Source organism: Pelmatolapia mariae, linkage group LG8 (assembly GCF_036321145.2).
Source record: "Pelmatolapia mariae isolate MD_Pm_ZW linkage group LG8, Pm_UMD_F_2, whole genome shotgun sequence".
Classification (NCBI taxonomy): domain Eukaryota; kingdom Metazoa; phylum Chordata; class Actinopteri; order Cichliformes; family Cichlidae; genus Pelmatolapia; species Pelmatolapia mariae.
This window is the reverse complement of record NC_086234.1, coordinates 22,597,350-22,722,033: the sequence shown is the minus strand read 5'-3', so window position 1 is coordinate 22,722,033 and position 124,684 is coordinate 22,597,350. Positions and strand designations below refer to the sequence as shown.

At 41.0% G+C, this 124,684-nt stretch overlaps 8 protein-coding genes across 12 annotated transcripts; 3 read left to right on the top strand and 5 right to left on the bottom strand.

The window, feature by feature from the left end:
* Positions 1-9,005: 9,005 nt before the first annotated feature.
* csdc2a (cold shock domain containing C2, RNA binding a) lies at positions 9,006-18,260 on the bottom strand. Its single transcript, XM_063481584.1, has 4 exons — positions 18,089-18,260; positions 14,328-14,686; positions 14,062-14,184; positions 9,006-12,668 (listed from the first exon to the last, which is right to left on the bottom strand). Exons 2-4 carry the CDS (start codon positions 14,513-14,515, stop codon positions 12,506-12,508), a joined length of 474 nt encoding a protein of 157 aa, XP_063337654.1. The 5' UTR covers positions 14,516-14,686; positions 18,089-18,260; the 3' UTR covers positions 9,006-12,505.
* A 1,276-nt stretch (positions 18,261-19,536) lies between these two features.
* On the bottom strand, positions 19,537-27,353 carry aco2 (aconitase 2, mitochondrial). The gene is made up of 17 exons (XM_063481583.1): positions 27,230-27,353; positions 25,753-25,895; positions 25,178-25,436; positions 24,997-25,089; positions 24,747-24,905; positions 24,511-24,661; positions 24,286-24,390; positions 24,052-24,143; positions 23,411-23,516; positions 23,016-23,173; positions 22,845-22,918; positions 22,469-22,580; positions 22,094-22,372; positions 21,805-21,996; positions 21,592-21,724; positions 21,382-21,503; positions 19,537-21,279 (listed from the first exon to the last, which is right to left on the bottom strand). Exons 1-17 carry the CDS (start codon positions 27,263-27,265, stop codon positions 21,145-21,147), a joined length of 2,349 nt encoding a protein of 782 aa, XP_063337653.1. The 5' UTR covers positions 27,266-27,353; the 3' UTR covers positions 19,537-21,144.
* Positions 27,354-32,790: 5,437 nt separating this feature from the next.
* Positions 32,791-34,176, top strand: phf5a (PHD finger protein 5A). The gene is made up of 4 exons (XM_063482140.1): positions 32,791-32,921; positions 33,193-33,216; positions 33,707-33,873; positions 33,981-34,176. The coding sequence occupies exons 1-4, from the start codon at positions 32,870-32,872 to the stop codon at positions 34,068-34,070; spliced, it is 333 nt and encodes a 110-aa protein (XP_063338210.1). The 5' UTR covers positions 32,791-32,869; the 3' UTR covers positions 34,071-34,176.
* Positions 34,177-35,986: 1,810 nt separating this feature from the next.
* tefa (TEF transcription factor, PAR bZIP family member a) lies at positions 35,987-45,018 on the bottom strand. Of its 2 annotated transcripts, none has more exons than XM_063481582.1 (5): positions 44,837-45,018; positions 39,761-40,153; positions 39,108-39,328; positions 38,099-38,310; positions 35,987-37,573 (listed from the first exon to the last, which is right to left on the bottom strand). In XM_063481582.1, the coding sequence occupies exons 1-5, from the start codon at positions 44,910-44,912 to the stop codon at positions 37,552-37,554; spliced, it is 924 nt and encodes a 307-aa protein (XP_063337652.1). In that variant the 5' UTR covers positions 44,913-45,018; the 3' UTR covers positions 35,987-37,551. The 2 variants fall into 2 exon arrangements, with proteins under 2 accessions (XP_063337652.1, XP_063337651.1); XM_063481581.1 differs by lacking the exon at positions 44,837-45,018 and adding an exon at positions 40,947-41,337.
* Positions 45,019-48,276: 3,258 nt separating this feature from the next.
* zc3h7bb (zinc finger CCCH-type containing 7Bb) lies at positions 48,277-60,618 on the bottom strand. Of its 2 annotated transcripts, none has more exons than XM_063481580.1 (21): positions 60,377-60,618; positions 59,515-59,576; positions 59,379-59,415; positions 58,867-59,064; positions 58,492-58,650; positions 58,184-58,324; positions 58,059-58,101; positions 57,732-57,967; positions 57,323-57,608; positions 56,817-56,872; positions 56,609-56,708; positions 56,235-56,396; positions 55,918-56,123; positions 55,715-55,815; positions 55,356-55,537; positions 55,047-55,126; positions 53,526-53,776; positions 53,300-53,405; positions 53,028-53,136; positions 51,077-51,210; positions 48,277-50,491 (listed from the first exon to the last, which is right to left on the bottom strand). In XM_063481580.1, exons 2-21 carry the CDS (start codon positions 59,571-59,573, stop codon positions 50,456-50,458), a joined length of 2,682 nt encoding a protein of 893 aa, XP_063337650.1. In that variant the 5' UTR covers positions 59,574-59,576; positions 60,377-60,618; the 3' UTR covers positions 48,277-50,455. The 2 variants fall into 2 exon arrangements, with proteins under 2 accessions (XP_063337650.1, XP_063337649.1); XM_063481579.1 differs by having other exon boundaries at positions 57,732-57,970; positions 60,377-60,617.
* A 1,483-nt stretch (positions 60,619-62,101) lies between these two features.
* On the top strand, positions 62,102-68,759 carry rangap1b (Ran GTPase activating protein 1b). Its single transcript, XM_063482139.1, has 16 exons — positions 62,102-62,194; positions 62,539-62,657; positions 62,780-62,907; positions 63,185-63,244; positions 63,633-63,812; positions 64,062-64,196; positions 64,342-64,500; positions 64,595-64,708; positions 64,794-64,893; positions 65,036-65,120; positions 65,210-65,387; positions 65,507-65,590; positions 65,693-65,795; positions 66,434-66,522; positions 67,466-67,587; positions 67,710-68,759. The coding sequence occupies exons 2-16, from the start codon at positions 62,546-62,548 to the stop codon at positions 67,786-67,788; spliced, it is 1,728 nt and encodes a 575-aa protein (XP_063338209.1). The 5' UTR covers positions 62,102-62,194; positions 62,539-62,545; the 3' UTR covers positions 67,789-68,759.
* A 22,044-nt stretch (positions 68,760-90,803) lies between these two features.
* On the top strand, positions 90,804-101,804 carry chadlb (chondroadherin-like b). The gene is made up of 11 exons (XM_063481578.1): positions 90,804-90,952; positions 92,516-92,683; positions 93,093-93,287; positions 93,413-93,568; positions 93,685-93,830; positions 95,377-95,658; positions 95,760-95,970; positions 98,931-99,204; positions 99,280-99,692; positions 99,776-99,942; positions 100,175-101,804. The coding sequence occupies exons 2-11, from the start codon at positions 92,516-92,518 to the stop codon at positions 100,482-100,484; spliced, it is 2,322 nt and encodes a 773-aa protein (XP_063337648.1). The 5' UTR covers positions 90,804-90,952; the 3' UTR covers positions 100,485-101,804.
* A 105-nt stretch (positions 101,805-101,909) lies between these two features.
* Positions 101,910-113,912, bottom strand: l3mbtl2 (L3MBTL histone methyl-lysine binding protein 2). 3 transcript variants are annotated; one of them, XM_063481575.1, is made up of 18 exons: positions 113,801-113,912; positions 112,456-112,878; positions 112,269-112,371; positions 112,052-112,185; positions 109,231-109,306; positions 108,929-109,008; positions 108,257-108,374; positions 107,021-107,155; positions 105,835-105,923; positions 105,446-105,692; positions 104,937-105,004; positions 104,475-104,579; positions 103,776-103,923; positions 103,595-103,677; positions 103,236-103,470; positions 102,623-102,688; positions 102,396-102,530; positions 101,910-102,304 (listed from the first exon to the last, which is right to left on the bottom strand). In XM_063481575.1, the coding sequence occupies exons 2-18, from the start codon at positions 112,804-112,806 to the stop codon at positions 102,009-102,011; spliced, it is 2,469 nt and encodes an 822-aa protein (XP_063337645.1). In that variant the 5' UTR covers positions 112,807-112,878; positions 113,801-113,912; the 3' UTR covers positions 101,910-102,008. The 3 variants fall into 3 exon arrangements, with proteins under 3 accessions (XP_063337645.1, XP_063337646.1, XP_063337647.2); XM_063481576.1 differs by lacking the exon at positions 102,623-102,688; XM_063481577.2 differs by lacking the exons at positions 112,052-112,185; positions 112,269-112,371; positions 112,456-112,878; positions 113,801-113,912 and adding an exon at positions 110,013-110,253.
* Positions 113,913-124,684: the final 10,772 nt, after the last annotated feature.

Genomic DNA, 124,684 nt, shown 5'->3' with positions numbered 1-124,684 from the left:
CTACTCTTTCAGCTTCCATCTAAGCGCTACTCACCTGTTCTTTCTATGTCACCATGTTAATATACAACCTTTAAAGACACAGACGCAGGCCATATAACCTTGTCAGTGCTGCGTAATGGCCTGCATAAATTAAAGCTTAAAGCAAACACGCAGAGCATGGCTTGGTTGTAAGTTTGTTTTTAACAATGATTTTACACTCACAAATTTAATTTAATGGAGACTCGTACCATGAAATTGTTTTGTACGGAAATACAGTTCAATTGGCAAAAAAGGAAAACGGCCTAGAAAAAACATGAGTAAACCTTGAGATATCTTAATTTAAGAAAAGGATAAGGCATCGATTGCCACATGGGACACTTTTATCAGTAAAGGTAAAGCTATAAAACTTATAAAAATGTAGTCCAAAATTTATTCTTCCTTCATGTTTTCCAGGCTGTCCAGTGGAGCCAGATTGGAGTCTTTGCCAGCCCAGTTCTGCCCCTGGCCTTATATTTGACAGACTTTTTTAAAGGGGTTTTTCTTAATCAAGGAAATATTTCTGTATTCATCCACTTTAGCAGTCTTCTGTGGTCTTTCAAATCTTTTGATATAGCTGTACTGGCCAGTGCATTCCTTCTTTTGTGTTGATTTTTCCTCTACTTAAACTTTTGTTATTTCACTGACAGGTTTGTTAAGGTTTTTCAGGCTAATCACGCCCCCCTTCACTTGCATCTACATCTCTTTGGGCCTTGGAATTAACTTCAGGCTTTTTATCTCATTACCTTGTCATGAAATAAAAAGAGAACAGACCTCACCAGGCTTTGTAACTCCAAGTCAATGAATTGTCTTTTTAATTTTGAGCCTCTGACAATGTAGGACAATATATATCCCTTCAATTCCTAAAGAGCTAATGTCAATTTTTTTAAATAAACCCCTTGAATTAAATGAATTGAATTGGAATTGAATTGGAAGTCTGTACTTCACTCACAGCTTGACTATTTGATTTAAAATCCTCCTTTTGGGTAAAATAAAGTGGCAGAAAGCAAATCCTGTTCTCTGGAATATCATGATGCAGATTTGGGTTTACCTGTACATGAAAACTCATATGTTGACTGGCAAAATTCATTATTTAAATTAAGAGAAACCACCAGCATGGAGCTAGACAAATAAAGAAGAAATGCCGAAAATGTCATTAAGAATGAAAAGAGGAGAAAATGATGGAAAAATCAAAGTCACAGCTGAGAAAAAAAAACTAATTTAGTTCTTACACAACAACAGGCATTCGTGTCTACGTGCCACAGACAGAGCCAAATGCAAAGCTTATAAACGTCTGATTCACTCCTGTCAGGAAAGGACGGCAAAGAAAGGAAAAAAAAGAGAAGAGCAAAGGTTGGTCAGGCCATAAAACCAATACCAGATAAGATGGCTTGGCTGTGAAACCACACATACGCTGATGATTCAGTTCACCGGTGATAACTAGAAACTGAGAGTCCCCTCTCTCAGTTAGCGCAACCTCTTCACCTTAATTAACATGAATACACACACAGTCAGTTAACTCTCATGTTTAATGGTCTGAGCAGCTCCACAGTAACACGCACAGTCAAAACGATCAGCATGTGAACAAAAAAACACTTTTTTACTTCCTCTCAACATAAACACAAAGATTAGTGCCATCAAGGGAACCTGACCTTGGGAGTAACGTTTGATAATGGTAATAATATACTAATAAACGAATTATTAGTGATGCAATAACTATGTTATTCTTTTACATTTAGGTTTTCTCCACAACTACAAGCTGTAAGCAGCAGAGGAAACTTCTGGGATCATTGACAAAGTTAATTTTATTTTTCATTTCATTAAAACAGTTCCTGTTTTATATCCAGGCATCTTCACTGATTTTGTTTGGTTCAAGGTCCTTTATTCGTCACATGCATAGTTATACAGGTATAACACACCGTGAAATGTAACCTGACACGCTCCTCGACTTGTGCGAAAAGGGGGGGGGGGGGGCATTATATATAATATATACATTAGGTGACTGTGCAGTAGTAGCATGTATGCAGCAAGCAGGTGAATTCTGTACATTAAGTGGATTAAATAAGAATAGACAATATGAACATATTTAAAATTAAAGGAATTTGAAATGTACATTGTGCCGGTGGGTTTAGAGTGTCTGGAAGAGAGTCCCGTCTCAGTCACTTATGGATGATGTGAGAGGACGGGTGTGTGTGTGTGTGTGTGTGTGGGGGGGGGGGGGGGGGGTTGGGCCCGGATGGCTTGGGGATAGAAGCTCCTCTTGAGTCTCTCTGTCCTTGCCCGGATGATGCAGAACCTTCTGCCGGATTGCCGAAGTTGGATCAGTTTGTTGCCAGGATGGGACGGGTCCTTCAGTATCTGTGCATCTCCTGGTGTAGATGTCCTGAAGCGGGGGGAGAGCAATCCTGCAGCAGCGTTCTGCTGTACGGATCACTCTCTGAAGAGCTTTTTGGTCCTTAACACAGCTGTTCCCAAACCAGGATGTGATGTTCTGTGTGAGGATGCTCTCCACAGCGCCTGTATAGAAAATCATGAGGATCTTTGGAGAGACCCTGGACTTCCTCAGTTGTCGTAGGTGGTACAGGCGCTGCCTAGCCTTTTTGGTCTGGACCTGAATGTGGGCAGACCATGTCAGGTCTGAGGAGATGTGGACACCGAAGGACTGCACCCTCTCCACTGGAGCTCCATTGATGATAATAGGCTTGTAGTCCATTGTTGGTTGTTGATTTCACAGCTCATGATTCATGTTCTGATCTGCTGTTTGGCCCTAATCACAGTAATCAGATGTGGCGCTGCTGAATTCCCATAAAACCGCTCTCTGCTGGATGACATGTGGCTGCAGTGTTCAGGATTTAAAGACAGTTCAGTGTAAACATCACATTTGAACTAAACAAACATAGTACTTATGAATCTGACCAAAGTCCTCTTCTTTCTGCTTCTCATTTCCTGCCTACATTTTTTAAAAATCAATTTTACTGATTTTTCTTCATAACTGGAGCATCTTCTGCTTCACTCACTTTCAGCTTCATCCTATATATTTACTGGGCGTATTCACAGATGCTTTTCACATGTTCTACACTGCGCTAATGTTGAATATGAAAGAGCTGCTAACTTACCAAGTGTAGTATGTGTTTTAGATGTCTCACAACTTTGTTTCTCATCGTTTCTCCCTCCCTGTCGTTGTCTAACAGATGAACTTTCTTGTCATTGTTGATTAAAATGGAAGCCCAATAGCATCGATAACTAATTACAGGTTATCTCTGTGGTGTTGCTTGATCAGTGATCAACTCTGACTTGGTGCATGTAGTCAGGTATTGCACTTGTGTTGTGTTCTTGTCCTTGGTAAATAGAAGTCTGCTGTCTGTTTGAGATCCAATATCTCCTGTTTTTCCCATTTTTGTGGGTTTGTGTGACGTTTCAACCCACTTACTTTGTTTTTTGCTCCGTGACTTTCATGTTCTGGACATTTTCCAGTCTGGTTTCCGCAAATTGCACTCCACTGAAACCGCTTTACTTAAAGTGTCTAGTGACATTCTGATGGCAGCAGACTCTGGAGAGTACACCGTTCTGGTTATGTTGGATCTCACCTCTGCTTTTGATACTGTTGATCACAGCATCATGATAAATAGGCTGAAGGACTTGTTTGGGATTACTGGTGTTGTTTTAAAATGGTTTATGTCGTATCTATCTGAGAGATCTTTTACTGTCTGTATGAATCATGTGTTGTCTGAAACATCAGTTCTGCCTTCTGGGGTACCTCAAGGATCTGTTTTAGGTCTGATTCTTTTTTTGCTGCATATATTCCCTCTAGGCCAAATTATCAGACGTTACAATAATATTTCTTATCATTTCTATGCTGATGACATTCAGTTATACTGGTCTTTCAAAACATCTCAGTTTTATAAATTGTCGTGTTTAAATAATTGTCTGTCAGAAATCAAACAATGGTTAAATAATAATATTGGATTGCATTTATATAGCGCTTTTCGAGACCCTCAAAGCGCTTTACAATTCCACTATTCATTCACTCTCACATTCACACACTGGTGGAGGCAAGCTACAGTTGTAGCCACAGCTGTCCTGGGGCAGACTGACAGGAGTGAGGCTGCCATATCGCGCCATCGGCCCCTCTGGCCAACACCTGTAGGCGGTAGGTGAAGTGTCTTGCCCAAGGACACAACAACCGAGCCGGGGCTCGAACCGGCAACCTTCCGATTACAAGATGAACTGCCAACTCATAAGCCACGATCGCCCCCATGATCTAAATGATAATTTTCTCCAGTTAAATGCAGATAAAAACAGACACCTTGATTATTGCACCTGATCACATGCTCTCAGAAATTAAGCAGCATATCAGTTTTTTAGACCCTTCATTTCAGTCGAGTCGCAGAAACTTAGGTGTTATATTTGACAGTTCAATGTCTCTTGAGAAACACTCTAAACAACTTGTCCGGAACTGTTTTTATCATCTAAGAAACATTTCTAAACTCAGACTACTGGTGTCAAAGGCAGAACTTGAGATGATTATTCATGCTTTTATCTCTTCTCGTTTGGATTATTGTAATGGTCTTTTTACTTGTCTCAACAAATCAGCTCTGGATCGCCTTCAGACTGTACAGAATGCTGCGGCAAGACTTAACTGGCACAAACAAGAGGTCACACATTACTCCAATTCTGGCTTCTCTTCATTGGTTGCCAGTAATTTTAGGGTTCATTTTAAAATTTTAGTTGTAACTTTTAGAGCTCTGCACGGTGAAGCTCCCCAGTATATCTCTGACGTGTTGAAACCTCATGCTTCATCCCGAGCACTTAGGTTGTCAGGTCAGAGGTTACTGTTGGTCCCTCTGTTCAAAACACGTGGGGATCGCGCTTTTTAGGCACTGGCACCAAGGCTGTGGAACTCCCTGCCGTTGTCTTTACGCTGTCTAGACTCTACTGACTCCTTTAAAAAGCAGCTGAAGACACTTTTATACAAATAAGCTTTTAATTATTTTTTTTTTCACTGTTTTATGTTATTTTATTTGTATTTCTGGTTTTATTGTGAATCACTTTGTGATTTTTATCTGTGAAATGTGCTGTATAAATAAATTATATTTACTTCCATCCCTATGGAGTTAAATCAGGGCCATAATGTTTGTTTAGTAAAAAAAAAAATTGAAATCGAAAATATGTAAACTGAAAGCAAAAGTCACATTTTTAGAGTGAACTTTGAAAAAGAAAGAGTTGGATTTAAAATTTTCAGATTCAGATCTTTTAAATTAATGTACAAAAAAAAATTCTTCAGGTTCGGATTTTTCTCTCAGCTTCAATTTTTTTTTTTTCACTTTCAAAAAAAAATTCTTCAGGTTCGGATTTTTCTCTCAGCTTCAATTTTTTTTTTTCACTTTCAAAAAAAAATTCTTCAGGTTCGGATTTTTCTCTCAGCTTCAATTTTTTTTTTCACTTTCAGATCTCTATTTTTCAGTTACAGACTTTTGGCCCTGTTTTGGCGTGGTGGGCGTGGCTACACAGAGAGGGGCGGGGAATCATGAGTGACAGCAGACCACTGCAGGCTCAAGATGGTCCATTTTTCATGTTGCCTTCAGGAAACCTGGGAATGAACATAATTTATCAAACACCTCCTGCACTGTATTATTTGATAATGTTTAGAAAACATGTCATGCATAACTGCTAAAACTCAGTTACTAAAGCTCTTTCAAGCAGTAATGTGTACAAATTACGCCGTAACTGATCAATTATGAGACGTTTTCCCAGCCACTACGTGAGAAGTGGTCATTTCCCATGCTCTCAAAGTAGCGCGCATTGTATCGGGTGGGGGCTGCTGTTAACTTGTCCCTCAGTGAACGATGGCGTCGTCTTCCAAACAATCAGGTGAGTGTTTAAGTTTGGAACAATTACACTGCAGTCTGTGAATACTACGAATTTAAGAAGTGGCTATTGTTACGGTTACGGCTATTCTGTTTTTTTATTTTATAACGTTTTTTGCTGAAATGCTAGCTCAACAGAAACACCTCGCTATCATTTTCGGCTGAAACTTACTTCGAAAGGTAAAGTAATATTAACAATTTGATCCTTCCCCAAAAATATGGAAAACATTTTAAAAGACTCCATAACTAATCGGGCTTGGGATGCAGTCTTCATCACCTGCGCCAGACTCTCGTCCATCCATTATCTGGTTCCGGTTTTCGATTCGCTCTGAGGTCATAGCAAATTAGAACAAACATCCTACTGAGTGATTTTGCAGAACTACCTTCTATTTATAGAGTTTCTAATTATTTGGCATTATTGCAGCAAACCAGTCCACCACCATGCCAATCAGATTACTTCTTCCATGTGAGGGTGAAGAGGTGACGCTTCTGGATAAGATGGTGAAGGTTTGCTGCGTTTGGTGAACAGTGTGGTAGTAAAACCAGGGAAAAATTAAACTTGCTCCTGTTAAATATTCTTAAGTCTTTTGCTGTATAAATAGTGGTATTTTTTTTCAAAAGATACAGTAAATAATGTTAGTAGTGGGTGATATCATGTAAACACTGTCATGATTTTATGTAAACATTTTGTCTTTTATAAACTATAAACAACATGGATTCTACATTGTAACTGATGTGATGTTCTATAAAGTGGTTTTAATTAAAAAAAAAAAAAGGCAAAACTTAGTTTGTTTCTTTATTCAACTTTTGAACAGTGGTACTCAGTCAGTACATATTCAGTAAATGCAAATTATTTACATGGCAGTGCACTTCAGGCATAAATCTAGACCCCTAGATAAAACATTATGGCATTATAGCAGTGACAACTCCTCCACAGTAGCAGGTGGGATTTTTCTTTTTTGAGGACGGCTCCTTTTACCTTTCAATACAGATGGTCTGTTTATGTTTTGATCAAAAGCCTTTTTTTGGGCAGCTGAAGAGGAGAAGTCTATCTTATGGCCAACCTCTGGCTGTATCTTGGTCACATTACCCAGCAAAAACCCAGTATGCAGGTTCATCTGTAACAGCCCTTGTGCCACAGATCCGCACTGTTGCTTCTACATTAAACAGAAGAGCAGCGACATGGGTGCAGGTCTCCACGACTCCGGCCATACAGGTGCAGTGGGTGGCTTCAACCTTCCCTGTGATGCTCACAGTGACCCACGGCTGCAATGCTGGTTCATTCAGTCTTTGAGAGTGCAGCACCTGAAACACACAGAGACAAAGTTCATTTAAAGACAAGAACTATGAGCCAAGGCCGACATAAATGTGTTTTATCTACTTTATCATAAATGTGACAGTGTTTAGAAAGTTAGCACATACATGTAATTTTTCATTTCTTTATGTGTCCATCTATAAAACGCTGCATTTTATACGGTAAATCTGCCTGTTTTCTGTCAGAAACCTGCCTGCAGAAAATGAACCTAAAGTATGTAATGCAAGGAATCACTTTAGAGATGGAGAAAGCATAAAGTGACAATTATGAATCACTTAATATGATAAGGAGATTCTGCAGGTCATTAATCAATGTATAAAATTAAAATAAAATGTATTTTTAGTGACACAGGACACAAACACAGAAGCAAGATGTATATTTAAATTATTTATAATAAATATGAATAAATCATTGCAATTTCTTTAACCATAAAGAATAACTAAATCCTTCAGGACAATGTCTCATCAATGCACTGAACTCACTATGTTATCCACCTAACAGAGCCTCCACATGTTCTCACTGTAATTTCCCCTCATGAATGAATTTATGCTGCACTAATCTGAATGTTTGCAGGGAAATCAAACGCATTTCACACGCAGTACTCGAGCTGACTTACCTTTGTTTGAATGACGACTTGTACTCGCTGACTGCACAGATAAGGTATGAAAATATGTGAGGCTATGTCAGTAGCGGTTGGTCTTCAGGGTTTCTACTCCACGGCCGTGTTTCATATGGGTCCACATTTCCAATGCACGCTATTTTCTGCAAGTACCGCCGCTTCGCCTCTGGACGAAATCGGTCTCTATACCGTCCGTTTTCTTTGGAGCTGCTTTTAAGCATGATTCTTGTCGACGTCGTTCCAACACAGTGTCTCTTTTGATTCGTAGACCCCGAAAATGGCGCCGCGCTCCGCGGCGTGACGTCAACTCCAAAGCCGCTACTTTGAGAGCATGGGAAATGACCACTTCTCACGTAGTGGCTGGGAAAACGTCTCATAATTGATCAGTTACGGCGTAATGTGTACACATTACTGCTTGAAAGAGCTTAAGTAACTGAGTTTTAGCAGTTATGCATGACATGTTTTCTAAACATTATCAAATAATACAGTGCAGGAGGTGTTTAATAAATTATGTTCATTCCCAGGTTTCCTGAAGGCAACATGAAAAATGGACCATCTTGAGCCTGCAGTGGTCTGCTGTCACTCATGATTCCCCGCCCCTCTCTGTGTAGCCACGCCCACCACGCCAAAACAGGGCCAAAAGTCTGTAACTGAAAAATAGAGATCTAAAAGTGAAAAAAAAAAAAATTGAAGCTGAGAGAAAAATCCGAACCTGAAGAATTTTTTTTTGAAAGTGAAAAAAAAAAATTGAAGCTGAGAGAAAAATCCGAACCTGAAGAATTTTTTTTTGTACATTAATTTAAAAGATCTGAATCTGAAAATTTTAAATCCAACTCTAAAAATGTGACTTTTGCTTTCAGTTTACATATTTTCGATTTCAAATTTTTTTTTTTACTAAACAAACATTATGGCCCTGATTTAACTCCATACCACACACAGCTATGTAATGAACCAGGAGATTATTTCTGCTGGGACGCCCTCTAATGGACAGGATAGGGACATAAAACAAGCACAACACAAATCCAGCAAAATATTTCCCAAGATTCACAGCAAAAGAAAAAAACAAAAACCCTGTCAAAAGTAAGAGGGCTCTCAGAATACCTACCTACTTACTTCTCTATGAAGCAGCACCAGTAAGGGATGGAGAAACTTACAACAACAACAACCTTTTGTGAATACCATTGTAAGTTTTATTGAAATTCTTTCTTAACAACAAAAGACAGGTGTCACAGTGATTTGACAAAAATAAAAGTGCTCGCCAACACAAACTCTTTTCTCCCACAGTAAAGAAACTACACAGATATAGTGTGCTACAATGATGTTAAGTCACACTTGTGGCCAAAAAAACCCCAAAACCCAATAAATAAATAATAATTAAACGAAGAAGAATCAAAGATGCATAGGATATCTGACGATACCTCTGTGAAGGCTCCGACTGTGTTACTGCATGATGAATTAACACATTCTACATGAAGATTACGACAAACTGTAGAGAACATGCTGACTTCCAAAACAAACAAAACTTGCTTGTCATTTCGAACGCCACACAGTTATATTAAAAATTAGACAAAGATTACATAGAAATTAGAAACTTGTGTTAAGAAAAGTTTGTTTTTTTTTCTTCTTTTTCTTTTGCCTCTCGTTAACGACATAGACCGTAGCAAAGGGATCTTGACAGGGTAGTATCATAAGAGTGAGGTGTGCAGTGTTTTTCAAACAAGCTTAGTTTTGCACAAGTACTTGAAAATGCAGCTTTTAATTACCAAACACCTGATGTTCTCCTAGTTACAAATGAAAATAAATAGGTCAATAAATAAATTATTTTGTTAGACTTACATTTGGAAGCATTTGCTGCTCTTGTTTGTTTTGTTTTGTTTTTTTCTACAGTCATTTGCCGTGACATATGAGATTTTCTACAGTAAATTCTCAAATGCTCAACCTGCCATCTAAATTTAAAAAAAAATAATCAACACATTCTCCTCAGCTTGACCCTCCAGGAGGCCTTGAGAGAATGATTTCAAGAAATAGTTCAACATTTACTGAAATTTGCTTTTCTGCTCACATGCTGAGAGCTCCATGAAAAGATCAGCACAGCTCTCATAGCTGTGCTCCGTACATACATACATATACATAAACTTAGCACAAAATGTAAGGAAATTTGTGTTTGGTTGATTATTTCTTTGTTGTAACAATGCAAAAAAAAAAAAAAAAATCTTAAACAGTTAGAAATCCTGTTTATTTCCCTTTTAATGACGCTACATTTGTACATTTATGGGTTGAGCAGCAGAGTTGAGTTTCCTGTGTTCGGTTCATCCACATGCTACTAAATTGTCAATATGTCTTTTTTCTTCAGACTTCAATCATCCAATCCAACATACAACACCAAGCAAAAGTCAATAGCAGAATAAACTGTTTGGTATTGGCAGAGAAGATTTGGCAAATTTTACATGGGCGCAAGCCACATACTCACTCTGCTGCTTAACCCACAAAAGCATTGTCCTTATAAATGTGGTACCATATAAGGGGAAATAAGCAGACTTTCCGCTGGTATGAGATTTATTGTCAAGAAGCATTGTTACAATAAAGAAACAATAATCAAACACAAATGTTTTTACTTTTTGTGCTAAGTTTATATAATCAGGTAGCAGCTGGTTAGCTTAGCCTAAAGTTCTAGGATAATTGAAATAAATGCCAGGCTACCTCTTGTCCCTTTTTCTGGTCTTAATGCTAGGCTATGCTGTGGCTGCTTGCTATATTTTCATATTTATCACACATAAATTATCAGCTAAAGTAGAAAATATAATGTGGAAAATATATTTTCATTGCTGTTAAGCTAACTGTTATCACGTTCTTTTAGTTTAATGATTAGAGAGGTCATGGTAAAGTAAACATCACTTCACTTATTACTGCTAACAATGGTCACTGAATTTGAGCAGAAATCCAGACTTTTAATGAAGCATAGGACTCAGTCTGAGAATAGCTATGTAACACATGGTTTAACTGGTGATTCACTGTTAGGCTCTAATGATCCATTTTCAGTACCGCAGTGTCTGAAGCTATTATTAGCTGTAATGAAGCTGAAACCACTCTCTCACTTTGTGGGACACAGCTGCAGGTGATCCTGTGCCCGATAAGGATGCAAGTATTTGATATAGTTCGACAAAGAGTCCTAAAAAGATTCCTGTGTACAGATTAGGCTACATTTGCTGGCAAGCCTTTGTAAACATAAGCACATTAACAATCTTTTGCACTCTCCGCTGTTTCTGGATCAGTGTTGGTGCTAAACAGTGGAAAAAGCCTGATGTTTAGAGTTTGTATTGTGCGCGGAAAGCTTAGTTTGAACTTTTTTCTATAAAAGAGAAACTCAGAAGCTTGCTTTTTTGTGTTTTCTATATTTCAAATAAGATTCATTCCAGCAGCGTGAGACTGAAGGTTAAAGCATTTCTCACACGCCAGAAACGTGAGAGTAGGAAACCCTGACATGAAGGAGAAATCAGTCCTATAATCTGTAAGGCAAATAACTGTGTTTCCCAAAGTGTTAAACTATTTCTTTAAGATCATTGACGTCACCTGATGACCCACAAAGTGAGAACTGCTGACTTTAATCTCAATCATCCTCCTTACACGTGCTTTATAACACCCACATCGAAGCTAGCTGCATCTGTGCTCGAGCACATCTACAGATGATCACTCCATCCTCTGCCCGTTCCTTCACCCTCTGACCATTTCCTCCACCAACCCCAAACCCTCTGGCCTGTTTTTTCAGCAGCAGGCCCACATGCCCACTGTCTACCACAAAAACTTTAGACCGTCATAGGAGCTGGCTACAATAATACTGGATTTCTACACTTGCAAAGAGAAAAAATACTGTAGCGCTACAATATTTAGAAGGAAACATCTTCCTAACACGTGAAACTTCTCACAGCACTTGAGGCCGAAACGCATTAAGAGTGAATTACAAATATGGAAAAGTTACTAGTGAAAGTATACTCATAGTTCCCATTTGGGAAAAGTAAACAACCTGGAAAATCTTGGCATTTTTAAGTGTTTTTTCCTTTGAATCTTTCTTCTTCTTCCTCCTCTGCGGTTGTAAACATAGACATTATGGCTAAAATGAATGTTTCAGTCTGACTTTTTTAATGAACCTTGGCAGTGGTGGCACACAGTGTGAATATGTAAAACTGGAAGTACACACATGCGTCCTCTGAGCCGCTCCCAAGAACTCAGAGTGTGTGTCTGTATGGTTGAACTGTTTCATTAGGTCAAAATGCATTTCGGCCCCTAGTACATCTTTATCCAACTCATTAAAGACACTTCCTTTACAACCACTTATTTCCCAACTAAAATATATTCCCTACCCCAAAGTAAAATTGCTAGCACCAAACCCTGAACCCCTTTAACCCCCCCCCCCCAACAGAAATATTCAAACACAAATGATCAAATCATGGCCTCCAAATAAAAACATTCAAACACATACATTCAAAGCTTAACTCCCAACCCTAACTTTTATATCTAGAAGTTCACTTTCCGTGCCACTATCACCTCAGGCCAGCACTTGCCCACCGCACACCGAGCTCGGATCCCTCTGCCCCAGGCCTGATCCTACCATTTCCCTTACCAAAACATAAAATCTGAAATTAAGTCTAAACCCCTCTTCGCCTTTGCAGATCTGAGACTTAAATCCCTGGTCTAGGAGCTGATGATCTGACCTGACCAGGTCTCATGCTTTGTGCCTGGATTCAGGTGGGTGATCACCACGTCGACAGCCTGAATCTTCTGGTTCTTGGGAGGGATGGGGCACACTTTGTACGTAACCTCGTCTCCTTCCATAGGCACGTACTCTCCCTCAATGCTATTCAGGAAACAGAGACAATATAAAAGAAAAAGTAAAAACAAAGCATTTTTCACATTTTTGCAGAGTGCTTTCTTTAAATCAAGCAACTAAAATCAAGGTCTGTGGACTTGTTTTCACGCCGACCAAGCTGCTACATTCATACACAACAGCCAATGAGAATTGAGTTTTAGAAATACTTCTGGTAGATTAACAAACAATGATCAGATTTCATTCAAATTTCTCCACCACTGATCCCCACCAAACCTGGAGGACTCTACCTGTTGCTATATAGACTGTATATAAAAGATGATCACAGCGACCATGACACCATCCTTTGATTTGAAAAACAGTTTTGGAGCCTCGAATACACAAAAGGGATTCCAACTGCTGTTAATATAAACGTGAATTTGAGATGTTAAATGTTCAAATTCAGACTAACTTACTTGTCATTATTGACCCTTGAACCAAGTATTTAAGGTTAGAGCCTGATTGATTTAATGGCAGTTACATATTATAAGTTGATGCTGGCCAGTCTTGATCTATTTGTATCAGTGTTTACAAAGAAAAATAAATTTATTATGAAGAAGAAAAATTTATTACACCTTTTGTTATGAAGAATAAAAAGTGAAAAAGAGACAAAAGATAAACCCTTAAGTGAGTGCTGATGTGATGTTGTATAGTTTGTCCACTAGAGGCCACTCTACAATTTCCTGATCTGAGTAGAGATGGGCAGAGTGTAAATGAGTAAATAAATAACTACATATAACAAATGTTAGAGAATTCTGTTTCTGTTTTGTGAGTCTGAACGAAAAAAACAATATCGGCGCATATATCGGAATATCAGATTTTTTAATTCACCAAATGTCTGTCTTAAAAATTGTACATTTCTGGGGCTCTACTTCTGGTGCCCATAGCTACGTCTACTTTATTATCTTGTTTACGCTAATAGGGAACATAATTTATTTTAAAAAAGGAATGTATGGCTTTACCAAATAAGTCCTGAAGGTGGCGATTATGAATATAAACTTATCAGAAAAGTGTTTATTAGGTCATAAATTAAATGAGTTAGGTTAACATCTTATTTACAGTCAGTTTTTACAGCCGGAGAAGTCTCCCTCTGCTGGCCATTAGAAAGAATGCAGGCTTAAACCATTTTCAATCCCAGAGGCTATGTCCATCTTTTATATACAGTGTACAATTGCCATCTACTTCACAGATGACTACAATCATTAAAAAAATACATAAATAAAAAAAAGAGAGAAATTACACAGTCAAAAAATAAATACTGTAAAGTCTTAGTAATTTCTGTGTAACCCACATTTACTTGCTGCTGATCTGTGCATGTTAAATAGACTGCTCTGTGAGTCCAAAGAAAACTTTGATACGAGAACATTTCAGTGCGGTCACTCACTCAGAGATGTGGACAAAGATGTCCTCTCCTCCATGTGAAGGCCGTATGAATCCATGACCCTGAGACCTGGAGAAGTTTTTACACACCCCTTTAAATACAGGACCTGATTTAGCTCGCACTGTCCTGTAGAGGAAGAGAGATAGAAGCAAAGAGAAAAAAAAGAGACAGTGCATTTTAAATAAACAGCATAATTATTTTACAAAAGCATTAGTTAAAAAAAAAAAAAAACAGAGAGAGAGAGCACCAATAGCGCTATTTGTACTCACGCTGAGTATGTGCGAGTGCGTTTAGTAGGCAGTGGGCTAGGCAGCTCTCCGGGCTGTGGTGGTTTCCTCTCCTTCTCCCAAACCCGGCTGCCCTCCCTCAGGAAGGGAAAGGAGAGCTGCAAGGGAGTGCGCGGAGAAGTGAGGGGCAGTGGGGGGACTGTCGGCAAAGAGGGGTCAGGGTCTGACATCGTGACTTGTTAGAGTCTGGGTTTTCTTTTGCTCTCTTTTTGGGTTTCCTCCAGCGGTTTGCAAAGAATGAGAAGGAGGAGGGTTCACACCTCCTGCATGGCACAAGCGTTGGTGAGGGAGAGGAGGATTTTCAGAGGAGAGCTCTTACAGGTGAAGGAGTGAAGCAAACCCTAAAGTGAAGGAACAAGACAAAGGGTTAGTGAGAAAGAGAATACGGCTTTGTCATTGGCACAAAGGTGAGGAATAAAAGTCACAACCAACAGAGAAACCCAGTATGTCCAAATACGCACAATGCTTTCTTTGTAATAAAAGTTTTGTAGAAAATACTGATAAATGGACACATTTTCAGTTGTTTTGGCTAGTGTTGCTACAAATACAGCTCAGTTTAATTTATATTGTGTCATTATGTGCCTGGTTCTTAAAAGTAAAGTCTGTTTTTCTTAAATTTAATGAAACTACAATGCATAGCATGTGTTCTTTAAAGCTTTCCTTTACTCACATTGTTGCACTATAAACATCATGACCCCAATAAGAATTTAGAAAATGCATAAACATCAGCATACATGTATTGTTGCATAGCATCTCCAAACTCGGTGACTCTAAAATTGTTTGATAAACTGAAAAGGCTTAGTATTCCTTCAGGCTACGGAAAACAAACATCACCTCTTAAACCAATAAAGCCTAAAGGTGCCATTATGATGTAAATATCAAACCTCTCCTGGAAGGCCACGGCTCAGCTCATCACATATTATTAGATTAAAGTGCCGCACTCTACCAGACTGACATCCATTACAGGATTGGTCTGCATTCAAACGACGAGCTGCTTCATTTCAGAGCTGACCCAACTGCCATTTCAAAGCCACTAGATGATATTAGCAAGCATATTAGCAAGCTCATGAAACAAACGGCTTTGGGGCATCGCTCAACAGAGGTTAAACACCTAACGCTAAAACCTGGTTTATCAAACAAACGCAGATGCGGGTGGGTGTGTTACTGGGACCATCAGCAAGCACCTCCCAGTGAATCACTGAGGCTTGCAGGCTGAATGTTTGACAAAGACTGATGAGACGCGTGTGTGCCAGAGTGAATCCCACAGGCTCCATCCAATATCACCCTTTCTGTCTCTTACTCTCAGGCTAAATATAGTCATGTGTAGTGGGATTGAGGCCATCTTTGAACTAGACCACAGGATCCTGAGGCAGAGGTTAACAACTGGGCTGCTGTATTACAATGAATACAAGATTCAGACATATCAATAGAAGCTACAGGAGGAGCTTATGTTGCTGGGATTTTTGAGACCATCTTTATTCTTCACACTCTGAACTCTCCTAGGCAGCTTCAGGAATAGTTCTCCAGGTTTCCTGAAAGACAGTCAAAGCTCTTATTTCTTCTTTTCTCTGTCGAGATGATCCAACACGGATTCATTAATGTTGATGGGGAGGCCCATCCATGACTGACAGTGTTTGTTTTTCTATCTATTTACACTTTCAAAGCATTGGAAGTATGTTTGGGATCAGTGTCATTCTGAAGAATTAAGCGATTGTCAGTCTGACACTTTACAGATGGTATTACACAATGAGTTAGAAATTTGATGGTACCATTTTGACAAGATCCCCGGTACTGCTGGCTGCCTCAAACCATAACAGACGCTCCACTGTGTTTTACGGATGACTGTAGACCTGTTGTGACTGATTTTCAGTCTAGTTCTCGTGTTATTTGGCAAACCTGAGTCATTTCTTAAGAACAGCTCCTTGACAGCCACTTTCCACTGAGCACATCCCTGATGAGGCTTCAGTGAACAGGAGATGGACCTACTGAAGGGTCAGATGCATCTCTCGGGTTCTGTGTCAGATCTTTGCTTGATGTTTTCATATTTCCTAAGAACATGACTTTCAGATACTGTTCCTCTGCTGTAGATAGGTTTCAAGGCCTCTTCTTGTCCAGTTTTCTAAATTTTTGAGTGCACACTGCACAGTATGCTGAGGTATGCAGAGCTTTTGGCAAATGGCTCTGTGAAAATCACTTTTTGGTGTAAAAATACTGCACCACATAATGCCTGTCAAACTGATCGATCTTTGGTACTTTTGACAGATTCAACTACGGAACAAATTATGTGTTTTGTGACGGACTGCTAGTAACAAATATCATTTAAAATGGTATTTCCTAAGTTGCCTGTTATATGTAGATACGACACTGGTTCAATGTCCAAAGAAAACTTTTGAAAGACCTTCAGAAATCCTCGAGAACTATTGCTCACAAGCATAAAATAGTACTTTTGCAGTACTGAGGTGAAGGTCTTGGCATATATCAACATCTATGTAAAAAGGGAGAAAATTGAACAAGTGGAGGACAAAAGAAGAGTGACAGTACTCCCACACCTGAGGCAACTAATTACCTCTTGTTTAATATATGGTTCGCTGAAAACTCAGCAAGGTTTCCATCCTCTTTGATGCTGATGATATGACACCGTGGCACTGGTTGGTAAGCCCTGACCAAGTAATTGTGAAATAGACAATAAATGTAGTGAAATATGAAATGGTTATATTAAAATTTTCATCACCAAACGAGCTTAAAAGATGATTTGAAAAAGCCAAATTGTGCCTAAGAGTAGCTCTAAAGGTTCGTGCTGGTTTCTGTGAATATTAAAGGATTTCAAGTCCACAGCATCCTCTCAGCAGTGCTTCTGATCTCTGACTTTCTAAAGAAAAACACTGCAAATGGCTGCTGAGTGAGGGCTCTGCTGGGGATCCTGTTGGATAGACAGAGCTGATGCAGTGATGGTGACGAACACACGCATCTGTCATCACGGCGGCACAGAGGACAGGGCTGATGGCATGACTGATGGATGACAAAGCATAAAAATGTAGCCTGAATAATTCAGGAACTTGACAGGCACAGCTTCCTCTGTCATTAGCCCATATATTAGGCTGAGAGTAGGCCACTAAAATGGATTTCTCTAATGAGTCTGCACTGTCAGAGCAAACATTTTAACCAGGAGGGGTGATGGCTGATCTAGAGGAAGGAAGGGGGCTACAAGAGCTCCGAGGAGACAGACAAAAGGCCAAAAAGAAAGCACCTCCCTGCCTGTGAAACTGTGGCCGTCTGTGGTCCTCTGCATCAGTATGGGACACACGTCAGCTCCTCCCCACACACACATATACACAGAGCCTGTCTTTAAACTTTACATCATCCTTTTAAAGAGACAAACAGCCCAAATGATTTTATGGTATCATTTGTGTGTCTGAGGAGTCTGAATAATTCAGCAGCAAATAATCGCCCTTCAGGCGGCTTGTTTCCAGAACATTCTCACACAGTGGCAGCCTGAGACAAGAAGGCAAGAGACAAGAGGATGCTCCACTAACGGCGAGAAAAACCCCACACCTAACATACACTAACACGCAGAGGAAGAAAAAAAAGAAGAAGAAGACTATAGTAAATGTTAGCTCTGGGTTAGAAAGCAGAGATTTAAACACAACACTGCCAGAAACCGCCGCCGTCTGCCGGACGCAGAGAAGAGGAGGGCTGGATGCGTAAATCACTCCATCAGCCAGATCGATCCAACGATTACTTACTGTAAAAATCAGCTGTCAGGTCAACACGTCCCCGTCCTTTAATGTGGCGTAAGGCAATTATGAAGTTAAATCTGCGGGGACATGTGGCGGATAAGTCAGTGGATCTTGGTATGGACGCGGCGCACACGGGTGGGATGGGAGGAGGAGAGAAAAAAAAGCAGCAGCAAATGAAAAGGAGGCAGCAGAGATGGGGCGGGGGTGCAGGAGGTGGGGGGGTTGGTGGTGAAAACAACGGCTTCCCTATCCTACACCCCACTCTTTGTTCTCTGCGCGGAGAGAAGCGTGTTTTTTAATGTTTTAGCAGTCTCGGGTGCTTTAATAGTGTGAGACACGATGGTTTTATATGATTCACAGGCCTGTGCTTGAGTGTCCTTTAAAATTAAAAGTCATGTCAGCTTTGATTTAATAATAAGACATTAATTTCATTAGTGGTCGTGGGCACCTCTTTGACAGCTTTCTATCAAAAGCTAGTTTAACTGGACCGCTTGGCTCGCATGTCTCAGATGACTGAAAGCTATCCTGTGTCTGATAACAAGACATGAGTTTAGACCTTCCTTTCCTTCATTCTTTGCAATAATTTGTGCCCTGTTTACTCTCCTGTGCTCTTCTTTTCCCCTCTCACTCCTCAACCTTCCAGGGGTCTCTTCCTCTTAAGAAAAGGGTGGTCTTCTTCCCCACAGTCGCCAGTTACTTGCTTAAAAAAGGCTTGCTGGGGTTCTCTCTTATATTGCGCAGCTGCACCTGCAAACGATTCTTTTTGTTGACTGTACAACCCAAATTCATTAAAGCATTGCAGTTTACACTTTAATATTAAATTATGGATGAAATTTGGTCATTATTAAAGCTCCCTTCATTCCAAATCATTTACTACAGCAGCTGTTCTTTATTACATAGAGAAAAATTGACCATGTTGAATCTACACTTCTTTTTCTTATATTACAATATCTCAGGAATTAAATGTGTATTTAAATTTCTTTACAGCTGCAGCCTGTATTTTTGCAGTTACACATCTTCACTCTGTCTTGTAACTAAAAAATTCCTCCCTGAAAATTGTTTCCGGGCCTTTATAGCCGTCCCGTGTTTCTGTGACATTTCAGAACTGACACTTTGTTTAAAATAGCTGCAAACATTTTTTTCAACTGATTGGCTTAGAGGAAAAGGACCACAGGATTTTACCATAGTGTTAGTCGTGTGTAAAAATATGTCACATTCCCACCAGATCCACACCCATCTGACTACACCACTATTTAGATTTTTTAACTTTAGGAATCCAAAGGTCTTCAATCAATCCAGAATATCAGAAATCAAAGACCAACCTCGCTTTATGTAGTCTACTGTTTATTTCCAAATGTGTGAAATATATTGCGAGGATGTTTTTTTAAAACATTTATGAAGAGGGAGAAAAGAAGAAATCAGCTCATATGAAGTCTCACTAGAGCACAGGCAAATAAGTGAGATCTGTGAATTTTTATTGTTTGTACAAGCCACTGCATTTCTATAATACAGAAAAGATCATTTGTGAGGAAGAGAACACAGAAAGCACACTAAAGCGGACATTTGACATACACTGGTTTAGATTTGGGAGGGGGTTAAATCCTTCACCTGATTGGAGCTTCATTGGGTACCAGGAAGTTTGGAAAAGCATTAGACTGTCATGTGAAGGTTTCAGAGGGACCTTTAATTAAACTGACACCCTCACAGATCACTGGTCTGGGTTTCTTATGAGAGTCTTCATTAACATGTTTTTTAAAACTTTGATTGGTCACAATAATTTTAAGCATTTCCCCAACAATACCATCGTATTAATTGGTGGGGTAAAAAAATAAACAAAAAAAGAAGAAGCAAACCAAAGCCCTCCAAAAACACAAAATAAAATTAAACCAAAAACCTGACGATATAGGTTTGAAGAGGTCCAAGTTAACCCTGTGCTTTTATGGAGGTGCAGGTAAGTCTGCAGAAAAAAAATAAATAAGTAACACACATAAATAACTGGGAGTGGGTCAGCTGAAGTGCTTGATCTTGTAAAGACACAAGGACTGATTGGGAACAGTTTAGGGATAGTGGTTGTGATATTAGCAAGGAAAGAAAAAAAAAAAAAAAAGAGTGCAAGTCACTGTATCCACGAGCAGCATTACAGCATGTGGTTTGTTGTTTTTGTTTTGTTTTTTTAAATACAGCATGAAATGTAACACTGTCTTTTGGGTCTTAAAATGAATATGTACCGTAATGAAGTACAACCAGAAAAAGGACCCCCTCTCACAGTTAGATACACAGTAATCTGATGTTCAGTGCGTCCCACATCTTGCAGCTAAGCTGACTGAGTTTCCCAGAATGCCCTAGATCAAATTCCTAGATAAAGGAAAAGATTATCAACTTGGTGTTAAAGTGGGCATTTATATGAAGATGCTATACCTGCTACGCAGCAAACCACATCCTCGTGGCCGCCAGGGGGCAGACGAGCTAAACTTCAGGGGGAATAAATAAGTGCATATGGCTTAACAACATTTGGATTTTTGACCTACACTAAATGGACTAAATGGCCTTAGAAATGCAATGCATGGCAGCTTTTAGCTGTTTAGGGTGAACTTTGGAATAACACTGGGACAATTTGGATGAAGCCAAACATTGCCATGCAGAGGTCAACACAATCCTAAAGCAATAAGGTGATTGCCCTCCACACTGCAAACGCACTAGCAGAGCATCAGCTTGCAGCGTATTATGTCACCGATTAGTGTGTCAAAGTGTGCGAGTGTGTCCCTCGTTTGTTTTGTTATAACAGAATCTCTAACCGGTTATCAATGATTCACTGAAACATGGCTGCTTATAATAACTCTGTACTGATGAATTAAATTTTAACATCGGAGCAAACTGTTCCACAGTGAACATTAGCTTCACACTTGGCTCTACGTTTAACTCTTACAGGCATACAGACACATTAAATCAGCCAGAACTGTAAGATAATGCTGACGATGAAATAATCATTATACTTTATCCTCCTTATTCTTTACAATCCTCACCACGGTTCCCCCCCCCTCTGACAATCATCTTCCTCATTCTCAATGCTGCATCTCCTTCATCCTGTTGAGGGCGGAGCCCGCCTGGAACCATTGGATCTGTGTCTCGTTGAAGCTGTGGTTGAGCTGCAGGGTCTCCTCAGTGCCGTCGCTGTGTTTTAAGACTGCGGTCAGAGGCTGCCAAGGATGGGAAAAAAGAAAAAAGGAGAAGACACGATTATTAACAAGAATATCAGTCATGTTTATGACTGCTTTTTCAGTATTTCTTCACCCGCTCACCTTTCCTGGAGCGAAGCTTTTAAGTCCTCTGATGGAGAGCTTGTCGTCGGGGCGGATCTTGTCATAGTCTGATGGGTTGCTGAAGGTCAGGGGGAGCAGGCCCTGCTTCTTGAGATTTGTTTCTGAGGATATGACAAAATCAGGTTGAGGTGCGAATTAAGTGACGCTACTATCTACGATTCCTCTGCTCATCTCATGTTTATGCAGTACCGTGGATTCTGGCGAAGCTCTTGACAATTATAGCTCTCCCTCCCAGATGCCTGGGCTCCAGTGCAGCATGCTCTCGGCTCGAGCCCTCACCGTAGTTGTCGTCACCAACCACAACCCAGGAAATGCCGTTGGCCTTCACGCAACATGACAGAAATCATGTCAGAAGAGATTTCTGGTTTTAAATGAGACTCAGTGATTCCTTCTGGTCTTTACCTTGTAGTGACGGGCTACGTCAGGGACTCCTCCATACTCTCCTGTCAGGTGATTCTTGATCTTGTTGACAGCATCGTTCTCACTGTTGACCGCACCGATCAGCATGTTGTTGGAAATGTTATCGAGGTGACCGCGGAATTTCAGCCAAGGTCCTGCGGCGCTGATGTGGTCTGTGGTGCATTTTCCCTTCACCTGCACAGATAGACAGACCCCAGTGTATAAACATTTTGACTCTGATCAGAATTTGAGGGCCAAATCTGACAGACCAATGCCCTTTCAGGACCCTCACCTTTATGAGGACCTGCATGTTCTCCAGATCGTTTCCGCTCCACTTGTCAAAGGGCTCCAGCAGCTGCAGGCGGTTGCTCTGAGGGTTGACGTCCACCTTGAGGCTGCTGCCGTCAGCAGGAGGGTGCTGGTAGGTGTCCTGGCCAGGGTCAAAGTCCCTGGATGGGAGTTCATCTCCATTTGGGGGCTCCAGCTTGAACTTCTCCCCGCTTGGGGTTGTAAGGTAATCTGTCTCAGGGTTGAAGTTTAATGTGCCAGCGATGGAGAGAGCAGTGACGATCTGATGGACGAGAGGAGAGGGGAAGGTTTAAGCTGTGAAAAGGAGGCTTGTGTGTAGTCTGCACTGTCAGTGTGGGCTGATTTGCTGTGGGTTTACCTCGGGGGAGGTAACGAATGCGTGCGTTGCGGGGTTAGCGTCGTTCCTGGCAGTGAAGTTTCTGTTGAAGGAGGTGACGATTGTGTTCTTCTCTCCCTTTTTCACATCGCGCCTGAAACAAACAAAAAGATTGCACTTTTCCAAGTCAAGGCTCCACAGAGCAACAGCCACTCTAAAACCAAAGCCCACCGAACGGGAAGACAGAATGTCTTTAGCTAGCTAAAAAAAAGCGGTGTTTTAATATGTTAAGATTAGTGCTGTCAGCGGTTACGGCATTAACGTCCTTTTAATGAGATTAACGCTGACGGCACTAGTTAAGACATTTTTTTTCGGTATGCAGTCAAAGCAGTTAAACACTTTGAGACAGAGCATCTACCTGTCCCACTGTCCAATGCAGGGTCCGCATGCATTTGCAAGGACCACACCTCCGACATCTCCAAGGATCTTTGACTGCAGGAAAACAAAAAAAAAAAAAAGGGTTAAATTTAGACTGTTGTTACTGTAATGAAAGTGCAACTCTCCGCTGCTTCCGTGTGCCGACACTCACATATCCATCTCTCTCAATGGTGGCACGAATCTGCTCTGAGCCGGGGGTGACTGTGAACTGTGCTTTACACTTCAGGCCTTTGTCCAAAGCCTGTTTGGCCACAGAGGCGGCGCGACCCATGTCCTCGTAGCTGGAGTTAGTGCAGCTGCCGATCAGACCTTTAAAAAAAAAGAAAAAGAAAAAAAAAAAGCAACTTTATAACTTCATCCACTGTAAAAATCCCCCAATTCAAAACATGCACGTCTCCTTCTAAATAAGCAGGCACCTAAATGTAGCTTTATGTAACTGCTAAAGGAGCTCTGTAATTGTAATCTGAGCTCTGTAATTAGAAGTCCATAATCACATGAAGTACGAAAAAAGCCCTGAAGCTTATTCATCAGTGGAGAGTTACGTACCAACTTTCACCTCAAGCGGCCAGCCATTCTTTTGAGCTGCAGCACCGACTTCAGACACTGGGTGAGCCAGGTCAGGAGTGAAGGGTCCATTAATGTGGGGCTTCAGCTACACAAACAAACAGCACAATGTTGAATGGACCACATAAACTTCATCATTACGGGCGTGTACGTATCTCTCACTTGCACTCTTCTGATTTATTACAGTCATGATCTGTTGTGTTGGTGCAGAAGGTATTTAGAGATATACTGAAAAGCTGTGACAGCACTCTGGGATATTACAGTCTTATAGTACCTCTGGGGCAGAAAAATGACAACAAAGCAGACCCTTCTGTGATAATGTAACTTGACAGTAACACAAAACAACAACAACAACAACAACAACAAAAACATGTCTGAAAACTGTATTAAGCCTAAGAGGGTCAATTATTAAGCCTGTGGCCTCTTTGAGTGATGGGTAGGTGCCAACCAGGTCAGCAGCTATCTACTAGGCCTCAAATCAGCTAATACGAGTCAACAGTGTGTTTAGTGTCCAACATCACGATGGTCAAACTTTTTTAAATACATACAATTTACTGGGTGAAGTCACAGTGGCTATAGCCATCTTTTACATACATTCTGTCTCAACTTAAAACGGGACGCACCTCGTCCAGATTGAGCTCGATGATCTGGTCATACTCGCAGCCTTGATCCGGTACCAACAAATCCGAGTATTCATCAGCCACAGCGGCGATCTCTGAGAACAGACACGTGGAGATGGAATCAGCAATGAGTAGAGTTTAAAATGACACAACTCTGCAGGTCTCCATCACTCTCTAGGTGATTATGAATGTATTTAAAAAGGACGCCAACACATCAGCTGTGACCTCAGCACACACCTGCACGTCCAGTCTTCTCCAGGTAGGTCCTCATGCGGTGATTGTAAGGAAACACGGAGGTTGTTGCCCCGATTTCTGCTCCCATGTTGCAAATAGTGGCCATTCCTGCACACACAGACAGGCTGTAGTTAAGCAAGTCATTCCGCTCCTGCTGTTTCTTGGTGTTCGGTACAGGAAGTTGTACTGTATGAACACTTTCAAGCTCATAAGCTTTTGATTACTGACCCGTGCAGGAAATGGAGTCGACTCCTGGTCCATGGTACTCTACGATGGCTCCAGTGCCTCCCTTTACAGTCAGGATGCCGGCCACCTTCAAGATGACATCCTTAGGAGACGTCCAGCCGGACAGGGTGCCTGTCAGCTTCACGCCAATCACCTTAGAGGAAGACACGAAATGTTAATGCAATGACAAAAAAAAGAGGAAAAGAAAGACAGCAAGATGAACTTTGCAATCTGCTAACCTTGGGACACTTGAGCTCCCAGGGGATTCCCGCCATGACATCTACTGCGTCAGCTCCACCCACTCCAATGCAGATGCCACCAAGCCCACCACCGTTTGGCGTGTGGGAATCTGTCCCAATAAGCATTACTCCTGGATAGGCATAGTTCTCTAGGATGATCTGTTAATACACAAAAAGCATTGTTATAGCCCAATAAGCACAGCTGTCATAGTCTGACTGAAGCTCTGTTTACACGTTTAGTAAAAAATACCTGATGGATAATTCCAGAGCCAGGTTTCCAGAAGCCAACGCCATATTTTGCCCCAGCACTGGACAGGAAGTTGTAAACCTCTTGATTCACTTCCTATGAAGAGAGTCGCGTCTACAGCTCAGTTTCAGGTTATATTTTAATGAGAAGAAGTCGCCACAGTGTGGAAATGGAAATGGCTTACCTTTGCTCTGGCTAAATCCTTGGCTCCTCCAATCTGAGCCTCAATCAAGTGATCGCAGTGGATGGTGGAAGGCACAGCCACTTTTGGCAGCCCGCTGCTGATGAACTGGAGCATCGCCATCTGGGCAGTAGCATCCTGCATGGCCACGCGGTCAGGACGCAGGCGCAGGTAGGTGCGGCCGCGATCGATCTCCTGGTTGTGGGGATCATCGAGGTGACCGTACACAATCTTCTCTGACAGGGTGAGGGGACGGTTGAGCCTGGAGAAAAATAAATAAATAAAAATATTTGGGAGATTGTAAGATCCTACAGAAGAAGATTCAGTGAGGAAAATGTAATGAGTAGATGCGTGACAGAACTACAATCTCCCAAATCACAGATAACACATTAAAAAAAGGGACCTGGAGGGAGGATTGTGTACTTGATGATAACAAATAGTACTACAACTATGACGAGAAACTGTGTTAAAGGGAAAACAAACACTACAGTCCAAGCATTCAGGCAGATAAGCCGAGTGTTGGAGGAAACATTGATGTGTGCCAGAGCAAATATAGAGCAGATCAGGGTAGTGCTGACCTTTTTCGCACAATGTCAACGTTGGACTGGAGCTTCTCGTAGCTGATGAAGGAAGTGGGCTCAAAGCGGCTCATGGACACTTTGGCCTTCGCTCTGTACGCTGTGGAGATGTGCAGGCGCCGTGCACCATGGCCCAGGGCCAGCTGGAGACAGTACCATCATAAAAACAAACACAGTGTTAGCAGAACAACAAAGCAGAGAAAGAGCATTCCTCGACACAAATCTGGATTTACTTGAGTTTAAATATTTTTAGCACTTTGATTTTGAAAATCATTGTGAGGCACAGCTGGAAGAGCGGGATTAGTAACAGCTAAGCTCAAAACCATCCAGAATGGGAAGTTAACTTAGGAATGCTATTTTGCTCCCAGTTCTCAAGTGTCACATGTGAGAGTTACCGCCCCTCCCCAGAAGACTTGCCAAAAATACTTTGTCAACCTTTGGAAAGAGTGTCAAAACTCCCCTCAAAACATTAGAAGCTCTTTAATCTGAGTACAGTAATTCAATAAAACCATAAAATGTGTGTGAGAGACTTGATTTACAAGGAGCAGCAAAGAACCTGTGTTAAAAGTGCCTTTGAGCAGGGCGCTAAACCCATATACTCACTCCAGAGAAGACTAAGCCTCCACTTGGAGCACTTGTGTGGCTGTAATCTCAAACTTGATCGTTGAAAGATGAATATTAATAAAAGGGAAGTGAGAAGCTGGTAATCTTCTGTTACGCCTTACTGCTGAGAAGCAGCCAGCAAAGTTATCAATTAATCAGTAAATGTATACTTTACAAATCTAATCGTAGGTTAAAGCTCCAAATCAAAGTCAGCGAGGGGCTCGGACTGCCTCTTTGCCACCTGTGAGTGTTTATTATTGCTTCTCTCTCGGTTTAAGCCGCATGTGACTTCTAATAAACGTCAGTGAGAGTTCAATGCGGGTTCATATAATGGGAGTTTTGACACCTGTTGGTCTCTTAGGCCAACAAGAAAACCTGCGGTTACTGCATGTATTACACACATCACTCGGCTTTAAAGCTAACTGAATAAATATGTTTGCTTTGGGCCTAGAATATGTTCTATTATTTCATATCTACTTCCCTGTCTTGCAGGCTGCTTCTCTGTGCGTATGCGGGGAGCTCTAACCTTGCGGTTAACCTTGCTGTTAAAACCAAAACTTGTCCATTACAGCCGAGCCATCCACGGTCATTAGACTGCTCCGAACTGCTACTGTAACTCCCGGTAAACGGAGTCACTATAGTCGTGATTTATTAAGCCTGAGTCAAACTAGCTAGATGCGTTCAGAGCAGCCGGGACACGATGACCTGGACAACTAAGCAGTGCTAGTGTCTCAGCTTATCTCTCCACTTTAGCCTCTCTCGGTGCTTTAACTGGGTCAGCACAGCATTCAGTCAGATTTATTAAATCTCATAAAGAAGGTGGCATCCGCCTCGGCTGGACAAATGCGATGAAATTAGTCAATTTGTCTCTTACCTGGAGCCGAGCGACCGTGAGACAGTAAGTTGCCATTTTGTTCACTGACAAAGATGTGAGGGTCGGTGATGACGTAACACAATTGTAAGGCGGCCTTCTTCTTCTTCTTCTTCTTTGGGGTTTAACGGCAGCTGTGACACGAACCGTGCTGCCGCTTAGTGGAGAAAAAAACAAACGCTTCTTCTTCTTCTTCTTCTTCTTCTTCTTCTTCTTTGTGTTTAACGGCGGTTGGCAACCAACGTAAAAGAGCATTACTGCTTCCTACTGTTCCGGAGTATGGGTCAGACAGTGAGCTTACAATCTGTATCCAAAAAACAATACAAAACCAAAACAAACGCTATTTCACAGTCTGCTTTATGTCCTCCCAAAGTTTTTCAATTATTATTTTTTTTAATAATTTTTTTTAACAACACCACTCCCACAGGGCTTCTTTTTTGTGGGGAAAATTTTGAATTAATTAAAATACAAACCAAATCTGAAAATGTAAAACTATCTGAAACGATTTTGTGAGCTTGGAAAACTAAAATAAAAAGAAAACAGATGAAATTGCCCTAATTTTAGCATTTGATAGTCAAATTAAAAATGAATTAAATTATCGCAGCTTGCCTGATGAGGTTTTTGATGGACATGTTTATTTGGGACTTTGAATGTGTACATGAGTACTTGCAAAAAGTTCTGTGTTGCTATTGTAAGACTAATACTGATTTTTCCTAAACATCACATCAACCACGTCCTCCACATGCTGCTGAATTAAAACTACCACTGAAACTAATTAAGACTAAAATAACTACAAAGAGCTAAAACGATTCACACCGTGTTGATTTAATTAGAAAGAATGTCATCTTCGTATAACAGGTTATAGGTAAAGGAAGGTGACACTGAACATCTCAACTGTTTCTGAAATGCTACCACATATTAAATTTCAAATGACCATGTTTCTTTTTTAGTGATATTTTCTTGCAGTCTTCTTATTTCCGTATCTTTTTATCTTTCTGTAAAAATGAATGAATAACTCTCTTGTTTACAAAATGAATTTAAACCTTTTCCTCAAATTTCCATTTAGGATAGCGCAATAAGAAGCACATTCCAACCAAACTATCTGAGCTCTGTACAAAGTGAAAATAATTCTGCACAAGACATGACATTTGTTCTTTACTGAAGAGCTTTTGCAAAGTCACGATACAAGTATAAAAGTCATCACTCTGCTTAGATAAAAGCACAGTTGTTTTAGAATCACCTTAAAGTACCCAAACTAAAGGTACTCACGTGGAAAAAAAATGCAGAAAAAATAAGTACATCCCAGTTAAATTGTGAATGCATGAGGTCTGTAGGTAGAAAGTGAACCCAAATCGTCTTCCCACCATGCTTGACAGCTGGTATGAGCCATTTGTGCTGGTATGCTGTGTTTGGGTTTCACCAAATGTAGTGTTGTGCATTATGGCCAAACACCTTCATGTCGGTTTTTTTTGTCTCAAGGACATTGTTCTACAAGTCTTGTTGTTCATTCAGATAAAACTTCACACACCTAACCCTCTACTGCATAGCGTTGCCCTGAGGCAACAAACCACATTTTCATGCCTTACACTGGCCCTTCAAAAAAAACCTTTTTTTTTTTCAAATAATGCTACCAGGCACATCTCTTTCCAATAAAATGATGAGTTGAAGGTGGTGTGACTTTCATTTGGGGGGGTGGGGGACGACCCCTTTCTGCAAGCTGCACTACATGAGAGACATCTCCATTAGGAGGTAAGATAAAGATCACTATCTTACATGTTTATAGTGAAATAAATGTATATAAAAATACTTGTATGTGCATGAATATGTTAAGAAGTATATTTGATTGTTTGCTCTACTTTTTAAAATTTATTTATACAGTAAAACTGTTAATTTTCATTTGTTGCCTCAAGGCAACACTGTGCAGTTAGCCTAATTTTTTTCAGGCAATATAATGCATTTGCATATGTGTGTAGAGATGTGTTTGTGTGCATTTATATGATCATAGTCAATGTTTTTTACTTTACAATCTACTCATAATTACAGGACGTGGATGTAAATACCTTTTATGGAAGGAAACCAAGGGAATGTGCACTTTCTGTCCTCAAAAAGTGAGGACAGTGAGCTTTCAGGGAGTGACAGTGAAGTAGAGGAGTGGATCCCTGAATCAGGTTTGAGGGACACTTAGGAGCTCAGGGGTCAGTTGGTAAAGTAACTGTGTCTGTGTGTGTGGTCGTGTATTACTTATTGTTGTGGGGACACAAATTTGTTTACACACTCACATTGTGAGGTCTCGCCTACTTTATGGGGACAAATTGCAAGGTAAATCATTCAATTTTAGGGTGAAGGCTTGAGTCAGGGTTAGGGTAAGGTTCAGGCAGGGACTTGTGATGGGTAGGGTCAGGATAAGTCTCCAGCAAATGAATGTAAGTTAATGTAATGTCCCCAAAAGTGATGAAAGCACAACATGCGTGTGTGTGTGTGTGTGTGTGTGTGTGTGTGTGTGTGTGTGTGTGTGTGTGTATGTGTGTGTGTGTATTTTGGTGTTTTATTGTTCTGTGAAATGTTTGCATTGTTTTTTGTTGTTTATTTACTTGTTCTTCCTTGTTGTACTAATAAAACTTATTATAGAAAAACTTGGTGTTTTACTACCCTTGTCGCACAGTGTTGCCTTGAAGCAACAAACCAATATCTGTTTTGGGGGGGGGGTCTAATTGTACTGTCATGAACTTTAACACACTAGCTGAAGCCCGTGTAGTCTGAGTGTCAAAATTCGTCTGTGTGCCAGGCAGGATGTGGACACAAACACACGACTTGAGACAGAACATCAGCTCAAAGGACAGCTTTAATGCTCAACTTTCAGAGAGACAAAAATACAAGGAGTGGCTGATCAGGAGCAAAAAATAAATAAGGAAACACACAACCATCCAGGGAGGGCATGACAAAGGACAAACGGGAGACTGACACAGTAGAAACACATCAGGTAACGGGAAACACAACTGCATCTAATGAGGAAAAGAAGACAGGGAAGGTAAAACAAAATACCAAATGCACTAGACAAAGGTTGCCAAAATGAAACAGGAAATAACTAAAATCGGGTAACATCACAGACAGAGGCTTGACAACACACAGGGAACAGCGGGGCCCGTGGTAAACTGAAGTAACAGTAATTGAAACAAAAGCACAAAGCAGGAAATACACAACGACTAAGAAACAACCTGACGATAACGAAACAGAGAACATCCTTCTGAATTCACATGACTGCTTCAGTAAGGGTGAACTTTCTTTTTCACCTGACTGCATGTTAGATCATGGACTCATAGCTATTGATTCATTCACATGTAAACCACTTTACTGTTGCAGCTGGAGATTATTTGAGTAACTGAATTGAACTGGTCAAATTGCCCCCAATTTTCTATGTTATGATCCGGAGCAAGGACTCCGGTGGTGCTGCCGATCTCAGCAGCTGGGCAAGAAGGTGGACGGCGGATGGCATAAGCTGGCTTGTGACTGGACTGAAATGTCGACTCAGGTAGAGGATGAGGATGATATAGAGGACTGAATGGAGGTCCCGGGTAGGAAAGGACAAGGACGAGGTAGTAAGTGGGGAGAGGATGAAAATTTGGTTGGAATGCCAAATTAGAAACGAGCGATAGCAGAAGTTCAGATGAAGGGAGTGCTGTAGTTTGGAAGAAGATAGTAAGAGAGGAATTCAAAATAATACTGAAGTTTAGGAAGGAGGATGAGAACATGCAGTTAAGTCCAAGTGCAGTATCGAGGCAACTGAAAAAGAAGATAGGGGATGTCCAACAAGCAAGAATCCTAAGAGACAGGAACTTGTTGATAGCAGGTAAGAGGGAGGAGGAAAAAAATAATAATGCGTATTGAGAACATATGTATAAAGATGTGGTAGAAAGGATGCTTGTCGGCGAGAATAAAACAACAAGAGGGTAATAACAGGGATTCCAGTGGATGAGAATCTTGAAAAACAAAAACGGAGCATTCAAGGTCTGGAAGTGAGTCGAGTTAAAAGACTATTAAGAACAGTCAGTGGGGAAAGAGTTGATAGCTTTTCAGTGATGTTGAAGTTTCAAGATCCTATCCTTCCAGAAAAAGTCAAAATAGGATGCATGTGTTTTACAGATAGGCCATACATCCCTCCCTCTCTTAGATGCTACAAATGTCAGAGATATGGGCATATAGCAGCAGTATGCAGGTGTCCTAGGTGTGGTGACAACCATAGGTATGACACAGTAGCCAATGGTCTGCTATTAATCACTGCCATGACTTCATACAGGAATGTCCTTAGAGAGGAGCTGTCAAGTTGTTTGGCTCATTGTTCAAGAGCTGATGTGAGTACACTTTCGAATGCGAATTTGTCTTTCCCAGACACCACTCATATGACTATGTGCTGGGGTGTTGATGAGAAACTCGGCGTCCAGTTTTCAAAGTTTTGCTTGATGTATTTCTTTAAATTCTTCAGTAAATCATTGCTCGTGCCGACATAGTTTGTGCCTTGATTGCATCTTATCTGGAGAACTGTACCTCTGATGGCTATGAATGCATGTAAGGAGTTGATGAAGGGATCTGGAGAGAAATCGTCAAGCATCTCGAGATGCGCTGCTCTGGAGCACATGCAGGTGATTAGCAAGCCATAATGCTTTAAGGCAGTGTTGGAAAATAATGGTTCACCTAGGTGTGTACTCACTTTTGTTGCCAGCAGTTTAGATGTTAATGGCTGTATGTTGAGTTATTTTGAGGTGACAGCAAATTTACACTGTTATACAAGCTGTACACTGACTACTTTACATTGCATCAGTGTGTCATATCTTCAATTTTTTCCCATGAAAAGATCACCCCACAATGGAAACAATTAAACCTTGTTGGCAGAAGGAGATAAAGGCGTTTTGGATGGACAGCAACCCGGAAATCCAAATAGATCAAATTAATATTAGGTTGCTAAAGGAGATCAAGTTTAAATATCAGTATTAGCAAAGCTGAAATGAAGAGCACGATAAAACAGATAATGTGGGAAATAGGGCAAAAATGTGTGGGAGGAGGAGAGGACAGGGAGATGGTTTTATTCTATTCAAAGGAAAACAAGAAACATGAGAAGCACAGGGAGGACCAGGAGAGAGGAGACAATAATATCTTGATTCAGATTTGACCACACTGGATTAAACAGTACACTATTCATTATAGGGCAACATCAAACAGGGAAATGTAATCGCCGTGGAATAAATTAAACCAAAATCAAAATTATCAGGAAGAAAGAACAAAACTGATTCAAAATCGGGGGGGGGGGGGGGGGGGGGGGGGGAAATTAAGCTAGAAATAAAGGATTTATTGCAGAGGAATTCTAGATGTGAACGTTTTATGGCTTTATTTCAGTTTCTAAAACAAACTCATTTGTGTGAAAGGAAATGATGATATATATATCCTGTAGTATTTATTTATTTTATTTATTTTCCGATTATTTCATATGAGCGAATTCCGGTCCACACTCCAAGCCAGTTGGTGGCGGTAATACATTTTTGGTGGTTGTTTGCCAACCGCCAAAAAAACGGCAACGAAGAAGAAGAACCAGCTGCAGCAGCAGAAGAAGAAGAAAAAGAAAGAGAAGCGCTTTACTTACGTAAACCGAAGATGGCTAAACATCATCCAGATTTGATCTTCTGTCGAAAACAAGCTGGTGTTGGTAAGTTTGGACTCATTTTACGTTTCAGTATTCGGCACAGTGGATTTTGCTGCAGCGGGAAGTCCCTTGTTGTTGTTTCGTAGGTAGGTCATAGCGTTAGCATCCATGCTAACATGGCGTGGATTTCATTGAAAATGTGTTAGCCTGGAAGTGTCTGCAGGTCTGTGGGCTCTGGTGGTTAGAAGGGTATCGTAACTAGAAGAAAGTGGGGTTTGTTTTTTGTGTGAATTCCTGTCACATTGACTGACTTTGTTTTGTTTCTGTCCCGCAGCTATCGGGAGACTTTGCGAGAAATGTAAGTGTTTTTATCTGTGAGTAATATCTGGAACAACAAACGGCATGTGTTTTAAACTAGTGTTAAAGTCTGTTTATGTCATATTTTTGTTTCATTTATTTAATTTAAAGTTTAATCAGCTAATTTTATTTTTATAACCACGTTCATAACAATCAGGATTTAATCTGTGTGTGTTTTTTTTTTTTTTTTAAATTTATTACCGGTAATATTTACTTACCCTGTGTTTCTTTCAAATCTCTAAAACTATAGACTTTTAAATCCTTGCTTTTAAAAATAAGTCAGATTATAGATTTTAATCTCTAGTTTTAATCATTAATTTTATTGCTGTTGTTTTATTTGTACACTCTACAGTCAACATAGTCACTATATCTGTAAATTCTTATTGTCTCAGCTATTTAGTCCAAAAGAAAACAAAATACACAAACAACTCTAAACTCAAATTCCTCCAGTATAAGTTTAAACCTTTCTTCTTCCTCTCTTCTCTGTCCAGGTGATGGAAAGTGTGTCATCTGTGATTCCTACGTCAGACCGTGCACACTGGTGCGTATTTGCGATGAGTGTAACTACGGCTCCTATCAGGGGCGCTGCGTCATATGTGGAGGGCCTGGTGTGTCTGACGCCTACTACTGCAAAGAATGCACCATCCAGGAGAAAGATGTGAGTTTCCCGCTCCACTCTTCACTTTGACACTGGATACTGAAGCAGCAAAATATCCAAGAGACTTGTTCTTTAAGATAAAAAATTTCTTTCTTTTCTCTCTCCAGCGAGATGGATGTCCTAAGATTGTAAACCTGGGCAGCTCCAAAACAGATCTGTTCTATGAACGAAAGAAGTACGGCTTCAAGAAGAGGTGAACACGACCACGACGACCCAGTGCAACGTTTAGTCTTTCAGATTTTCTTTAAAACTCACAAAAAAACCTTTGTTTGATTTGTCAATAAAACTCAATTTTATACTTTTTTTCTATGACTGCTTTGTTAGTGTTCAAGGTTTTTAAATAATCAGTGAACACGTCACAAAAATGGGCAAATAAAGACCTGGAAAGGATTTTTTTAAATTTATTGTAGTCACAGCTCACTAAATGACACTGAGCTTTTGATTCTATTTTGATGTGAAGTTTGTCTTGTTACTTGTTGAGGTTTTTCCTCTTAACAAAATCTGCTCAGGACGTTTTCCCTCTTAAGATCAGCAGTGGGTCAGTGGCAGTGTTGGCTAAATCTCAGTGTCTTCGTTCTCTTCTCTTAGCTTCTTCTTCCAGCTGGCAATGCATGATGCTTTTTATACACCAAGACCTTAGCTGTTACCATTAATGGTATAAATACTCCCACTTTCTGTGGACTGCTGAACACGGGCAAGAGCCAAAATGAAATAACATTTTCAGTGTAAAAAATGTCGGGATCTGTTTTTTTTTTTTTTTAGTATGATTTAAAAAGGTACAGATGGGTGGCGAGTAAAAGAAACCCCCTTTAACCCTTGACCCCTTTCAGTGAGGGGCTTCAGTCTCTCTCTTATATTGTGGTTTGGGTCCATGTACAGCTGAGGAGTATTAGTTACCTTACATGAAAGCAATGATTGCGATGATTTCCTGTTTCTTATACTCTGATTATGCGTGCATACATTAAACTCCACTAAACACATCTGGTTAAAAAAAAACGCTTTATAGGAAACGCCACAAAATTTAAAGAGTCACTGAAACCAATACAAATTTGTTCTGGGTCACTAGATGTCAAGCCTGTTAAAAACCAAATAAGAAAATATCTATTTTTTAACAATGGCGATAAGCTCTTCAGTAGAATTACATTTTATTCATACAGCGCCAAATCACAACAACAGTTGCCCTATAGTGTAAGGTAAACACTGTACAATAACCCCAGCCATCAGATGACTCCATATAAGCTAGCACTTAGCAACAGTGGGAAGAGAAAACTCCCTTTTGACAGGAAGAAACCTCCACTTTCAGCTGTGGGTGAGGGGAGGAAAAAAGACAAAGGAATCAATCTGACATACTACAGTAATGTGTGAGATACTGAACATGTTTACTGACATTTCCTGTAGTTTCTCTCAGCAGCACCACCTGGGTTGCTTTAGAACGGGGTGGGAATTCCAGGCCTCAAGGGCCGGTGTCCTGCAGGTTTTAGATGTGTCCTTGATCGAACACAGCTGATTTAAATGGCTAAATTACCTCCTCAGCATGTCCCGAAGTTCTCCAGAGGCCTGGTAATGAACTAATCATTGGATTTAAATGTGTTAACCCAGGGTGAGATCTAAAACCTGCAGGACACCGACCCTTGAGGCCTGGAGTTCCCGACCCCTGTTTTAGAACATCCACCTCCTCAAACTACTCTGAGACAAGCAGTTTAGTTTAGAGGCTCAGTGCATCACTATTTCAACAATAGCTTTAAATCTGTCAAGAATCAGAATAGTCATTTTCATTCACTCAAATCCATTGATGACCAAAAAATATCCAGTGAACTTTGGTCACTAATGTGCCCCCTGTTCCTGAGGTATGGCCTTAAATAACATCAAGAAAACTTGATTTTAATTATTTGATCTTAAGAAAATTGTGTGAACCCTTATAATTTACACAAAGTTGCGTTTTATGAGGTCCAGATGATTTTCGAACACCAAGCAGTTCATTCTTGGGTTCAAGTAAACGTTTGTACCAAAGTTGAAAGTTGTCCTTCCAGGTTTTCCTCAGATCCTGCAGTCATGACAATAAGATGGCATAAAAAATAAAAAGAAACAAGAGACTCAAAGAGTTCAGTCAACAAGGCTTTAATCTTACATAATGTATATACAAGACAAAAGATTGCCACACTCAAAGATGTTTCTTTACAAAGATGTAACCAGAAAGGTTAAAAAAAAGAAAAGAAAACAACACAACAAAGTTAGCTAAATGACCTGTTCCTGAGAAGGCAGCTGCAACAACCATTGCAACAAAAAAACTCCAATGAGTCCAAAAAAACCAAAAAACAAAAGCTTGGAGTGAAACAATTTTCTGTTAAAGAGGTCTGGAATATTTACACAAAAATCCTACTTGTAGTTTTACTTCACAAAAATGCACACGCCCATTCATTAAGAAGAAGCTGTTTTTTAAAAAATGGAAAAAAAAAAAATTGTAAAGAACACAATGTTCACTTTTATTTAGGTTACAAATATGGAAGCCCTGCAGCGAAAGAGAAATAAACAGCTTTCCCTTTTTTGTCAAAAGTGGACAGCAAAGTAACCGGCGGGTAAGTCACAGCTGTAGTTTGGATGCAAAGTTAACTGTAAACTGGCAGACTGCTCGCTGCATTGAAATGGCTTTAGACGTAGAAAACACTCAAAGGGTTTAAAGAGGCGTCCCACAACAGTCTGTGTTACGGAGACTGAAGAGACACTCTGTGTGTTTCGACACAAAACTTATCAGACAGAAAACCTGTAATACGGAAGCAGGTGTAAATGGTAAATAAAGATTCTTCAAAAACTCAAATAGCACTGTATGTATGGTCTATGATGCTAAATACATTTTTTTAATGTATTACATTAGCCTGCAGCTATTTACAGTGCATGGATCAGTAGATTCTACACAGACACTTCTGAAGTGTTGCTGACAGAAAATGGACAAGTCCACATCGACAACCCGCAGAGAGGCAACAACTCTGTGAGGGACACAGCATGAGGGCGACACACACAGAAACAGGGAGGACCAAGCGTTTATGTACAGCTCTGAGCCGCCGCTAGTAGAAAGCTTATACATGAAGAAAAGTGAACATGGCTGCTTTTTTTTTGTTTGTTTGTTTTTTCCTACCAAGTCACAGAAATCCCCTGAAGAAGCTTTTAGGTTATTGGAAATGTCACAGTCAAAAAAAGAAGTCTTTGTGGGTAAAGAAAAGCCCAACTCTTTGCACAATCTCTTATATTATGATATAAAAGTGCTATGAAAACTGCTGGAAGCAACCTGCAAACTCCAATAAGGAAGCCATGTAGCCTAAACCATTACATGTGCCACCTAAAAAACAAAACAAAACCTACTGTATGTAAAAATCAAACCCCGAACATACAAACAATCCCATCTCAGCATCAGTCGTACAAAACATGATAAAAAAATGACACCTCAGAAGCGAGGTGTACCAACGAAGCACTTGAATATCCTCACACACCCCTCTCACTTGCACAGATGCTAAATATAATAATAATGATTTTAAAAAAATTGATATCTTAACATGCTATGACATCTCGCTGGCAGCATCAGCCCTCACACATGCTCGTCTGTTCTTCATCCTCTTCTTCCACATACCAACCAAAGGAGTTATTTATTCATTAGGAAAAATAAATGAATAAATCAACTGTTGTCTATTCGTCATCTGGCACCGCTCTTAAAAGAGAAGAGAACAAGGATGAATGACATTGGAAGGCAGGGGGAGAAGAGAGGCCAGTATTAAGCAATGTTTCCATCAGCAACTGGCAGCTCTGAAGGCTGGTGTGTGGGACTACCAAGAAGTTATTGTAAAGTAGAATATCCAACATGAAGGCTGAGTGAGGCTTTAGGCTCCTCTCCCTTTACCTTCTTAGGTACCACATGGGAGGAAAGCCTCTGCTGTTTTACTCGTTCTCACATTATTGTGACTCAAATGTAAGCAGGTTTACACTCACAATTATTCAAATCAACCCCCCTGACGGATTTCATCACAGTGTAGGCTATACAGGGGTCTCATTCTCCCCTCTTCCTCCCCCTCTCTTCTGGCTAAGGCCATCCCTCTCTTCAGCGGTACGGTAGGTTTGTATCCGGTCACATGGCAAAAGATCAGGTCTTAAAAATATCTATCTTTCTAAATATTGACACTGTTCGGTTCGCATGTCCTTTTGTGTATTTCATATATGTGTTTTCCTCGTCCCTTACAGTGGTCCGTATTTGTTTTCATATCGCCCCAAAACGTTCTTGTAGCGGCCACATTCCTTCCGCAGCTCGGCCACCTCCGTCCGCAGCGCCGTGTTCTCACGCTCCAGGAATGCAGCTCGGACAGTGATCTGGTTCTCCTTCAGCCTGCGGGCGTCGCGGGAACGTTTAGCCGCCACGTTGTTCTTCTTCCTCCTCTGCCAGTATTTCTCATCCTGGGGGAGTAAAACAGGAAAGAAACAGCTCGCTTACTGCGTGTTCTTTATTCTAATCAGCGCACTTTAGCCTGAATCTCGCCCATGTTCGCCTAATCCTGCAAATATGGCTGACAGCCAAGCTCCTTTGTCCCTGTAAACAAAACCAGCGTTCTTCTCGAGGAGAGGGAAGCAGGGAAAAAACTGATTTCAAGATTATAACATCGCTGAGTCATGGTGAGTCGCAGAACTCAACAGCAGATCCTTTTTCAAACCTCCAACACTGATGAAATTCCAAACCACACAAAAATAAATAGAAAGTTTGTTTTGTTTTTTTTAAAAAAACATTTCCTGTTTATTTCAGGCAGTGACTGTAAATGTTTTCTAGCATTCCCGCCTTCAAAAATAAATAACATTTTTAAAAACAAACTCACATGCCTCCCACTTTCGTTTTTATCAGTTATTAACAGTAATCCCGATACATGCAAGTGAGAGCGTGTATATTAGATACAGCATTGAATAAAGCAATGAGTGAATGATTAGAAAGTTGACATATAATTTTCCATGTTTTGAATCATATCTATTCCACAGTCACCCTTTCAGTACAAGCCGTTCTTCCGATATATTTTTTTACAGCAGTCTAAGAGATGACAGAGCATCAGGAATGTTTCTAGTGTGATTATACAACCCTACATGTTTGAGCTCCAACTGTCTTCCTGTTTTACTGATTTGCCACGAGGCACATAAACACAATGAAGCAGCCTGCTAGACTGAAAGCGCATTTTTTTGTGGTTTTCCTCATCCAGTTGCCAGCATACCTTCTGTTCGTCGGGTACAAACACCTTCTTGGCCTTCTTAATCATAGGCTGTGGCTTGAGATCATCTTCAGAGAACTTGTGTTTGCGCGGGTCAAACAGTTCGCCCCCGGGCACGCTCGACAGGACCAAATCTGTAGGATCTGGCTCGTAATTGACCTCAACCTCAACTTCTTCAGGGCTGATGGGCTCAGGAGTCACCCTGTCCTTGTCAGTGGTCACCTCTGAGCACACAGATAAGAAACAAAAACAGAAATATGAGACACCAACTGTAAAGTCTGACATCTCCAGTATGCGGCTGCACCGGCTTCTATTTCTGCTGTCCCGCCAGAATAGTTACCACCCACGGCTTGTTTCAGGATTAAGTGACATTGTTAGATCACACCGTATCCTGTTTCGCTAACATAGAGACACAACCAAATATGAAATATAAGCATGCATTATTACCTCTATTTAGGACAATTCAAGCAGGGATTTTATACTTCTTATACAATTATACTTATCTACAAACTGTATTTCTATCCTTAGATTTTGTTAGAGTAGCTTTGCATGAATCACAGTTCAAACTAAGCCTTATCTTCTGTAAGCAACTTCCTTCTGGCCCCCATAAACACTCTGCTCTCTCTGACATCATACAGAGCCAAGAGGAGCCTCACCTGTAACAACATCACAGGTGATGTCAGAATCACTCCTTGTGATGATCACCACTTCCTCCTGGCTCTTGTCCAGCTCCTGAATGGGCAGCAGAGTCATTGGAGACACTGGCTTGGTGATCTTTGTCTGTGCAGAGGACGTAGCCTTTTGGGTCTCCGTCTTCATGGCGCCTCCTTCTGGCGTGCCCTTTAAGGAGTTCTCCTCTGGTGACGTGGGGATGCCATTCTCCATGAGGAACTCCTCCAGGTCCATGTACTCCAGGTGGAAGCTCTCTCCATCATAGGGGATGGTTTTCTCCCAGATAGCTGGGGTCAGAGCGGCCGAAGGACCCATGTCACTGCCTCCTCCGCCCAGGTCACCGGTGTCTCCAAGACACAGCTTTTCCTTGTCGGTGTCTGAAACAGGAAAGATACACATGAATATACATACAGACACACACATAAAGAGTTTTCACAAATATTATACTATATATATATATTGCTTTGACATAGAAAACATGGCTTTATAATGTATTCAGTGCTGCGAAAGACGATCTTCTCTCTGTTTCTACCCCAAACTATCCAGTGTGTTACAGTAAAATCTCCTCCCCCTCCCACCTCTGTCACTGTTCTGTAGAAAACTATTTTAAGGATCCTGACACCACTACATCCAGTATCTAGTACGACAGCAGCAACAGTGGACACCATTTAAGATGACTATGATTCAGTTATGCGGTTTTAAAACTGAAGGACTCATATCCACAGTGAACACACAGTGGAGAGGGAAAAAAACAACCGGGCCGAGAATGTTATCACGCTTATTTACGCTCTTATTCACTTAAAACCAGGTTTTATCATCAAAATATTACTTTGTTTTAACCGGAGAAAGAGTGCCTCGTGTCAACAACAGCAAAATAATTGCATTTAAACTCAGGGGCGTGTCTAGAAAAGTCTGGATGCTGAGCAGAGTCGGACCCAGGAGAAAAGAGGAGGCCTTTCTAGGGTACATAGCGACTGCAGCTAGCGCTGCAAAATTAATATGCGCTCAGATGTGTTAGCACACGCAACCAACCGTATACAGGCTGCTACACTGTTATGATAAGAAGACTATCTTTAATTATTATTTTTATAATTCTCCAGCCTCTTTATTCGGGTGAACTCGTTTTAGAGCCGACATTCGCCTCTTCCTCTTCGTCAGCTCTGCGCTTACCGTCGTCTCCGTCCAGTATATTCGGCGGAGGCATTTCCATTATTTTCTTCAAAACCAGCGGGAATGAACTCGGGGCCCCAGCGGCAGTCTCCACCGTGATGAGAAGTGGCTCTCCAGACATTTTTTATAATTCTTTTTTATTGTCTCTTTATTATTCAAAGTTCACCGCGGAGCAAGTGCAAAAAAAAGATGCAAACACGGCGGGTTAGCTCGTTAGCTTGATAACGCCAGCTCCTCAGCCCGCTGAACCGCCGTCACAGACTGCTTTAAAATCCACTGAATCCACTCAAACGAATTTTATCCGCGATAGCATCCAAGAGAGCTTCACTAACCCACTTCCTCGGTAACTGTGGCAGTCGGAAGGTTTGGTTTTTTGTTTTTTAGAACAAGCCGTGCCTCCTTGTGAAAAAAACCTCCTGCTGTCTTTGTGTTGATTGGCCGGCTGAGTCTGACCTCATGAATATTAATATTACAGCGCGAGGGGGCGTGTTCCTGAAAACTATCTGCGCTCTCATTAGTTGACCGTTTTATATACATGTTCACCTAAATAAGATATAAAAAAACTATTGCAACACGTATTTTAACCGAGTTTTTTCCCACCCTTATTCGGTTATTTAGCTTTCTTTCCAGTTCTTTTAATGTTATACGATCACATAAACACAGACAGCGAGGGTTTATAGCACCTTTTCCAAAATTACGAACAGTGAACAGGCAATAACTATAACCATCTAACCCAAATCAGATATTAATCAGGAATACTTGAATATTATATTAATTGATATGCTCTCACAGAAAAACCAAAAAGAAGAAAAAACTGCACAAAAAGTGGGACAAACAGCTCGGACCATGTCCTGACTAGCAAAGTCTGCCCCGCTCACATGCAAACACACGTGCAGCTGCCGCTCTTACATATCGCCCGGTTTCGTCCAATGACGCCGCGATGTGTCTCTGTGGCTCACACGCAGGCGTGAGCAAGAAGGGCGGCGCTGCAGTGCCAAAGTGTTATTGGACAGAGGAGCAGCACCTTGAGGTTTAGTTGGTGTGGGCTATGCTGCTGCAGCTAAGCAGAAGACCCAGGGGCAAAGATGTGCATGTCTCTGCTGTACCGCAGAAAGCTTAATCACGATCGTGGTCGCTGATAATTATCCCACATCGCCTTTAAGCATACAGTAAACAACTTTTTTACTCCTGGTGAAAAAAGTGGTGGTAAAAAATAAATAAATAAACAATAATCTGAATGATGTAGAGATTGAAGCAAATCATATCCTACGGAGAAAGAAAGAGGATTTTTCCATTTCACTCATGGAAAACAAACTGAGCGCCCTTGGACACAAAACAGGATGTGCGTTCATTTGATTTTCATCATAAACACGGTTAAAATCCACATCCTGTTTTCTTATGCAAAAAGGCATATAGACACATGTTATTGCCCTCCAAAGTGTGTACTAACATGAAGTATTCAGTAAGGCAACCTGTAAAAGGCAGCTACATGCATGCTTTCCTCACACAAGGCACAGTTTTATTGTCTTTAGTGGGAGAGGGAGTTTTTCTCTGTGTTTGTGTCACAGCGATAAAAACAAATACAATCGCCCAAGGTCATCTGCTATAGGTGGTCACACTGAACTTTGTCCCACTTATTATATATGACACTTAACCACAATGATAAACTATTAGCTGCATTAACATGTAGAACTAAAATCTCGTCTGTGCAAAATTAGGGAAACAAATTAGGAAAGTATCTGTTTGTGGTCTGTACAGCTCCATGTGATTTTAGACTATGGTCCAAAATAATAAGTGTGGCAGTGCACGCCTGAACGTTATTATATATGTCATCATGAAATTTCTACCTCCATATAATGATCTGTTTTATACTGACCCTTGGTGCAGTCTTTCATCATCCTCACTCTGCCCCTCTGGTCATGTTAAATATTAGAATACACTATTGTAACAGTGTATATAGGACAGAAAGTTTGAAAAGAATTAAAGGCCCAGCTAAAAGTTTGAGGATTCCAAAAATATAACAATAAACCAAGGCTCAATAAATTTACACACAGCATCAATAATGCCTGTGCATAAACCAAAATGCTCTCTTTCGGTCGTTCAACACAAGAATTTTCAAGCATGAAAGACATCAAAATTTTACTGGTAAGTCACACGTGAGCTTACAAAGAAGAAAAAGAAAAAAACGTGAGCTGACCGAGCATGCCGCCTGACACGAAAGCAGTAAATCACCATCAAAGGTATTTTAAAGAAGGAACACAGCCCCTCTAGCAAGGAGCAGCTGGAGAGTGGCTCATTCCCTGACCTCGATGGTGGGGAGGATTTAGTCTCTGATCAAAACTAAAGGTGGAAAATATGGAGCTCCTGAATCTCTCTAATGAAAGGTGCTCTGACTTGAGCTGCATTAAGCTACTTAATTAGACACAGAGCAGCAGAGTACTCTCGCCTGCTGTAAATTTACCACTTGCTCTCTCATGGTCTGCAAAGACCAAACACTATAATTGGCCAAATTTAATATAAAGAACCAATCCACCCATTTTCTTCTACTTATCCCGTTCAGGGAGCTTGAGGTGGGGCTGCAGACTATCTCAGTTGTCACAGGACAACAGGCAGACTACTTGACAACCATTCACGCCACATTCATTACCTATGGACAAGTTAGAGTCACTATTTAATGTAACCCCATGCATGCCTTTGGACTGTGACAGACCCATACACACTCCACAAAGGAAGATCTTATCCTGGGTTTGAACCCAGCGCCGCTAACTACCGATTCATCATGCTGCATAAAGGGGCAGTTCACCCAAAAATTACATTTTAAAGCACTTGGAGCCATAACCTAATCTAACTTCTCTCCTACAACAACAAGTCAAACATACTGTGCAGCACAGCAACAACAACAAAAGGACTGCTTTTGCTTCATGAGTCATGTTAGTACTGTGATGGCCCCATTTAAAAACCCAGCCTGAGTGATTACTGTGCAGTCCTGTTAAAGTGGCAGATTTAGTCTCGATTTGAAGATATTATATCTCTGTGATCACTTACACGGAATGAAAACAGAGTCATTGCATCGACCTCAAACGCCACCCACGCTGAAATTGTTGTGTTGGTGTTAAACACAAAACCAAAACGGTCAGCCTAGATTATGCGAGGCATCATCTCCCGAGCAGGCTCACTTAAAGGGGCCACAGTGGTCTCACACACCTGCATGTTCCAGCTGTCCCATACCAAACATGCTTTCCTGACTGAGACGTTGTCAAAGTGCAATTGTGCAGCAACAAAACCACTACAGGTCACAGAGGATCAGTGGGTGTTAGATACTGATCTGATTTGCAGGTCGATCTGAGTCTGCTTACTGGAGCTTTCAGTCAAAAGAGGCGTTGTTACTAATCCGTTACAACCACGAATGACAACATTTGTATTAGCCTGCAACGCGATGATCATGAAAAACAGCAGGTGATCTTATTTCAGGGTGTTTAGCTTTATCAACATATCTCCTCTTTCAGAAATTCAGTGACCACTAAAGCTTAACTAATTTTAAACTACGCAAATAAAACACTGACTTACCACCGCAATGAAAGGATCAGTACCTGTTTTGTGTGTGTTAGAGTATCGTTTTTTAAATTATAAGTGTCTATTTAGTAATTTAGTCCACATTTTCTGTCAAATTCCTCCAACTTTTAGCTTCTAAATCCAGCCAGGGAGAAGCTCCTTGCTGTCTCATGCGGCTCAGCTGACAAGGATTACGCAACAAACACACAGTTTCCGCAAAAGTTCCCGAATTTCCTTAAAATCAGTTTGTCGCTTCAGATAAACGATCTACGTGGTAAATCTGTCTCTTAATTTTCGGAATTTTAACTTAACCAGAGCTACGTTTGGCTGTCACTTACCATTGTCATCAAAGTTTGGAAGAGTGAACGGATGCTCAAGAAGAGCCCTGAAAATCTCTGGGATTTCAGTGGTCATGTTTTCTCCTGTGAAAGTGCACAATCCTGGAGGACCGGGCAGTGCTTAAACGGGTGTGAGCGCTCCCGAAAAGCGTCGGGAAATATTAAAACTTAGGCAGGTCTCACACTCTGAACTCGGCCGAAATTACTTAACGCGGCCCGCCCACTCCAGCTCCGCGCAGCCAATCGGCAGCGAGCATTCCCACGCAATCGACGGAAAGAGCGCCCATTGGCCATACCTTTTGCTAATCACGGCGCTGCCAGCCAATCCTGGGCCGCACCTGTGTTACCTAAAGTTAAAGAAAAAACGCGACCCATAGCGACCCGTGACGTTATGAGTCGGGTACACACGGAATATAAAACTGGTTTTAACGCCTACACGCTCCCCACGACTGAAGAAACTTTAATAAGATGTGAGTTCGGGTTTTTTTGTTTTAAAAACATATATTATCATAGAGTAACTCGCTTAGGGTCACCGTGAGGGGGACTTGGGAACGAGCATGAGGCTACGAAGTCCTAAATTTAAGCTAACCCGCATTTACGTTCCAGTTATATGTCTGGAATAGCAATTGTGTAAAGTATAGGCCTTGTAATGCTCGTCTATACACACGTTTTACACCAACTAAGACAGAAACAGTCCAATGGGTGTCAAATATAAGCTCCAGGGGCACGCCTCAGACCTCAGTGTGGCCCGCTGGACAGCTTTGGTAAATGTGAGTAGAGGGGTTAAGTATTGGATTTTTAACTGTATTCTGCGAAAGTTGTAGCCCACGGTCATTTATACTACACCAGAGAAAATGAGTAATAGATTTTTAAAAAATGACAGAAAAGTCTTTTCCCGTTTTTTTCAGCATCTACTCTATAACTTTATTATTATTATTATTACTTTTTCTATAATTTACACATTTATTACTTAGATCAAGTCTAAAGAGTGCTGTGGACATATCTTTCATTTACTGGAGCGGGATTTCTTTATTATGCAGAAAAAGAGAGATGCTGTTGAAATTTAATCTCAGGAATTAAGTGTGTAGTTTTCCATCTTCTTTACTTTCACTGGTCCGACCCACTTAAGATCAAAATGAGCTGCATGCGGCTCAGTGTAAAATGAGTTTGACACCCCTGTATTATACTAATTATGAACTTTTATGGAGTCTATTCATGCAGTTTATGTTTGCTGAGAGAAATGTCTAAATTAAAGGGCAGAGGAGAGTCTCCATTTAACTTTCACTGTGGCTCCAAAGTGCATCTAAGGCCTCAGACTGAAGAGCAGGCTCTCCAAAGGGTGTTTTGTAAGAGCTCTGTAAGTCACGTGTGGGGCTCGTTAAACTCTGAGCGTGGCACAGTCAGACCGGTTTGTAATAAATCCTGTCACCGTTAAGTTTCAGCGTTTCACATTTTGACTGCCACCGATTGTACTCATGGATTAATGTCAGGGTGCTTAATTTTAAGGAATAGAGCCCACTGGGTTTTTTTTCTAAAAGTTTATTAAATGCTTTCAAGAGATTTGGTCCACATGTGTGATCATTAACTTCCAACCAGGGAGGAGAAAAGAGAAAAAGTCAAGAGGAAAAAAAACAACAACAACAAAATGTTGTTTTTTTAAAAAGAAAAACATACAAAACAAACAAATAAACAGAGGCCTTGTTTTTTTTCCACTTCTTGCATCCCTGGTTTCCTCATTCGAAGTTGCCGAAAACAATAACCAAAAAAAAAAAAAAAAAAATTCTAACCTTTTGAAAACTGATTCGTTCAGTCTTTTGTAGCTGTGTAGGTGTGTGTTGGTGCTGCCAAACATATGACACAAACTTCATCGGAGGGTGGGGGAGTGGCAAAGAGGCAACAGGGGATGGTAGGTCACTTGAATATTTCTTTTTGGAGCAGCAACTGGGCAGCGTGTAACGTCATTTCACTGCGGCAAGATGCATTAAAGTGAAGTGATTGGACAGGACACTTTATCAGAACACACAACTTTGAAGTCAGGTGACATTCAGGAGAAGCATGCCTGTGTAAGCAACAAAATTCATTATTTGACCCCCTTTACTTTAAGAGGGGGGTAGAGAAAAGTAATCTCTTCCACATATGCGCGAGCAAATCTGGCTGTTTTATCAGATGCTTTGGCACCAGAATCCGTCACACGCTCGATAAGGTTGTGTCATGATTCGTCGGCTTTTAAACGGCACGCACACAACAAGCAGCCCAGATATTTGCTTCTTTGTTTCCCCAACCTCTCTCACAAACACTAGGGAGAGGAGCCTCACCTCAAATGATTTGCTCTCTTATTTAAACAGCAAAAATCTAAATCCAGATCGACAAATTTTAGTCTATGTTTTAGTCCCAAATGGGATTTTAAAAAAAAACCTCAAATTATATTTTCTTTGGGTGAGCGCCACTCTCCTTTATAGCCTGTCCCATTTAACTCTGAAAAACAAGATGAGAACACATTTCTGACCACAGCACACTTTTCAACAGCCACGGAAAAAAAGACAGCCCATCATCTCTTATTCAGATTACCTTATAAGGGTGTCTAAGTATTATAATAGGTATCAGGTATCATATACTGTATATAGTAAGGAGGGTTATACAATAGGGGTATGTTATCATCTTATAGGTGAAGTATATTGAATAAGGCGCTATACGGGAGTATATAAGCATCTGTGTATGCGGTCGTTTCCAGATCTGTCCTTGCCCGGTGAATCAGCTCAACCAAAGAGGCAAAGCAAAGGCAGTGAGCAGTGAGTTCTGCTGGTAGGATCAAACTGAGACACTGCAAGAAGGAAAGACGTTACAGTATATATACTTTAATCATCAACTATCTAGTTTTACCCTTTGGCCCTACCAGAAGATCTCAGATATAGCACTCATGTACAAGTCTACAGCTGTTGGCAGCTGATAAATGAAATCTACCAGAATCTGTGTTTTCTGCTCACTGCCTTCACCCCCAAACAGAGCTGTGCACTAGCAGCATACACAGACGCATATTATATTCATACATGGATACATATATAAAGAGAGAGTTATACATTGCAATCAACATACATATATCAATAGCATATAGAAGAGAAATCGAAATAGCAATCATTATAGTCATCATATTCATCATAATACTAGGAGCAGTAGTAATACGATCCCTCGAAGAAGCTAATAAGAGGGCTGTTCCAGACAAGGCCTGATCTGCTGCCACGCGACCTGCCAGACTGACGTGTGAGCTGCGTTTTTGGTCAGCTCGTTCAGTGGTCAGCAACATCAGAAAACTCATGTAAAGTAAGTATCCTGTGGTTTGATGCTCTTGTTTCTTTAGGTCTCTCCTTTGCTCCTCTTAACCACAGCGTTCTCCCGTACTAGCAGAGTGTACAACTGGAAAATTACAGCATCCTGCAAATCCAGTTTACGCTGTTCTGATTGCGGAAAAAAAAAAAAAAAAAAAAACTTCAACTTGACTGACTTTGCTTGACTTCTAGCCCTCTGCTCCAAGTGCAAATATTTAACCCTCTCGGTGATCCATCTCTCCACATTCAGCCTCTTGTATCTAACCCTGTCTGGAACAACCCACACTGAAGGAAAACTTTTCAAAATAAAAAGAATCTTTAAAAAAAAAAATTCACTATAGTCATCTAGTTCAGCGATACATGTCATATAGCAATACCTCAATAACAAGAAGTTCTATGTAATCAATACAGGTTTTCAGGTTATATATTTATTAAGCTTAACTGCTAAGTTATCAATTATTATTAGTAGTATAGCATTATTTGTAAATATGTATAATATGTATGTATCTGAATATAGACATACCTTCATCGTGTCTATCCACATTAAAGGCTAGAATAAGATGGCAACAGATATCCTGCCTGTGTGTGTGTATGCGTGTGTGTGTGTGTCACATGTGGTGCTGTTTATAGGCACAATATGTGGTGTGAATTCTTTCCCGTCTCAAGCTAGCACGTTTCTCCCAGGCGGGCTATCGTTAGCTATCGGGAACAGATACATTTGGGCTCATATGAGGAACACCGGTCTCCATCTGAAGGATGTGGGAGTGCAACTGGTTTGTGATGAACTCAGCTGGACTGAAGGAATGCCCACTTGCCTTTGCATTCAAATCTTCTTAAACAATACAACTTTAAACTAGAAAAATATAGTTTCAATCATCCTTATTATATCTTTATGTTTAAGTTATTATTCATCTGGATGTCTTTCTTTCATCTTGAACTACTACAAAGCTATTTTTTTCCCCTCTTACAACTAAAATATTCTGCACAGGCAACATTTTCACTTTGCTTCAGTCCAAGTGAGATCATTACTTTTAAACAGCCACCCTCAGTCTGATCCATTACAGAAGGGCAACTCCAGCTGGGATTGTGAAATGCTGCAGTCACTTCTCAGTAGCTCTCCAACACCAGCTTCACCCGTCTGTCAGCTGCATGCCAGTACAGTATTTTATGATGAATATAGCCTCGAGGAATCTTAGCCATCAGCCTTGTGTACTTTAATCAAGGAGTTTGATCAACTATGTTGTGAAAGCATAATTTTACCTCCCTCTTTTGTCAGCCTGAGAGGAAATGACATTCAAGTTGACTCTCTGTGGGCAGCAGGTATAAGGTTACCAAGTAAGAATGTGTCTGTGCTCATCCCACTCAGGAACCGTTGGTATGATTACACAACCAGCTACTAAGGGGCCTTTTTTTCTATAAAAGAGGGGCGAGAACTGTAATTAAACCGTTTTTGGGAAATAAACTTACATACATTCCGTCACAGCAACATGTTACATGACTAATCTTCTCTTTATGAAGGCCCATGCAGGCATTACATTCATAGCTTCTACCAATATGGCAGACAATAGAACAAGGAACCGTGTAACTCTCCTTGGAAAACAAAAATGTTGCTCAGAAATCAATTGAATTTATTCTGATCCTCTCACTATATTCCCACAAAGGAAGAGGAGTAGGATTTGGTTGTTGCAGAGCTTAGCGAGGCATGTCCACCAGGAGCCTCTTTCTCCAATGCTTTACAGTTTCTTCACTTTTGACAGCCATTACAGCACTGAGAGCATTTGCCCGCTGGAATGGCGAGCATTTACTGGGTTTCTGAACTATCAGCGAGAAAAATGTTAGAGCTGCGACCAGCGCGCTCACCCAAGAACTGCTCCAGTGCAACAAGGATTTGGAAAAACAAAGAAACAACCAAAACAATGGATTCTGGTGGACAGAGCTGCTGTATGAAAACACTTGGGAACACTTACTTTAGTCAAAACAAAACAAGTTGTCTCTGGAATTTCTGGGAACCTAAAGGAGTCATATTCTGACTGCAGCACGATGGGAAAACAAAAGGCTTATGTCCTGCACTGTATTTACAAAGCTTAATTTGGCTCCTGTGATTTGTGTGTGAAATGTTTGTGTGAGGGTGGGTTCAATTGTTTTTCATGTCAATTTGCTTTCTCGCTGCTGTCAAGATGTTAGAGAAGGTCAGACTGGTAAGATGACAGACTGTTCGGTTGTAGCTGGTGTGGCATGCCCATCTCTCTGATGCAGTTCGGCGGCGATTGGCTGCTTCTATTCAACACAGCTTTGCCTAAAGGTCGTCCCCGTCCGATAACTGCCGGCCTCCCTGAAATGACGCAAACCATCTGTTGTGTCACATGCCAACAAGCTGCACAGATGTGGTGTTTGATGCTGGCTCCAAACAGTCCCCACAGACTTTAACATTAAAAACACTAGGCACTAATTTGTAGAAATGTGGCATGAGCATTAGCTGATGACTAATAATAATAATGATAATAATAATATGATAGCACTTTTTCACTAGTATCTGCTCAGATCGACTCTGTTTTGGCTGTTTCCATTACAATTGAGTGCGAGGCTTGTTATAGCAACACGGCCAGCTGAGTAGGTACTAAACAAAGTACATGGAAAAGTACACAGTACCAGGTACTGCCACCTACCAGGAAAATCCTAAAAATCAAGTTAAGCCGTGCCGCAACTACCTGAGTAGGTACTAGTGGAAAAAGGCTATCAGTACTCCACCTTGTCCTTATGGCTTCAAAATGTGGAGACCAGAAACAAAATGTTTTTGCCTTTCATATACAGTCTGTTGTTGCAATCTGCTCATCATCATATTTTGCTCAGTGGAGATTAAGAATAGGAAAATAAGCAAGGTTTGACCTCGGATATTGACGTCTTTTTAAACACTCACCATGGCTTCTGTGTAATCTGCTGTTATGGTGACCTGCTTGTCTTCTGGGGGCGGGGTCACAGCAGAGTTATCTGAGCGTCTGCTCTGATTGGTGAGCTGCAGCCACAGTTCATACATCTGCTGCATGTCTCTCACTAAAAGGATGGAGGGAAGACAGAAAATTAAGATAATATCAGTAACCTTGAAGATGGTTATCAAAAACAGTCAGTGCAAGTGGAATACAAAAAAAGAAAAGAATTAGAGGCTTTTATAGTGGCTGCAGTTGAGGGCAAAGGGACAGTGGATATGAGAGCATGATAAGAAAATTAAAAACGGATCCAGTTAAACAAAGCCCATTTTCACTAATGTAGTATTTTTCCCAAACTAAGTGGAAAATAGTGTCTGTTTTTTTAGCATTATCTTTATAATAGTGACTACAGATAAACCTGTTTGTTTTGTTCTCATGAAAAGTGCATCTTGCATATAAATATCCATTAAATTCATTTAAAAAAAGGAAAAGAATGAGAAGATCCAGACATTTAGGGTCTGGACAGTCTGCCCCGGCTAATTACGCTCAAGAGCAGTGTGACACAAAACAAAATGCTGGTATCAAAGAGTCTACGATCAGAAGAGAGTGAACCAGTTTGGCCTGCATGGGAGCCATATTGTATTCTTACTGTAGATTTTTTTTAATCTACAGTAAGAATACAGTAATGTGTTTGTTGCAGCTCTTTGACTGGTTTCAACAAGTTAAATAAAATGTGTGTGAAATCCGTGACTCCTTTAATGCTGCTGTACACACAAACACTGTCCATAATGTTAATGTTACTGTGTAGAGTGGGTCATGCTGGGGCCTGGACTTTGGTAGCACTCTTGATGTGAATACATAAGTTTGAGGGGAGTTTTTTCCCCTCATTCAGATCTTGCTGATCATGAATTTACCGATACTACAATCTCATTTTCTGGAAAAGTTGACACCTTGTGTAAAATATAAATAGTGTAATGACCCTTTTTTTTTTTTTTTTTTTTTTTTTAACTATTTTCGAATAAATAAGGTGTTTGCCAGACAAAAGGCTTGATCTGCACGTCATAGTTTTCTATATAGAAACTGAATTGTAGATAAAAGTAATGAGAACAGACATATTCATAACTTTTTCAAGAAGTCACAAGGTTTGTGAAGAGATCACAATTCATCGTATCGTCAAGTGAGTCAGTCAAGTGTATGAAATGTTTACGCTTCCATGTTTCTTCTTGTTTTGTTACAGTGGGATGAACTCAAAACAACAAACAAACAAACAGAAGTTAATGGAGTTATACCTCCTTTAGATAAGTAACCTAATTCCATGATCCAAACAATTTTGGAAACCTGACTGCATTGTACTGCACATTCAGACGATCTAATAAAACAAAATTCAAGGACCTGCAGAAGTCTTGTTCTCAGAAGCAGCATGGAGGTGGAAATGGCTGCAGTTATTGAATAAACAACAAATCCTACGTCATATCAAAGAGTGCTTGAAGATAATGTGAGGTCTGAATGTTGGATATCTCATTACTACACTAACTAACCCACCATGGCTCAATAAGGGACGCTGGTGGATAAGGGAATAAGCCCAAATTCAAATCCCATGCAAATGAAGTCATTTTGCATAAGAGAGTAGTCTTACTAGTATTGTCATTGTTGTGTGCAGCTAAAGGCTGCAATACTTCTTTTTAGAGTGAAGGGTGCACTTTTCCCAACACAACAATAGTGTTTTTATTGGATAAAGAACCTAATCCTTAAAGGGATTAAATGTTTATTTGTCCCAGTCTCCATTTGACTTTTTCACATGACAAACTCCAACCTGAATCAGCAGTCACTTAATCCACATATGAAAGTGTAAGGTGGAGCTCACACACCGCTGCCTTTGTATATTTACAAGCTCTTAATGGCCTGATCTCAGTACAGTTGTCCTAGGCTGAACCAGAAGCTTACAGCTGTTGTTTTTCATGTACGTCCAGACGTCCCTCTCCTCAAGACTGTGGGCAAAAGAGCAGTTCCCAATATAGTGGCACTTCTTCTGCTTCATCACGTGCACGCACATCTGGGTGAAATATGTAAAGCAAAGATTAAAGTGTGTGAGTTACAAAAACGGCTGTGCCCCGAGGCAAAACCAGTCAGCTGGATTCTACATGTGAGAGGTGGAGGGGCAGAAAGAGGGTGGAGTAAACATGAACTGAAGAGGAAAGAAAAACAGAGGAACTCACGTCATATTGCTGTGGATAGGTGCGGGAGAAGGGAAGAGGCCGAACAACAACCCACTTCTTCTTCTCAAATGACTTTACCAGCAACACGCGGCGTTCTTTCGTCCAGCTGAAGAAACAGAGAGCAAACATGGGAGCCTTAAAGATACCGTGACATAAGTTCATCAAACTTGTTAGACCACGTGAGAAAACACGGTCAGCACGTGTGCATGTGTGAATGGGGCCTCACCTGTGCCGTGCCTTGGCAGTACAGTACTTGAGGTTCTTGTCCGGCTCGTTGACCTGACCTTCTCTCCAGCACTGACCGCACACAAACTTCATTTTCAGGTTGAGGGGGCGACCTCTTCCTGCTCCTAACCCACCCACTGGGCTCACACCACCGCCACCTATGCAATCTCCCCCTACTCCTACTCCACCACCACCCATTCCCCCAAGCCCTCCTGCAGGAACACTGCTGCTTGGATGGGGTATATGGATGGGCTGAAACAAAACAAATTAATTCATTAAATATGAGAAAACAGAGGAATGAATTCCTGCATTACCCCTAGAAAGCTACAAAATGCACAAACTTAAAGACACTTATCCAATTTTGGGTCTAACCAGGAGTCTTAGACATTGTACACATTGGAAGAGAAAGTGAATGATATTCCACGTCGTTAAGTGACTTCGGACAAAATAACCACTGGTGACAAAAACTGGGCGAAACCCAAGAAAAACTTTTCTCAACTTCCAGGCAAGCAACTGAAGTGATTACCAATGAGAGGGAAGAATATCACTGAATAACGTAGTAGTAAATACATTACAGGGTCACCTAGGCAACCAGACCCTGGAGTATCTGCAATAGACCAGCTGTCAACTTCAAAGCAATGTGCAACGGGAAAATCACTTCTAGAGCGTATGAGTGACGAATTAAAGCACCAGTTCTAACCACCAAATACAACAGTTTCTTGTGCCCAGTTTTAGATAAATTAAATTAAATAAATATTAAATAAAATCACTACTGGTAGCATGAGGCGATATCTGTATATCCTACAGAAATTGCACAGGTGGTCCAACTCCTTCAGGATAGCACATCATCATTGCCAGAAAGTTTGCTGTTTCTCCCAGCACAGTCTCAAGAGCATAGAGGAGTTTCCAAGAAGCAAGCAGTTACAGTGGGAGAGCTGGAAAGGGCCAGCTCTCCCAAGATTATCCTCCCTGTATCATCGTTTAGAATTAAAGGTTTGTTGGTGGGTTAGTGATGGTCTGAGGAGACATATCCATGAAGAAACACACAGAACTCAACAGAATTCAGGTATCAGGATGAATTCCTTGGATTCACTTTCAGACCCTACCCTGGTGCACTTTCTTTGTCTGAACTAAATCCAAGCGGACACGTCTGGGATATTAGGTTTTGGTCCATCTCACACTGCCAGCCTGAACTTTAGACTCTGCAGAAGAGCTCACGGATGCCCTCGTCCAAATTTGGGAGGGGATCTCGCAAGACATCATCCATCTTCTCATTAGGAGCATGCCCCTACAGTGTCGGCCTAATGTATCAAATGATGTGGCACTGTTTAATTCCTAACACATTACCCAGTGCATATCAGCGTAGATATCCAACAGGATTTTTTTTCCCCAATAAGATCTGACATGGTTTCAAAGTGTTCCTCTAATTTTTTTACCATGTATTTAAAGACATTTAAAACTTTTTAAGGACTGTGATCACCCAAAATGTATCCAAATGTCTCAGGGGCTTTTACAGCCTCACCTTCTGCTGTTTCTGTGCATTCTGCTCCAGTCGTTGCCAGTGCCTCTTGGACTCTTGCACCATCTCTTCATGGGTGATACCTACAGGAAATGTTTGTCACAGCTCAGTGAAAGCATCTTTATTTGATGCTCAGTTAATAACTGCTGGTTAGGGCTGATTGTCATTGTGTTTACAACAGCTGCTTTTCCATAACATTCAAATACGTCAGACATTTGTCAAGAGTGAGCGCTATTATTAATGACTGTTTACTGGATTACATTTAATATCTTGAACAAATTAAAATTGCAGCTAAGTCTGGTTTCTACCTACCTGTGTCCTGCTGCAGAACCCAGCATTTGAGCTCTATGACAGAGTGCGCAAAGGAGCAACTGTCCTCACGCTGGCAGCCATAGCGAACCTCATGCCGACAAATATCAAACTGGCAGAGAGGGTGAAGAGGACGCACCTTACTGTATCGCACATTGGCTGACCTAACCACATGCACCAGGCACCTGCAGGAGAAAGTAAGATTAAAGCACATGATGACACACTTGTCTCTTTTCTGTACAGTGACCAGCTTTTACCACTTAAAGAAAAAAATCAATCAGAATTTTATTAGAAAAAGCTAAACTGATTAGAAAACCAGTTACTTCAGCAAAGTGAAGACACAGTAAACCTGTTACACTCACTTGTTATCGTCAAACGGGTGTCGAGCTGTGAGATTTGAACAGACTGCCAAGTTTTCTTTGCTGCGTTTGCTGATGATGCGAGGTTTACTGTCAAAGCATTCCTGTTAAGAAAGAAAGTTAAGGCAGACGAGTGAAGATCCATTTCCACTTTTCCAAACGCCAAAGAATCTAAAGAGGAAATGTGTAGCAGACTGTGGTCTGACCTCACAGAGGAACATGAACATGCCCATGTGGAGCTGCAGAAGTCTGGTGACACTCAGTGCCCGCCTCTCCGTGCTGCCCAGAGGATCAAACAGCAGCTCTCGACTCAGAGCGCCTTTCCTCTCCTGAGTCCACACATCGATCTCCTCCTGGCAGTACGCAAACGTGCAGTTCTCCCCATACTGGCACTCCTGACGCTCCTGTACCTCTGTGGGACCAGGCAGAGAGAGAATACTCAACAGAATATAAATGTAATGGTGATCAAATGTGTATCTGATAGATTGCATATTCCAGCGTTAACTCTCCACGGGAAACATACCCTTACAGAGTACAAAAGCCCCCAGGAAATTGTTCCGTGCAGGCCGGGGTCGAATCCTCTTCCAGGTGGGGTCTTCTGAATTTTTGAGGCGACACAGCAGCACATCTCTTTTACAGCGATGTGCTGCCTCTGGCTGATACTTATAGTCCATCACTCGTGGACCTGAGTAAGAGGAAGAAATAGTTAGATACTGATTATTTCAAAAAGAGCAATAAGTGGTCTTCTGTTAACATCTTGTCAGCAACTAAGTTAAAAATTCCCCAAGAAATGTCCGGCAATTCATACATTAGACACAGTGATGCTGCAACACCCCACTGTGAACATTCAGAAAATTCAGGACAAAGGACAGCATGTCAAAGGCTGGTAATACAAACCTATTCTGCTGTAACAGGCATGACAGGCCTGCCGAAACTCGTGTGTGGCAGCCAGAGGATTCCTGGAGAGCAGAGACAGGTTGGTTCCTGCTGGACCATTCTGAAAAAGAAGAGCAGAAAGAGATGTGATATAAAAGAAAGACAATGTAAATAAACAACTAACAAAATAAAATGGATTTCTTGTAACAGATATGTGTGTTTTGCTTACTGCATGTGCACTGTGGTTGCGCATTCCAGGAATGAAGCTGTGACACACTCGTCCCCCTGAAGAACACAGACACAAGGACACTGTTGTCAGACTTCACATTGTATTGTTGCTGACTCACACCGTCTGCTGATGATGCATATCTCAAGTTAAAGCCAGCTCCCTAGAAACTATGCTCTGGCAGATAAGCAACTTAAAATCATTGTACTGGGTCAAACTTAATTAATGTGCATCCTATTGGTATGGGGTAATATCGTCTATACTGTACTTAAATCACAGTTGGGATGCTTATCGACACGCTTTCATTCCTGCAGCTGCACTAAGTCATTTTAAGTGCAAACCATCAGATCCTAAACTGCATAAGCATAAGCATCCTTATGCACATAAGCATTCCATGTGCAATTTATTTTTAAACCCTTAAATGCTCTTTCTTCACAAAGTTTTTTACTTAGATCAACATGTGTTGTCAAGCAGCAAACCATTCATGAAAACTTTCCCTTTCTGCTCACCAGGGAGAGTGTACTCTGACAATGAGTCAAGTCCACCAGCGGCGACTCCTGCCTTCCCTTCTCCTTCCATAGACGTCGTGGAAAAGCCTCCCAGTGCGTCCTGCGCCTGGGTGGAGCCCTGGTCCCGCAGCGACGAGTAAGATTCCAGAGGAGGCATGTCGCTGATCGAGGAGCTAAAAAAGGCTTGGGAAAGCTGGGCTGAAGGGGCTGGAAGGCTGGGTGAGTAAGGAGGCCGGAGACCAACTGCTGTGTTGGGCAGGTTTGTGGGAATAGCACCCACTGGAGTCTGGAGGAGGGAGGAGACACAGGAATACGCCGAGTTTAGATCATTCCTGGTGAAATAAAAGGGTAAGAAATACTGTCCAGTTTAGTCACAGTGCCAAGTGATATCGTTTTTTCCTGCACTCACCTCACTGACTTTCTTGGGGATGGATTCTAACAAGCTGTCTAGCTCATCCTTAATGACACTACTGCTGCATTCATCCATGTGCTCTGACACCGGGACCGAGTACTGCATGGGAGGCACCTGGCTGCTGGGGCTCTCTGAGAGGTCAGTGCACGAGGTTACCACAGTGGTCGTTGGGTCATCGCTGACTGGAATAGGAGTAGCCAAAGGAGCGGGGATGCACTGTGCGCTGGAGATGTCTGCTGGGGAGGAGGAATAAGAACACAACTGTCAGAAACAAGTGGGGCTGGGGATGAGCAGGTAAGTTCAACATGTGGCAGCTTGACATACCTGGTGCAATGTCACCCAGAGATTCAATTCCATTGGAGGACATCTAAAGAAAGGAGGAACCCATCAGGCTCTCACTCAGCCACTTCATTATATTACAAACTTTACACAGTGACAGCAGCACCTACCTCTCCAGTGGGTGTGGAAGTCTCTCCATGACTGTCACCTTCAGTGGCCGTAGACTCCGTTTGTGGGCTGACGTAGGCCTTACGACCCTTTAGTCCCAGTTTGTTGGCTAGATCCTGAGCCAGATCACTCACCTGTCTGTCCTGGAAGATTAATTATTAAAAGAAAAATGACGCTCAGAATAGGTAAAAGCCATGAAGTTATCATATCAGTAGCACAATATTCATACAGTATTCTATTCCGCATTTTCACCCGCACCCGATCTTCAAAATTAAATGATAAGTGCTTGTTTTAAGTGGTGATGGCATACATTTGGTGCTGTGAGGAGACATTTGGTTCCACATGTGTAAGCCTCTCTGAGTTGTCCCATCTCCCTCAGACAGAGCGCTTTGCGGTACAGAGCCCTGCGACTTCCTTCTGACACACACAGTGCGCTGTCACAGTCCTGAACGCCGCGATCGTACTCCCTCTGAGTCAGAAAAACACAGGAAAAGTTATAACCTATACCTCCACCAAAGGTGATTTAATAAGGAACAATTACATGTAATGATAACACCAATCTTGAAACTTGAATCTGCAGGTTTACTTGAGACTTCACTCTCTACAGATCTCGAGTCTTCCACATGAACACATCTTTAAGTACTTTGGGAGGTAACACATCCATCCCACTCCCATTCTTTCTCACCATCTGGTAGTAGGCAGCAGCCCTGTTGACGTAGAGGCTCTCGAGCAGCTCATGGGGGATGACAAGAGCCTCAGCCTGGGCGTAGCGAGCAACACTGATCCCCTCTCCATACTGCTGGGTCCCTTGATGCCAGTCTCCATCCCGAAAACAAGAATTCCCTTCATCCAGCAAGTTACACACCAACTGAGTGAGAAATGCCTGAAAGGGATGTGTAAGAAGTGGATAAAATGATTGAATGAGCATTGAAATGAGGAGACATAAACAAAACAAAAAAAATGCAGACAGGCAATATTAGACAGAAAGAAAAGTAAAGGAATGTGGAATAAGAAGAGGAATGCGTAACAGATTGAGGACAAAATTAAAAAATGTCTGAACTCAAGTTTACACCTTGGCCTGGGTAAAATTAGAACAAAATGTGGGTACTGTCATGTGGCAGTCTGCGTGTAAATATTACATAAACAAAATGGTGATAATGAAGCTCCAAAAAAAGCATAAACCAGATCAACGAGTACCTCATAACTCTCTGGCTCTGGGAAAGGCAATGAAGACCTATGGATAGGAAAGGAGAGGTGTCAAACATCTACACATGCAAAATTTATATACTTTGGTATGAAATCACTGGTCTATATCCAGATATTTCTCTCTTACTGGATAAAGCTCATGGCCTTCTGAATCTCCTCTCTTCGTTTCTGCCGTTCAGGATCCATATCCTAAATGTGAAGACAAGATTGACTTGCACCTATTTTTGTTTGTTTTTTTCTGAACAACAGTGTTTACAGCTTTGACAGCGACAGCCTAAGCATCGCTCTCTGGTACACATCTGTGTCCCGTCCTACGCCAAGGCCTGGCACTACAACAAGCTAGACAAACAGCGGGGTCAACTCACGGTGAAGCCTGCTATAATTGATGTTAGTGGGGTGAACATTTAGCGTAACCGGGAAATGAGACTCTACGGCAAGAAATAACATTAATCGACGTACAAACTGCGGACATTCTTTAAAGCGAGGCATTTAAATGCCCCGTATATGTTTTCAACGACAACCAAAACAATGTTGGGACCATGATGAGGATAGCTAACGTTAGCGTGTCATGTGAACGTGTTTCTCAGCTCGTGCTGACTGTTGCACCATCAGACAAGAATATATATAAGACATGCAGCTTGAGTCGGGTCAGCTACTAATGCAGTTGATGCTGAAAACCACTACATGAGTGCTTCTACTGATAGTTGGGATTAGCCAGTGGACGAAACTAGCTAATTCGGCTACATGCTAATCACTGTAACTTAGCCGTAGTAAAGAGGAGAAAAGCAAAGGGAGCTTTGAAAACTGTTTAATTCCTACAGAAGTCACTCGCATCGTACAGCCTCGTTTAGCTAGTTAAGTTGGCACATATAAGGGGGCATTGGACGAAAGCAGAGTTACCTAGCTACCGGGTAAGTTAGCTGGCTTCATTTACTAGTGGAGCTAAAGCTAACAGCTAAACCCTGTCCAGACAGACCACGGCAACTCACCGAGAGTTCAGTTGCTGCGCTTTTCAAAATCACAGATACCTTCACGCAGCGTTGGCGATAACGATGAGAAAAAGCAGCCAATTATCAATACATAACCTTGCGCATATTTTTACGTTTAGTGTTCCTGTCATTGGTGTGTGGACGGAGCGCGACTTTTCCAGCTATTGCTACGGCTGCTGGTAGATACAACTCAACTACTGGCTACCGCTGCTAGCTGTTATGGCCAGTGCAGTATGGCAACAAGTATCCAGACACAAGAGGCCTATGACCGCAGGAGGGCAGCAAAAACTGTGTCAAACTGTGTGTGTTGGTAAATTACTACCGTTCCCCTACGATGTTATGTGCAAAAGTCTTGAGCCACCCCTTATATCTTTACATTTCCTTCCAGGGGGCAGATCTTGTAACGAGTGATTAGTGATCCTGGGCATTCATTCACTGCTTTATCACTCATTTCCAGTTCAGTCCTTGTACCTGACCATTTTCAGAGGAACACTATACTTGTTTGTTAACCCATTTAACACTGACCTGTGAATCATTCAAGCGTACTAAAGGCAACAAACTCAAGAGAAGAGTTAGATTTGTCAACACATAACAGACAATGTAGCAAAGAACCTATTTTAAATGGTACCTTTAGTTACTTTGTTGCTAGCTGAATGTCACATATAACTTGTTCTCATTTCACTAGAGAATTTCTTCTTATTTACTCTTTAAAGAGATAAGAGTAGGTCAGGACTTTTGCATACTACTGTATATAGTTCCCGGACTTCCTCATTATTAATATTTTAATTTATTAATTACGCGAAGACAAAAAAACTTTAGTCTCTATGCAAAATTAATTAATAATAATAAGTTGTGCATCTAACAAATTAAGTAAAATGCTACAAATCAAGAAACACAGAAGGAATACAGGGCTTTTCCTCTGATCTGGATGACCTGATTGGGTTGGACCAAATATAAAGAACTATATACGTCAAATTAATAAACACATATAGTCATACATAACATACATATATATATATTTTTTTAATTTCAATACATTTTGGTTTCATGGGCTATTTTGTCCAGCATTAGGTCATGCTCGTGACGTCATCACAGCTCATTAAAGGGTTCTAGACATTTGGAGTCATTATTTTTGTTTTCTACAGAGAAGCAGTTCTTAGTTGTCTCTGTCTGTGCGGGCCTTTAAATTTTGGCAAGAAGGAGACAGAGGTCTGCCTACGTGGGTCACCTTCTTTATCCTGTGAGGAGCTCTCTGGCCTACCGAAAGCTTCTCCACATTGACTCACAAAGCAACGTGAATGAGTCAGGACACCAACCAATTCCAAAGCCTGTCCTGCGAGTTTTTGAACTTCTTTGTAGAAACAAAGAACATTTTCAGCTATTGTTTACTCTTTCAAATATTGAATTACCTTTAATCTTTAACAAGCGTGTTTCCACCACTTGGAAAATAAAAATTGACTCACCAACTCAAATTTTTGTGCCAATAACTTAAAAAAATAATTTGATAATTCGATTTCTTATGTTGGAATTTTGATATAATAACCTGAACGTTTGACTCGTGGAAGGCTTTTTTTATTGGTAAAAACAATCTTCCTTTACTGGTTTAAGCATAGAGAAGAAAAGACAACACTCAAACTGAGGCCTCAAACGGCAGAGACAAGAGGAAAACAGCAGATGGCGATAATACTCAGACGCTGACAAAATCCACGAAGAAAAAAAAAAAAAATCCAGGCAGCGTGACGTCACGGCATTTAGCAACCGGCGCGCGGAAGAAGCGGCGCGTTGTCGCTTTATTTACCGGGAACATTTTCCCATTTGGTAAGCTTCTCTTGTGTGAAAAGTCGTCTGCGTTTTAAAGACAGCTGTGTGTCTCATAGACAAGATGATTCTCCTCAAACAGACAGAAAAAAACACCCAGTTTAGTTTAGTCAGCGTTTATCTTGTTGCGCACTACTACTAGTTAGCACAGAACAGCTAAATAGCTAACTTGGTTGTTGACAGTACTTTTTTGACATTTCTGTAACGCTGAATGTTCTTAACTCTTACTGAACAGCATTCGGCTTTTTTTGTGTCTGCGCATGTATTTATTCTTATTTATGTTGCTGGATAAGCTTATAAAATGTGTCACTTTTCCCTTCTCCGTAATTTGTGGATGTTTCTAGAGTCACTATGGCTTCAGATGACATTGCTCAGCTGGCTGATGCTCTCTCTAAGACCCATGTTGGTGATGGAGAGTTGAGCTACAAAGGCCTTGGACTGAAGCTTGACAATGCAGAATCAGGTGAGAATATGTAGGTCTATTTTTTATTATTTTTTTGCTGTTATTCCCTTGTGTGTGCTGTAGACATGAAGGTGATCCTTGTTGACTGCTTAAATCTGACAAATTGATCCCTGTGCTTTCAGCGGAGCAGCTGGCCCAAGACATCAAGCAGTACCAGGGTTTGAGAGCTCTACGCCTAGAAGGAAACACTCTGGGAGTTGAGGCTGCCCAAGCCATTGCAAAGGCTCTGGAGAACAAAGACATGCTTCAGGTGCTTTCTTAGTTCACCATTTCCCATCACAGTAAAGCATCATTTATCATTAGGATTTGATTGTTAGTAAAAAAAAAACTTTTCAGATTATTTGTTTTAGTAATTAATATTTCAAGTGCGTTTCAAACTACAACGATTTTTGCTTAGTTGAAATATTTAATCAAAATTCTTCCATCTTGAATATACAATACTGTTACATTCCAACAGTATTTATACTTTACACTCTCCTGCAGTGTGATACATTCTGTTAACTGTTCCCATTTTTGGTGTCTTTCAGAGATGCTACTGGAGTGACATGTTCACTGGAAGACTACGCTCTGAAATCCCACCAGCCCTGGTGAGTAGCCACTGAGTTACACCCCCAATAAAAGGAAGAATCCATCCTCTTACATACTCTTGTACTGTTAAATATTCCTTTCATGCATGAATTATGAAAACCTCAATCAGGGTTTTTTTTTAGTATTTTTTATTCATCTTTAGGCATGAAAAAAAGATTTTTGAACTTAATTTTTTTAAACATGTACTTTTCAAAGAGTTTTTTTTTTTTAACATGTCACTGCAATGTGTCACTGGTGGCAGGGTATGAAGTGACACATCAGTGTCCAACGTAGTGGTGGTTTATGTGCAATCAGCACTGACACAAATACAAGAAAACAGCTTTTGAATAGCTGTCCACTATAGTGACCACTATGCGTTCTATACTTTTGTCTATTCCTGTGCTTCAGAGGTCCATGGGGAGTGCAATATTGAGTGCAGGGGCCAGGCTGACTGAGCTGGACCTGAGTGATAATGCTTTTGGGCCAGATGGTGTCAAAGGAATCGAGCAGCTGCTTAAGAGCCCCTCCTGCCACACCTTGAGGGAGCTAAAGCTCAACAATTGTGGTATGGGGATTGATGGAGGAAAGGTGAGCTCTCAAACAGCTTTGTCAAATAATATATAGACAAAGAAACAGATTTATTTATGTTAGTTGCCCATCAATCACACCCTGATTGTCTTATTTAAAATTTGCTATGGTTGTGTACAGAGGCACAGGCTCAAATTATGTACGTAAATGTAGGCTTTTTAACGTAGTTAAGATTTTTAAAAATGTAACACTTTATTGTGTATTTGCATTATAGTTCCAACAGCATCCATGTTTGTATGTTTAATATAGATCTTGGCTGAAGCCCTGATTGAGTGCCACAGACAGTCATCGTCTCTTGGAGCTCCACTTAGACTAAGAGTGTTTATAGCAGGAAGGAACCGCCTGGAAAATGAAGGAGCTGGCGCCTTGGCTAAGGCCTTTCAGGTACAAAATACTCCCACCTTGTTCAGTTTTACATTACCGTAAATGTGACGTTTAGTAACTGTAATGGTATTATGGACTTTTGATTTGGGAGGAACAAAGACCATTTCTGTTTCACGATGCACTTTCTTCCTCGCTTTCACATCAGCTGATGGGCAGCCTTGAAGAGATTCACATGCCCCAGAATGGAATAAACTACTCAGGTGTGATGGCGTTAGCTTCAGCCATTCGACATAACCCAGAGCTTCGAGTCCTCAACCTCAATGACAACACTTTCACCAAGAAGGGCTCGCTGCCCATGGCACAGGTGAGTTCCATATTTTTTTTCAGCAACTTTCTGCAAGCAGAGAGGACCTTTATCCGGTTTTTGACTGTGTCCCCGAATTCACTTGGCCTTATAGGCTCTGAGGCATCTCAGGAACATCCAAGTGATCAATTTTGGTGACTGTCTGGTCCGTTCTGAGGGAGCTGTCGCCCTCGCTGCAGTCCTGAGGGAAGGACTGCCAATCCTCAAGGTCGGTGTACGATCGCAGCTCAGGACTTGGTTTCCCTTTGTGTCTCTTCCATCTCACAGTGCTCTCTCATGCAACTTTTTTCCAGGAACTTAATCTGTCATTTGGTGAGATCACTGAAGCAGCAGCACTAGTGGTGGCTCAGGCTGTTGCAGACAAAGCTGATATGGAGAAATTGGATCTAAACGGTATGCACATTGACCGTGAAATGGGTCTTTATGTGTTTGGAGAAAGAAGGTCCAGGTTGATTGAACAATGCTGCAGAAATGTAAAATAAAAAGACATTTTTAGTTTGCAAAGTCTGAAACTGGTTTTGTTTGTGGCTGATAGGTAACTGTCTTGGAGAGGAGGGCTGTGAGGCTTTGAGAGAGGCTATGGAGAACATGAACAAAGGAGACATGCTCGAGTCACTCAGGTAATGCAGGCTTTAAAAATCCATAATCATTTTCAGTGTTTAACTGCACAAACATGCAAACAATAGATTTAAAACTTTCACTGCTACAGTGATGATGAGGGAGATGAGGATGATGAAGATGACAGTGGAAACGATGATGATGATGATGATGACGATGATGATGATGTCAGTGATGACTGCAATGAAGAGAATGAAGAGGGCAGTGAAATCGCAAAGGAAAATGGTATAACAACAAATGGAAATAGTCCTGTTTCGCCTAACAGTCCTGTAAGTTGAAGCTTTATTAGACGAACAGTTGCTTTCATGTGATTGTCGATCAGTTAGTTACTTCACATAAACTGGGAAATGAAAAGAGTTCTCAGTGATGTCTCTATGTTCGTCCACAGGCGGAGATCACGTCGTTCCTCAGCTGCCCCTCTGCAGAACAGCTTCTCCAGCTGGGAGAGTTGAGGACAGACCTTCAGCAAGAGGTTACATGTTTTTAAGTAGTCAGCAAAGTGTTCGTAGCATGTTGGTGTTGGCGTGTTTTACTTTGCTGGAATGGGTTTAACCTGTTGCTGTCTTCTCACCAGGTCGATGCATCTGAGCCACAGAAAGCTGCTGATGTCATTCTGAAAATCAGTTCCCTATACAGTGAAGATCCCGAGACCAAGACCGCTGTTCTGGATACTATCGGTGAATAAAGTCACACTTACATTAGACTGATTCTGCTCCTCATTAGTCCCACATTTGCAGGATTCAAAGTTCAAAATAATCCTTATTTGTCTTATACTGGGCCTTGGTGCCACCTCTCAGTTCATCAAAAACAAGCTCCTCTTAATTTAAGCCAACTTTCTTCTGATTGGCTGCCCCTCACAAACAATAAGATTAAACAGCAGGTGGAGCTTTTCTGCTCACAGCTACAGCTGTGTGTCTGAGATGACCATGTCCACTGACTGCATAAAGAGCCAAAAGTAGGAAAACTGAAGTCTGAGCTTTTAACATACAAGGATCATCAGCACAGACACTGCCGTCATTATTTGAAACTTTTAATATGAGCAGGCACCATTGGAACAGTTTATATATGACTAATTAATGAGAACAACCAAATTAGGTCCGCTGTCACTTTTTATAGTCAAACATTGAAATGCAACACAGCACACCCTTTTCAAAGCTTTGGCATGCAGAGATTCCTCAAATATAATTGCACTGAGTGGGCTGCTTATTAGTGAGGACGTCAAGGTGCAGTTTCTCTCTTGTGCTGTCCTCTTTTTCACGTGGATAGCTTCTATTCTCTGAGATTCTGACATGCAGTGTGTCACTGTGCTCCACAGATGCAATGTTGAGGAAGCTCCTCTCTGGCTCCACTCTCCAGTCATACTGCTTCCTCTCCACACTGCTGGTCATGATGGGACTACTCAAGGTAAAGCTTCGCTGCAGTGCTTCCTATTATGTAACACTTCAGGAGAAACTATAAACAGAATATCAGTCATTTACGTGCACAGAGTAGTTTCGGCAGGGCTCCAAATCTGCTGTCACAGATTAGACATCCAAATATTTAAGGAAATTCAGTGATCCAAATTTTGTGTTATATCTCAGAATTTATCTTAAGAGAGCCATAGTACTTGATATTTACTAGTACTGTGTGATTGACCCAATACCGAGTAAATACAAGGCCAGTATTGATGATGCTGATACTTTGAACCTGTAAAGGCAGCTTGTGTGGGGAGAGCAGTGTGTCATGAGTTCTGAGATCAATAATAATTGATTTCCAAATTCTGAACACATTTAATGACCACTAAATCGCTGTGAGTTTTACTTTCCAAAATAATTAGATAATACAACAAAACACACCTTAAAGCTTTTCATGTATTTTAAAACTGGGATTTTTGGAGACCTGGACTTTAAATGTGTCTGTCTCTAAAGCAGTTTGGGTTAACTTGTGTTGCTTAAATGTGATATAGGCTATAATTCAAACAGATGTGACAGTCAACACAAAAAGGTTCAGACATTTTTCATTGTGCATGTTTGAAGTATATTTTTTATATTTTATTAATACTGGAAAAAAGTAATAATAATATGAAGAGGTTTATACTGAACTTGGTGGTTAAAAAGAAAGTATTGATCCTCTCATGCTAGTATTGATCCAGTACCAGCATTGGTATTGGTACTATCTATATATGGGTCAGTCCATCCATCGTTCATACTTACCCAAAAGATTTTTATTTATTTATTTTAACATATTCACATAATTCCTATTAAAAACCTGGTCTTTGCCCTGAAATTTTTCAGGCAAATCTGTAATGGCCAGGTTATAAGTTGTTTTTAAATGTGGTGAGCCTTTTCTTTATTGCTTTTACTTCCAGGGAGAGGGGAAGACAAAAAAGGCTTTGCTGGTCCCAGGTCAGCTGCTATGTTTGGAACATGCTGTCCAGCAGGAATACTTCCCTAAGCATGATGCCTCATTGCTTCACATCTTCCTGTCCAGGTAGAACAGTCTTTCATCACCTCGACTTAGTTTAACTTCATATTTCTATTTAAATGTGTGTTAGCCTGTTGCATGAGCGGGACAGCAGCCTCACATGTGCGCATTTTTGTTTGACTCTTCAGGAACGGTGGGGTTCTCAAGTCATGTGGCAGCGCCAGAGAGAGGCTGAGCTCTGCTTTGGAGAGGAGGTGCCAGGATTAACATTGAGTTAACTGACTCAGGGGCACACTCTGCACTCACATTCAGTTTTTTTTACCTTTGAAAAACAAGCAGGGATGGTTTTTTGGGGGGGGTTTCTAGTCAAAGGCCAAGTCCAACCACTGATTTCTTCTCCTAACTTTCATATTCTATGAAGGCTTCACAGAGACTGTCCAAGAATGTCTTAATTTTTATTTTTCTACTTGTGTTTGTGACTTATATTTTTATAGAAAATAGATACAAATGCTTAAAAAAGAAAAAGAGTTCACATCAATTAGACTTGAGTTTAATGTGTTTAAAATGATTAATGACTGTAACCTGAAGTGAAGCGAACATCCTACATTTAGTAATTAATCGAGTTAAAATTTATAAATTTAAAAAAAATTTAAAAAAAAGACACAAAAGAATTTATTTCAGAAACATGCTTTTATATCTGTGGAAATCTCTGGGTTAACATATCATCAGTGTTTCTGAAATCAATTGAGAAATTTGTAGACGAGATCCCACCAGTGTGGCAGACGCTGATACAACTACTGATTTTTGTGAAAACCTGGTTCAGGAGTGCTAAGACAGATTGTGATGCCAACATTATTATAATCTATAAGTAAAATAAATTAAAAGGTGTTTTTTTATGTATTTGAATAAATTCTTTGAAGGGAAAGAAGAGCAACTTTAGGGAGAGTTTGTTTACTCACAGCTGTCATTGTGCTGCTCATAGGGACCAACCCATACTGCAGGATCATCATGATCAGGGACCAGAATCACTTTTATTTGCAGTTTCTTATACGACTTTATGTTGCACAACGTCCTGTGTATTACCTCATATAGCTCTGTCTGTTGGTGGTATTATGAGAATGGAATATAGTATTTAGATCACCTGTTTGATTGTGGATCTATTCCTTGAGGATAACTTTGGTTTACCTTATTGGTAATTTGTACCAAATGTTCTGTCTTAAATATAGTTCATCTAACAAACCTGACACCCTCTGTGTTTGTGTGAGTGTTTTCACAGTAATGTCTGCAACAGCCGCCTTTGAACTCATTCTAAGAAAATGTATTAGTATCGGTCCTCAGAAAGCATCCATGTTGAATAAAACAGGTGAGATGACTAATGGAGCATCACAACAAAACACGATGAGTTAAACTTAAGGAATATAATCTGTCCAGTTAGGAAACAGAAACTGTTATGAGTGTAGTTCACCTGCTTTGGTGTAAATAAAAGTGACAAAAGCTGCATGAGAGGCAACAGGATAAGAGTAAGTAAGTAAAGTTTATTTATATAGCACCTTTCACAGACATATGTCACAAAGTGCTTTACAAGGTAAAAACATAATACAGTCATAAAATACATCATAAAAACCCTGGTCTATTTAAAAGCTTTTTGAAATAAAAATGTCTTTAGCTGCTTTTTGAAGGTCTCCACTGAGTCCAAACCCCATAGAAATAGGGGAAGTGCATTCCACAGTCTGGGTGCAACAGCTTGGAAAGATCGGTCCTCCCGGGTTTTAAAACGAGTGTGGGGGACCACTAAAAGGTTTTGGTTTGATGACCTCAGGTTACGAGTGGAGGTATGTGTACGAATCAAATCAGCAATGTAGGGGGGGGGGGCTGTTTCTGTAATGCTCTAAAAGTTAAAACTAGAATTTTAAAATGGAACCTGAATCTGATTGGTAGCCAGTGCAGCGACTTTAAACCAGGGGTCATATGAGCACCCTTGTTCAAACGGGTCACTAGCCTCGCTGCAGAGTTTTGAACAACCTGTAGGCGGGCTAGCCCTTTCATGTTTAGACAAGTAAACAGGCTGTTACAGTAGTCAAGTCTTGTAGAGATAAAAGCATGTATTATCATCTTGAGTTCACTTGTTGACACGATGGATCTAAGTTTTGAAATGTTCCTCAAGTGAAAAAAGCAGGTTCTTACTGTCTGATTTAAATGTCCCTCCAAAGAAAAAGCTTCATCAAAAATAACACCCAGGTTTCTAAGGTTATGTTTCTGTGAGGAACCTAAATCACCCAGTTGCTGTTTAATATCAGGTATTGCACTGTCTGGTGCAGTAATCAAAGTTTCTGTTTTGGCTGGGTTTAGCTGTAAGCAGTTATTGTTTAACCATCGTTTAATGTTGGTTAAACAGTCAATCAGATTGGAGAGCTTATGAGCTTCAGCAGGCCTAAAAGAATAATATAGCTGAATATCGTCAGCAAAAAGATAAGATACTTCAGGAAACTGCTGTATTATCTGGCTTAAAGGAAGAATGTATATTAAAAACAGAATAGGTCCCAGCACAGAGCCCTGAGGAACTCCACACAACAACTCTGTAGATTCCGACATGATCTGGTTTGCAGACACACTAAAACTCCTTTCAGATATATAAGATGAAAACCAGTCTAGAACAGAGCCAGACATCCCAACCAGGTCTCTGTCTGTTTATCAGGATGGTATGGTTGACTGTATCAAAGGCTGAGGTAAGGTCTAACAAGACTAGGACTGTGTATTCTCCGGAGTCTGCTGACATCATAATATCATTAGTAACTTTCAGTAGTGCTGTCTCAGTGGAATGCAATTTACGGAACCCAGATTGAAAACAGTCATGGATGTTATATTTCTCCAAGTATGCCGTAAGGTGGACAGCTACTACCTTCTCAAGGAGTTTTGACATAAATGGGTCTTACATTTTGAAGTAGTGTTGGGTCCAGGTTGGGTTTTTTGAGCCTTGGTTCCACAATGGCATGTTTGAAAAAGCTGGGGAACACCCCAGTCTGAAGAGAAACATTAAAAAGGTTCACAACCCAAGGACCACTGGTGTCAAAGGCATATGTCTGAGGGGCTTGAGGATGGTAAATGGCCTGTATTTGTATAGCGCTTTACTTAGTCCCTAAGGACCCCAAAGCGCTTTACACATCCAGTCATCCACCCATTCACACACACATTCACACACTGGTGATGGCAAGCTACATTGTAGCCACAGCCACCCTGGGGCGCACTGACAGAGGCGAGGCTGCCGGACACTGGCGCCACCGGGCCCTCTGACCACCACCAGTAGGCAACAAGTGAAGTGTCTTGCCCGAGGACACAACGACCGAGACTGTCCAAGCCGGGGCTCAAACCGGCAACCTTCTGATTACAAGGCGAACTCCCAACTATTGAGCCACGATCAAGGATGGTTTAATTTTGTCCACCAGGGCTGCTATTTCATCATATGTTACAGTTGTAAAAGTCGACCAGGAGTACAAAGTTAGTGCCTGACTCGGAGAACAAGAAAGCTTTGGGGAGATTTTAGCATTGATGTCTTTAATCTTATCAACAAAAAATCGGAGGAGTTTATTACTATCTACTTGAGAGTGTACATCTAAAGGTACCACATCTGGGGAGACAATAGCACTAATTTTGTCAAAAAGAAACTTGGGATTTCTCTTGTTTTTTGATATGAGTCTAGAAAAATATTCTGATCGAACAGTTTTCACCGTGTCATTTAAGGAGAGCATGAGATCTCGAAGATGGAGCCTGTGTACGTCAAGTTTGGTTTTCTTCCATAGTCGTTCTGTTTTGCGGCATATTCTCCTTAAGTTTAAGATAGACTCGTTTATCCAAGGGCATGTCTTCTTTTGTAAAGCCGAGCTTGTTTTAATAGGTGCCACTTGATCCAAGATGGATGTGCATTCCCTATTAAAAGACTGAATAAGAGCATTTACATCGTTTCCGGTAAAAAGTAGAGAACTGTCAAACATAATGGAGAACCTCTCAGCAGTAGTCTGTTATTATGCATCTATGAGTTTTTAACTTCACAGGCGTTTGTTTAGAGCTAAAATTGAGTTCAATGAAGATACAGTTATGATCACTCAAATGTACATCCTCAGCAAACACATTGCCAATGTTGAGGCCCAAGGAAAAAGCAAGGTCCAAGGTATGGCCTTTTAAATGGGTTGGACCGGAGACATGTTGGACAAAGTTAAAAGACTCAGATATAGATAAAAGTTCAGCTGCAGAGTTAGATGAGGCATCATCAATATGAATGTTAAAATCCCCAAGAATTAAAACTTTCTCCAGCTTGATAATAGAAGATAAGAAGTCCATAAAATCCTTTAAGAACTCAGTAGCAGGGCCAGGAGGGTAATAGACTAAAACACAATAAAAGATGTTCGTGGAGCCCACCTTAATTGTTTGCGACTCAAAAGAAGAATAGTTTTCAGTTTGCATACCTCTGCAGGTGAAACTGTCCTTAAAGACAACAGCAAGTCCTCCACCACCACGACCTAAACGGGGGGTGCCCAAGTAAGAGCAGTCTGCAGGACGCAGTTCGTTTAGGTGAATAAACTCGCCATCCCTCTGCCATGTTTCAGTGAGAAACAGAAAGTCCAGGTTTTTCCCTGTGAAGAGCTCATTCAGAGAGAAGGATTTGTTTCCGATGGAGCGGGCGTTCAAGAGTGCAATCCGATTAAAAGCTGGCAGCGCAGGTTTCCCATCACCTTGTCGGAGTGGAACTGACAGCAAACACAGTGTCCGCATGCGAGGTCTACAGCAGCGCCACAGAACCGGCGGGACCAACCACCGGTTGTGCGATGCAGGCTATGATCCAGAGCATCAGATGGGCAGGATCCATGCCGTAGTGGCTGCAAGTACGTGTTTCCAACCAAATCCGGAAGGGTAACTGGCAGCAGAAACCAGGCACGCCTCCAGACGAGTCGGGAAATTTCCGATCTGTAGGCTCATCTGATGTGTACCTGGATGCCGGCCCTACAAACTCTTTTCCTCGATTTCTTCTTGGAATGGCTTAGGGCACGTTTCGCAGGTAGCAAGAAGTAATCCATCCAGTGAGGTGGAAGAGTGCACAAATGGTGGGGGGAAAGTTTTTCTATAACTGTCCCAGTCATAGTCCTAGAACGGTCGTAAATCACAGCAGCATAGCTCCATATATTAAACGTCAGGGCTGATATAAAAGCATAAAATACAATACAACGTAGGCAGGTAGAAGTCAAGCCGAGCAAAGGCACCATCTTCCTGAGAGATCTCACAGGAAAGCATTCACTGTTTCATGCACAGATGTTGTTTCATGGTACCAGTGCTGACAAAAACACTAACCCCCCTTAATGCACCCATTGTAACCAAAGCAGGAGAAAAGGATTCATAATCATTTATGCCTTCTGATTTTGCATGTGTTATACTGTAATTAGAGTGCTTTCATATTTTAATGTCACTTTCATTTTTAGTGGTGCATAAGAAAGCTACAGTCTTTAGTGCTGGCTCTGAGGTGACTGAGTCTCCTCACTTTGGGCTGAACTGAGGCGCAGTGAGCAGAATGCAGCAGTGGGGTTCAGGGCTGTGCAGAGATATTCGCTTGTCATCAGGTGGGCACAATGCAGCAAAAGTAGCTTATGTTTTATCTGATGGGTACAATGTTGCTGCTGAGGGGTTGCTGCACCTGCTGCTGCTGCTGTACTGGAGGGCAGGGCTGTGTTGATCTGAGATTGTAGACATTAAAAGGTCCATAGGAGACATGATTAAACAAGTGTTATGAGATAATAATAAAATACAAAGATTGGTGACATTGCTTGGAACCATAAGACAACAGATTAAAAAGAAAAAAAACTGGGTGTGACGGACTGAGCAGTGAAGAGAGGTCAGGGACAGGTTTAAGTCCAAAAAAAGTTTTGTTTTGTTTTTTATTAGTTTTTTTATTTAACCAAATAACAAACTTGGTTAAATTATACAAAAATAAATTTAAATCTTGGGTCCATAAAAGAGGTCAAAGTAACAGAACTTTGGTAGATATTACCACTGTGTGGCTGTAACTGCAGCCATCACACTGGGGGAAATCAATAAATAATTAATAAATATGTAACCCAATAAGTATAAAATCCAGGAAGTTACACAACATGGGGTGGTTCACTGTATGGTAGTGCATAAAGACTTCTGTTTTTCATCCAGTCTGTTGTCTTTTTCTTTTTTTAAATCAGGTGATGTTTCCACCTCCTTTAATCCCACCTGATGCCTCGGCTGCTGTCTGTGATCTTTAACATGATCCCAATGTGTTATTTATTTGTTTTTACTGGTTTACAATGACGCGACAGTAAGCATTATCAGTGTACGTACATTAAAAGCATCTAGTTTTTACTCCAACATTGATGACGATTTTCCTTTGGCTCTTTTGAACCAAAACAGGTTGGAAAATCTCCTGAAATTAACAGAAATTGAGAATGAATTGATTTCTTTTCTTCTGTGTTATTATGATGTGCAAAGACTAGCAATAAGAGGAGTCTTTTAGGTTGCCCCGATGAGACGATGAAATTGTGGTTGAATTTGTAATTGTTTTGCTTTTATACTAGAAAATTTTTTAAGGATTATTCATACCATTACACTGTCATTAACCTGAACTCTACACGGAGAGACATTGTTGCACTTTGCTGCCATGTTAGGGTCCAGTTGTCAAAGAGAAAAGAGGCTTCAAATCAGTGCGAAGTTGCTATGAAAGATCTTTGTCCTGTGAATAAATATTTGAAGAGGGATAACTAAACAAACTTTTCTTTGTCACCTGCTTGTGTACACACACACACACATACATACATATGTATATACACATACATATATATGGCTTCAAGCAAAATTGGCCATGCCCCCTCACATAAAGTTCCATGACGTAAGTTGACGCTGACATCTGAAGCCTCGCTACCTCCCCACCTGCTAAAATTGATTTTATCAAGCTGTCCCAGAGAAGTAAAGCAAGTAAGTAAGTTCATCTCTGAACGTTTGTAAAGTATTCCTGCGTTACCGATATATGAAGCTCCGACGTGCGTTGTCGGGAGCCACAGCTGGGACGCGAAGGGTTATTGATAAAACCAACATAGCTGGACATAGCATACCGGGCAGTAGCGGTTTTTGATACGGGCGACATCGTGGGCATCAGTAAAAAAAAAAAAAAAAAAAAGTTGCTCGTACTCATGCTGCCCCGACATCAGCCAGCGCATATTGGGGAGAACCCTCGTGGGCCTGCCTGAATTCACATTGAAACTTTGTCATCTCCGCTACATACAGTCCAGTATATAGAGAGACGAGACGACGAGGCTCCAGTTACAGCAGTGCAAGTAAACAAACAATAAATAAGAAGAAGTAATAATAAGAAGAGTAAGAAAATAAATATGCACTTTAGGACTAGGAGTAAAGGGATCAATAACAATTTAAAATTTGTAATTTACAGTTTGATGATTTAAAGTCTCACACACAACCCGTCGAAAAGGGAGGGGGCCCCTGCTTCTTCCAAATAGAGCACATTTCATTCATAATGTTGTAAATCCAAGCCCTTTTATGTATTCATGATTTGAATCCTGGGTTGTGTGAAACCCCAGAAATACACCCTAGACAAAGTGAATCTGTGAACTAAAGTGTAGGTCTGTTAGGTTATGTTGTGGTGATCCTCGGGTTGGGGGATGGGTGTTCATACTGGAGTGCAAAATTAAAACCAATGGAAGATGGACAAGAAAAGTTCAAAGCCATCAGGTGCTCAGTTTAGAAAAAAGAGAAAAGAAGAGGAGGAGAAATGAGCAAAGATACATGTAAGCAGATGTGTCATTGGATAATGGCAGGTCATTTATCCTGAAACAATAAGAATACTTCATTAATCCCTAAGGAAATTATGTGGGTTACAGTTGCTCCAAGAAGAAATGGTAAAAATAGTAACAGTAACAGACTAAACTCCAAACAATACATTATGTTACAGATTTTACACATTTAAGAACTAGCACTAATATATACAGATCACTCAATTATAAATATCAAGGATTAACAGAGGTGATTATAAATAAATATCAAGAAAATTGACAAGAATATTCCAGAGTAGAAAAGAGCGTGTGTAAAAAGGGTGTAACTATTGCAGTGTTCACAGTGTGTTAGATGGAGGAGTTGTACAGGGAGATGGCAACAGGCAGGAATTATTTCCTGTGTCGGTCAGTGGTGCTTTTTGGTAATATCAGTCGCTCACTGAGCGTGCTCCTGTGATTAGCCAGTATGTCATGGAGTGGGTGGGAGGTATTATCCAACATTGTCTTTATCTTGGACAAAATCTGCCTGTCAGACACCACCCTAACAGAGTCCAGCTCCATCCCCACAACATTACTGGTCTCGTGATCAGTTTATTGAGTCTATTGGCATCTGTGACCCTCAACCTGCTGCCCCAGCATGCAACAGCATAGAGGACAGCACTGACCACAACAGAGATACAACAAGATAACATTAGTAGGGATAGTGAAAACGTCAGTTTATGTTTGTTAGCCACTTGGGTATCATAGTACACAGTAGACACTGATGTAGCTTACTGAATCTTTTGGACTGTGTTCAGCACATTATTAAATAGTCATTGTCAGTTGTTGATTTGTCCTATTCTTATTGTCTGATGAATTATAATGGCTGTTTGTAAACTGTTTGCATACTATGCATACACATTCTCTCTCTCTCTATTCATATTTATGTGTGTGCGTGTTTATGTTTATCTGGTTAAATTCAGTCTGGTTCCAACAACAGTTTTTACAGTAAAATGTTTTATATTTATGTACAATCCTTAATATACATATATATGTGGTGGATCATAAATTTGATTAGTTTTGAAGTTGTACATCTCTGTTCCTTACATTTCATGTCATGCCTTTATTAATGTTTTATTTGTTGCTTTGACTGTTTTTCGAATAGAATATACAGTGGGAATATAGAGGGAGATAAGTAGTGAAAGTTTTGTCTGGGTTGATTGTGCGTCGATCCATTGGTAATGCCTCAGGGCTCCAGTAGGTGGGTTCGCGCGCCTTCTTCACTCAATACAGACGAGTGAGAGCTGCGTGTCCGTGCCGTTCTTTCACCTCTCCTCACTATTTCCCCTGTTTAAGGGCACAACATTTGGAGGCACCGCTGGGATGATTGATTTGAGGACCATCCCTGACCTGTAAGAGAAATCCTCTCGTTGATCATCCCCCCCAGACGACCCAGGTATCAGAAAGGAGCAAAGCAAGGCAGCAGAGGCATCGCTGGACCTACGTTGGTGTCTGTATCCTGAAGTGAAAAAGTGACCACTAGGGGGCAGTAAAAACCAACTAAGTCTGATCATTTCTCAGCTGACTGCTTGTGCTAACTCCTCTGACAACATGGAGTCTGAATTAGAAAAGCTAGAGCTGGAGATTAAAGGAACACTGTATCAACTGACCTTAGAGCAGCTGATTAAATTATGTGATGTACTTCAAATCTCCGGACCAGGAAAAGAGTTTGTGATTAATAAAACGCGCAGTCAGCTAGTCTCACATTTAGTTAAGCACCTTGAACGCACAGAGCTGGCTACCCGAGAGGACGAAGGTATGTCAGAACTTCTTAATGTCCAGGACATTATAAGTGACATACAAATGGATAAAAAACAAAGTGTGAATGAAACAGTGGATCCAGCTGTTCAGGACCAGGAAAGCAGCCAGGAGGAGATAGAGACATTAAGACTGCTCTTACAACAAAAAGAGGGTGAAATGCATGACTTGATGAGGAATAGCATGAATCCTGCCTTAAGTCCTCGCACCCCAGTGAGAAACATTGTTCCAACAGCACCAAACAGTTCCATGTGGCGCAAAGATTTTAAGATATCAGGCCAAATAGAGCCGGGGCAAAAAGACAGGCTGACATTTTCTAGTCTGGCCAGACAAATTGAAAGCGGGATCAATAGAGGCTACCCAGAATCAGAAATCACTGATGCTGTAATTCATGCTATCACGCCAGGCTTGCAGCTAAGGAGTTATCTTGAAGGAAAAGAAAACCTCACATTACCTGCCCTTAGAAGAATCCTCAGGTCTCATTACCAGGAGAAAGGTGCCACAGAGTTATACAAACAACTTACCTCTGAGGTTCAGAGTAGTAAAGAGACACCCCAAAATTTCTTGATCAGGACAATGGACTTGAGACAGAAAATCCTGTTTGCTTCTCAGGAGGTTGAGTCCAGTCTAAAGTATGACCCAGCACTAGTCCAGAGCCTTTTCATGCATACTGTCCTGACTGGTCTTCAGAATGACAATATTAAAAGTGACCTGCAACCTTACCTCCTGCAGACAAATACTTCAGATGAGTTGTTGCTTGAGAAGGTAAATATTGCAGTCGCAAATGAAAAAGAAAGACAGGACAAAAAGAAACACGCCGCTCCATCACGAGTAACAGCTGTAAATACTGTCCAGTCTAATGATTCCCCAGTGGGAAAGAGAAGCACAGCCCAAGAGAAATCAGCTCCTCTACCCCCTGATCTTCTAACAGAAATAAAAGAAATGCGTGCTGACATGGTGCTGCTGAAAGACTTGAGGGCTGAAGTTTCCCAAATCAGAGAAACCATTCAAAAGACAACCCCAGCACCTCAGCAGCCTTTCCCCATTAAGGCTGAACAAAACTGCATGCCATTTTACCACCAGCACTCTCCTGCAGCAGCACAGGAATACCACTCAGCACATGGACCTGGGCATGTGCATGGGACAGCACAGTTTCAACAAAGATTTGCACCACAGCGATATTATCCCTCACCACGTCACCGTCCCAGATGTTTTGCATGTGTGCAGGCAGGTGAGGAATATTGTCAGCATTGCTTTAGGTGTGGGAGTCGTGAGCATTTCCGTGCAGGTTGTAAAGCACCTAGACTGACCAAATCAGATAAAGGGAGCCCTTTAAACTAAGGGAGGTTGCTCCCACGGGACATGGGGCAACCGACAGCATTGAAAAGTCCCAATATTGTGCTAACTGTGAGGGAAAGGAAGAGAGTATGAAGTTAAAATGTTGTTCTGTTTGTAAAATAACATTGTACTGCTCAAAAGACTGTCAAGAGACACACTGGTCTGTGCACAAAAGATACTGTAAGCCATATACATGTTCATCTATTAAGAAACAGGAAACACAGTCAAGTTGCAAACCAAAGTGTAGGAAAAGCAGTAATTCAGTGAAGACGCCTACTGTAAAAGAGCTTGTAGGAGAGAAATGTCTCATTCAGTGCTTTCTGCACAACCAAAGAATCCAGGCACTTTGGGACACAGGTTCACAAATTTGTGCTGTAGATGCAGCCTGGAAACAGACCCATTTGCCTGATGTCCAACTAAGAGATATAGCAGAACTAGTAGACCCACTTGAACCACTGCAACTTGAAGCAGCCAATGGGACGGAAATACCATATATTGGTTGGCTCGAGGTAAGCTTCAGACTTACTGCTAATGATGAAGATCTGCTAATACCTGTGTTAGTATTAAAAGGCAACCAACAGGCATGCCCCATAATTGGCTTCAATGTGATTTCACACCTAGTTGCAAACAGAGTACAGGATCAGACAAACAATAAGAATAAAGAGAAACTCATGAAAACAGTAAAAGTAGCTTTTCCTCACCTCAGAAAGAGTAGGGCAAGAGCTTTTGTTAATGCAGTGACAGTGGGACAGCCATGTGAGCACAGTGTAAGAACAACAAATGAGAGAGTTGAAGTGCCTAAACACAGCTCCATCCAAATTGAGTGTCGAGTGCAAGCCCCACCTTTCAAAGAAGATAGAACCCTGATCTTCGAGCCTCATGAGAACCCACAGTGGCCTGAAGGACTCGAGTTCTGTGATACCCTTGTTTTAGTAAAGACTGGTATGACACCAAAAATTGTCATTAGTGTACAAAATCCCACTAGCCATGACATCACACTGTCAAGTAGGACTGTTATTGGGACTGTGCAGTCTGTTGCATCAATATATCCTGATAATGTATTCAAAACTGACTGCCTTCCTGCTGCATCAGTCTGTCCTATCCAGGCTAAGAGCTCAGGTGAGAACACACCTAAAAGTGAACAATGGGACCCACCTGTCGACTTGACTCACCTGAATGACCACCAGAGACAAGCTGTTAGTCAGATGTTAAGAGAAGAATCAGATTCATTCTCTAAATCTGATGATGACATAGGCTGTGTTGAAAACTTGCAAATGAACATTTCATTGAAAGATAATGAGCCAGTCACACGGACTTATCTCTCTGTACCAAAACCCTTGTATCAGGAAATGAAAAACTACCTACAGGACCTCATAGCTCAGGGCTGGGTGGAAAAATCAAACTCATCTTACTCCTCTCCGGTAGTCTGTGTGAGAAAAAAGGACAGTACACTGCGCTTGTGTATTGACTACCGAGAGCTGAATAGGAAGACTCACCCAGACCGCCACCCCATCCCCAGAGTACAAGACATCATGGACAACTTAGGTGGCAACACTCTCTTTTCTCTACTGGACCAGGGTAAAGCATACCACCAGGGGTTCATGGGCAAAGACAGTAAACACCTAACAGCTTTTGTGACCCCCTGGGGCCTGTATGAGTGGGTCAGAATCCCATTTGGACTGATGAATGCTCCGGCAGCATTTCAACGCTGCATGGAGGAGTGCTTAGAAGGGTTAAGGGATGAAATATGTGTGCCTTACCTCGATGATGTCCTTGTCTTTAGCAGAACGTTTGAGGATCATGTTGAGGACGTCAGGAAAGTGCTGCGCCGACTCAGGGAGTACGGAATCAAACTCAAACCAAGGAAGTGTGACCTGTTTAGGACAGAAGTGAGGTACCTTGGCAGGATTGTGTCAGCAGAGGGAAGCAGGATAGACCCCGCAGACACCGCTGCTGTAACAGCTTTGAAAAACAAACGGCCAGGTACTGTTGGTGAACTAAGAGCAATGTTGGGCCTACTAAGTTATTACAGACAATACATCAAGGATTTTGCCAGAATTGCAAATCCTCTGTATGACTTGCTCAAGGGACCTGCAGATGCTGAGACCCAGCGAAACACAAGATTAAAGTGGCAAACAAAGCGAAACAGGTGTAGTGTCCCTTCGAGTACACCTATTGAGTGGACTGACATGCACCAGTTAGCACTAGAGCAGTTGATAGACTGTCTAACTCAGCCCCCTGTTCTAGGCTTTCCAGAATTTTCACAGCCATTCACCCTCCACACTGATGCGTCAAACCAGGGATTAGGTGCCGTGTTGTACCAAAAGCAGAATGGAAAGCTTCGTGTGATTGCTTATGGTTCCCGCACTTTAACTGCAGCTGAGAAGAATTACCATCTGCATTCAGGCAAGTTAGAGTTTCTTGCTCTCAAGTGGGCTGTCACAGAAAAATTCCGTGATTACCTATATTATGCACCATTCTTCACCGTGTACACCGACAATAATCCACTTACCTATGTACTGTCCACTGCCAAATTGAATGCAACAGGGTGTCGATGGGTAGCAGAACTGGCAGATTTCCACTTCACAATTAAATATCGCCCTGGTAAAGAAAATGTGGATGCAGACAGCCTCTCAAGGATGCCAGTAGACATGGAAACGTTTATGAATGAATGCACAGAGGAAATGGCATATGATGTAATTGGAGCAACCACACAGGCGGTGGAAAGGCAGGATGACTCCAATGTGTCATGGTCCATGGGTGTCTCAGTCAGGTGTTCAGCCATGGCCACAGATGTTTCCATCATTCCACTGACAAAAGGCCAGATCAAACAGGACCAGAGAAGTGATCCGACTATTGGACCTGTAATTCAGTGTAAACTAACACAGGAAAAACCATCACGTTCAGAACTAAGACAGCTCAGCCCACAGGTCATATGTCTCCTGAGGGAGTGGGAGAAATTGGAGATGGATGAGAATGGGATCTTGCACAGAAAAACAGCAAACAGAAAACAGTTGGTCCTACCAGAAATACACAAAAGTACTGTATTAAAGGAGCTACATGATGAAATGGGCCATCAAGGTGTAGAGAGAACATTGTCACTGATACGGGACCGGTTTTACTGGCCCTATATGCAACAGGAAGTAGAGGATTATGTGACCAGAAGGTGTATTTGCATAAAAAAGAAGAAGCCTTGTCATGAGAGCAGAGCACCACTGACTAATATTGTCACTACTCAACCATTTGAACTTGTCTCAATTGATTTCCTGCACCTTGACAAGTGCAAAGGGGGTTATGAATACATCCTTGTAGTCATTGACCATTTCACACGCTTCGCCCAAGCGTATGCCACCACTTCCAAATCAGGTAAAACGGCTGCAGACAAAATCTTTAATGACTATGCTTTAAGGTTTGGCTTTCCAGCACGAATACATCATGATCAAGGTGCTGAATTTGAAAATCATCTGTTTGCACAACTGAAAAACTACTGTGGAGTTGCTGGGTCCAGGACTACTCCCTACCATCCCCAAGGGAACGGACAGGTGGAGCGGTTTAATAGGACACTACTCCAGATGCTGAAAACACTCTCAGAGAGTCAGAAAACTAACTGGAAGAACTCGCTTAACAAACTGATTTATGCCTACAATTGTACCCGCAGCGAGGTAACTGGATTTTCCCCTTTTTACTTGTTATATGGACGCTCCCCACGATTGCCAATCGACATGCTGTTCAGCTTGACCTCAGAACAAGGAGATGGCAATCATCATGACTACATGGTAAAATGGAAACAAGGCATGGAAGAAGCATATGAGATCACCAGAGAAAACGCTCATAAAGCAGCTGTAAGAAGTAAAAGACATTATGACAGCAAGGTGAAGAGCTCAGTATTACAGCCAGGTGATCGTGTTTTAATAAGGAACATGACACCTCGAGGAGGTCCAGGCAAGCTGAGGAACCACTGGGAGGATGTGGTTCACACAGTCGTTCGTCAGGTCAGCAGAGATATCCCAGTTTATGAACTCAGACCTGAGAAAGCAAAAGGGAGATCAAGGATATTGCATCGCAATCTTCTTCTGCCATGTGACCATCTGCCTGTTGAAACTGAAGTGCGACCACGAACAAGAAAAAGAGCTGTGGAGACAAGTGAGGAAGTGGAACAAGCTGAGGAAGAGGATGACGATGATGAGTACTATCCAGTGTCATCTCAGCAGCCATTTGAGCCACTTTACCCTCCGACACTGACTCCTATGAGCACTGATAAACCAGCCAAACACCTTCAAACAGTGGAAAACATGTCATCTGAGCCAGAGAATGAACATGAAGTACTGAACCAATGTGAACAACTACCTGACCAACAGGAAAATTATGTTGAGGAACTATCAGTGGAGGAACCCGTTCCTGTACCTGTTCCAGACAAACACAGCAGGACCAGTGAACAAGAGTATCATCGACCGAGTAGAGAGCACAAGCCACCAAAGATCTTCACATATGATCGGCTTGGTTCACCAGCTTGTTATAATCTGAGAACACCATCACATCATACACACTTCATGGTTCCACAGACTGTTCAGGCATACTGCCACTGTTAACTGTATGGACTTGAGTGAAAAGAAACATTGTGATCACACACGAAACACATTACTGAACAGAGACAATGTACTTACACTCCACACCAACCACAAGTAAATGGACTGTTTAACACAGAATTCATATTCAAAGTGACTTTTGGACATTGAACTGATTCATATTGAGCTTGCAGCTTAACACACACATCCAAAGCACACCACATGGCTACAGCATGTTGTATCACTCTCATGGACATTTGTCAAAAGAGAGAGTGACTGCTTTGACAAGCTGCACTGAAAGGACTTTGTTTACAAGCCAGCAGCAGACTGTGTTAATGTAACTGCATGGACACTGAAATTCATACAGACTGTATGAGAACACTGAAAGACTTTGGGTAATAACCCACACTAAAGAATGTATGAAAAGAGTTCCAGCTTGTGAAACTATTCTTGTAGAGTACATATAAGGTACAAGAAACAGTTATAGTATGCAATGGTTTATTGTATGTGGGTTTGGTGATACTAATGGTCATAACTCCACTTTGTGCTAAATGTTAAACATTTGGATGTTGAGGACAACATCTATTCTGAGGGGGAGTATGTGGTGGATCATAAATTTGATTAGTTTTGAAGTTGTACATCTCTGTTCCTCATGTCATGCCTTTATTAATGTTTTATTTGTTGCTTTGACTGTTTTTCGAATAGAATATACAGTGGGAATATAGAGGGAGATAAGTAGTGAAAGTTTTGTCTGGGTTGATTGTGCGTCGATCCATTGGTAATGCCTCAGGGCTCCAGTAGGTGGGTTCGCGCGCCTTCTTCACTCAATACAGACGAGTGAGAGTGAGAGCTGCATGTCCGTGCCGTTCTTTCACCTCTCCTCACTATTTCCCCTGTTTAAGGGCACAACATATACACATAAAATATACATATATTTTATATACCGGAATATTTTATGTACCGGGATTGGGGGGCGGGGGGGGGGGGGGGGGGGGGGGGGCAGAGGGGGTGTTCGCCCAGGGCACCAAACAGGCTAGGACCGCTACTGATACCGGGCATGGCGATTTTTTGTTTCTATGGCAATGATTCTCTGCAAACAGTATTTCTTTCTCCCAGGCAAGCGTGAGCGAGAGTCTACAGCATTCTACCCCCCAAGGAAATGTAGTCTAATGCCTTTATTTTCAGGGCCGTGTCCACTTAATACTACACTATATGGTTATATGGCATTTTAGTTAATATAAAGCATAGGATTGGGGCTCTTCAAATAATTTTATCTCAACAATAGTCAAAAAAATTGAATCATCATAAATACATTATTTTTATATTTATTACATCATTTTTTTAATCCCATTACTTTATTATAGCACTAGGAATAAACAATAAGTGAAGTATTCTGGATCAGCACCATGATGCAAACTTGTGGCCATAGTATATACAGTATTCTGGAGAAGGTATTAAATGTACTGTATGTGCATGTGTGTGCCTTTTATGTGTAGAAATTTTTTTGAAATTATTACTAATGATAAAACACTGTCCAGAACATGCCTTGTAAGGAGAGGAGGAAACTGATCACTCTGGATGTTAGTCCGCTGTAAAACTTTAATGCGTTCTCCAGCACACGACAAAACATAATGGCAGTACCGGAAGAACAAAACTCCCCCCCACCATACTATTCCGGTTGGACTAGCCCCCACAGTTACGGCAGGTCTGCATAAACAAATATTGCTTGGTGATCATTTAACCAATGATCTACATCCTCCCCATTTAGCTGGTAGCACCTAACAAAACTAATTCACTCACAAGTTTCTAAACAGTGCTTCTTAACACAACTTTAACTTAACAATGTTTATGCTCGGAGTAACCCCACACCTGAACATAACAGCAATTATTAGAAATGCAAATAGCCAGCAAACATCATATTTCAACATACTGACAACAAACTGATTACACATCAGGCATCCTAGTGTTTTCCATTTACAGATATCTTGGGTTAGGTCTGCAGATGCGACCTGCACGTGTAGTGTATGTTGTCTGGTTCACAAGGTTTTTGCCGGGCACCTGCTCACCAGGTTGGAGCTGAGGAGAGGATGTGTATTGTGAATCTTTGTTTGAGCATGGTTGATTTTCTTACAAAGTTAAACATGTAGCGTTTTCCAACCTACTACATAAACAAACAGATACTGACCAGAAACGTTGTCTGTGAAGCTGCAACCAGTGAACAACAGTGGAAAACAGTACGAATGCAGGCAAAGGTTCACGTCTGTTAATCACGCACGCTGTTTTCCACCGGTCGCCTTTTCTGTGGCCGGAATTGGACACCAAGTCGCATCGATCAGCCCGTCTTCACGCAAAACATTTCACCTAGAGTCTACATGCTCCTTCCTCCTGGAATCTGGGCCTCTCCCTCATTGAGGTGCTGACCCAGCTTTTCTAACAGATCCTTTCAGCAGCTGATAGGCCACATCAGGGCACACCCAACACCTCAACAGGTGCCTGCTATTGACTAATTTGTCCACTGTCCAGTCAGTTCATAGTGGATTAAAACAATGTCATACATAAACACTAAAAACATGCATTGCAAATATCAAAGTAAAATCATGCAAATAAAATCAGAACCACACATACAAATAAACATTAAAATCAGCATAAAACAGACTATAAAACAAATACAAATTTCCACTGTGTGACAGTAACCAAGGACAGTGTCCGACCTTTTTGCGGGCTAAAGAGTTACTAGAATCTAATCAGCAGTAATTTGTTGGTGTGTTTGTACCTTAAACATTTAATGTTACTGTTTGAAATATGTAGCAAAACTAAAAGACTGAATGAGTGTTTTCCATGCAGAAGCGCCTTCGTCTTACTCGTTGGATTCTACAGATGGACCTTCCCGTTACCTTTTGGATTCTGCTGATCAACCTGCTGGTCTTATGCGTCTCTGCAGTCCAAGCAGCAAAATGCCCACAGGAGTGTTTCTGTGTCCAGCTCAATGTGAACTGTGTCAACAAGAACCTGACCCAGGTTCCTCCTACTGTTGATGAGGTATCTATAAAAATATACACTTACTCGTCAGTTTGTTAGATACACCTTGCTAGCAACCGGATACGACCAAGAGGATACAACAGCATCCTCTTCTATCTTCAGAACTGCCTTAATTCGTCTTGCATAGATTCAACAAGGTCCTAAAACATTCCTCTCAGATTTTGGTTCGTATTAGCATGATAGCATCACACAGCTGTCTGCTGCACATCTAAGACGCAAATCTCCTGTTCCACCACATTCAAAAGATGCTTTATTGGATTGAGATCTGGTGACTGTGGAGAAAATTTGAGTACAGTAATTTCAGTGTCATATTCATGGAACATGTTTGAGATGATTTGAGCTCTGTGGTACGCTATCCTGCTGGAAGCAGCCATCAGAAGTTGAATGCACTGTGGTCATAAAGGGATGGAAATGGTTAGCAACAACAGTCGGGTAAGTTGTGGAGTTTAAACAATCCTCAAAAATGGGGCTGTTTAAACAATTCTCTGTTGAACAGGTGTTTATTTCCAGGGAAATACAAATTTTAATACACCTGTTAAAGAATGATAAGGCTTGGGCTAAACTTCCCAAGCTGTAGTACCTTTTAAATACTTATTATTACCCTCTAATATCTCCTTATAGAGAACAGTCAAACTGGACCTTCAAGGTAATGACTTACAGGAACTTCCCACTGGGGCTTTCATGCACATCCCCAACCTGACTCACCTGTCGCTGCAGCGCTGTAACATCCACAAGGTGAAGGAGGGGGCGTTCCGTGGCCTCGGTCGCCTGGTCTTCCTCAACCTTGCCAACAACAACATTGACATCCTCTACCAGGTATTATTAGACTTAAACCACATATATCCCATTATCATTTTAAGTGGTTTTTAAAAAATAAAAATTAACTTCAAGAAGTCTACCCAACCATTCTCAGTGCAGTCCTGTGTTTTTTTTATGATTCTAGGAGTCATTTGATGGTTTGTCCTCGCTAAAGCGGCTTATTATTGACGATAATCGTGTGAAACAGATCCAGCCTGGAGCGTTCGCTCAGCTGGGCTTCCTCAACCTGCTCTCCCTCTCACACAGTCAGCTGGTTTACATCCCTAATATGGCATTCCAGGTACCCACACTAAACAGTCTGTACAAAATACTTTTACAGATATGCACCTGTTGCTGGAGCCTTAAATAAAATGCCAGCTTCCTTTGCTTTCAGGGCCTGCAGAATATCAAGAAGCTTCGTCTTAGTTACAACTTTCTAAACTACCTGGACACTGAAGCCTTTGTCGAACTGGTTAACCTAAAACGTCTGAACCTGTCCAGGAATCCAATCCTCTGCAGCTGTTACCTGCGTCCACTAAGGTATGATGGGCTGTTGTTGGTCATGTACTGACAGCTTCAGGAAACCTCAGGAAAGTGATCAGCACGATTTTCTTTTCTTTTTTTTCCCCCTATTCTGCAGAGAGTGGGCTTTCTATAACAAAATGAAGCTGGTGGGGACTTGTGGAGGGCCATCCCATCTTTCAGGTGAGAGACTGAACGCTGTCCACCCTTCTGAGCTGAGATGCCAGAGTCAGGAAGAGGAATCAGCAGGGATCATACCACGACCCACTGACGAACCGAACAAGGTCAAGTGTCCTGCCAACTGTGTCTGTGAGGTGAGTGCCACTACTTTTTTGTATATTTATATTTTATTTAATGCCTTTCATATTTTTCAAACTTAGAGGTTAACTCTTTACCTGCATTTGCCAATGATAGTAGGGTATAGTTGAACACACTGAGGAATACGCTGGATTCTTGATTAGGTTAGAAAATCAATGCCAAGTTTAAGTCTGTAAAAACTACGGCTGATTTGCCGTTTTTCCATGACTTGTGTTTTTAATCTACCAATTAACAGCCCTCGAGTTCCTTGATCGAAAAAGGTTTTAAATTGAGCCAGGTTTGATGTTTTCCTCTACTTCAGATATTAATGTAAGCTAAGATGGTTTCAAATTTAACACACAGCAGAATGAATCAGTTGTCCTAACTAACTCTTAAGAGGTTCGTATTTGATCAGAAATAAAGAAACAACACTTTTAAAATCCAAGTTAGTGGTCTGACTTTAGCTCCTCTAATGTGTGACTGCCCCCCACTGCCACTATGCATGTAAGACAGCTGCAAGTCAATAATGTAGTTAAATAGGACTGAGGTTTGGACGGTGAGAGATTCTAATATGTGAAAAAAATGTTTCGCATGTGTGAATGTTGTTTATTACAGGAACAAAACCATTTCCAAAGATGCATCTTTATCTGTTAAGATTAGCTTTAAGTTCCACATATTATACCATTTGAACATGAAATAACTAACACTAGTAACTAATTTAGATCTTTTCTCTTTATCTAGGTGGATGGAGAAAGTTAACCTGAAGGTGCGAGCCACCTGTGCCAAATGAAGGGTATTTCCTTCTGTATAGTATTGTTTATTTTATTTTTAAGTATTCTTTTGAGTTGTATTGTATGCAACGTTTTACTTTTCAAACCATTTATTTGTGTAAATGAGTTTGTAAATTAGATAAATAATGTTATTCCTGTTTCTTTGTTTAGATTGTATTGTTTGGTCTAACCTATTTCTTAATGGTAGAGACTAATGAGGTGCATGTGTGTGTAAAATTCTGTACAAAACAAGTGAGATTTTGACAACCGGGGTTGTTTTAAAATGGTACCAGATGGTGCCAGAAAATAAAGTACACTTGTAAGAAATTTGACCAGTCTGCTGATGCTGTCTTCTTATCAACTTCCTTACCACTTGCTCTACACTACCTCACAGCCAGCAAAGGCCCCCAAAGCAACCAAACCCAAACCGATTGACCTCAACGGTCACCAGCAGGTCAAGATGCTCAAGGCCAAATCCAAAATTCGTGGGAGTCCAAACACAAAGCAGGGTGCAGCAAAGAAAGGTGCTAAAAGCACAAATGTGTTTAAAATGATTAATGTCTGTAACCTGAAGTGAAGCGAACATCCTACATTTAGTAATTAATCGAGTTAAAATTTATAAATTTAAAAAAATTTAAAAAAAAAGACACAAAAGAATTTATTTCAGAAACATGCTTTTATATCTGTGGAAATCTCTGGGTTAACATATCATCAGTGTTTCTGAAATCAATTGAGAAATTTGTAGACAAGATCCCACCAGTGTGGCAGACGCTGATACAACTACTGATTTTTGTGAAAACCTGGTTCAGGAGTGCTAAGACAGAAATTGTGATGCCAACATTATTATAATCTATAAGTAAAATAAATTAAAAGGTGTCTTTTTGATATGTATTTGAATAAATTTGAAGGGAAAGAAGAGCAACTTTAGGGAGAGTTTGTTTACTGACAGCTGTCATTGTGCTGCTCATAGGGACCAACCCATACTGCAGGATCATCATGATCAGGGACCAGAATAATTTTTATTTGCAGTTTCTTATATGACTTTATGTTGCACAACGTCCTGTGTATTACCTCATATAGCTCTGTCTGTTGGTGGTATTATGAGAATGGAATATAGTATTTAGATCACCTGTTTGATTGTGGATCTATTCCTTGAGGATAACTTTGGTTTACCTTATTGCTAATTTGTACCAAATGTTCAGTCTTAAATATAGTTCATCTAACAAACCTGACACCCTCTGTGTTTGTCTGAGTGTTTTCACAGTCATGTCTGCAACAGCCGCCTTTGAACTCATTCTAAGAAAAGTTAATGTTTTGGGTTTGTTTTTTTTTAAGTGGTGATGTTTATTAGTATCGGTCCTCAGGTAGCATCCATGTTGAATAAAACAGGTGAGATGAATAATTGAGCATCGCATCAAAACACAAAGAGTTAAACTTAAGGAATATAATCTGTCCAGTTAGGAAGCAGAAACTGTGATGAGTGTAGTTCACCTGCTTTGGTGTAAATAAAAGTGACAACAGGTGCATGGGAGAGACAACAGAATAAACCCCCCTCTCACAGATCATTGATCTTATCCCTCCTGACTGATTCTTGCCACTACTGCATGAGACTGTCCCTGCATCGCACTGAGGCTTCACAGAAAGTCCAACTCCAGGATGACATAGCCATAGGTGCTATCACAAGAAGGTACAGACTAAAGTGTGGAAGAGATGTGAGGAGCCCTGGGTAGGGCTGTAGAATAGCATCAACCCAGCATCAGGACCAGTAGCTGCTCATCTGTATGAGAAGTAACAGCCCCATAATACCATCTAGCGTGACCGGTTTGGCAGTGGGGTAGAGGTCTGGGTAGGCATATTCTTGAAGAGAACACAAACCTCCACTTGGTATCCTGACTGCTGTAGGCACCAGAATGAAATCCTCAGACCAGATGTGGATGGAGAATAATTCCCAGCCTCTTGTGACCAGTGTTTTTATGCTGTTCCTGAACAACAAAGTCAGCAATGCCATTCACTGATCCTCAAAGACCTCTGGGACATTACGGATCACTGCACCTGACACCAAATTACACAAACTGGTTCACTGATCACCTGATCCAGGTCTGGTTAATCTGAGATCGCACAGATCCATTGTAACCAAAGCAGGAGAAAGGGATTCATAATCATTTATTGCTTCAGATTTTAACTGTGTTATTCTGTGATCAGAGTTCTTACATATTTTAATGTATTTTTTTTAATGTCACTTTCATTTTTAGTGGTGCATATGAAAGTTAGACTTTAGTGTTGGCTCTGAGGTGACTGATTCTCCTCACTTTGGGCTGAACTAGTCCTTTAATAAACTCTGAGGCGCAGTGAGCAGACTGCAGCGGGGTTGGAGGTGGAGGTAGCCAAGGAGCACACGTGAAAGAAGGGGATAGACGGAGTTTGTTTTGGATGGGGCGACAAGCAGGGGAAGAGCGGCGGAGTTCGTGACTGAGGGACCAGTAGCGCTCTGCAGCTGGACGGAACCGCCACGGTGAGTTTGTGCGTAAAGGGGATTCTTATCATTGAATGTCCGGATTTAAAAGTATTACACACATTCAAACGATTGTAATGGTGTCCGGGAAACACTTAAACAGGCCGGAACGGTTAATAACCGATGCTCAGGTATTTAGTCCTGTATTTTGTTTTGCGTCAAAAAGGAAATTGTCTTTTAATAGCGAACCTTATTATTTTTTTGTAATAAGCACTTGACTTGAACAAATGTAACCTGATATCTACACAAATCATATTCAGATTTTTGTAATGATCGTAGTTTAGGCTAAACCAGTGTCTCGGGGCTGTACAGTGCCTGCTATGTCGCACTGCCCGGTGGACAGGCGTGTATTTTCAGGGGAGACTCATTTTGGCACAGCCCCGGCAGAGAAAAACAGTGCGCCTTTGTGCACGGCCGGTGCGGCTGCTCCTCCGCGGTTTGGACCTGTTGATCCCGGGGGAACGAAGACAAACAGCCCGAACTGAGGAAATTCCTTCCTCTCTAGTTTCTGGGCCTCTTTCTGTTCAGGTGGTTGCTCGAAGAAAATATGGCGTGAATAAATATGAGACTAGCAGTTTAATTATTTTTAAACGTGTGGTACAGCTTCGTTTCCCTGCTGCTTGAGATGACACCAAGTATTTTCAACCTTTTATACCAATCTTATCATTGACTTCAAGTGCACATAGCAAATAAGTTCATGAATTTGCCATTTGTGTTGTGCGGTCAATGGTTTCTTTAAGGTCACAGATTTAACAGAAAGAAATTTAGCCATAGCAGTATACTGCACGTGTCAACATTTCCAGAGTCCAAACTGTAGAGTGTGGAGCTCTGAAGCTTTTCATGTCCGTTCCTGTGGATCAGCACTGTTGATCCAACATGGGAATGTGGTTTTAAGGCATTCCAGTGAAGACTACGGCAGACCAATCTGACCAAATGGCATTAATCCCCAAAAGCGCAGAAGGATTTTTTTTTTTTAAATTACCTTCAGCTTTGGAAAGGGAAAAAAATAACTGAATGACACACAGCTTTTTCTTACGGTGTCCGAATTCAGTGATGATAACATTTTTTAAAACTTCCTCTGAGAATGACATTCCTTATGATTCTACTAACCAAGGACAGCTTTCAACCTTTTTGCAGGTTAAAAGACTTATTCTTGGTTTAATGAGAATCTATTACAATGACATCTCTTGCATCAATAACACGTTGATGCAAATCTGTCAATAAAAATGTGCTTAAAGTAGCAAGTGTAAAAAAAACAAAACAAAATACCTCTAAAAGAAGTTGTCCCTGTAACTGATATATTAGTACATTAATACAATTTTTTTATCCAAATGCGTATAAATTAATGTTGAAGCTGTCAACATGAACAGAAAACTGGAAAGCTGTATGCATGAATAAATGATCTATTACGGTACATCACCGCTAAAAAAAACAAAAACAAACAAACAAAAAAAAACGAATCAGCGGTAATTTGTTGGCGTACGTGCACTTTAAACATTTAGCATTGCAGTTTGACATGTTATGTGGCCAAACTAAAAGAGTGAATCAGGGTTTTCCCTACAGATGGACCTTCCCGTTACCTTTTGGATTCTGCTGATCAGCCCGCTGGTCCTCTGCGTCCCTGCAGTCCAATCAGCAAAATGCCCACAGCAGTGTTTCTGTGACCAAATCCAACTCACTGTGACCTGTGTCAACAAGAACCTGACCCAGGTTCCTCCTGCTGTTGATGAGGTATCTATAAACATATACACTTACTGGTCAGTTTATAGGTACACCTTTCTAGCACCAGGTCGTATCCTCTCAGATTCAACAAGGTCCTAAAACATTCTAAACAAATTTTGGTCCATATTAGGATGATAGCATCACACAGCTGCTGCAGATTTGTCTGCTGCACATCTACAATACAAGTCTAGATGGAAATGATTAGCAACAATACTCAGGTAAGCTGTGGTGTTTAAACAATCCTCAAAAATGGGGCTGTTTAAACAATTCTCTGTTGAACAGGTGTTTATTTCCAGGGAAATACAAATTTTAATACCCCTGTTAAAGAATGATAAGGCTTGGGCTAAACTTCCCAAGCTGTAGTACCTTTTAAATACTTATTATTACCCTCTAATATATAATCTCTTTTCCTCCATAGATAACAGTGAAACTGGACCTTCGAGGTAATGACTTACAGGAACTTCCCACTGGGGCTTTCATGCACACCCCCTACCTGACTCACCTGTCGCTGCAGCGCTGTAACATCCACAAGGTGAAGGAGGGGGCGTTCCGTGGCCTCGGTCGCCTGGTCTTCCTCAACCTTGCCAACAACAACATTGACATCCTCTACCAGGTATTATTAGACTTAAACCACATATATCCCATTATCATTTTAAGTGGTTTTTAAAAACAAAAATTAAACTTCAAGAAGTCTACCCAACCATTCTCAGTGCAGTCCTGTGTTTTTTATGATTCTAGGAGTCATTTGATGGTTTGTCCTCGCTAAAGCAGCTTATTATTGACCGTAATCGTGTGGAAGAGATCCAGCCTGGAGCGTTCTCTCAGCTGGGCTTCCTCAACCTGCTCTCCCTCTCACACAATCAGCTGGTTTACATCCCTAATATGGCATTCCAGGTACCCACACTAAACCGTCTGTACAAAATACTTCAAAATGGAAAATTTCAAATATTTTACAGAGATGCACGTCTTGTTGGAGCCTTAAATAAAATGCCAGCTTCCTTTGCTTTCAGGGCCTGCAGAATATCAAGTGGCTTCGTCTTAGTTACAACTTTCTAAACTACCTGGACACTGAAGCCTTTGCCGGACTGTTCACACTAACTCGTCTCAGCCTGGATCACAACGAGTTACAGTTTTTCCCCACTGAGACCATGACCAGGTGAAGTGAGAGGCACCATCGCTCAGCATTGGAGCTAAACAGGAATCTTACACTGGATGTAAATCTAGACAAAAACTAAAATCCAATGTGACGATTATGACATTATAATTAACAGCAAAGTACAGGCCCGCTGGGTGCTTTACACACACTAGAGAAAAAGCTTAAGAAAGCTTTTTCTGGCATTCTCGACTTCTGAAGCTGAAAAAATGTCACATCTCTCTCTTTTTTAATCATTGATTACCAATAATTAAAAGAGTCCAATTTGTATCACTTAAAAAAATAGAGAATAGAATTGGCAAGGTCTCCAAAGACTCCACCCCACACTTTGAAAACTACTGTCAAAGACTGTACATTAAAGATGGACATAGCCACTGTGAATCACAGTGGGCCTCAACCTTTGATATTTTAGGCATTGCATCGTTGGTTTGTTTCTACTGGATGTGATGATCAATAGGTTGAACTGACTGAAAAACTTAGGACACCGCATGAGTTCTCAGTCACAAGGTGGCCACACCCTAAAGCAATGGTTCCCATTCTTTATCCAATGTTCCCCTTAGTCTTGTCAGAGTCAAAAAAGCGCTTTCCTTCACTCTTCAACAGATTCTGTGTTTGTGAGTTCAAATGAACTCCCATTCCTTGATTTGTGTTAGCTAACTGTTTCAGTTGTACATAACAATTAACTTACTACTTTTAAAATGGTAAGCTAATAGTTATGCACCGCCTTGAGCGGACATTCTTGGACCCGCTTTTTTGGGGAACGTTCCCTGAAGGTTACTGTTTGTTAGGTTTAAGCTACGGATCAGTAAAGTAGTCAATTCCTTTGCTTTAGATAACAAGTTCAACTGATTACCTGTTATGTTTTTGCTGTTCTGTTAATGACATCATGTTTACAGAATGTTAAGCTGCTTATCCATACCAGCAGCCATTAATTTATCAGTTACTTTTACTAAGTTATTTTAATTTGTTTGTTTTGTTTTGTTTCTTTAACTGTTTGACCGTTATGTATAAATTAATATTATCTTCTGCAGTGCAGACCATTGACTCATTAGGAAAGGGTTTTTAGGGAGAGAGATGTAGAGTCTCCCCCTGCTGGCCATTACAAAGGATGCAGATTTAAGGTTGTTAGGCCTCAAAGGTGAAGCCTAGTGGGTTCACTCTTCAGTATAGCAGGGTCTATCCATCATTTATGTGCTATCTATTAACATTTATAAGTTAAGCTGGTTGATATTGCAATTTAAGTTTTTTTTTAATTAGGCTCTCCTATTTCTAGATAGAGAAGAAAATAGAAAATCCTTAGATTTTAAATAAAGTGATAAGTTGTGTGATATTAATCAGTAGAAAGAACAAAAGGGATTCCATGTTTTGTCAAATCCCTCTCTCACAGACAGTATAGTCTGTGAGAGACTATACCTTTTCTGAGCAAACTTCAACACAATGGACAGAAAGTCATTTGTTAAACTCAGACACCTGATGTCTGTGTTGACAAAGAGTAATAAGAGTAATAATCATTGTTCTTATTTCCTGCCTTGTTCTTTTCTGCATCCAGGCTGCCAGAGGTGACTCGTCTCGATCTCAGCTACAACCCCATGACGTACCTGGGGGAGGAGGCTGTGTCCATGCCCAAGCTGACCCACCTCTTCCTGGACCACATGTCCCTGCAGGACCTGGTGAACACAGCTGTTTCAAAATCCCCCAACCTCATCCACCTGGACATCAGCAATAACCAGCTGCGTGTCATCCAGCCCTTCGCCGAAGGCTCGCCAAAGCTGTCCCGTCTAAAACTGGCCGGGAATCAAATCCTCTGCAACTGTTACCTGCGTCCACTCAGGTACAGCGGTTTTTTGTTGCTCATGTCCTGACAGCTTCAGGAAACCTCAGGGAAGTGATCAGCACTTTGTTCTTCTTTTCTTTTTTTCCCCTGTTCTGCAGAGAGTGGGCTATCTATAACAAAGTGAAGCTGATGGGGACTTGTGGAGGGCCATCCCATCTTTCAGGTGAGAACCTGGATGCTGTCCACCCTTCTGAGCTGAGATGCCAGAGTCAGGAAGACATCATAAAACAAGAAGAAGCAGCCAGGATCATGCCACGACCCACTGAAGAACCGAACAAGGTCAAGTGCCCTGCCAACTGTGTCTGTGAGGTGAGTGTCACTACTTTTTTGTATATTTATATTTCATTTAATGCCTACCATATTTTCCAAGCTGACTTTAACCTCTTTACCTGCGTTTGCCAATGATGGTAGGATATAGTTGAACACATTGAGGAATATGCTGGATTCTTGATTAGGTTAGAAAATCAATGCCACCTTTAAGTCTATAAAACTAGCAGTTGATTTGCCTTTTTTCCATGTTTGTGTTTTTAATCTATCAGTTAACAGCCTTCAAGTTCATTGATTGAAAAAGGGCTTTTTGCAGGAGGTCTCCTCTCTCCAGGAACTCACTCTGCAGGTGGGGGAGATATACAGTAGCTTGCAAAAGTATTCGGCCCCCTTGAACTTTTCCACATTTTGTCACATTACAGCCACAAACATGAATCAGTTTTATTGGAATTCCACGTGAAAGACCAATACAAAGTGGTGTACACTTGAGAAGTGGAACGAAAATCATACATGATTCCAAACATTTTTTACAAATAAATAACTGCAAAGTGGGGTGTGCGTAGTTATTCAGCCCCCTGAGTCAATACTTTGTAGAACCACCTTTTGCTGCAATTACAGCTGCCAGTCTGTTAGGGTATGTCTCTACCAGCTTTGCACATCTAGAGACTGAAATCCTTGCCCATTCTTCTTTGCAAAACAGCTCCAGCTCAGTCAGATTAGATGGACAGCGTTTGTGAACAGCAGTTTTCAGATCTTGCCACAGATTCTGGATTGGATTTAGATCTGGACTTTGACTGGGCCATTCTAACACATGGATATGTTTTGTTTTAAACCATTCCATTGTTGCCCTGGCTTTATGTTTAGGGTCGTTGTCCTGCTGGAAGGTGAACCTCCGCCCCAGTCTCAAGTCTTTTGCAGACTCCAAGAGGTTTTCTTCCAAGATTGCGCTGTATTTGGCTCCATCCATCTTCCCATCAACTCTGACCAGCTTCCCTGTCCCTGCTGAAGACAAGCACCCCCAGAGCATGATGCTGCCACCACCATATTTGACAGTGGGGATGGTGTGTTCAGAGTGATGTGCAGTGTTAGTTTTCCCCCACACATAGCGTTTTGCATTTTGGTCTCCTCTGACCAGAGCACCTTCTTCCACATGTTTGCTGTGTCCCCCACATGGCTTGTGGCAAACTGCAAACAGGACTTCTTATGGTTTTCTGTTAACAATGGCTTTCTTCTTGCCACTCTTCCATAAAGGCCAACTTTGTGCAGTGCACGACTAATAGTTGTCCTATGGACAGATTCCCCCACCTGAGCTGTAGATCTCTGCAGCTCGTCCAGAGTCACCATGGGCCTCTTGGCTGCATTTCTGATCAGCGCCCTCCTTGTTCAGCAACTGACTGCACTCAGACCAAAGGGGGCTGAATAATTACGCACACCCCACTTTGCAGTTATTTATTTGTAAAAAATGTTTGGAATCATGTATGATTTTTGTTCCACTTCTCACGTGTACACCACTTTGTATTGGTCTTTCATGTGGAATTCCAATAAAATTGATTCATGTTTGTGGCTGTAATGTGACAAAATATGGGAAAGTTCAAGGGGGCCGAATACTTTTGCAAGCCACTGTAGGAGAGGTGGAGGAAGAACTCAGCCTGGGTGTCTATTGTCTTGTGTAGTCTGGAAGATGAGTGGATGACGGGGTGGGTGCATTTTTCTCTGTGACCCTGTCCCGGGCCGGGTGGGGGGAGATAGGCCTCCAAGGTATGAAGGCCTATCTCCCCCCACCACTCCCCCTGTCAGTGGCAGACGCCCTCAGACATTGGTGCATTGGTGGTTCTTGGTGTCCGGGGATGGGCGTCCAGGTACGCACCGGCTCACTCCTGGTGGCTGCTTGTCGGGGCCTGGAGCCTGGGGCTCGCTCGGGCCCCTTCGGGGGTGGGGTGCCCTCGGCCTCTCGGCCTGGGGCTCCGTCACTCTGGCACAGCTGGCTGCTGGCGGAGCTCACGGGCACGTCACTGCAACCCCCCCGGCTTCTGCTCCGCGGCTGCTGAGTGACCCCTCATCTGGGGCTCTCCTCAGCTCTTTCCGGGATAGTGGCGCAGCTGCCCCTCTGTTGGTCTTCCTTGGCCTCTTGTGCTCTGAGGGCCTCTGGATGTCTGGAGCCTGGATCTCCTCCATACCTGCTTCATGCCCTGAAGTACGGGGCTATGGCCCCCCACACCCTCTTGCAGATCATTACATGAAGGAACCTTTTAAATACAAGCGCACTCATGCTCACAGGTGTACACACGGGTGATCACACACACAAACTACACCCTTTTTGGCTCCTACCTCAAATCACACTGTGCGCTGTCAATCTTACGTGCTGCACAATAACATTCAATATTTAGTATTTACTGTTAGATTCACATAGATTATCGCGATGATGTTGTTTATTATATTGCTCTCTTTTTTTTTTTGCTTGTTTTCTCTTTTTTCTTTCTCAACAGGTGATCCAGGTGATTGATATATGTATTTTTTTGTCTGTTTGTTTTGTTGGTTTTTGTTTTTTGCCCTTTATCACCGTTCCTCTTCCCCGCTGTTTTTCTTTCCCTACCTCTCTTTCTTTCTCCCTTTTCTTTCCCCCAATCATGTTTGCTCTGTGTGTAGCAAGTGAAAATAAATTACAATTTAAAAAAAAAAAAGGGGGGGGGGGGGGGGGCTTTTTTCCCTGTACTTTGGCTGTTAATTTAAGTTAAGATGGTTCTTTGCTGGCTGAAGCTTCAAATTTAACACACATCAGAATGAATCGCTCCTTCTAACTCTTAAGAGTTTCGTATTTGATCAGGAGTAAAGAAACAACACTTTTAAAATCCAAGTTACTGTTCTGATTGTAGTTAATCTTTTTATATTAATTTAAGAAGCTGGACAGTTTCATACATACACACTTTCATAGTGTCAGGAGAGGGAAGTGAAAGGTTGAAGTGCTGGTGAGCTCTACATTTCCTTTACCTACCTGTCTGCAGGCAGAGACACACCACTCTTCATGTGAGAACCGTGGTCACACTAAAGTGCCTCGCGGTTTCTCTGCCAGCACACGTCTCCTGGACCTGCGTGGCAACCACTTCCACTACATTCCCAGCAACAGCTTCCCCGGTGTCGCCCAGGTCGTGTCCTTGCACCTGCAGCGCTGCAAAATTGTGGATGTGGAGGGAGGGGCTTTCAGCGGGATGAAGGGACTGATATACCTGTACCTGTCTGAGAATGAGCTTACCTCCCTGAGCCCAGATGCCTTTAAAGGTCTTTCACTGGCAACGTTACATTTAGAGTAGATGTTCAGACAAGATCCAAACTCACTTCCTTTTTTTCTTTAAGGTCTCCCTAAGCTGACTTACCTCCATTTGGAAAAGAACCGCTTTACCAGCTTCCCCAAAGGTGTCTTCAAACTGGTACCCAGTCTGCTTGCACTTCATCTGGAGAACAACTCCATCACTAAGTTGGAGCCAGGTATCATGACGGGGGCTGAGGGTTTGAGAGCTCTCTATCTCACCGGGAATGCCATTGTGCATGTGTCGCCCAGGGCTCTTTACCAGGCAAGTGACTTGGACACGCTTCACCTGGGAGGAAATAAGCTCAGGGAGGTGCCCACTGAGGCACTGAGCAAGGCTGCGAATCTCCGAGACCTCAGGCTGTCCGGAAATTCAATTCGCTGGATCGGATCGAATGCTTTCAAACCTCTGGGGAGGTCACTTAAAGAGCTGTACCTCGATAACATGGGACTGGAGAAGGTGAGCGGGCTTTGTGCACTCTACAAACGTTTTCATATGTAATGTAGATTTTTTTCAAACTGATGTGATCACTCTTGCTGCAGATGTCACAGAGCGCCCTGGCAGGACTGGGTCCTGGGTTAAGGAGTCTTTTCTTGGAGGGCAACCAGCTGGAGGAGGTCCCTGACTTCCACCCACTCACCGCTTTGGAGGTCATCAATCTCGCTGACAATCCTCTAATGTGTGACTGCCCCCTACTGCCACTGCGCATGTAAGACAGCTGCAAGTCAATAATGTAGTTAAATAGGACTGGGGTTTGGACGGTGAGAGATTCTAGTATGCGAAAATGTATGAATGTTGGTCATTATGGGAACAAAACCATTTCCAAAGACGCATCTTTATCTGTTAAGATTAGCTTTAAGGTCCACATATTATACCGTTTGGCTCAATAACATTAAATAACTAACAATAGTAACTAATTTGGATCTTTTCTTTTTACCTAGGTGGATTGAGAAAGTTAACCTGAAGGTGCGAGCCACCTGTGCCAATCCACCTGAATTGCGGGGTCGGAGGGTCAAGGATGTCCACGGGTTCAAAGCCTGCCCTGGTGGAGAGAGTCTTCCCTCTGCCCCTGCTGTCACGTCAAAGCCAGCAAAGGCCCCCAAGGCAACCAAACCCAAACCGATGCACCTCAACGGCCATCGGCAGGTCAAGATGCTCAAGGTCAAATCCAAAATTCGAGGGAGTCCAAACACAAAACAGGGTGCAGCAAAGAAAGGTGCTAAAAGCACAAAGAGACGCAGCATGACCTGAAACTCCCGCCTTTCGGCGCTGCATCCATTCTGGCGTTCTGTGCTGACGTTTTAAAGTCAGGGCTTCAATACAAACATCAGCACAGCACAGAACCAAAGTTTTGAGGTTAAACACTGAACTGAACTGTCCCAGCTGCAGGAGGCTTTTTTTCACACTAATCATTCTTGCTGTCTTAGCACAATGTTGAACAACAGTATAAATTCTTTGTACGGTTGCATTAGTAAGCTATATCATGTTGGGCTTTAACTTTTATCACCTTAAAAGCGCTACAGTCAGGTATTTGCACAGTACTAGTAGTTTTGCCACAGTACATTTTAAATCAAGCAATTAAGATTTAAACTTTGATTTAAGGAGTTTATGTTAAAATTGTAAAACTTAACTGGACAAACTAACATCATTTTTAATATAAGGATTGTTTTTAGTACTTGGATGAATGTATGTAGCATTTGGCTGATTCTGAACAGAGTATGGGCCTGTATACTCCACATATCATTCTCCTACTTCTGTCAGTGGTCACATCATCAATAAACACTAGTGACCGCTGCCTGGTTTCCACTGGCAGCCACGTTCATGCCCATACCATCACACTGCCTCCACCATGTTTGACACAGGATGTATTCTTCAGATCATGAGCTATTTCTCTAATTCTCCATACTCTTCCCTTCCTATCATTCTGGTACAAGTTAATCTGTCATATTATGCATATGCACTCTTCTCCAGCACAGTCTAATCCAGGGGTGTCAAACTCCAGGCCTTGAAAGCCGGTGTCCTGCAGGTTTTAGATGCATCCTTGATCCAAGACAGCTGATTCAAATGGCTAAATTACCTTCTCAACGTGTCTTGAAGTTCTCCAGAGGCCTGGTAATGAACTAATTATTTGATTCAGGTGTGTTGACCCAGGGTGAGATCTAAAACCTGCAGGACACCGGCCCTCGAGTTCCCCACCCCTGGTCTAATCTGTTCTTGCTTTTGACAAATTATTTGGACAGCATTTTGTATTTTTATTCGTGAGGATATCTGTTGATGGTAGAAGGATTCTTGGCTAGGTTAGATGTTATGAAGTAGTTTTTCCTAACCAGTGAAAGAATTCTCCAATTCTCCTTCAGGTATCTTTCGGTGTTGCTCAGCTGGCCAGTAAATACATTGTTTTTAGGAATGTACCCGATTGTTGTTTTGGTCTTTTATATTTAATAGTACATGTATGATGGAAAATAAGAAAAAAAGAATAAAGCATTGCTTTACTGAGCCTGCATTTGAGGCTAGTTAACCTTCACTGTAGGCTCACAACATACTCAAAGTTGAAAATCATCAAATCACATTTAGATAATATATTTTTAAAAATACTGCAATTGACTGTATATTTACAAAAGGATCTATCTGGATATAAAACATTAAAAAAAACTTGTCCGAGATCATTACAACCCAGGAAGACTTTCAGAGTCAAAATCTTTTTGAAGTCTTTTTATTTACTTGTTTAATTCTTTTTTCATTGGAGGGATTCAGCTATATTGGTTCTTTTATTCTCTATGATTCATCCATGGTACTGTCGTCTTCTTGGCTCAACTCCTCTTTGTCCATTCTTTCATTTTCACTCTGATCAGTGTTGCTATCACCGGTACACCGGTCTTCAAGTGATGCATCGTCTTCGGCCACGTCTTTAGTTTTACTTTGCTCCGTCTTCTCCTGTTCTACATTATCCAAGCTGCTTTGCCCTCCCTCTTCTTGTTTGATTATGCACACAGAGTCTTGCTGAAAGTTGTCTGGTGGCCTAATGGGGGTCTCCGTTTCCATTTCCTCCACTTTCACCTTCACTGCAACGACTATTAAGACAATTAAGTCAGCAAATTTACCAAAATGGGCAACTAGCATGCAAATGAGGAAAAAGTGACTCATTTGAGAATTGTCTCTTACTCTCCTGCTCCTCTGGCTCAGTCTTGGGCTGGATGAGTGGCACTTTTGGAGGAGTGCTTTGAGGACTTTCGGTGTGTTGATCAGCACCGTCTTGAGCTTGGTCCTGAGAAAGCCTCTTTTTTGTGTGCTTCTTTTCTACAAAAAGCAAAGAAAAGGAGATCATTCTCATGTGTCAAGTAAGACATTACCGATACAAGACTACATATACTTTTCTGAATAAAACCTACTCTTTCTCCCGAAAGAAAAGCGCCGGCATTTCTTGTTCCGCACCAGCTGCTTTTCAATTAAGTCAGCTAGAAAACAGAATGAAACACCAGTCACTTTGTTTCACACTCAGAAACATCTATGCATCACTCATCAACCAGTCACTTCTGTCTGTGACAGTTTAAGGCTGGAGCTTAGTGAGTGTAGTGAACTGTTGCTGTATTTATAATCAAAATTGAAGCATAAATGCGCTTAAAGAGCGCCTTTTACGCTAATTTCCAGATTTTCAGACTATTGCTGTTGTACACCACTAGAGGAGTTTGCGTTATTCATAGCCCAAAATAGTCCTTAATCCTCAGCTGAGGAGCTTTGGCGCAGATGTGTCGAGGATATGTGCTTTCACTGACATCACACAGATCCAAGATGAGAAAAAAACTGAAATGCAGCATTTAGAGGCGTCTCAAGCCAAGCTTTTGGCTCATGGGGATTACCTCATCATACTCTGACCTTATCTATTGAACCCTTGGCCATTAATCCCCTTTAATCAGAACGCCTCGGTACTCTTGCATTAACCCACATCACTTCAGTGCTCTACATGTTGCTTCAAAACACAGTGTTACAGTCAGCTGTATTTACCGACTCCAGGAGGTGACTGGAGCTGGTAGCCCATGAGCTCACACCAGCCAACTGGGTAGATGTCTGGAGACTGGTGGTCAACCCACTGGTCAAACTCATCCTCCCAGCCGTCAAAGTGGATGAGGAGAAGGCGGCCGACACAGCGCTTCACGGTGGCCACGCACACGAGCCGTGGCTCCATCAGGTCCACGGCCTCCAGCTTCATGTTGGGGGAGAAGCCGTGACCTGGGTAGTCCTGAAAGAAGGGTCATATTTATTAGTGTTTTTACATCAATAGATACATTTGAAAAGAAGCCATCCTGTCCTATTAATTCAACTTATAAAACATGTGATAGCAAGGTCATCCTACAACATCTTACAGCATTGAACAGTCTCACAGGCGCAGCTTTTGCTTTGGTCTCCTCCAGGTACTTTTCCCAGGTGAAGGTCTGAGCATCATAACCTGCCAGGAAATGCATAAAGCGACAGGAAATATATGGTGAAGCATTTCAGCACCAGCAGACAAGTTAACCTGCAAACTACGAAACAGAAAAAACATACCTGGAGGTACAGTGAGAGGAATATTGTTCTTTTTACAGAAGTTAATTGGAAGAATGGCGTGAGAGGAAGCATGGTAACAAAACCAGTCTGAGCCATTGTTTGATATGGTGCCATCAATGCCCACCATCAGGTACCCATCAAACAGCACCTGGGAAAAAAGAGGTGTAGAGTCAGAGAGAGGAAAACCAGCGGTAGAGATACAATCTCTACAATCCAGCTGTTAGGTGGAGGAACACACCAACAAGAACCTACAGCGGGTGGAGAACTGGCTCTTGTAATGCTATGCTGAGCACAACAAGGCTTCAGCAAGAAGTACCAGCTGCAGACCAAGATGAAATCAATTCAAACAGTCCTCTCTCAAGGCGCTTTCTATTTTATGGTAAAGACCCTAAAATAATACAGAGAAAACCCCAACTATCAGGAAAGAAGACACGCTGTGGAAGATAGCAAGATTAATAATTAAATGCAAAGCAGTGTATAAACACAGTGCATGTATGAAGGAGTCAATCCACATGATGAGACACCCAGTAAAGAAGCAGCTGATTATACTGCTGAGTTTACAGAAGATACCCCTGTCATTGGCTCATTTATGAGCTGTTATAGTTACAAGGGGATCTAAATCTCTGGGAAACACCAGACCTAGGTGACAGATGATGAATCACAAACACACATAAACAAAGTCAATAGCAGCTACCTCACCTTGTGTACTGTGGCCACACAGATACTTCCCAAGTTGAGCGGGTCAATGGCCTCCAGCTTCATTCCTTCTTCGAAGAAAGTTCCCTCCATGTAGGTGAACCTCGGCTGAGGACAATACATTACATTCATGTGAAACAGTGAAGAGGTAAGGCTTAAACTTGAACTGAAATTAGCATAAGATTAGTAACGATGATGATTACTTCAGCTATTTTTGAGTTTTGACTCAAACAATCCACAGCTTTTGGACTTTGGGGGTAAAGCACGGAGAAATAAAAAATAATAAAAATTTAATGAATCCTATGATTTTCTAAACTACACCACAATCAAGTGCAGATTTACTGCTAACCTTATAGTACACTTATACCTTTGGAATAAAATAATTCAAAAAGGAAGAAAGAAATTATTAGATCTATTAACTGAATTCAGGCTATGACTTACGTCAGTGATCATATATTTCCTTACCTTTTTAAAGAGCATGAACGTACTGTCAGAATTGCCCCTCAGACCACTGGAAGACTCCAGATTGTTTGCTATAAAAATAAGTAGGTTTGATATTTTAATCTACAACAAATCTAAGAGGAAAAAGCAAAGTAATCTTCTATCACCAGCACAATACATGTTACATTTCAGAAAACAGAAATCTTTAAAATCATGTATTTAGTTCAACATCTGTGCAGTTTCATGTCATAAAAACTTTCACTGTGATTACAAATAAAATTATCCACACTGCCAGTGTTATGCTGAGGTCCAGTATCCTTTTCTAAAGTCCGACTGTGTCTCCAAATATTTCTTTCCCCTTAAAGTTGATTAATCCTGTTCATATTAACTACTTAACTACAGTGCAGGTCGACGGAGTGTTGTTTTTACTGCTGACTGCTTGGTTTCCTACATCAAAGTTAATTCTCTTTTGCAAGTTTTTGTTCTGTACCCCACATCTTCAGCTCCAGCGGAGAACCCGTTTTCATACTTACCGGGCGCTTTGATGTCATGACCCACTTTTTTGGACCAGCCTATCGGATGCAGGAGGGGACTCCATATGTGACACCAGAAATCTGAGATGATGTTCTCAGGGGTGTCACTTTGGTCCGCGTACACCAGGCGTACACGGCCCCCGATGTTGGAGTCCACGATGGCCACGCGTGTCCGGCTCACGTATTTGGAGTCCACCACCTCCACGCGCATGCCCATCCTGAAAGAGTTCTTCATGCTTTCTGCAAGCTGGAACAAAGAAAAGCGGGAGGGTGGCAGAGTGACAGAAAGTTGCTGATTATGTGCTTAATTCAGTGACTTCTATTTCATTTAATCCATTACACTCTTTATACGTATGACATACAGGGCAATTCATAACATCAGGCAGTACCTTCAGGTAGAAATCAACAGGCAGGGTGTGGGCCCCCACCAACCTCTTCATCAGATACTCCTTCCAGTCTGGGATGTCCTGCTTCAGATCTACAGACACGCAAATCGTCAAACAAGAAAAATCTCTTTGTGGTTTATTCCCCTCTTATTTTTCATATTACATGTTACATAAACATTTTAGTCATAGTGTGTGGTCTCAGGACTTCATTACACAGAGTTTCAGTGATGAAACTTGGAGAGGCATTCTCCTTTTCTGCTGCATCTTACAGGACTTATAGCTCTCTCAATTAATTTCACTTGCAGACTGTAAAAGAGTAAAAATGACCTTGTGAAATCATCACTGGGAACTTTTTCCTATGACCTTGTACACATTAAAGAATTTTTATTTTTGTTATTTTACTGCTGTTTTACTGTTTTTTATTGTTGTAACTTTAATATGTTTGTCAGAAACAGGTCCCTTTTGTAAATGTGACATTGGGACTACCTGTATAAATAAAGATTAAATAAAAAAATAAAAGTATGACATACAAACAACACATTTAACCTGAAACCGCATAAAGGATAAGATCAATTTCTAGTTGCTAACAACAGAAAATAACACATTTGTCACTTTTTATTACTTTAGATTTTTAGGATGTTTTCTGCTGCTCTTTTTCCTCTACTAAGTTTTATATCATCCTCCATTTACGTTTCTCTGTCTTTTATCTTCTGTTAAGCTACAGGCAACATGTCTTTCTTCCATTTTATCTGTACTTTATATTTTATTTATCTTTTGATCTGCTAGTAGAAAAGTGCATTACAACGACGTCTCTTCTTCTTACTGAGAGGATTGCCTTTGTATTTAATTTCTTGCCCACTTGCTGCATCAGTTATTTGTTGTCTTGATTTTGCGATATCACCTTAACTGCAAATCGAACCAGTGAAATTACTCAGAAGCTCTTGCCTGTTAGAGTCATTCATATATTGTCTAATCACAGAGCTGATGATCAGCATTCATTTGTCTGGTCAATGACCACTAGTTCACATTATCACTTCAGATAACTCGCTCACCTGCTCTTATTCTTTTGAGAATTTAAAGAATAAACAAAAATACCTTCACCAAGGTCAACCAATACTGGATGAAGCAGCTGAGGACCAAACAGAGCACAGGCGCCATTTTTAAAAGCAAACTGAATGTGAATCCTAACCTTGTGGGGGTACCAGCAGCTTGCTGGTCATTGCGCACCATCCGACCGGGTTAAGCTCTCCTGAAACGAGGCTGCACCAGAAATCATGGCTACTGTCATGCTCAAAGCCTTCGTATCTCAACAGGGCTTTGTATCCTGCAGACAAGAAAGGACGAGAGTTACCTGCCAATGTTGCTACTTTACCAAAATATATTTCACTGTGTGGAAGTTAACATCCTGAACTGTTCCAGGCAAAAAAATTCTAACTGCTAAGCTGGATGAGTTTATGAGACAGATGAGTGAACCAAACAGAATTGAGCTCACGCCAAGATCAAACTAATTGGCAGTAATAACTGACCCAACTTAGCCTGTTAATGCATAACTATCTTTTTACAAATAGCATATCACATTTGGATGCATCTGACGCACCAGTGTCAGATGTTTTCTGGCTGTTTCATCAGAGGAGAACAGCTATGTTAGACAAATACAGATAGAAACACCATTTGTTGAGGCACTTTTCACTCTGGTACAAACCATATTGATACCAATTTATTCCCGGTCTTTGGTACAAATCTGTAGACAAAACTAAATTTCAACGGTCACTGAGACTTAAAATCTGCATGCATACATTCACTAGTCTGATCTAGTCTGATCTGTTTGGCAGCTTTACCCCAACATGCCTCAACAAAGCCTGGTTCATCACGTGTTCTCTTAGCTTGCACAAAATTTCATAACATTATGGGTTCATTTACGATCAATTCTGATTGGAACAGAGCACCGAACAAATGCTACAGTGATTTAAATTATAGATTCAGTCATCTGAGCAAAAAGGTAAGCTGCTATCACAGCGTTAAACCTGAAATGTGCGCTATATGAGTGCAACAACATAAGCGGTTCACACATTTACTGCTGTAAAGAAGATGTTGATCTCTTGGGGGGTCAGTGCAACATTTGGTATTACAAAAATCTACCAAAAGATTTCTTTTTAAGATTTTTAAGTGCTCCAGATATCGTCTCCAGTCTCATAGCACAATTTCTTCTGGTTATGAATATGCTGCACTTTATATTCAGCACCATAAGAAGCACAGCAAACCAAGTTTTAAGCTTTGCAAGAGGCAAGATGCATTAAGATTTGGGTCTAGCCAAGAGCCAAATAAAATTCACTAATGAAAAATAAGAAAATAAATGTAACATTAATATATAAAAATGATTTGTGGTTCATTGGGCTGTTAACTGTTGGCAGAAAGATGCACACACCTGCAATCTGGATAACTGTAGCAATCCAGTAGACTTTACTGGGGAGGATGGCATTCGTGTTCAGCACCTCCACTTTCATCCCCACGGTGATGTCATCCCACTGGGCACACAGGGGAGCCTGTAGGGGGTGAAGCCAGAAAATTCCTTATGGATCATCTGTGTGAAGCATTTTATGTATTCCCATCTTATTTTCAAGCATTTTCAAGAGAAACTCCATTTTCTATTGTTTTCTTCTGCTGATGACGGCATGAAAACAGCAATTTAATTCTAATAAGCCATTTGACTTTCCCTTTATTTGATTAAGTCAGTTCCCTTAACTGTTTACATCAGGGGTGCCCAATCCCAGTCCTCGAGAGCTACCGTCCTGCAGCTTTTAGATGGATCCTTGTTCCGACACACCTGAATCAAATGAATGGCTTGTTATCAGGCATTTGCCAAACTTGATGGCATGCTGAAGAGGCAATCAAACCATTTGATTCAGCTGTGTTGGAGTAGTGATGCATCTAAAAGCTGCAGGACGGTAGCTCTCGAGGACTGGGATTGGGCACCCCTGGTTTACATCGATGGTAGAACAAGGTTTCCACAAAGGTTGAGAACAATCTGTCGCTATGACGATAATATGTGTACATTTCTTAGCTGTAAGTCTTTGTAAGAACTGCAGAACAGACTCACGTGTCTGAAGCAGGAGACAGATGCAGCCAGAGACGTTTCTCTCTCCAAGTATGCGGTCCAGTCGAAAGAAGCAACAGCAGCTACGCAATGGAAGGAGACACAGAAAATAATTCTCTTTAAACCACCTTTTTTCTGACTGGCTGCCCCTCGTAAACAGAAGGTGGTCGCCAATATTGCATCTTGTGTCGGTTCATTGGCACCAAATTGGAAATCACATGAAATGTGCCGATTGCAGCAGGTTAAACAGGTTGTGTTAAAAAAAAAAATTCTTTCATGCAAACAAGCGTGCTCAGTGACTTTACCATCAACTCCGGTGGCTGCTGGAGGAGCTTTGTTCACTTTATTCAGCACAGTAGCTTTTTTCGTTGGGGGCTTTCCCTAAAGAAGCAAAGAGGGGGAAAAGAAATATTTCTCAGAGCCTCTTATATCCATACAGTTGGCATAAACCGTGAGAGAGCATGGTATAAGTCACAATCAGATAAAAAAAACACTCTCTGCCTGCGCTATGCCTCTAATGGCACGCAGAGGTGCTGTCTGTCAGCAAAACTATGCAAAGATTAATTTCATGAGGTTTGGACAAGGATGGATCATGAATTCCAATGAATACTGAGATCACCTTTTGTAAAAACTCAAAACTTCGTACAGGCCTTTACAGAGGATCTGCTCTCCAGGTACCCTTCTCTTCGTCAGTATGAAAGTGAAGACAAGGCTATGCAGCAGCTTTTGGTAAGTCAAACCACATTGAATGGGACATAATGGTCATTTCCAGTTCTGTATTTTTTATTCTTTGGCATCACTAGAGTGGTAATTAAAGAATTCCTTATTTATCTTATTCTAGGGCCTTTGCACATTCATTGTCTAAAAAAAAAAACAACCAACCTCTCTTCTTAACAACAACTGCTTTAAAGCCACTTTTCTCTGATTGGTTGCCCTTTACAAACAGAAGGTTTGAACGATATGTGGGTGTGGCATCTTCTGCATCATACAGAGCCAAGAGAAGAAAAACAACGTCCGAAAACGAGGGCCTTAAGCCTGGGCTGAGAGCCCTGGCATGTGGGGTTTCACAACAAATGTCCTGCCTCACCTGTCTCTGCAGCCATGTAGTTGTAGGGTGGTCTTCCTCTGAATAGTGGGCATGTGTGAACTGCGTGGGGACGGCCGTGGGTTTGAGAAGCCGGCCCCGGCGGCTCGGTAGGTTTTGCACGTCGTAGTAGTCGTCCGGCTGAAAATGCTTCTGGCACACGAAGAGTTTGCTGAGGACGTAACGGGGGGTCTTCAGGTCCATGTTCAGGGTAAAGAGCCATTGTCTCAGCTTCTCCGGGTCGCTGAGTGGAAACCGATGAAAGACGATGTTTGGCCTTTTTATGGTTAAGCAGGTCTCGACGCAACACTTGTGAACCATTTCAGTTTTTAGGAAACAGAGGTCTGTACCGAGTTAGGAAAGACGACGTAAGGCCAGGACACAGGCTCACACGTCCCCGCAGAGGTATTTAAGTCCAGCGCGGTCTTCTTCTTCTTCTACTTGTTATTTTTCTGCAGCGCTCACAGGTAAACAGCCTTTTTTGCAAATACTGCCACCTTGTGCTCAATATTACCAACTATGGTGAAATAAATTTGCTTAAAAATGCCTTAAAATTACATGTAATACTTTACAGGCATCTACTCAGGTCTGTAAAGATGTACAAGATATTTTTTGAATGGTTTTTATTTCGCTTTGAGTTTTTGTTTTTCACTTTAGTTTCGGTTAGCTTCCAGAGTGCTACCGTGGTCAGCACTGGCGGCTCACAGCAGGAAGGTCCTGGGTTCAAATCCACCTTTCTGTGAGGTTTCCATGTCCTCGCTGGGCTCTTCAAGCACTCTGACAGTCAAAGACACACACATTAGGTTGACTGGTGATTCTAAATTAGCCGTATGCATGAATGGTTGTCTATATTGCTGTATTGGACCTGTGATAAAATATGACCTGTCCAGGGTATAACCCTGCCACTCACCCTATGCCACCTGGGATAGGTTCAATCCCCCTGTGACTCTGAACTGGATAAAGGGTTGACAAAATGGATGCAAAACAGCCCTACTACGCTTCTGAAAAATACACTGTACCTTAAGCTGACTGCTTAATTCATGGTTTACCTTTTATAATTTGGATTTTCTGATACGCAACGTGTAAAATAAAATAAAATAAATTATTATTTGGTGGAGAAACCCTTTTTGGCAGGTACAGTGGTAAGATGTTTCTTGAAGTGGGTCATCAGGCTTGCACACATCCCAGGAGAGATGTTGGACCACTCCTCTTTATAGAAACTCTCTTAATCCTTTAGGTTTCTTGGTAATTCTAAGCTTCAGCTCCCTTCACAGATTTTCACAGGACCGAGGTCTGAAGACTCGCTAGGGAACTCCATGGCCTTAATGTGCTTCTTCTTTAGCCACTCGTTTGTTGCCGGGGTTTTGGGTCACTGTCATGCTGGCAAACCCATCTTCAGTGTTCTGTCTGAGAGAAGGAGGTTCACATCCAAGACCTTACGGTACATGCCCCCTTCCATTGCTGACTCAATGCAGTGAAGTCGCCCTGTATTCCTTGCAGAAAACCAGGCCCAAAGCACAACAAATCCACTTCAATACTTGACTGCGGGGATGGTGTGACCATTCATTTCTTTGGAAATGAACAAACTCACAAATTCAGCAGGGGATCAGATAACTATTTCCCCCACTATAGACGCAGAGCCAAAATCCCAATTAAAAAAATAAACATTTCATACTTTCAGCTTTTAAAATGAGTGAATTTTTTGCGATTGATTTCAGTAATTTTCAATAATTCATAGACTTGTGACATTGAAAGTAGCGTGCTGAAGCCGTTCATGGATTCACTACAGGATTTTAGATAATTCTATGGTTTTTGAAACAAATTAAAGCAATCCCACACCTGTCTGAGCTGCTGAGCGACACACTCACGAATGGAAAAACTAGTACATCTCTTTGCCCAATCTGGTGACACTGACTGTGTCAAACTCCCAAGATGGATTATTGAATAAGGCAAGGCAGCTAATTGAAACTGCCCCTCTGGTGGTCCCCAGTGTTCAAAAATACATAAATAAATACATTAAAAAAAGTCAAACTCTTTCTGACCTGCAGACGTGCTAGAATGGATGACTTCTTAGAGTTTGATGAATAGGAACGAGAGCAGGATGTACTGCAGAAGCGCTTAGTCTTTGAATAGAAGTTGTTGATATTCCCGGTTGTTCCACACATCTCACAAACCACTGTGGAAAAAAAAAGCAATCAAAAAAGTTTTTGCTTAATGTAAAACATTATGAACATTGTTAATAGTGCAGGTGCACCTCACCTGGTCGCTCGTTTAGCGCCTTTAACCCTCCTGTCAGATGTCGTTCTTTACCTCTTTCATTAGTATCTTCACGCTCTATGGGTGCCACTTCATTGTATCCAGCCTATGAAGGAAAAAAACAAACATCCCACCTGTAAACAGTAGGTGTAAGCCCCCCCCCCAACAGTCCAAAATAATTGCTCCTCACACTAATGGTTTGCTCTCTTGGTTCAGCTGTAATGGTCCTGTGTTGGATAGAAGGCAGGCAGCTACTGCAGCCCACGCCATTGCAGGAAGGACAGTGCGGACGGACAAACACTGTAGGAGCAGCTCCCAGCCTCAGCTTCAGAGGCCCCGCTGCCAGTCTGGGTTCAAAGTACTCCTTGCCAAAATGCTCATTGCAAAGGTAAGAATTGGGTGTGGCAACCCACTGCATGCGGGTGCGCTGGACCTGCTTCTCCCATTTCCGAAACTCTTCAGGGTCCTTAGGGAATTTAAACAGGGTTACGCCATCTTCGGTAGTTTTTCCACATCCATAAGCCACGCAGTGGTAAGGCATCCTCGGAGCTTACACCATGAGTGCCTTTCATGGATCCTTTCTTCTTCTCAGTTGTGCTGTTTGTTCTCTGAGCTGTGCAAAGAAAAGAAATAATTGTATCTTCCAACCGGAAGTTGGTTTTCTAATTTTCACACACAACCATCTCTAGGGTTTACGGAGAATGGTCCAAACAGGACGAAATATCCAGTGAGCAGCAGTTCTCTAGGTAAAAATTCCTCTCTGACTCCAGGGGTCAAAGAAAAATTCCCAGAGTGCTATAACCTGGGAATTTTGCAACCAAGGTATGCTGACCATCGCTAAGATGGCACAACCTACCTAAATATTGCTGCTGACCATTTCCACCCCACTGAACAAAGTGTACACATCCTTTGGTCACTGCTTCCAGCAGGATTACAAACCATGTCACAAAGCTCAAATCACCTTAAACTGGTTTCTTGAACATGACAATGGGTTCACTGTACTCAAATGGCCTCCGTAATCACAAACCTGCAGTAACTGTGTGGCGCCATCATGTCAATATGGACCAAAATCTCTGATAAATGTTTCCAGCATTATGAAGAATAAAGGCACTTCTGAAGGCAAAAGAGGGTCCAACCCACTACTAGCAAGGTGTATCTAACAAAGTGGCCGGAGAGTGTGTATTGGCTCTATTTGCCTGATTATGATATTCTCTACATTGAAAAACCTACATTAAAATGACAGGAAGCTTCGCATTTTATTTTATCTGTAATGTCGACATAATGTTTAACAAACACAAGACAGTGAAACATGACAAACAGAGGTTTGTCTTGAAAAGGCGGCTCTTTCATCATCGTTATTATTATTTCTAATATCGCCGTTAAAGCACAGTTACAGCTGACTGCTTCATAAGTTGAGTCAAAACGTAAACAGTGTAACTACTGTACACCAAAGCTAAGTGATAACAATGCTAAAAGTACTTGTGTGCAGTTATGAAGCTGCACTTTGCTCGTCATGACTTCAAACGTGTACTTACAGGAGGTTAGTGAATGCTGGCACTCAGTAAAATGTCTCTTAGGTGTACAAACTGATTTGGGTATCAAATGTTAATGTAGCTTCATAGTTGCCCAGTACTGTAATGTGGTCGCTCACATTTTAGCGTCATCTACTTACGCGTGTGCACGGAATTCTGGGAGTTGATGTTTTTACGACAATTGGAAAAAAGTCGCTCTCCTAGTCACAAATAAGTCATTTTACAGGCATTCAGGTGTTTGTACGCTGGAAAAAATTGCCTTCTGTCGGTCTATGAAAAAGAAGTTTGCGGACACCTTGCTATTCAATTATTATTAATCTTAGGCCTTTGCACAGTGTAGAAAAATAAACAAACATAACCAATAATGAGGCAAAATATACAAACAAGTATTAAGTAAAATATGTTTTGTAATTTAGATTACTTAAAGCAACCGCTGCTGGGGTCAGCACTGACAACAAATGGCAGTATCTCTATGAGGCAGTCATTTTTGTTGTCTCTTAACATGTGAGATTTGTTATGCTCCCCTGCAACTCCTAATGGCTTTGCAGTGGCAGTGTAGTAGACTTTGGGCGTTGCCCGGGCTTAATTGCTAGTTATCGGCATCACCTGACAAGGTGTGGATAAAGGCAGACTTCACGCTGGATGCTGTAATGCTCTCCTGCTTGCAAGTTTCAGCTTTGAATGTGTAATGATTAAAAAAATCCCCGTGTTTCTGAAAAACAAACAAAAAACTCTGGTGTCAGTCTTGATTTTGTGTTGAGTTAGTATTGCTGGGACATAACAGCTTAAAAGTTGATTGGTGAAATTCCTTGACTTCGAGTTGTGTTGCTCCTAAGTAGTGCTGATAGACAGCAAAAAGTATTTTTTGTCTACTGTACTTAGCCATATTTTTGCAAGAACTGTTTAACTAACTAGAGAGAAATGCTGGTCAGCACCTTAGAATAGAGGATCCATCTGTGTTTCTCAGAGCTGAAACATCTCATCATCAGCTTTTTGGAGAAGCATCCTCAGAATCATTCCCCGCGGTGACTGCTCCAAAAGCAACCACTGCTTTCGTTGCCCTGTACCTGTGCATGTGCAATGACAATAAAGTTGAATTCTATTCTATTCTATTCTATTCTATTCTAAATCAATAAGAAAAATAAAACTCAGAGGAATGGATATTAGACCATTTGAATGTGATTTGGCAGTAGCTGCTGTGTCTTCATGAGAAGAAGAGTAGATGAAGTGACGGTATTCACATGTGTGGTTCCCAAAAGGAAGTACGGAGCACCTTTACTGGTAACACCTTTTAGTTAAGGGAAACTAGTGTGAAGCAAACTGAGACAATGCCAAGAATGTGTAGTTTCAATTAAAGTCATCTAGTTTGAATATATATTAAAATATATTATGTAGTAATATTTGTATTTATATATATTAAAAATACAAATATTACTATTAAAGAGTGACACACATTTACTTCAATCATAATAAACACACAAACAAAATCAAATATATAATGTTTTGTTTCCTAATCTCGACACTGTCTTCATCAAATGTATTCAGTTAGGGATGTCTTGACGAACAAGATACTTTGGCAGTTACAGGTACAGCTGCTCTGATGCTAGATTTAAGTTTTGGGAGGTTTGGAAATATTTAAAATTTCAAATTAAAATTATTTAAATTAATTCACTCATATTTACTTATAATTTTGACAGCTGAGAAGTTTTGTTAAACCACATTAAAGCAAAGTCATGTTAAAAAATAAAGTTTGCTTAGGATTGTATGCAGTCCTGTGAAAAACTAAGTATACCGATACTGCTAATACAGAAATTAACAGGATAAGTAGCAGTCAGGTTTTGCTAATCAACTTCTCAGAAGTGGATGACGCAGCAAAAAAACAGAGAAACTGCAAAAAATCCCAAGAGCCTCAACAGGCCTCGTGTAGCATGCTAAATTATAAAGTTTGTCACAGTACAATTAGAAAAAGCCTGGAAATTACTGTGTATGGCTTATTTGGAAGGATTGCCTACTCTCTAAAAACACATGGCAGCAAGGGTTAGGTTTGCAAAGTTGCATCTGACCAAACCACACAACTCCTGGGACAATGTCTTTGGAACAGACAAGACCAAAATAAAGATATTTGGTCATAATGCACAACACCATGTTTGACCAAAACTAATCTCAGCATATCAGCACAAACACCTCACACCAGCTGTCAAACATGGGTGATGATTTAGGCTTATTTTGCAGCCACCAGGACCTGGGCACCTCACAATCACTGAGTCAACCATGAACTCCTCAGTGTATCAAAGTATTCTAGAGTCAAACGTGAGGCCATCTGTGCGACGGCTAGCTTGGCTTGGCTCAAATCGGGTCATGTAACATCACAATGATCCCAAGCACTCCAGCAAATCTACAACAAGAATCAAAGTATTGGAGCGACCGAGTCAAAGGCCAGACTTCAGCCTGACTGTTGCAGAGCAAGTGAGAGAAGAGTGAGCCAAAAATGATTCTGTAACAATGTGAGAAACTGACAAAGTCATACAGAAAGCGAGCATTTCATGTTATTGCTGCTAAAGGTGGCTTTACAAACTGCTGAATCACGGGATGCACTTAATTTTTCACAGAGTGCTGGGAAAATGTTCTATTTCACAAAGGACTGTTTGAGAAAAGAATAAAATTAAATACTTGGAGCAAAGATTTAGAAACGGACATTGCAGCAGAGGACTGGAAATTGTGTTGCAACTCAAACAGTGAATTCACACCTCAGATTAACACATTGTAACTGGTAAATGCAAACATCTATGTAAGTCTTGCAGAGTCAAACCACAATAAAATGACTAAATGCACAAAGACCAAATGTTACACTCTGGATTAGACAAATGATGCCACACCTTCTAGTAGAAAGAACAAACACAAGGAGGTATGAGCAATATCTGAAAAGGTTGAGGGAGCTTTCTTGAGCTTTGTGATCGGTATGTAAGGAAATCAAATGTACTTTGTTGTTTAATTATTGTTAAAGAACAAAGAAATCATTAAAAAGTGCAACATTCTGTAATTTTCTTAACAGCTACTATATTTTCTATAGTTGGCATCATCTGCTGAGCAGCATGTCACTGGGGAATTCTTCTTAAAGGACACAATGCAAGTCGTGCAGTGTGTTGACAGTTTTATTTTGGAACAGGATGGTTTGGAAGCTACATCTAAAATAAGACCAGTGAATTTGGTGACCCTGTGACCTGATCGGGCTAATGAAAAATTTGTTTATACTTGATACCAACTGAATGTAATTGGAGGAAACTTTTGGACTTTATTGACTTTTCCACAGAATATTAAACAAGATCTAATCAAGTTTTGGTGCACTAATGTAAGTGTACTCAAATTGCCACTAAGACTTGGTACTTTACCGTACTGTAGTGCCTGTTGTTTTGCTTCATATTCGACGTGCAATATTATAATCTTTTAATCCCAAAGAAAATTTAGGTAATTAAATGTGTAAGATAGCTAACATTAACAGATGGTGATGCCACTAGTTTTGCAGTTATATGAAAAATGATAGAATGACCACACTTGGAGAATATTCATCAGATTTTTGTTGTTGTCGTTTTGCTTTGGGGGCTTTTTAGCAAACAGGCAAACCACAGATCTCAAACTAAACTATTTTTAATAGCTGAACATACTGACTACATTCTGTAACTTGCTTTTTCTTACTTTTTACCTGTCATATATGTATACTGCATATTTTGAAAGAACTTTTCTTTTCTTTGCATGGCCACATAGCAAAGAAACAAAGATGACTATGATTCTGATCGAACAAACTTAAAATGGCACATTCTGGAATTGCAGAAGAACATTTCAGCTATCAGAACATCTGGCTTACTTACTTACCCACACTCTGAGAAATCGCAGGTGTAGTAAAAGTGCATTTCTTTCTTAGTGTGTGCAATTACCAAACACTAGTCATTACTGGACCCTAAAGGTAAGGTAAAACTACTTCCTGAATATGGAATAAATGCAGTAGTTTTTACCCTTTTTCATATCATTCTTTTTCATAATTATGTGCACCTTTTTGAGGTACAAAAAGATGGTAAATGGCTTGGTCCTTATATAGCACTCTAAGTGCTTTATACATACCTCATTCACTGCAGCACTTTTTTTTGCACCTAAGTGCTTTCTAGCAAACATTCACACACATTCATGCTGTGATGAACGAATCACAGAGCACCTTTGGGTTCAGTATCTTGCCCGAAAATACCTAGGTATGCAGGCTGGAGACTGGAGCAGCCAGGGATCGACTCACCAACCTTCCAATTAGTAGATGACCAGCTGAGCAATATATAAAGCATAAACCATATAAAGTCTCCAGGTTTACAAAGTACATCTTTACACCATTTCTTCAAGGCACATAATTATGAAACTATCTATGCTTAGTAAGATTGAAAAAGAAATTAGGAAAAGTTGTAATTTTACTCTTAGATTTTAAGGACTGGCTTTTTCTTAAGCTGTTTGGAAAGCCTTCAATGCATTATGACAAGTTTCATTGGACAGTCTATTGCATCAGCATGATGGTGCAGTGGTTAGAGGAGTTGCCTCACAGGAAGAAGGTTTTGGTTTCAAAGCCAAACCTTCCTGGAGCTTTTCTACTCCCTGAGGCTGCTGTTTTTTTGTTTTGTTTTCATCAAAGAGATTTAAAGATCCATCCTCTGTTAACTACTGTTTCTAAACATATTATAAACAAAAATGTTTTTTCATCAATTGATATTAAAGACTGGTTCATGTGTATTGTTCATCCTTAGCTCATTGACAAACCATTCTAAGCAGGCCTGGATAGGCAGGGGACCTTGTTAACACTTATCTGTTAGTCTTTAATCTTGTTATTTGATGTTCTATTTGGTTGCCATAGTTGGTTGTTGTTACTTTTAATTTTTGTAATTATTTCTGCCTGCATTTGAGTCTTCAATTTAGATTATAACTGAATACCACAACCAACAAAATGAAGCCTGTGGACAGCAGCAAGTGGCTCTTTCCTTCTTAAAGGTGAAAGTTGTACCACACCTTCCCAGTTCCTCCTTAACTTTGGTCCTTCCTGCTAGCTGGTTGTAGGCTTGCTGCGCAACCAGGTGATCACCCACTTGCTACAATGGCTGCCACATGTTTTCCAGAGCCCACTCCCTCTAGCTCTTCAAAAGGGAAGCATGGTCCTTGCTAATTCCCTTCCTCCTTATCACTGTAGCGGCCCAACCTTCCAACCTAGTCGCCACCACTCTGTGCAATCAGAGTCATCCTGCCTGGCCAGCTTGAATACACACACTACATTGCCAAAAGAATTTGCTTGTCTGCCTTCACATGCATATGAACTTGAGTGACATCCCATTCCGAATCCCTGGCATTTAATGTGATATTGGCACAACCTTTGCAGCTATAATAACTTCAACTCTTCTGGGAAGACGTTCCACAAGAGTGTGTTTATGGGAATTTGTGAACATTCTTGCAGAAAGCACATACATTTGTGAAGTCAGACACTGATGTTGGACAAAAGGCCTGGCTCGCAGTCTATGCTCTAATTCATCCCAACGTTGTTCTATCGAGTTGTAGTCAGGACCCTGTGCTTGCCAGTCAAGTTCTTCCACACTAGACTAGCTCACCCATGTCTTTATTGGCCCTTCTTGGTGCACTGGTGTGCAGTGATGTTGGGACAGGAAGGAGCCATCCCAAAAATGCTCCCACATGGTTGTCCAAAATAACTTGGTGTGTTGAAGCATTAACAATAATTTTCAGTGGGACTAAGGGGCTGAGCCCGGTTTCTAAAAAACAACCCCACACCATAATCCCCCTCCACCAAACTTTGGATTTGGCACTGTACAGTCCCACAAGTACCTTTCTCCTGACATTCACCAAACCCAGACTCGTCCATCTGATTGCCAGACAGAGAAGCTTGATTTGTCGCTCCATTAAACACGTCTCCACTGCTCTAAAGTCCTGTGGCAGCATGCTTTACACCATCAGATTCAACGCTTTGCATTGTGCTTTGTGATGTAAGGCTTGGATGCAGCTGTTTGGCCATGGAGACCCATTCCATGAAGCTCTCTAAGGGCTGTTCTTGTGCTAATCTGAAGGCATGAAATTTGGAGGTGTGTAGTGACTGACTCTGCAAAAAGCTGGGGACCTCTGTGCACTAGGCTTTTCAGCATCCACTGACCCCACTCTGTGATTTTACGAACCCTACTACTTTGCCACTGACTTGCTGTCATTCCCAATCACTTACTCTTTGTTAGAATACCACTAACGGTCAACTGTGGAATAGTGAGTAGTGAGGAAATTTTATGACTGGACTCGTTGCACAGGTTTCATCCTATCATGGCACCACACTGGAATTCACTGAGCTTTTCTGAGAGCAACCCATTCTTTCACAAGTATTTATAGAAGCAGTCTGTGTGCCTAGGTGCTGGATTTTTTACACGTGGAAGTGATTGGAACACCTTATTTCAATGATTTCCATGGGTGAGTGAATACTTTTGGTAATACAGTATAGCTTCATTTCTTTGTTGTGACATATGTATATGTTCCTGTATGTTTCCCTGTGTGCTCACATACTGTCATTATGTTTAGTTTCCCTTCACAAATGGACTTTGGATTCTTTGGACTTTTATAACAGCCTTGCAATTGAATGTTTGCTTTGTATATTTCTGTCTGCAATTGGAATATGCATTTGAGTCCTCAATCTGAAAGATTGGGACAAAGGATTTTGTTAGGTGCTGGACGGAAAACTTTGAGGATCTCTTCAATCCCACTGACACACCTACTGTAGAGGAAGCAGAGTCTGTGGATGAGGGGGATGACTCGTCCATCTTTGTGGTAGTTAACTTCACAACAGAGAGTTTTTTAACTCGGGTGGATGAAATTCACCCTGAGTCCCTACGGGCTCCGGAGGGAAAATCATACAGGTTATAGAAATTTCCCTTGGATTGGCAAATTGGGGTCGTGGTCCCTTTTTCCAAGAAATGGAGCCAGAAGCTCATCCTCCATGGGAAGGCCTATTCTTTTGAAAGGAGGAAGGTTCTCCACAGACTACCCTGCAGAGGAGAGTATGCCCATTAGTCAAATGTTAGATTTAGTTCAGTTCAGTTCAGTTCAGTTCATTTTTATTTCAAACATGTGCCTTCACAATCATTTCCAAATATCATTTCATTATTTGTTTGAAAAGGAGTAGGCAGAAGTAATTACTTATTTGTCCCTACCCCCTCAAGTTTTACCTCTCATTCTTTTAATTTTCTTTTAGTCTTAAATTAAACAAACAACATATGAAACAAAAGTACAGCAAAACAAAACAAAACATACATAAATAAAAAAAAAGAAATTAGCAAGCCCCACCACAGTATAGTTTCTTTTATATGAAAAATACAGAATGTGTATATTTGCATATTCATAAGTTATGGAAAAACAAACAAACCAAAAAAAACAACAACCAAGAACCACAATACCATTACCAGCCACATTACCGTCCTGGGTTAACCCCGTTTTCTTCATTCTTATACTTATTTAAAATTTGTTTTTTATATTTTACTTTAAACTGGCTTACGTTTTTACTTTCTTTTATTTCTTCTGTTAGACTGTTCCATAATTTAACTCCTGCAATTGAGAGAGACATAGTTCTTAAAGTTGTTCTAGCACTTTGTATTTTTAAATTCCATTTCCCTCTTAAGTTATACCCACCTTCTCTTTCTATGAACAATTTACAGATTTCTTTTGGAAGCAATTTATTTCTTACTTTATACATTATTTGCGCTGTTTTAAACTCCACCAAGTCTTTGAATTTAATAGCTTGCATTTTGACAAAGAGTGCATTTGTATGGTCCCTGTACCCCACATTATTTATTAATCTAATGGCCCTTTTCTGTATTATAGTTATTGTTTGTGTATTACTTTTGTATGTGTTTCCCCAAACCTCTACACAGTAGCTCATATATGGCAGTAGTAAAGCACAGTATAATATGTGCAGTGCTTTCTGATCCAACATAGGCTTTGCTTTCCCCAGGACGGCAATGCCCCGTGCCATTTTCCCCCGAACATAAGTAATGTGTGGCTTCCAACAGAGCTTGTGGTCAATGATCACACCAAGAAATTTTATTTCATTTACTCTTTCTAAATATACATTGTCAACACATATTTCTATTTTGATGTTTTTCTTTTGTTTTCCAAACAACATAAATTTGGTTTTATCTAGATTCAATGATAATTTATTTATATCAAACCACTTCTTTAATATTGTTAATTCCTGTGTGATCATCTCCAAAACCTGTGGCAATTCCACACCTGAACATAGTATATTTGTGTCATCAGCAAATATTACAAACTTTAAAATCTCCGATACTCTGCAAATATCATTTAAGTACATAATAAACATTTTTGGACCCAATACCGAACCTTGAGGTACTCCACAAGCTATATCCATCAGATTAGATTTATATTCATTTATTTGTACATATTGTTTCCTATTCCCTAGATAGCTTTTAAACCATTCCAAAACCACTCCCCTAAACCCATACTTTTCCAGTTTTTTTAATAATATTTCATGATTAACAGTATCAAACGCCTTCTTTAAATCTAAGAAAATGCCGAGTGCATACCTCTTATTATCCATACATTCCGTTATCTTTTCCATTAAATCTATCAGTGCTAAAGCTGTTGATCTGTTGCTTCTGAACCCATACTGACTATCTGTCAGTAATTCATATTTTTCCACAAAACTGTCAAATCTTTTTATGAAAAGTTTTTCCAGTATCTTAGAGAACTGGGAGAGTATTGACACTGGTCTATAGTTTGTAAAATGATGCCTTTCACCGGTTTTGTAAATGGGAATAACTTTAGCAACTTTCATTTTTTGTGGAAAAACCCCTTTTTGAAACGACAAGTTGAATATGTATTTTAATGGTTTTACAATCCCATCAATAACTGTCTTTACTGTTACCATATCAATATCATTCCAGTCTGTACTGGTTTTGTTCTTAAGTCCTCTAACTATGTCATAAATCTCTTTCTCTTCCACTGCTCTTAAAAACATTGAGCTACTATTCCTTTCAATATTTTCCCCAGTGTCCCTTTCTATTCCATCAACCTTTATTTCTTCTGCCAGTTTTGGCCCTATGTTTACGAAGAATTCATTAAAGCCATTTACTATCTCTTCCATGTTATTAATACTTCTTGTCCCTTCTATAAAGTACCCAGGGTAATCATTATTCCTTGATTCATTTTTGATTATACTGTTTAATACATTCCATATATCTCTTGTGTTATCTTTATTGTGTTCTAACCTTTTAATGAAATACTCTCTTTTACAGGATCTCATTATATTAGTTAATTTATTTTTGTAAGTTTTATACTTCCTTTCAGTTTCTATTGTTCTCTTTTTTATGAATTCTCGATATAGGGTATTCTTTTTTTTGCTGGCATTTTGTAGTCCTTTGGTCATCCATGGTCTTCCTGCATAGTTGTGTTTCCTGTTGATTTCAATTACTGGGCAGTTTTTATCAAGTAATGTGTTAAATGTTCTTAAAAATCCTTCGTAAGCTTTATTAACTTCTGTTTGTTCATATACAATATTCCAATCTTGCTTTAAAAGTTCATTTCTAAGACAGTTTAATGTTTTCTCTGTTCTTATTCTTTTGTAAATAATCTTGTGTCCATCGCTGTTGACTTTATAATGGCAATTATAAGATGCAAAGACTGGTAAGTGGTCACTTATATCATTGATTAACAGCCCACTTTTTATATTTCCTTCTATTATATTTGTAAATATATTATCTAATAGAGTTGCACAATGAGATGTTATTCTGGTCGGTCTTGTTATCAGTGGAAATAAACCCATGCTGTACATGGAATCAATAAATTCTTCTGTGCTCTTATTATGATTTGGATTCAATAAGTCAATATTAAAGTCCCCACAAATAAACATTCTTTTCTGATTTATATTTGTAAATAAGTCCTCCATTTTATCCATAAATATCTCAATCTTAGATCCTGGTGTTCTATATAAACAACTGACAATTAGGTTTTTCCTTTTTTCCATACTTATTTCCACTGACAAACATTCCATCACGCCATCAATAACAGTCGTCATTCTTCCCATTCTTTCGTACTTTAGGTTTTTATCAATGTAAAGTGCCACCCCACCTCCTTTCTTGTTGATTCTGTCTAAATGAAGGAATTCATATCCATTTATTTTAAAGTCTTCTTCTTTTCCAGGAGTTATCCAGGTCTCTGATATGGCTATCACATTGTATGGCTGTTCAAACTGTGTTATGTAGTCTTTGATGGATTGAAAGTTTGCATATAAGCTTCGACTATTAAAGTGAACCATTGTTATACCCTGTTCTACCTTGATTTCCTTTTTCAGTTGCTCATTTGTATAATAATTGCATTCATTTGTCTTATTGTTAAAGAAATTATAATCAGGATCTATGTTGCTGTCATACATCAATGTCTTATTTTCAATATCTATACGAGTTGTTAGTTGAATATTGTCAGACATCTGCGTTGGTTGTGCACTTGGACGGTCCCATCATATTTAGCACTACTTTGCATTCTGATTTATCAGTTATATTTTTCTAGTTCCGTCATCTCTTTGATGACTAGAACCTTAGCCTGCTCTGGTGTTCCATTTAACTTAATGAATATTTTACAGTCTGATGTCCAAGTTGACTGTATTTTAGGAGACAATGTGGTTTTTGTCCTGTTTCCTGTTAAAAGTTATCCCTTTTTGTCCTGTTCATGTAAGTATGGACCAACTCTTTAGTCCCTAAAGGATATTATCGGATGCATGACATTTTGCCCAACCAGTCTACATCTCTGTTGTGGACTTAAAGAAAAAATTCCATTGTGTCCCTTGGAAGCTCCTATGAAGGGTGC

Excerpts from the sequence above, each read along its gene's own strand:
- csdc2a (XM_063481584.1), bottom strand. The coding sequence starts at position 14,515 with ATGTCAGACCCTGACCCCTCTTTGCCGACAGTCCCCCCACTGCCCCTC. Across the intron at positions 14,185-14,327 it reads CGCACTCGCACATACTCAGC|GACAGTGCGAGCTAAATCAG; the intron begins GTGAGTACAAAT and ends CTTCCTCTACAG. Across the intron at positions 12,669-14,061 it reads ATCTTTGTCCACATCTCTGA|CATTGAGGGAGAGTACGTGC; the intron begins GTGAGTGACCGC and ends TTTCCTGAATAG.
- aco2 (XM_063481583.1), bottom strand. The coding sequence starts at position 27,265 with ATGGCAACTTACTGTCTCACGGTCGCTCGGCTCCAG. Across the intron at positions 24,906-24,996 it reads GCTCTGGAATTATCCATCAG|ATCATCCTAGAGAACTATGC; the intron begins GTATTTTTTACT and ends GTGTATTAACAG. Across the intron at positions 24,662-24,746 it reads GGGAGCTCAAGTGTCCCAAG|GTGATTGGCGTGAAGCTGAC; the intron begins GTTAGCAGATTG and ends TCTTCCTCTAAG.
- phf5a (XM_063482140.1), top strand. The coding sequence starts at position 32,870 with ATGGCTAAACATCATCCAGATTTGATCTTCTGTCGAAAACAAGCTGGT. Across the intron at positions 32,922-33,192 it reads TCGAAAACAAGCTGGTGTTG|CTATCGGGAGACTTTGCGAG; the intron begins GTAAGTTTGGAC and ends TCTGTCCCGCAG. Across the intron at positions 33,874-33,980 it reads GCACCATCCAGGAGAAAGAT|CGAGATGGATGTCCTAAGAT; the intron begins GTGAGTTTCCCG and ends TTCTCTCTCCAG.
- tefa (XM_063481581.1), bottom strand. The coding sequence starts at position 41,067 with ATGTCTGGAGAGCCACTTCTCATCACGGTGGAGACTGCCGCTGGGGCC. Across the intron at positions 38,311-39,107 it reads TTGTACCCGACGAACAGAAG|GATGAGAAATACTGGCAGAG; the intron begins GTATGCTGGCAA and ends TTACTCCCCCAG. Across the intron at positions 37,574-38,098 it reads GAAAACAAATACGGACCACT|AGCGGTGCCAGATGACGAAT; the intron begins GTAAGGGACGAG and ends TTCTCTTTTAAG.
- zc3h7bb (XM_063481579.1), bottom strand. The coding sequence starts at position 59,573 with ATGGATCCTGAACGGCAGAAACGAAGAGAGGAGATTCAGAAGGCCATG. Across the intron at positions 59,065-59,378 it reads CAGAGCCAGAGAGTTATGAG|GCATTTCTCACTCAGTTGGT; the intron begins GTACTCGTTGAT and ends CATCCCTTTCAG. Across the intron at positions 50,492-51,076 it reads CAGATTACACAGAAGCCATG|GGAGGCCGGCAGTTATCGGA; the intron begins GTGAGTGTTTAA and ends GCGTCATTTCAG.
- rangap1b (XM_063482139.1), top strand. The coding sequence starts at position 62,546 with ATGGCTTCAGATGACATTGCTCAGCTGGCTGATGCTCTCTCTAAGACC. Across the intron at positions 62,908-63,184 it reads AGAACAAAGACATGCTTCAG|AGATGCTACTGGAGTGACAT; the intron begins GTGCTTTCTTAG and ends GGTGTCTTTCAG. Across the intron at positions 64,501-64,594 it reads GCTCGCTGCCCATGGCACAG|GCTCTGAGGCATCTCAGGAA; the intron begins GTGAGTTCCATA and ends TTGGCCTTATAG.
- chadlb (XM_063481578.1), top strand. The coding sequence starts at position 92,516 with ATGGACCTTCCCGTTACCTTTTGGATTCTGCTGATCAGCCCGCTGGTC. Across the intron at positions 95,971-98,930 it reads CTGCCAACTGTGTCTGTGAG|GCAGAGACACACCACTCTTC; the intron begins GTGAGTGTCACT and ends ACCTGTCTGCAG. Across the intron at positions 99,205-99,279 it reads GAGCCCAGATGCCTTTAAAG|GTCTCCCTAAGCTGACTTAC; the intron begins GTCTTTCACTGG and ends TTTTTCTTTAAG.
- l3mbtl2 (XM_063481575.1), bottom strand. The coding sequence starts at position 112,806 with ATGCCTTACCACTGCGTGGCTTATGGATGTGGAAAAACTACCGAAGAT. Across the intron at positions 105,005-105,445 it reads TCATGACATCAAAGCGCCCG|CAAACAATCTGGAGTCTTCC; the intron begins GTAAGTATGAAA and ends TTATTTTTATAG. Across the intron at positions 102,531-102,622 it reads CTTTTCTTTCGGGAGAAAGA|AAAAGAAGCACACAAAAAAG; the intron begins GTAGGTTTTATT and ends TGCTTTTTGTAG.